Source organism: Pan troglodytes, chromosome 6, assembly GCF_028858775.2.
Source record: "Pan troglodytes isolate AG18354 chromosome 6, NHGRI_mPanTro3-v2.0_pri, whole genome shotgun sequence".
Taxonomy (NCBI): Eukaryota; Metazoa; Chordata; class Mammalia; order Primates; family Hominidae; genus Pan; species Pan troglodytes.
In genome coordinates, this window is record NC_072404.2 from 54,952,341 (window position 1) to 55,096,519 (window position 144,179).

The following is a 144,179-nucleotide window of genomic DNA, read 5'->3' on the forward strand; positions in this document are numbered from 1 at the left end:
CACTGTTGGTGGGACTGTAAACTAGTTCAACCATTGTGGAAGTCAGTGTTGTGATTCCTCGGGGATCCAGAACTAGAAATACCATTTGACCCAGCCATCCCATTACTGGGTATATACCCAAAGGACTATAAATCATGCTGCTATAAAGACACATGCACACGTATGTTTATTGCGGCACTATTCACAATAGCAAAGACTTGGGGCCAACCCAAATGTCCAACAATGATAGACTGGATTAAGAAAATGTGGCACATATACACCATGGAATACTATGCAGCCATAAAAAATGATGAGTTCATGTCCTTTGTAGGAACATAGATGAAATTGGAAATCACCATTCTCAGTAAACTATCGCAAGAACAAAAAACCAAACACCGCATATTCTCACTCATAAGTGGGAATTGAACAATGAGAACACATGGACACAGGTAGGGGAACATCACACTCTGGGGACTGTTGTGGGGTGGGGGGAGGGGGGAGGGATAGCTTTAGGAGTTATACCTAATGGTAAATGACGAGTTAATGGGGGCAGCTCACCAGCATGGCACATGTATACGTATGTAACTAACCTGCACATTGTGCACATGTACCCTAAAACTTAAGTATAATAATAATAAAAACAAAAAAAAAAGAAAGCTGACTATTTTTGGCATGAATAGAATGAATTGACTAATGAAATTGAAGAAAATGTTGACAGTAAGGGAAGCGCCAGTAAGATCCCTGAAGACATAGATATGGTCAAGACAAAGTTGTGGTACTATCCCGGTGTTTTGCATCCCAGAAGGATATGGAACACTTGGAAGGTGTTTGAGTAGAGACTTTGTCTGAGACTCTGGAGGGAGGAGAAGCAAGGCACTGTGCCTCTACTCACTGTCCCCTTCCCTAATGGTTCAGACCATTGTGACTGCACCATGTGAAGCAGGGCCACTCCCTGTGTCCCACTGGAGAGCTCCATGAATGAAAACATTCTCTAACAGGACCTCTGAGCCAAGAACGTGCAGGGGGCTGGGCAGGTCACATAAAGAGAAAAGCGTGACTGAGAAAATTACCTGCCAAACTAACCAAACTTACTTTTTTATGTTTTCATTTACTTTTTACTCTTTTATGATGTCAACATTTAATAACATGAAAGCAAATCTTTTTTCTATTTATAATATAGTCTTTTTTCAAATTTATTCACGTATTTATTTTAAATTGTCAGATATAATTTTATGTATCTATTGAGTACAGCATGATATTTTGAAGTATATAGTTCAAGAGATCTGTCACACAGCATAGTGATTGTAGTTAATAATGGTATATTTTATTCTTGAAAAATGTTAACAGACTGGATCTTAAATGTTCTCCCTATAAAAATGATAACTATCTGAGGTAATGTATATTTTAATTAACTAATTTTGTACAATCTAGGTAACAGAGACCCAGTGAAACTGCAAGTAAGTAAGCACACAGCTGGAGTGTGGCTGAGAAAGCAAGCCTGCTCTCACCAGGCCAGGGAGAGTGGCCGGCAAGGTTGCTCTGGGGTCCCTGAGGTGGTGGCCGATATGACTGTGCCCGAGTCACCCAGGGAAAGGGTTCTGAGCTGTGGGAGAGATGTCGCAAACAGGTCCCCATGCTGGAACACTTGGACTTCAGGCCCAAGAGGATGCACAGCTTCTGTGCTGGCTGCTTTCCTTGCGGAAATGCCTGCAAAGGATTCATGAGCATGCTGCAGGGAGCCTTCCGTGAGTTAAGATTTCTCTTCCTTCCCTGACCAGAGTTTGACCACATGGCTCAAAACAACAGGAAATTTGCAAATTTGATGCAGACAGGGACTTGAGTGCTTGAGCTGTGGGACTCACCCTGTGGTGTGCTGCCCTGAGGCCATGTGTGCAGCAGCAGCAGCATGAGGGAATACAGACACAGGGAAAAGCCCATCAGATTGGGAGAATTCCTACATGCACACTGGTGTCATTTGCACCACTAACAGTTGGCTGGTTTGCTTTGCAGCTGTAGGTAACTTAGGCCCCTTCCCCCACCCTGGAGAGCCACTGGCATGGAGTACTCAGCCACAATGCCACATGGTGGCATTAGCCCCTTGAGGGTGTGCCCCTAGGGAAGAGTTCAAAATGCATCCCCCACTATGTGTTCCTGATATGGTTTGGTTTTTTGTCCCTGCCCAAATCTCCTGTCGAATTAGAGGAGGGGGCTGGTGGGACATGATTGGATCATGGGGGCTGCTTTCCCCCTTGCTGTGCTCATGATAGTGAGTCAGTTCTCACAAGACCTTATGGTGTAAACGTTGCAGTGTGGCACTTTCCCCTTTGCTCTCTCTCTCTCCTGCCACCATGTGAAGAAAGTCCTTGCTTCCCCTTTGCCTTCCACCATGACGGTTAGTTTCCTCGGGCCTCCCAGTGATGTTTCCTGTTCAGCCTGTGGAACTGTAATTCAATTAAAACTCTTTTCTTCATAAATTACCCAGTCTCAGTTAGTTCTTTAGAGCAATCTGAAAACAGACTAACACAGTTCCTCAGCAACATGCAGAGTCTCTGTCACAGAGATCAGACCGTGGCTTCTCTTCTCCAACTCCCATACCCTCTGCCTCAAGAAATCCATACATATCGGTCCATAAAGAATCATCCCACCCCCATGAACCCTCAAAAACTGGGTGGTAACGAAGCTGCCCCATTCCACAAATTGGGTGTGTGCTGTCTCACTTCAGGCCAAATGACAGTTGGGGCTGCCCCTAGTCTACTTCCACACCCCTCCAACCTGGAGGTCTGGCATTTCAGGGAAGTAGCTCAGACAACAGATTGAAAATGTTTCACCCCTGGAAGCTCCAGTCCGCTTTACTGGAAAGCCTTCCCTGAGAACAACATGCAGGAGCTGGCAGGAGGTGAAGCTTTGGTGCTGTTGGGAAAGAAACCACCTTGGCATCAATAGCCACTGAAAGAGCCATAGAGCCTAATGATTGATTGTGGGTTCTAAAGTCCAACAGCCTGCGTTTTAATCTTGGCTCTTTTAATTAATAGTTTGTGACCTTGTTCAACGTTCTTATTGTCTATATGCCTTAGTTTCTTCACTTGTCAGTGGGTTTAATAATAATATCTATCTCATAGAGTTGCAGTGAGGATTCATTGAGTTAATACATGTACAACCTTGTCAATATCTGGTACACGCGGAGCATATAAAGCATGTGAACTGTTATCAGAGGTGCTCAGGGATGTGTCCTGGTTTCTGTGTGCCAGCCTGCTTGGTACCCAGCTGCAGCCAGCAAACTGAAGTAGAACTGAAGACAGCTGATAATCTCACCAACTTGGAGACAGGGCTAGACTGGGCATCCAGTCTGGGCATCCAAAACTTCTTGTTTTGTCATAGAGCAGAGCCTTCAATAATTGACTGAGAAAGATATTTGCATCTCAGTTTATAGAGGGACAGCCAGTTACAATATGATGATTGTAAACCTATGAATATGGCATGTGATGCAATCAAGAAAAGAATAAATGTAAACATCTCATCTAATTATTTCCTGGGAGGAAAATAACAAGAATATCAAGTTTGTTTATTCTGTTTTTCCTTCTAAGTTAATTTTGGTAATTGCATACTTTCATCCACATTTTGTTGTCTGCTGTACATTCTCTCCCACCAGGTGGAGATGGCCTCTTGGGTCCTGTCTATAACATAAGGGCATTGTTGCTTTGGGGATGTAGTCATGGCAATGCAGTCACAAAATGGTCCTTTGATATCCAAAAGCATCCTGTGACCCCAATGCTATCAAACCATCCTTCATGTAAAGGGCTATATACAGTATAGTTACTATCTTAACACTTTACCTGTAAAACTGTTGTTAATTTCAAAACTTCCATAAGATTGTAAACCAGGCGGGATTGGGAGAGTTCAGGGTGATATAAAATTACTCAATAAAATACGAGCTAATTGAATCCAACAGCATATTAAAAAGATAATCCACCATGAGCAAGTGGGTTTCATACCAGGGATGCAGGGATGGTTTAACATCCACAAGTCAATAAATGTGATACACCACGTACACAGAATTTTTTTAAAAAATCACACAATTATCTCAATAGATGCAGAGAAAGCATTTGACAAAATCAAGCATTCCTTTATGATTAAAACCCTCAGCAAAACTGGCATAGAAGGGACATACTTTAAGGTAATGTAAGCCATCTATGACAAACTCACAGCCAACCCTATACTGAATGGGGAAAAGTTGAAAGCATTCCCCTGAAAACAAGAAAAGGGTGCCCACTTTCACCATTTCTATTCAACATAGGACTGGAAGTCCTAGACAGAGCAACTGAACAAGAAAAGGAAATAAGGAATATCCAAATTGGTAAAAAGGATGTCAAACTGTCGCTGTTTGCTGGCTATATGATTTTATAGCTAGAAAACCCTAAAGACTCATCCAAAAAGTTCCTAGAACTGGTGAACGAATTCAGCAAAGTTTTAGGATACAAAATCAATGTACACAAATCAGTAGCTGTGCTATACACCAACAGTGACCAAGCTGAGAATCAAATCAATAACTCAACCCCCTTTACAATAGCTGCAAAAAATAAAATAATAAAATACTTAGGATTATACCTAAGCCAGGAGGAGAAAGACTTCTACAAGGAAAACTACAAAACACTGCTGAAAGAAATCATAGATGACACAAACAAATAGAAAGACATCCTATGCTCATAGGTGGGTAGAATCAATATTGAGAAAATGACCATATTGCCAAAAGCAATCTACAAATTCAATGCAATTCCCATCAAAATACCACCATCATTCTTCATAGAACTAAAAAAAATCCTAAAATTCATATGGAACCAAAAATGAGTCAGCATAGCCAAAGCAAGACCAGCCGAAAATAACAAATCTGGAGACATCTCATTACCTGACTTCAAACTATATCATAAGGCCATAGTCACCAAAATTGCATGGTACTGGTATGAAAATAGGCACATAGATCAATCAAACAGAGTAGAGAACCCAGAAATAAAGCCAAATACTTACAGCCAACTGATCTTCAACAAAGCAAATAAAAACATAAAGTAGAGAAGGATGCCCTATCCAACAAATGGTGAAGAGATAATTAGCAAGCCACATGTAGAAGAATAAAACTGGATTCTCATCTCTCACCTTATACAAAATTCAACTCATGAGGGATCAAAAACTTAAATCTAAGACCTGAAACCATAAAGATTCTAGAAGATAACATTAGAGAAACCCTTCTAGATATTGGCTTAGGTAAAGACTTCAAGACCAAGAACCTAAAGGCAAATGGAACAAAAACAAAAATGAATGGATGGGACTTAATTAAACTAAAAAGCTTCCGCACAGTAAAAGAAATAATCAGCAGAATAAACACAGAACCCACAGAGTGACGGAAAATCTTCACAATCTATACATCCAACAGAAGAGTAATATCCAGAATCTACAAACCACTCAAACAAATCAGCAAGAAAAAAAAAAAATCCCACCAAAATGGGCTGAGGGCATGAATAGACAATTCTCCAAAGAAGATATACAAATGACTCAATAAGCATGTGGAAAAATGTTCAACATCACTACTTATCAGGGAAATGCAAATCAAAACCACAATGCCCTACCACCTCACTCCTGCAAGACTGACCATAATCAAAAAATCAAAAATGTAAACTAGTACAACCACTATGGAAAACACTGTGGAGATTCCTTAAAGAACTAAAAGTAGATTTACCACTTGATCCTGCAATCCCACTACTAGGTATCTACGCAGAGGAAAAGAAGTCATTTCATAAAAAACATACTTGCACACACATATTTATAGCAGCACAATTACAATTGCAAAAATATGGAACCTGCTCAAACGCCCATCAATCAACAAGTGGATAAAGAAAATGTGATATATAATGTGTGTGTGTATATATATATATACATACCATATATATATACATATCATATATATATATACACACATATATATACTACTCAGCCATAAAAAAGAGAAATAATGGCATTTGCAGCAACCTGGATGTGGATGGAATTGGAGACTATTATTGTAAGTGAAGCAACTCAGGATTGGAAAACCAAACACCACATGTTCTTACTCATAATTGGGAGTTATGAGGACACGAAAAGCATAAGAATTATACAATGGACTTTGGGGACTGAGGGGAAAGTGTGGGAGGAGAGTGAGGCATGAAAGACTACACATTACCTACAGTGTGCACTGCTTGGGTCATGGGTGCATGAAAATCTCAGAAATCACCAATAAAAAACTTATTCATGTAACCAAATACCACCTGTTCCACATAAACCTATTAAAATAAAAAATGAATTTAAAAAAACAGATTATAACACAGAAGTAGTACCCAGTTGACCTGATTTTTTCTTCAAAGTCAAGATGTTCATAACAAATATTTAAAAAAAAACAGAGAGAGACTTTTGTGCTCCTACCTAAAAACAATTGCTGAATTGTGTAGAGAGGACAGAGAGTGGAGTATAAGATATGTCATGTTCCTGAACTATGCATCAAGCTCCAACTGTGTTTCCAGGATGGACCACTGAGCAGAATCACTTGCAGGGCCATTCCTTCTATTTTCTCACATTCTCCTCCTTTGACAATCCTACTGAGAACAAAAGCCCAAACAAACAACTGCATTAGCATTTTTCTGCTCAACAGTTTCTAAACTCTAACATTATTGAATCCCATTTCTTCTTCTTTTTTTTTTAATTATACTTTAAGTTTTAGGGTACATGTGCACATTTCTTGATAATTGTTCCCATCATTAATTCGCTTCTATGGTTATCATTTTCCAGAATTAAAGATAACATTATTATGTAAATTTCAGACCCAATTACAATGAGAGCTCTTTTGGACACAGTGCTTGAGGCATCTTATCGGAAGACTAAGGTTCTTGATGAATGGACATATAGCGGGGTTCAGCATCCACATCCTGCCAGGGAGGATGAGAAGACTGTTTAATGAAGAGATTATAAATCACAAGAAAAGTGAAGTTAAAAGAATGAGACATTGCATAAACATCCTATGAATCAGCATATAAAATAATGCCAAGGTATTTACATTCATTAGCAACAGTGAGATAATGCTATTGTTCTTTCTGACTTAAGTGTTTAATCGTTTATGAGAAGACTTTTATAACAATTTTTTAAATTCTATTATTATTATACTTTAAGTTTTAGGCTACATGTGCACAATGTGCAGGTTTGTTACATATGTATTAGAACAATTTTGTCTATGTTTATGATGTTCTGTATGAGGCGGAAAGGAAGGTACACATGAATAACTTCTAAAAACGATGGACACTTGTTATAGAGTTTATGTCCACGAGGGGATTTTGGAAAACCCCTTTCTTGCCTCAAGGAAAAACACTGTTTAATTCATCTCGGACAGATCAAGTTTACCAGGCAAGAGTGCTTAAACAGAGGCAGGAGGCTGTAGGAGGAGGGGCAGCCCTTTTCAGCCGTCCAGCAAGCTTGTCTGTTCGGAAATGTTTCTTTTCCCAAACTGTAATCTTCATGCTATTGTCTATCATCTTTATCCCCTGATTTCAGGCCAGTGTTGAACAACTCACTCACCCTCTTCTGAAGCCTCTCAGTACCTGAGCAAGAGTCAGTCTTCACCAAGACTCAAGAAGAAACTCCTCCATGTGGTCCAAATCCGGGGGCAAAAAAAAAAAAAAAAAAAAAAAAAATCACCACTGCAAACTATGGCCTTGGATAGCCTTCAAGAACTTCCCAGACACCGTGTGTCCACAGTTGCCTTGTCTCCCATCCTCGTTATTTAAAGGAGTCAGGAGCCTGTACTCTCAGGGCTGCCATCTCCCTGAACTCTGTTAAACTCTGCTGAGATCCTTGCAGACAGTAGTCAACTTGCCTTTAATTTAGCACTCAAGATTAAGGTTTGTAAACTTTTCTTAGCAAAATGCTTACTCTTTGGATGAACTTTGTCTTCTAAGAAGAAAATGCACATCTAGTAGGTTAGGGACACCAAGAATTTAGCCTAGGGATCTATGTGGAATTTTAATAACTCTACATTATGATACATTCTAACGAAATTTGCTTCCATTTTTTATAACTGCTGTCTAAACCAAATATTAATTGGAACTTACGATATTCCTATAAACCATTTTTCTTTCAAGTTTGTATGCATTGACTATAATAGTTCTAGAAACAGGCATTTATAAAAAGTGGCTCTGTCATCAAAAGGGTTGCAAAAGTTTGCATGATATCAGTTTGTTAGGAAAGTCACAATGCCTATTAGTATATTAAAGACATTAATACATTTTGCAGAAGAAAAACACGTTTAACTCATTGAAACCAACATTGTTAAAATTATTGTGATGGATTACCCAGTAATCCATTAACTATTAGGCCAAGAATTGTATTCTGAGACCTATTTAGGAAGCAAATTTCCAGATCACTTCTTGAGCTTACTATTTTGACTTCTCTCATTCCAAGGCAAACTCTGATTCCTAAACAGGTTAAGACTTTTCTACATCCACTTGCCTATATCCTTCACCTCTATATTTCTTCTTATCTATCTGTCTACTCTCTGAGGTTAACCTGCACATATGTATTTCTCATAATGCCATCACATCTGCGGCATGTTTAGGACTTCCTCATCGATGTCTAACTTGGGTACCATCCTAGCATGGCACCCTCTCGACAGTGAAGATACCCTATGCCTGTGATGCTCAGTATTCCTAGTCCTGAACACAGAGCTTCTGTTATGTTTTCTTTTGTTAATTCTGATTAGCACCCTCTCTCTATTTCAGAGTAATGAGAGGTTCAGAGCTTCTTATTTTGGTAGTTAAATGACCTTATATCCAGATTCCCTCTACAAAGTTAAGAGAATAAATGAATGAGACTCATTTCTTAACACTTTCTTTCCTTCAGATTACATAAATCTAGTTTTGTACTGTGGTATAGCCACTTCCTTTCTACCTTCCCAACCAGAGTAAATTTATGTCTAACTTTGTCTTCAAGTCTTTTGGATGTTATAAATGATAATAAGTAGTTCATTTTGGCCAGGCACGGTGGCTCACGCCTGCAATCCCAGCACTTTGGGAGGCCGAGGTGGGCAGATCAAGAGGTCAGGAGATCGAAACCATCCTGGCTAGCACGGTGAAACCCCATCTCTACTAAAAATACAAAAAATTAGCTGGACGTGGTGGGGGGCACCTGTAGTCCTAGCTACTCGGGAGGCTGAGGCAGGAGAATGATGTGAACATGGGAGGCAGAGCTTGCAGTGAGCTGAGATCATGCCACTGCACTCCAGCCTGGGTGACAGAGTGAGACTCCATCTCAAAAAAAAAAAAAAGTAGTTTATTTCAATCTTAAAGTATTAATAAAATACAGATGATTTGTCATGGCAATAGAAAAATAAATACCTTTTTTTCCTTTCCAAATGTTTATGTAGTTCCATCTGGTCCACATGGTTTCAAAAGCACGTCTTAACAAATACGCATCACCTTTATAGAAAGAGCTTACCAGAAGTTAGGCAAAAAGTAAACAAACACACAGCAAAGCAACAGAACTTTCCAATGACTTCGAAAGAAGGAAAGAAAGCAAATAACGACAACTTTGGTGATTTATCATCTTGTTTACGGAATATCCAGGCAGTTTTTAAGGGGAATATTCCACTCCGTTTATGATTGTATAAATTATGGTTGAAGGCAGTTTTTGTTTCTCTCAGTTGCTGCATCTGTGTGGGACTATGTTGAGAGAAATTTGATATAGTATTGACATTATTTTATGAAAGCTGTGTCAGGTTTTATTTGTGCAAATCATAGCTGAGAGACCCAAGTGACTATCACTTATTACTGAGAACAGCAAAGGAGATAAACAGATGGAGACGAAATAGACTAAACTTGGGCCACAAACTAAAGGAGAAAGAAAAAAGTTATGCTTATTTATGTCATGTAAAAATAATGCTTAGTGAGTAGTTCATTCTCTAATCGCCCTTATCAAATGTGGCAGAAGACTAGTTAGTAAGAATTAATAAGCTCCTCAAACTAGACTTTATGGAAACATTTGCAGAACAATCTTTAGTGTGTCTGATTTCTTTTTAGTTTTATATTTTTAAAAGCAGGTTGCTTTTCTTTTTGTTTTAAACTGATGTAGCTACTATAGGACTTACTCGTATACTCTAGAAGGGGCAAATCAGAATATTTTAGAAATACAATAATTAGCAATTCTGGGCATAGTTGGTTTATTCCAAAAGTACAGATACTCACATCACATCTTCAATAAAAATGTTTAAAGGTGCCCTATTACTAACGGTGCAAAGCCTCTCTCTTTCCAAAGTATTCAAGGCGATTTGAAGTCTGACCTCAAACCTGATCCCATGCTATTTCTTCAACTAAATCACAGCTCTTTCCCCTCACTCCATTCTTTCTAAGACATCCCCACTTCCAGTCTCACCTGACTAATTTCCATTACTAAGAGAAACTTGCCCTTCTCAGGGTGGATGTCTTGTGTAATTATGGCTGAGGACAGAGTGCCTCTTTGTCTGCCGTGTACTTCCTTGCAAAATCTTACCTAACCTTCTCATGGGGCTAGAAAAACTTTTCGAAATTCTCTCCCTGTCGCTGTTGTTATCATCATCTTCATAATCAGTCACTATCATCATCATCAACCACAAAAACAGGATTAAAAGAGGTTTCATTTTCATCATACTCATATTTCTACTTCAAACCATGAAGTTTTCCTGAGTATTGACATTTAAGAAGTTTACATAATCCCTTTAAGAAAAATAACAAAAAAATTACACATAAAATAATCTTAGGTATAAAAAACAAATATAAATTCAGAATGAGAAAAAATACCATAATAAACTAAAACTTTTTTAACCTGACAAAAACTAAAAACACTACAAAATCTGAAAATATTTTATAGTATTTGAAACCTTGTTTTAGTATTCTTCTTTTGGGTTGCGTACACTTTGATAGTTTTTTCATATGCAATTATTTTGGAATATAGTTCTTTGTAGGGTAGACTTTTAAAAAATCAGTCTTCCTGTAGAATAGTTGTTCAAAAATATTATTTTTTATTGATAACTTGAATTTTTTTCCAGCCACACAATTTTTTATTGGTAGTTATATAAATTTCAAAGGCCGTGTTAATTTGGGAAAAACCCCAACCAAATCCTGCTTTCAAATCTTGTTTTCTTTCCTTTATCCTACATGTGCAGTGCCCTACCCTCACCTGATTCAAAACCAGGTGAATCCACAGAGGGATAGGTGAGTATTCTTGGACCTTATCCCTCTGGAACCCAGCTAGCAAAGACCTAAATATTCAGTATGTAACAGCAAAGCACAAAAACAATAAAACCAGAATACATGCATCCTATTTAAATGTTTCATAGTGGCTCCCCAAATGTCCAAACCTACTGCTACACCAGGAATGTATATATGTGTATATATGTACATACAGGTACATACATATTTATATATACACACATATACATATATACACAAATATGTATGTAAATATGTATGTATATATGTATATGCATGTACATATATACATACATATACATATATACATCCTGGTGTTGCAGTAGGTTTGTATACACACATATATACATATATGTGTGTATATGTATACATATATGTATACACACATACATGTATACATGTATATACATACTCATCTGTGTTTATGTATGCATATACACAATATGTGTATATGTGTGTTGTGTGTTTATGTGTATATATATATACTAGTGAACAATTACTGTGGTGCCTCCCAGAGCCTTGAAAGGTTGAAAGGTGCAGGCAAAAGCAGAAGCTCTGAAGCCTAGGCCTCATTGGCAGGGCAGTCTGTCCAGCAATGGAAGGTTTAAACTCCTTACCTACACAGGAACCTGATAGACAGAATGCCTCCTCCCCTGGGCTCCACTGCCCAGAGTCCAGAGCCTTCCTGGACCCTCGCTTCTCAGGTGGAAGAAGGCAAGTGATTCAGGTCTGCAGCCATTCTTGGCAATCTCTCCTTCCCACTCTGGTCCCTGTGCAATAAGTGAGTCTCCTTCATTGGTCTGGCCAGCCCTGCTTCCCCGCTAGCAATGTCAGTAAAAGAAAGTAGATACTCAGCCATTCCCTGCCCAATAAGAAAGAAAATATATACCTCGGGGCTCCAGAGTAAACACCATCTAGACTGCCTTATAAAGCCATCTTTATTTTATATTTGCCTATTGATAATTGTGTATGTGTGACTTCCTTTTAACACAGGTCCTTAAAAGAAAAGAAAAAGTGGCAGGTGGTGTAATTTCATTATTAAATGTAATCTGAACCTTCAACAATTTGAGCAGGTTCAACTCTCAGGTGTATGGGACGTGCCAATTTATGTAGAGTCACAGCACTGAGACAGGGGATTTTATCAATCTTTTATTTACCAGCTAGTAACGATTCAGTAACTGGATAGACTATTAGAGAATAACGGTGTATCGAGATTACTAATTAAAATACTGTCTTATTCTACATTGTATTTCCTGCTTCATTAAAGCAGAAGCACTTTTAAACCTGTGAGACATACTTGGGTTTTCTGAATAACAATAACTTAATACTATGATTTTATTGTTCTAATTGCTCCAGAATTTCAAATTTATTTGTATAAAAATTTTCTACTTTGTAAAATCACAACAATTTCATTCAAAATTGACAAGCTGCAAAATTCACCCCTGAGGGGAGAATGTATTAGCTAGTAAAGAAAACTTGTCAATGTCAGTGTTTGAAGCTCCTTAAAAAGAAAAATTGAAGCAAAGTCCAATCTTTGTCATATCCTTTGCAATGATAAAGCAATTTAAAATGTAATGTGCATAAGCCATTATAAAATATTTGATAAAATAAATAGCTCTATTTTTAATAACTCTTGTGATTAATATCGGGGCATAGCACATCCTCAGAAACTTGGAGACATATTTTAAATTTGGTTTGACATTTAAATTGCACACCATTATTTTTACATATAGACAATAAGAAAAACCATATTACTTTGTCAAATGACCTACTTAAATTATGATTTAATTACTAATTATTTAAATTACAATTAGTGTCATTTACTGATTTTAAGGTAACAATTACAGGATAAGAAATTAAGTTTACTGAGTATTACTCTTTTCAAAGAAGTGGCTCATTTCAACACAGTGAGGAAGTCAGCTATGAAAACAAGAAAAGCCAGCTAACACTCCATCATTTAACAACAATGGCTGGTATAAACAAATATGTAACATGCAGATTTGTGCTAGGAAAAATAAGGACAAAAAAAGAAATAAAGGAGGGAAGCTGATTACCCCAAAGACAAGTATTTGATGACAGATCCAGGTTTCAATTTTTAATAATTCAATTTTGCATGCTTTTTACTAGAATATAATATATGGAACAAATATGTTATTGCTATAATTTCTAATATGAGAGGGCATTGGTGAGACTAAGGAAGTTCCTGCTATTGAAGGACTACCTTCTAGTCAATGAAATAAATCACTACATTATGAAGCAAAATGCTATAATTTTCTAGGAAAATGCAACAAGTTGAATGACACAGTGGCACAGAGCAGAGTGGTCAGTGGCACTTAAAGAAATCAAGGAAGGCCTCATAGAGGTGGGGATTTGTTAACCGGGCCTTGAAACTTTGGAATTGGGAGAAGACAAAAAGCCAGCACAGGAGGCCTGGGAGATGGGGTAAGAGTCAAAACAGGACAGATGCATTAGCCCAGTGCTGCATTCTTTTCTAGAATAAAAGAAAGAAGGAAAAGTGAATTTGCTGAAGTCCCATGAGAACTGGGTTGAAGGGGCTGAGAAAAGTCAGTGGATGTAGCAAAGACAGATGAAAGAACGAGAGACTGGATAGATGGCATTTTAAAGAGAACCTCATTTTAATCCCATCTAAAATGGCATTTGTTTCCTATTTATTCTTAGCTAAAAACCAAGTGTTCAATGTTGGGATGTTCAACCACTACGATACTCAATGCTGGGCTCACAGGGAATTGTTCTTTCTTCTGTCTCTTGTGGGAATTTATTATTAGCATTATTATTTCCCCCTAAAAATGTTATTCCCATGCAAGTGAATTTAAGGCATTATCCTTTTAAATTGATGATCTGTTTTTGTTTGTTCTTTATCCACTATTTAGGAGGAGTCTGGGTGAGCTCACAATCTACTGTACACAGGCAAGGGGATGGGCTCTTCAGCTTTGATCAGGGCAGCAGCCTGGAGGACTGAGGGGACCCAGAACCTTCCCATCAAGCTATAGCAAAGGACAGCCTATGTTCTATGGAACCTGAAACACATCCTGAGAGTTTGATGCCTGCTTCATATTTGTGGTTACACAGTTGAAATTTCATCCTATAGTTTATCTATTGTTTATATATATATAATCAGATCTAATATGAAGTGTTTGATGTTGTACCTGCTAACATTTCTGATGTTCTGCAGTTTTTTACTGCTTGTAATTCCATCTACCTAAGGAAGAATTCCCCTTAATCCTACTATCTGATTCACTCAGCATGAAGAATCTAGTTTATTACTGCATAACTTAAAGTACTATTAAGTGGTAAGTAATTTCACCTCTTGAAAAACAGTGGGTTAGGCACACATAAACAATTGCACACACACACACACACACACGCACCCCTTGTAAACACAAATCACACCATCTACTTTATCCTTCCAGGCTCTGTGATTTCATCTTCATTTCACCCAGGAATTCAGGAACTTTTACCTAGGTTCAGCAGCAGACTCATTACTTTTCTGGAAACCAGAGTAGCTGAACCAGTGCTGAAGGAGGACTATCTACAGACGTAATACGCTGGGGTGGGTACATGGCCCAAACTCCTGGGAGAGCACTGCTTACTTCTATCTTTGCTGAGTGAGTTCCACTTTTTGGTTAAGGGCACCACTGAGTCTTGGTTGGTAAAAATTTCTCCAGCTGTTTGTCAGCTGTGCCACTAAAACTTTGCTCTTCTTTTTTACAGTAGTGCATATTTCTACAGTTGAAAAGATGTGGGGATGAATCATGTTCATAACTTTATGTCTATTACCTTGAATTTCTTGACTAATGCAAACATGTAGCAATCAATTAAAAGGTTTTTGTTATTGAGATAGGAACTTTAGTCCCCTTTTCCTACTTGATAAGCACCGAGTATTTGCTTATCTGCTGTCTCCTTTAGGTGTGGTATATTATTACTACAGCACATTAATATTCTGGCAGGATGGCACTCTGAAACAAAATAGACAGTTAGGGATATTTCCATTGGTGGAATCTGCTCCCAGTGGTACCATGGAGTCAGTCCCTCTTAACCTTGAAGCAGGAACACATGTGATTTTCTACTTCTATACTCGACAATGACATCACATTTCTCCAAATCAAACTCTAGTCAACCCCAGGATTTGTTCAAAAAGTTTATGAGTACTTCTTTTCAAAGTAAATTGATATATTTTAAAAAATCAAACACATTTTTATTCCTTCACCTGTGCTTTTTTATAACTAAATTGCCCTCAGCCTTCTCTGAGAACACAAAAATCTAGTGAGAGAGAAACATACAGCAAGTAGCAAGACTGATAGAGGCTGTAGTTTCAGAATATTCGGGGAAAAGTAGGGGAGAATGATGTCTTTCCAAATATGACGAGGTAACTTTTTAAACTATCAGCAAAAAGTGCCTTTTCTACTGTTTTTTGATTGTTATCATTTATAGAGGCTTACTTTTCTCTATTATTTGGTAACTGTGGACACTATTAACTTAGCAATCTTAAAATAACACACTACAAGGTGACAGGTATAAACTGAGAGAACAAAGTAAAATTTTCTATTTAGAGAAGGATTCTTAAAAATACTTTCAGTGTGGTGACTATTCTTATGCATTTATCATAGACTTTCAAGAGCCATCAGGATGGCAAAGACCAAACCACCTTCCAGGGAATGTCTGGAGGAGTTCATATCTAAGCTGGCCAGAGGGTCATGGAATCTCTATGGCCTAAGAGCAACAGCTTGCTTACCTGTAGCACACAGAGCAAGTGGCTTCCTTCCTTTCTCCTTCCCTCCTTCTCTTTCCTTCCTTTTCCCTTGTGTTTTTTTCTGTTGGCTTCTTCAGTTAAATTCTATCTTCAAATCCTAGGAATACACTTGACTGATATACATAACTACACAGCTTTCATTAAAATCATAAAGGAAGGGCCAGGCGCAGTGGCTCACACCTGTAATCCCAGCACTTTGGGAGGCCCAGGTGGGTGGATCACGATGTCAAGAGATGGAGACCATCCTGGCCAACATGGTGAAACCCCGTCTCTACTAAAAATACAAAAATTAGCTGGGCATGGTGGCATGTGCCTGTAGTCCCAGCTACTTGGGAGGCTGAGGGAGGAGAATCACTTGAATCCGGCAGGTGGAGGTTGCAATGAGCCGAGATTGCACCACTGCACTCCAGCCTGGGCAACAGAGTGAGAGTCCATCTCAAAAAAAAAAAAAATTCATAAAGGAGGGAAGAATGATGGATACACTCCTTCCATGAGAGATAATGTAAACGAAAGGAGCCCACAGTAACTTTTATTTACTAACATCTAAGAAAGAATCAATATATGTAGACAGGGACCACCACCATCATACACTTCGGGTAAATCTTCCAAGCATGCTGTTCATTCTAACCCCTGTTGTTTCTGCATGGTACTTAGCAGTCATGCAAAGGGCTTCAAGTTCAAAGGTAAGTTTGATAAGAAGAAGAACCTCCATACCTTCATGGGAAGAGTGGGACATGGCCACACTAAAAGACAAGAGGGAGGCTAAACTGTTGAGGTCTCCATCCGGATATTAACACTGGAGATAATATGAGCATTCGTGTGACTGAGAATGTCCAAGAGAAAGACCAGAAGGAAATTCTCACCCTTCACTTTGTATGGGTGAGAAATCTGAGGATCTAGGAGGAGAAATCATGTTCCATAGCACACAGATGAGAGCAGGCTTCACGGAACTTGAGTGTCGGTCTGATACCCCATTTCATAGCACTTTTCTTTTTTATTTTTTCTTTTTTTTCTTGAGATGGAGTATCACTCTGTTGCACAGGCTGGAGTACAGTGGCGTGATCCTGGCTCACTGCAACCTCTGCCTCCCTGGTTAAAGCAATTCTCCAGTCTCAGCCTCCGTAATAACTGGGATTACAGGTGTGCACCATCACACCCAGCTAATTTTTATATTTTTAGTAGAGATGGGGTTTCACCATGTTGACCAGGCTGGTCTCAAACTCCTGACCTCAGATGATCCACCTGCCTCAGACTCCCAAAGTGCTGGGATTACAGGCGTAAGCCACTGTGCCCGGCCTGCACAGCATTTTTTTACTACAACAAATGGTGGAAGACAATCAGTTGAGCTATCCATGTGTGGTTTCCCCACACTTTCCATTCCTCTTTCCCGTCAGGCAGTCATTCATATTGTGTTCCTCTGTCTTAAGGAAAGTAAGATTCCATGGCATGAAGGACATCAAACAATTCCTCACCCTTTGTTTTTATAGAAGCCAAACATAATGAGGACATTGCATTAGGTTTGTCCAGAGGAAAGAAAAGAGGGCAAAGGACTTTGGAGGACTGTAGGTAACAGCTGAAAACAAAATTGGATGGTGATAGGTGACCTAAATTAAAATGATCAAAGGAAAGGAGACATGAGCCCCCAGTTACTTCTCTGAACTTCTTCCTGCTTATGTGAGAAAATCCAAGAACTGACCTAATCACATATTCATAATGACTATTTCAAAAAACACTGTAGCCTTTAGCCAATCATCTGCCAGCTTATCTCTGTTAACAAATGGTATTTCTATGTGAGCAGTCTGAGACTGCCTTGCTGTACCTTCTCATTTTGTCTTTTAAAACATGCTTGTAACTGTCCTAACTCAGAGCACCTCTCAAGCTTAGTTTAGTAGAGTGTTTCCCGGGTTGCAATCCTCAAATTTGGTCCAAATAAACTCTTTGTTTATATGCATTCCCCTTTGTTCTTCCTTTTAGATTGACATTCTGGCATACTCAGTAGGAGTCAGCATGGGATTTTTCTTTGAAAGTAATGCTTAAAGCTAGCATGGACCCATTGTGTTCTCCATCTTCAGAAGCCCCACTGGGCACTGTGGGTGAGTCCTCCTGATTTCAGACCTCCCTTCCTTTGCTTGAGGTCTAGATTTTACTTGGGTAGTTTCTCTTTCGACCCTTTCAGAATGAGGGTCTCCGTGTCTGACTTCCCTACTTATGTTAGGAGATAAGGCTATTTTCCCACCAACATTTAGGTTTTGAGTCAGAAGTTTGCTTTCATCCTCAGCTGAGATCTTATTGTGTTGTGGCATTTCATTTTGGAAACCTGACTTGTTTCACTCATGATGAACCTCTCTTGGATTTTCTTTCCCTAATTGATGAGAGTGGATTCTTCACTCCAAAGATAAAAGGTACTTGCTTCCTCTGGCCCATTAGGGCACTCTCCATAATTAAAGACTTGATAGCTATGTCAGGACTTTTGTCCATGATGTGCAGCAGCCTTACAGTGCTTCCTCTCTCAGAGGAACTTCTGTAATTTCTCCCACTCTGCCAGCCAGTGCACATAAAGACTGGACACTCAGCACTTGTGAGCCCTCTATGACCGTCTGGACACTTGTGAGCCTCTGTGACCCTCTGGGGACACAAGAGTTTCTGAGACATGTCCAAGAGTGGATCTGAATCAGTGGCGACACACTGAGGAGCCACACTCACAAGCGGCACATTTCCTAGAGCTTGGTTGTGAGTGATTCAGGCCTCTAAATTATGGGTAACAATCATCCAAGTCCTAGGGCTTTCTGAGGAGGCAGCTCCATTTGGAGACACGGGCTGGATTTATTTGTAACATCTACAGAGCTTTGTCTTGTAAATATTGGACAAATGCTCCCTCATAACGAGATCACCACAAATTACAATAGCCATAATAGACGTCCCTTTAAATTCCCATATTAATTAAATTGCACGCACAATTATAAAACACTGGGTTCAGAATCTGACGAAGTGAATGGGAAACTTATTTCCAATGCTATGCTGATGCTTCCAAGTGAGGGACAGACAAGATTGCCTCCCTCCAAGAAGTTAACAAAAAACTTTCTGAAGCCATTTCTGAACTTAAGAAAACCTCAGAAATTCCTTCTCTCTGTCCCACAACCATTCCTTATCTTATCTGCTTATCTGCCCATGATCCTGATCTTCCTGAACTCTCTTGCCTGACTTATCTTCTCTCTCTCCTCCCTCTCCTCTTCAACTAAACTTCTTTCCCTTCCTGAAAGTAATTCCAAATCCCCTGTCATAGCGGTTCCCTTTGAAACAAAACACATAATGAGGTGAGGGGAGCCAGGTCAGATCTATACAACCTGGACTAGAATTGAACTTAAGAATACTGTCAAGAATTTCTCAAACCCTACAAAAGACCCCTGGGGTTTCTAAAAAAAATGATTTGAAATTGTCACAATAAGTGTCATGACAAGAATTTCCCAAGCCCTACAAAAGACGCTTTGGAGTTTGCAAAATAATTTGATTTGAAATTTTCATAATATTGTCATAATAATGTCATTGCATCGTCTGCACTTATGATCCTGGATACTTAAATTTTTATCTGTTAATTCAAATGTTAGTCTCAGAATGAAAGGCCACAGAATGGCTGAAGTGAGCTAATTGGGTTAATCCACTAGAAGATTTTTTTAAAATGCAGAGGAGGATCAGGAATGGGTTTGTCACTTAGGGAATGCATTCCACTGGGCTATACTGCAAATTTTCCGTAATAATGTTGACTGGAATAAGATCTGGCAATGTAAACAGAGGCCAGATGAACCCATCCTTGATAATTGTAAATAATTTAAGAAAAGCTTTGAGCAAAATTTTGGTGTGGCCAACACCAGCCTTTAGAATTATCACAATGGCATCCTTTTAAACTCTGCCTTCCTTAATGGGCTAATTAAAAACTTAGCCATTTTAGTAAACTGGCACCAAAATAATTGGGTCACAACCGAAATGCATGACCTTGCCTATCTAGCTGACGAACTCTCTAAAGTTCTCCAAAGAAGAGGAAAAACAAGGCTTTAAAGGTCATGAGTGTACAGTTCCAGCAGCTAACATGCCAGAATAAGCCCCCTGAGACAAAGCAAGCAACCCCTAATGACCAGCAGGGCATCTTTTGTTACAGAGAGCCTGATCACTTCAAGAGGGATTGCTGACACTTAAAATGGCAACTCCAGCAAAAGCTGTCTTCCAAGGAAGAATGAGGCTGCTTGAGGATTAAAAGGAGGCTTTTCTATTTCTACTTGGGAAAATAGACATGTTAATAAATGGAGAACAGACCTGGGACCTCATTGATCCCATGCCACTTTCTCTGTTCTCAACCCCACTACCTTAAAACTATCTCTTTCCTCAGAGTAACAAATACTGTCCAATGGTGGGGGTATGTAGACAACCTAAGATTATCTATCAGTTCCAACTTTTGGAATTTCAACAAGAGATATTAGCTGGTATTCTTTCCGTTTTGCTTGTTCCTTCAGCTCCCATATATCGTCTTAGTAGAATTTTTTTTTTTTAGAAATTTCCAATGCACACATTTCCTTCTTTCAAAAAAGGGAAATAGTTGTGAACGTGGAACATAATTCAAAGGGATAGAAAACTCAACCTACAGATAATGAAAGCGTAGACACTGGAAATATTCCTATACAAATCCAATGAAACATTTCATAACCAATGGATGATACTGACAACACTACCAGACCATTTATGGCCACAGTCATTCACAAACATTGGAAAAATAATTTCAGCCACTCCTATTAAGGTTGAAGTAAATCCACCTAAACTTTTACCTAAAATAATCTAGTTTTAGGTAAAGAGTATAAACCTTTACCTAAAACCAGATACAATTGAAGGAATAACTCCCCTAATGCAAGATTATATAAAAAGGTACAGGCCGGGCGCGGTGGCTCAGGCCTGTAATCCCAGCACTTTGGGAGGCCGAGGCGGGCGGATCACGAGGTCAGGAGATCGAGACCACGGTGAAACCCCGTCTCTACTAAAAATACAAAAAATTAGCCGGGCGCAGTGGCGGGCGCCTGTAGTCCCAGCTACTCGGGAGGCTGAGGCAGGAGAATGGCGTGAACCCAGGAGGCGGAGCTTGCAGTGAGCGGAGATCGCGCCACAGCACTCCAGCCTGGGCGACAGAACGAGACTCCGTCTCAAAAAAAAAAAAAAAAAAAAAAAAAAAAAAAAAAGGTACGTAATTATCTTTTTCTATTAATGCCTGAAACAGTATAATTCTTCAATTTAGAAAACCGAATAAAAAGGGTGGACATTTTGTTCAATATTTGAGGGCAACAAATAATATTATAATTTCAAGACATCCTATGGTTACGTAACTCCCATACCCTCTTATCAGTAATACCCACCAAGCTGGGCGCAGTGGCTCATGCCTGTAATCCTGGCACTTTGGGAGGCCGAGACGGATGGATTGCCTGAGCTCAGGAGTTTGAGACCAGCCTGGGCAACACAGTGAAACCTCGACTCTAGTAAATACAAAAAAATTAGCCATACTTGGCAGCGTGCGCCTGTAGTCCCAGCTACTCAGGAGGCTGAGGCAGGAGAATTGCTTGAACCCAGGAGGCGGAGGTTGTGGTGAGCTGAGATCTTGCCACTGCACTCCAGCCTGGGCGACAGAGTGAGACTCCATTTCAATAATAATAATAATAATAATAAAACAAAACAAAACAATGCCCACCAGGAGTCAGATATTTATTATTTATTTATTTATTTTTCTTTTAATTTTTTCCTATGCAGTGCTTTCTTAGTATTCTAGTGGATACAGACAGCCAATACCTGTTTGCTTTCACCAAGCGTGACCACCAGTGTAGCTGGACTCTCCAAGGATATACTTAAAGTCCAACTAATTTTCCCAAATGTTGAAATCTGACCTAGCTGATCTGGACTTCTGAGGAGTCTCTACTCTGATGCCTACAATATGTAGATAATGTCCATCTCTGTTCCTACAGCTTATTGGTTCTTAGAAATAACAATATAAAAGCAATTGGCCCTAAAGGGAAATAGCTCTTTAAGGAAAACTTCAGTTCTCCTAAAACCAATTAAAACACCTACGATGTTTAATTTTCAAAGATAGGTTGCTAATAAATCCAGAAAGAATCAAAAGAATTCTGGCCTTTCCTCAGCCTTCTACCAAAAAACAATTCAGAGGGTTTCTAGGTCTGGCCAGATGTTATTAGAATGAGATAACCAATTTTTATTTACTAGCCCTGCCCCTGTGTGCCTTGTTAAAGGGAATCCAACTAGATCCTCTTAAGTGGATCCCAGAAGGACTATTAGCAACAGAAAGCATTAAGGGTAGTCTTATGACTGTCTTTAACCCAGGCACCCTAATTACAACCTCCCTATTTTCTTATTTGTACTTGAAGATAAAGGAAGTGCTCTGGAGATCCTAACTCGAAAACATAGGGACAGTAATAGACCTATAGGATACTATAGGTTTCTACAGACAATAGATGCAGTAGCAAGAGTTTACTATTCTGCATGAGGGCAATTTCAGCTACTATCATGCTCCCCAAAGCAATAGAAGAAATTATTATGGGTTCTTTGGTCACTGTCTATGTGCCCCTGTGTGAAAAATCTGCTAAATTCTCACTAGCCCAGCATTTTTCTGTCAGCAGACTTGCTTCACATGAAGTTCTCCTCTTGTCTCCCCCAAACATTACCATTTCTTGGTACAGCAACCTTAACTCTGCCACCCTGCTGCCATTACCCTCCCATAAAACACCTCACAACTGTGTTGTCTTGACTGAATAAATCCTTATACCCAGACAGGACTCACAAGAGACCCATATCCACAACGTTGACATAATCTGGTTTATAGATGGTTCATAACTTTGGAATGATTCAGGAAAATACTACAAAGGCTATGCTATTGTCTCCTTAGCTGAAATCACAAAAGGCAACCCTTTTCCAGAAACAAAATTAGCTCAGCAAGTAGAATTGATTACCTTAAATACAGCATGTCAATGGGTGGAACATAAAATTGCAAAGATTACACAGATAGAAGATATGCATCAGTAGTCCCTAATTTTGGGGATGCTCTGGAAGCAATGTGGCTTTTTGACCTCTTCAGGGCAACCCATCAAGAATGGCCAATTGATTACTTTTTAGCAAAAGTTTAATATATTAGAGCAGTTTTGTGCCTTTGGCAGATGGTAGAATAATAATTGGCATAGGACTGATTGTAACAATGTTGTTGCAAAAAAGAAAGTGATAGGTGGTTGAAAATGTGGCTGGTGTTTATCTTACAGGTGGTGACAGTTTAATTATCATGAAGAGTAAGGTGGGTTTTTTTTTCTTTATTATAAGTGCTGGTAGATGGGTTGCAGTAGCCATCTCCCCTTTCTTGAAGCAAGACTTGGCTGTGTGTATATATGGAGTCAGCTTGAATCATGGTGTCTTTGTTGTCCAGTGAAAAATATGGTCTTCATTGGTGGTGTTATAACCTTATGGTGTGTCACAGTGAAGTTGGAAACTGTAAAGAAGTCAGAAACAGGGATTACAATATGATCTGAGTTCCTGCTAAGACCGGTAGTGGGAGAATGGTGGCAAATATGAGAGATTTCCAGTGGAGGCTGCTGCCTGAAAGAGCTGGATCAAAGTATTCTCTTGTCAGGCTAGGGACAATGTAAAAAGGGTGAGAATAGGAAGAAAATAGAGAAGAGACATCTTTATAAGAACATGTCCTTAAGGTACAGATCACTCATACTACTGTTTGTGGTTTAGGAAGGCCTTTAAGCTGTTTTCCGCCCGGGATGGGCCAGGTGTTCCTTGCCCTCATTCTGGTAAACCCACAACCTTCAGCGTGGGCATCATGGCCATCATGAACATGTCACACTGCTGCAGAGATTTTGTTTATGGCCAGTTTTGGGGCCAGTTTATGGCCAGATTTGGGGGCCTGTTTCCAACACTGCCCTGCTATACCTCCTCCTCCTCCACATTCTTATGCAAGTTATCTGAGATACAATCTGGGATTTTTCTGACTGAAGCATGTAATTTAACCATATTCTCTTGACCAGAACAGATTATTTCTTGAATCAAACTAATAAGATCAATTGACTAATTATATGTGGAATAAGTTGCTGAAATGTGAATCTCAGATGTGCATTAGAGGACAAGTCTTAATGCTGCAGCAATATGCATTCTTTTTTTTTTTTTTTGAGATGGAGTTTCACTCTGTCGGCTAGGCTAGAGTGCAGTGATCCAGTCTTGCCTCACTGCAACCCCCCCCCCCCATGAATACTATTCAGCCATAGAAAAAATGAGGCAGTGCTCACGCCTCTAATCCCAGCACTTTGGGAGGCTGAGGGGGGGTGGATCATGATGTCAGGAGTTCAAGACCAACCTGACCAACATGGTGAAACCTGTCTCTATTAACATTTAAGGTTAATATTGTTATGTGTGAATTTGATCCTGTCATTATGATGTTAGCTGGTTATTTTGCTCGTTAGTTGATGCAGTTTCTTCCTAGCATCGATGGTCTTTACAATTTGGCATGTTTTTGCAGTGGCTGGTACCGGTTTTTCCTTTCCATGTTTAGTGCTTCCTTCAGGAGCTCTTTTAGGGCAGGCCTGGTGGTGACAAAATCTCTCAGCATTTGCTTGTCTGTAAAGAATTTTATTTCTCCTTCACTTATAACACTTAGTTTGGCTGGATATGAAATTCTGGGTTGAAAAATCTTTTCTTTAAGAATGTTGAATATTGGCCCCCACTCTCTTCTGACTTGTAGAATTTCTGCCGAGAGATCTGCTGTTAGTCTGATGGGCTTCCCTTTGTGGGTAACCCGACCTTTCTCTCTGGCTGCCCTTAACATTTTTTCCTTCATTTCAACTTTGTGTCTTGGAGTTGCTTTTCTCGAGGAGTATCTTTGTGCCGTTCTCTGTATTTCCTGAATTTGAATGTTGGCCCGACTTGCTAGGTTGGGGAAGTTCTCCTGGATAATATCCTGAAGAGTGTTTTCCAGCTTGGTTCCATTCTCCCCGTCACTTTCAGGTACACCAATCAGACGTAAATTTGGTCTTTTCACATAGTCCCATATTTCTTGGAGGCTTTGTTCATTTCTTTTTATTCTTTTTTCTCTAAACTTCTCTTCTCGCTTCATTTCATTCATTTGATCTTCAATCACTGATACCCTTTCTTCCAGTTGATCGAATCGGCTACTAAAGCTTGTGCATTCATCATGTAGTTCTTGTGCCATGGTTTTCAGCTCCATCAGGTCCTTTAAGGACTTCTTTGCATTGGTTATTCTAGCTAGCCATTCATCTAATCTTTTTTCAAGGTTTTTAACTTCTTTGTGATGGTTTCGAACTTCCTCATTTAGCTCGGAGAAGTTTGATCGTCTGAAGCCTTCTTCTCTCAACTCGTGAAAGTCATTCTCCATCCAGCTTTGTTCCATTGCTGGTGAGGAGCTGCGTTCCTTTGGAGGAGGAGAGGAGCTCTGATTTTTAGAATTTTCAGTTTTTCTCTTCTGTTTTTTCCCCATCTTTGTGGTTCAACCTTTGGTCTTTGATGATGGTGACGTACACATGGGGTTTTGGTGTGGATGTCCTTTCTGGATTCCTTCTACTCTACAATTGTGTTTTATTTTATTAAATTCTACCTCTTATATTTATTATTTTCCTTCTATGCTTTAGGTTTAATATGTTGCTTCTAACTTTCAGAAATTGATAACAATTTTTCTTTTCCAACATATGTATTTAAGATTACAACCTTCCCTCTATGTACAGTTTCACCTGCAACCTGCAGGTTTGCCTGTGTTCTGTTTGTATTTTCATTCAACTAAGATATAGTCTAATTTCCACTATAACTTTATTTTTGTTCCCTGAGCTATTTGAAAATGTATATAGTGCTTAGTGCTTAGTTTCCAAATATTTTGAGATATCTAAACTTCTTTTTTTTTCTGTTTTTTTTTTTTTTTGTTTGTTTGTTTTAGATGGAGTCTTTGCTCTGTCCCTTAAGCTAGAGTGCCGTAGCATGATTTTGGCTCACTGCAACTTCCGCTTCCCAGTTCAAGTGATTCTCCTGCCTCAGCCTCCCGGTAGCTGGGACTATATATGTCTGCCATCACGCCCAGCTAATTTTCATATTTTTAATAGAGATGGGGTTTCACCATGTTGGCCAGGCTGGTCTTGAACTCCTGACCTCAAGTGATCTGCCCAACTGTGAGCTGCCACACCTACCCTAAACTTTTACTATTACTGTTTTTAAAACACCCAAAACCATCAAGAATATCCATAAATCATCAAGTTCAGGGCAAACAACCCAATAAGAAGTTGGAACAAAGCATATAAATAAACAGATTAATTAAGAAAAATCTCAAATAATTGAGGAATATATGAAGATATTCTCGAAATGACAAATATTCAGATAAATGAAGACAACAAGATGGCACTATTTTATCAGCAGCATTGCAAACGTTATTAAGGTAGAGAATGCAAATTGTTGCTGATGCTGTGAGGAAAAAGCTTTCCATGGTTTATATTATTTTTAAGTGTTTTTTAAAGTCATAATTTGTGAATCTATTCAGTTTGACACTCTGGTAAATGAGAAGGCTAGCAATTTTTATTTAATTAGGAATACACAAATACAGAGCCACTTTCTAATAGATTTTTAATATTTTATTCTTGAAATTATATCCTCTTTCTGTGCATATGAAAACATATATAAATATTAAATTTCTAGTGGATACATTATAGGGACAAATAGTTGGATAGTTCATTGAACTATCCTGGTTTTATCAGAAAATATCAAAAAGAGGTTTTTTTATGGATTTCATAAGTTTTCTATGTTACAATTACCCCTTGATTGACTGCAATTGTAAGTTGCATTCAATTGTTAGATGATCTTCATTTCAGAAATATACATTGTGAAAAATCTACATTGCAGAGATGATGAGATAGAGTTAGCATTACCAAATTATTCAGCAAAATATTCTACACATTTACATTACCGTCATCTGTGTATCACCAGACCTGTTTTTCCTAAGCACTCAAAAACTTGCTATTAAACTGTTTCATTATTATTTTCCTTCTGATTGGACTGACTTGATATCTCACTTATATCCATATTTCTGTAATTTATATAATCATTATTTCATTTTTCTGAAATTTTTATCTCATTTAATTTTAAAAACAAAAAAGTAAATGTTAAAAAGGAGGAAGAATAATTAATATCAAGAGGTGAAGAGATAATATTATATCTGATAATCCTGAAATATTAATGGAACATAAGAAATAATAAAATCGTTCTGTTTCATGATATATAGATTAAATTTCTGAATGATTGCATTTTGTCAGCACCATAAAACACTGTGATAATTAGTCTAAAAACACACTCTACTATATCTTCATGGATCTTGAAACAGAATGATGTTTCATGAATAAAAAAGGCATTATAAGTCATGTTCCAACTTTGTATAGTACAGTAACAGAGATCCCATTTTGGTTAGTTAAAATAACTTACACATATGCACACACTCATATGTATGTGTTCATAATGAAATTCCTGGAATTATGTGTGCAATAAGTTCATTTCTGTTTTATTAGATTAGGTCATCTTTTTCTACTACATTTGCTTTTGGATATATTGTAATAATTATGTTTTTATAGAAAATAAAAAAAATAAATGATTATTTTAAATGAACTAGCTTTAATATCAGCAACTGTTTTAATCCTTGGAATGTAAACAAAAACAAACATGACTCAGAAACTGTCAAAGTTTTACCTGCCAAACAAATATCAAAATCAATTATAAGAACCAACAAAAGCTCGATATACACAAAAATGGAAACTCCTTAAAGCATAAATCTCATAGGGCCTATAAAACAATAATGAAAAAAACAAAGTAGGTAACTAATGTGATGAATAGAACAATACCTCATATCTCAATATTAACATTGAATGTTAAAGGCCTAAATGCTGAACTTAAAAGATACAGAATGGCAGAATGGATTAAAAAAATATCAACCAAGTATCTGCTGTCTTCAAGAGACTCACCTAACATGTAAAGACTCACATAAATTTAAGGTAAAGGGGTTGAAGAAGATATTCCAAACAAATGGAAACCAAAAGCAATCAGGAATAGCTATTCTTATATCAGACAAAACAGACTTAAAAGCAATAACAGCTAAAAAAAAAAAAGACAAAAAAGGACATTATATAATGATAAAAGGATTAATCCAACAAGAAGAAAATATCACAATCCTAAATTTATATGCACCTAACACTAGAGCTCCCAGATTTAAAAAACAATTACTACTAGTCCTAAGAAATGAGATAGACAACACAACAATAGTGGGAGACTTCAATAATCCACTGGCAGCACTAGATAGATCATCAAGACAGAAAGTCAACAACAACAACAAAAACAATGGACTCAAACTATACTACAGAACAAATGGACTTAACAGATATTTACAGAACATTCTACCCAACAACTACCAAATATACATTCTTCTCATCAGCACATTAAACATTCCCCAAGATAGACCATATAATAAACCACAAAACAAGTCTCAATCAACTTAAGAAAATTGAAATCATATCAAGTATCTCATTTGAAATAAAACTGGAAACCAGTTCCAAAAGGAACACTCAAAACTAAACTAACACATGGAAATTAATCTGCTTTTGAATGATTTTTGGGTTAACAATGAAATCAAGATGAAAATTTAAAATTCTCCGAGATGAATAATGGTGACACAAATCATCAAAACCTCTGGGATACAGCAAAAACAGTGCTAAGAGGAAAGTTCATGGTGTTAAACGTCTATATTGAAAAGTCTGAAAGAACACAAATAGACAAACTAAGGTCAAACCTCAAGGAACTAGAGAAACAAGAACAAACCAACCCTAACTCAGCAGAAAAAAAGAAATAACAATGGTCGAAACTAAATAATATTGAGACAAAAAATACATAAAACAAATGATGGTCTTTGAAAAGGTAAAATTGATAGACCATTAGTGAGATTGACCAAGAAGAGAGCACACCCAAATAAGCTCAATTAGAAATGAAACTGAAGATATTACAAATGATACCATAGAAATACAAAGGATCATTCAAGGTTACTATGAACACCTTTACACATTCAAACTAAAAAATTTAGAGGAAATGGATAAATTTCTGAAAATATACAATCCTTCTAGTTTAAATCAGGAAGAAATAGAAACCCTGAATAGACCAATAACAAACAGTGAGATTGAATCAGTAATGAAAAAAAATGCTAAAATCAAAGCCTAAGACCAGAGGAATTCACAGCTAAATTGTATCAGACATTCAAAGAAGAATTGGTACCAATCCAAATGAAACTATTTCAAAAGATAGAGAAAGAAGGAATCCTCCCTAAATTATTCTGTGAAACCAGTGTCACTCTAATACCAAAACCAGAAAGGGGATATAATAACAACAACAAAAAAACTACAGAACAATATTCCTGATGAACAGAGATGCAAAAATCCTCAATGAAATACTAGCTAACCAAATTCAGTATCATATCATATAGAAAAGATAACACATCATGATTAAGTGGATTTCATGCCAGGAACACAGGGATACTTTCATGTATGCAAGTCAATAAAGGTGATATATTACATTAACCGAATTAAAAACAAAAACGTATGATCATACAGATGCAGAAAAAATTGATAATAGCCATCATAACTTTATGATAAAAAGCCCTCAACAAAATAGGAGTAACAGGAACTTATCTCAAAGTAATAAAAGCCAAATCTGACAAACCCATGGCAAGCATCGTAGGGAATGGGGTAAAGTTGAAAGCATTCCCCCCTAAGAATTGGAATAAGACAAGGATACTCATTTTCACCACTTCCATTCAATACAGTACTGCAAATCTTGGCCAGTGCAATTATATAAGAGAAATTAATCAAGCAAGAACATCCAGATTGGAAAAGAGAAAGTCAAACTGTCATTGTTTGCCAATGATATGATTGTATACCTAGAAAATCCTAAACACTCGTCCAAAAAGCTCCTAACTCCAGTGATCAAATTCAGGAAAGCCTCAGGGCATAAAATCAATATACATAAATCAGTAGTACTGCTGTACACCAACAATGACCAAGCTGAGAATCAAATCAAGAACTCAATCCCTTTTACAATAGCTGCAAAAATAATCAAAATACCTACGAATATACTTCAGCAAGGAGGTAAAATTTCTCTACATGGAAAACTATAAAACACTGCTAAAAGAAATCATAGATGACACAAACAAATAGAAACACATCCCATGCTCATAGACGGGAATAATGAATATTTTGAAAATGACCATAGTGCCAAAAGTAATCTAAAGATTCAGGGCAATTCCCATATAAACACCACTATTATTCCTCATATAACTAGAAAAAAACAATATTAATAAATGAAAATTCATATGGAACCAAAAAGAGCACACATAGCCGCAGCAATACAAAGTAAAAAGAGCAAATCTGGAAGTATCACATTATCCAGCTTCAAATTGTACTACAAGGCTTTAATTACTAAAGCAGCATGGTACTGGTATAGAAATGGCACATAGATCAATCAAACAGAATAGAGAACCCAGAAATTAAGCCAAATACAGCCAACTGATCTTTGACAAATCATACAAAAACTTAAATTGGGGAAAGAACATCCCATTCAATAAATGATGCTGGGAAAACTGGCAAGTCAAATGTAGAAGAATGAAACTGGATCCTCTCCTCTCACCTTATACGAAAATCAGCTCAAGATGTATCAAATACTTAAACCTAAGAACTGAAACCATAAAAATTCTACAAGACAATATTGGAAAAATTCTTCTAGACATTCGCTTAGGCAAAGAATTCATGACTGAAACCCCAAAAGCAAATGCAATGAAACAAAAACAAACAAATAAGACCTAATTATACTAAAATATTCTGCACATCAAAAGAAATAATTAACAGAGCAAATAGACAACCCACAGAACAAAAGAAAACATTCACAAACTATGCATCCAACAAAGGAGTAACATGCAGAATCCACATGGAACTCAAACAAATAAGAAAGAAAGAATCTCATCAAAAAGTAGGCAAATGACATGACTAGACAGTTCTCAAAAGGAGATATAAACAGCCAACAAACATATGAAAAAATGCTCAACAACACTAATTATTAGAAAAATGCAAATTAAAAGCACAATGGGATTCTACCTTATTCCTGCAAGAATGGCCATAATAAAAAGTCAAAAAACAGATGTTGGCATGGATGTGGTGAAAAGGGAATACTTTTACACTGCTGGTGGAAATGTAAATTAGTACAACCACTACGGAAAACAGCACCAAGATTCCTTAAAGAAATAAAAGCAGAATGACCATTTGATCCAGCAATCCCACTCCTGGGTATTTACCCAAAGGAAAAGAACTCAGTATATGAAAAAGATGCATGTACGTGCATGTTTACAGCAGCACAATTTGCAATTGTGAAGATAAGGAACCAACATAAGCACCCATCAACCAATGAGTGGATAAAGAAAATGTGGTATATATACACCATGGAATACTACTCAGCCATAAAAAGGAACACAATACTGTATTTTGCAGCAACTTGGATGGAGCTGGAGGACAATACTCTAAATGATGTAACTCAAGAATGGAAAACCAAATATTCTATGTTCTCACTTATAAGTGGTAGCTAAGCGATGAAGATGCAAATGCATAGGAACTATATAATGGACTCTGGGGACTAAAAGGGAAAGGTTGGGAGGAGGATGAGAGATAAAAGACTACATATTGGGTAAAGAGTACACTGTTTGGTTGGTGGGTATACTAAAATCTCAGAAATTACCACTAAAGGATTTATTCATATAACAAAATCCACCTGTACTCCGAAAACTGTTGAAATAAAATGTTTTAATAAACCATTAGTTCAGTAAGCCTCTTCATTACAGCTTCATTATTTTGCTGTAAGTGTATTTGATATTTTGTCATGAGTGGATTCCAAGTATGTATATAGTATTTAATTTTAAAATAAATACATGTAGATGTTTTGTGAAGTTTTTCAAAGCACTCAAAAGCAACACAGAAGGGGACTTTTAATGGGACAATTCTGTATTCCTTGAGACAATGGAGCCACCAATAAGTGTCTTCCCTGTTTCTATTTCTCTTTCACAGCAGGGAGTCCACAGGGCAAATGTGTTCAGGGCACTCTGGGACCAGGAAACCTTCTAGTTTAACAGCAACTTGGCTCACATTTCTATTCCCCAATATGAAATCAGCCCTTTTCTGGGGTACCTGATGTCACCACTGACAAAATTAGTTTCTCTGCTAGGAGCACAACCCTGTTACTTTTATTTGGTGTACTGAGAAATAAAATCAATGAACTCTGGAGGAAGGCTGGCAGCCACCAGCACCCAGGCATCTGCTTTAAGGAAATGACTATTCGTAGCCCTTCAGCTTGTTTCAAAGACTTGTTCTTTCCAGAAAGCAACCAGCATTGTATCTGTCAGTTTCAAGCAAGAAAACAAGCAGGTTATGTATAAAATATGAAAATAAAGTAAAACTTTTATCTTCTGCGATAAATATTTATTATTGTTCAACATCTGGCAGGGAGCATCTTGCCTGACATCATTTATTATTTCCATCTGTCTCATCTGAACCTCACCCAGTGACCAGAAATAATCATTTGTGAGGCTTACTTCATTAGAGCGATATCATACCTCTTTTATTGGCTGTCTCTGAGGGAGGTTTTTAGCAATAAATTGTTGCTCATTCCATATTAGCTCTCTGTCATAATACAAAGATCAAAACAATAATAATGCTTTTTGCTGTCAGCAGGCTGTTTAGCATGAATTCCAAAATATTCTCACTAGATTGGGGAGAAAATGTAAGGGCAAGTAGCTTATTAAATCTGAGAATTAACAATTCTCAATATTTATTCATGTTTTAAATAACGGACTCTCCACAGATGTGCTTTAATAAGAAGAATGGCTTCAGCTCTCCAATGCTGAAATCCACTGAAAAAAAATGAAAAATTAGGTCATACCTTCCCTTTAATCTTAATGTCATCCAGACACACAATCCTATAATTAAAAAGTAACTGAATAACCTAAGTGCCAGGTGGCCTAATTTTATATATAAAATATTGTAATCAGATTAAACTTATATTGAGATTGCTTTATTTAATTCCCAAGCAGACAAAAAAAAGAACCAAAAAAAAAAAAAAAAACCGAAAAGAAACTTTGCTTTTCATAGAGGAGTTTATTTAGTATGTACTTATTTAAACTCTGCAAACGGTCTCATGCTCCTCCCAGGGAAGAATCCCAACTCCCAGGAGCAGTTTGCTTAGTTTGTTGGCAACTGGTGAAGGGAAAGGCAAATACTATCTTGACCATTTGTTTTAGAGAAAGTAGTTTAGTCACTAAAGCCTGCAGTCGCCAGACTCTCCCAAAGGAAGACCAAAACATCTCTCAAACATACATCCTACATTGAACTAAAATGTGTAGGATGCAGCTAAGTCAGTGCTGGGTGGCAGGGGTCGGGGCATATTTTATAGCAATACATTCATATAGTGGAAAAGAAGAAAAGTCCAAAATCAGGAAAATGAGCTCCTACTTCAGAAAACTATGAAAGGAAGAGCCAAATAAACACAAAGTGACAGAAGGAAGAATATAAAAAAGAGAAAACCATAAATAAAGAAACTCTAGAGAAAAAAATTGACACAAAACGTTTTTAAGATTGTTAATAAGAGCACCAAATCTCTAGTAAGAGTAGCATTAAAAGAAAAAACATGAATTACTAGTAGCAGGCATGAAACAGACTATCATTAGAAACCCTGCAAATATCACAATGATAAGAGAATAGAATGCACAGCTCTACACACAAAGATTTTACAACCAGTGAATGAATTCCTCTAGAAGCACAAACCATCACAATTCACCAAATGTAAAACAAATAATGACCAAGTGTGAAACAAATAAGTAAGTATTAAGGAAACTAAATTCATAATTTTAAAACTTAGGAAAAATAAACTCACAGGCCCACTAGAATTCACTGAAAAATTCAACAAAATATTCAAAGAAGAATTAACAACATTAGTAAACTAAATCCAACAATATAAAGACATACAGCACAATTAAGTGGGATTTTCTCCAGTTATGCAAGTCTGTTTCATCCTTAGGAAATCAATCACTGTAATTCGCCATATTAACCAACTAAAGAAGAAAAAATTATTTACATAAATTGCACAGAAAGCATTTCACAAAATCCATTCATCTGTACACTAGAAGTAGAGGGAAATGTGTGAAATACTGTTTTTAAAAATCTACAAAATCCAAAAGCTAACATCATAATAACAAAAGGTAATGTTTTTCCTCAAAGATCAGCAACAAGGCAATGATATCTACTCTCTGCCCTTATTCAACATAATACTGAAAATTCTAGGCCCTGTAATAAGCCACAAAAATATAAATCATATAGTTTGGAAAAGAAGACATAATGCTCTTGCTCATTGCAGATGATGACCTGATTGTATACACAGAATATTCCAAATAATTAACTACACAAAACCTAGAAGTAACAAGAGAGTACAGTAAGGTCATGGGATGCACAAACATCACACACAATTTAATTGCATTTCTATTTACTAACAGAGAAGTGGGAACAAAATTTTAAAACCCACATCATTTATAATTGCTCTAACAAAAATTGCACATTTGAGTATACATTTAAGAAAGAATGTCAAGTATTGTATGCTAAAAAATACAAAATGTTGATGAAAGAAGACCTAAATAAGCAGGACATCATGTGTTTATAAATTAGAAGACACAACATAATAAAGATGTCAATTATCTCTAAATTGATCTACAGGTTTAATGCAATTCTTACCAACATCTCAGCAAGAGTTGTTATGAACAAGCTCATCCTAAATGTAAATGGAAAAAGAAAGCCCTGGAATATCTGAAACAACTTTGAAAAAGAACAGTAAAGTGGGAGAAATCATTATTTCTAAAATAATGAGGCAATGTGGCCCTGACAAAAAGATTGGGGGAATTTATGTTTTTAAAGAGGTAGTATGAGTGAGGATTCTGCAGTGATGGAAATTCCTATTTCCTGATTACAAGAATCTACATATGTATATATCTAAACGTGAAATTATAAAACACCTAGAAATTTCTGTAAAATGATTCAGCAGGTTAGAATGGATTGATGAAGCAATTAACGTATGTATCAAAATATTGCTATTTGTTAAATTTGGGTGATGGGCATTGGCTTGTATTATTCCTTCTATGTTTTGTACATTTGCAAATTCTCCCTCTGTCTTTTCACACACAAACACACACTCACACAAACACACACACACACACTTTTTTTCTGAATCATTTGAAAGCAAGTTGCAAATATGTTGCCACTTAACTCCTTAATGCTTGTATTTACTTTTTAAATAACACTCTCCTATGTAACCATAGTGCAAAATAAAAACTAAGAAATTAATAATACTATCTAACCCTCAGACCACATTTAAATTTCACCAATTGTCTTAATAGTTTTCTACATTGATTCACAATCCCATCTATAATGATGTTTTATTTAATTGTCATGTCTTCTTAGTGTTTGTCAATTGGAAACAATTTCTCATACTTTTTGTTCTCTGCTCTTCATTACTTTAATATTTCCATAACTACAGGCTATTTCCCCTGTAGAACATTCCTCATTTGGGGTTTGCTTGATGTTTTCTCATATTATATACATTTTGGGCATATCTTTGTAATTATGGTTTGTTCTCGCAACAGCAGGAGAACATGATTTTGGTTTGTTCTGTTATTGGTGATAAGCTTTTCACGTTGTAACCATGATATCTAGGTTTTTCTGAACTAGAAAGCTAACTAATAATTACATTAGAATAGTTAATTAATTCAAATTAAATAGAAGATATTTTGACACTGTATAAATACCTCATTCCACATCAAACTTATTCATTGATTTCAGCACTTGTTGCTGATTCCTCACAGGAATCTAATGTTACTGTTACGGAAGCCATATGATGCTTTTAAATTCTACTATTCCGTTTATATTTATTAGTTGAATTCTACCATAAGGTAGAGCTTACCAATCTCCCTTTTCCATTGATTTATATCAGTGTGGACTCTTACATTTCTATTTAACTCAGTGTTAAGTAGAATCGTTAATGTCACAATTTGTTAGGATCATTATTTATTTTGAAATTCAATATTTCCCAGGCTTGGCTAGTGGGAAACCCATCAAGCTACATCCTATGTCTCTTTGAGAGGCCCTGTCACTCTTGGAGCACTTTCTTACACTCTGGCACAAAATGTTCAGGCTCATCTTGTGTTTTCTCTGCCCAGTCCTGATATCAAGGATCCCTGACCCTTTATTACTGGGGTGTTATTACTTCTAGTGCCCCTCAGCAGAAAGAGCTAAAAGACAAATGCATGTGTATGCACATACACACACACATCTGTATCTATGTACATATTTATCTTTTATATGAATATTAATCATGAGATTACGTCTAGACCCTGGATTATCATCAAGTACCACAGGATTAATTGTAGCCTTGTTCATTTCCCATGTTCTTAACTGCATTCTATAACCTGGCTTTCATTATATTAAATATATTTACTTCTGAATGTATTATTTCTGTACATAATCTCTTAGTCACCAGGGCCATTTCCACAGCCCCAAACATGCTGTCCAGATACTGCTACCCTCTAGAGGTGTTGCTCTAATACTCTTTTCTAGACATGACTCCCCCTCCCACACTAGGTAGTTTCGCCAATTGCTTGGACCCATTCAAGTGGGGGATGTTTGAAAATTTTGTATTTAAAAAATATACTTAAAATTGCAAAGCTCATAGGAATTTTCAGAGCATATTGAAACTATTCAATACATTTTGGAGACAAATGTTAATATTTTCCCAGAAAATATTTAATATGCTGTCCCCAAATAGATATTTCATTTACTTCCCAACTTCTGAAGACAATAATTCCACGTTCATTGGGTTTAACATTGATCCTGATTTCTCCATAAATTTATTTTAAAAATCTGTTAGTAGCTAGCTGGCTTTAATTTTATTTCAGAATATAGTTTCTCGAGTACATACTTTGACTATATTTTGTTACCTACCAAAGTCAAGAACAAAGCCTGTGGCTTTCAAATCTTTTATAAGCACCACAAAAATGTTAGTGAAGCTTAGTCCTACTATTCTCCAGCTTGCTTATTTCAATCTAAGTTTACTCATCCAGCTTCTTATTGTAGAATGTTTTATTCCAATAAAAACAAAACAAAACCACATTTTGTTTTATCTTCAAGATTTGTATTTTGGCTTTTGCTTGAATATACTGATTACATTTACAATGCTGATTTAAACTCACATCTGCATACTTAATTTATGTCACTGTTACCTTCAAAGATACTTGAGGGTTTCTTATTTTTGACTCACTAGTTAATTATATGACCAATTGAAAGAAAAATAATATCTTTTTGTGGCGTTTATATTATTCCTGACAAAAACATTTTTTTTTATTCCACATCTTTGGATAATCTTTCCAAGATTATGAAAAGGACAAAAATTAGTTTTCTAAAACTAGCAAATTGTGATTACTTAAGTGTTGTCCTATTTTCTGTAACTTGTGATTGTTTACCTATGGAATTATTAAAGCAATTGTGTAAGCTCAAGTTAGTTCATGCCTCAACTGAATACTTAACTAGTATTTCCTTTCATAGAATTCTCCCTGCAAATATAGTAGAAGGAAATTGGTTCTGAAGATAAAAGCTAAACGTAGTGTTTAGCTAATAAGGATGATTTAATGTGTAGCAACTCAATATTCCTCCCACAGACCACCACCAAGTGATGGAATAGATCTTTTGATTAAAATGTTTACAAATAGGTATTTTTGAAGGTTATTTTCATGAATATCTCTAGCAGTAAAAGTCAATAAATCATTGCAAACCTCTGAGAGTGTTATTTAACTAATTGAATAAATCACCAAGTTTTACAAAGCAATTTTAGACTGTTGGATTTACAATGCATCAGAGCTGATCGCTATTTAAATTTTCCATTATAAGATAAATGTTTATAAACAATTACAAAGACCCAAAATAATAACAATAAAACATAGGGTAGAACAAGAAGAGGTACTTAAGAAAAGAAGCTAAATCTCATTTGAAAATACTGTCCAAGATGAGAACACATGGACACAGGAAGGGGAATATCACACACCGGGGCCTGTTGTGGGATGGGGGGAGTGGGGAGGGATAGCATTCGGAGATATACCTAATGCTAAATGACGAGTTAATGGGTGCAGCACACCAACATGGCACATGTATACATATGTAACAAACCTGCAAGTTGTGCACATGTACCCTAAAATTTAAAGTATATAAAAAAATACTGTCCAAGTTACAGCTTTGGGTCATGTATCATGGCACATCCAAATCTTAGATTTTGCACTCTACTATGTATTTGTTTGCTTTTCTTATTTCCCCTCTAGGTTGTAAGTGATTTCAGTATTTTCAAAAATAATAATGATATATTGGCTTTAGAAACAATATCAGTAATATTAAAATATATTTTATACAAGCAATAAAATATATCAGTTATCTGCCAAGATAAGCCACTAACAAGCATTGTTTGTGTATATGTACACATGAATACCTTTTATGTCTTATGCCAAAATAAAGACATAATAAACCATAATTTTGGCTTTGCTATAAGGATGAGTATTACATTTGAGAGACCTGGCTCTAGTACTGGACTTCCTTGGTTGAAATATCAGTGCTATCCCTTGCTATATATGTGTGACTTTGGGTGTGCTATTTAATATTTCTGTAACTCAGTTTTTTGATCAACAAAAATTGAGAAAATGGAAACATCAACTTCAATAAATTAACCCATATAAACCATTTAGAACAATAACAATTGTATTAGTTCATTTACACACTGCTGTAAAGAACTGCCTAAGACTGGGTAATTTATAAAGGAAAGAGATTTAACTGACTCACAGTTCAGCGTGGCTGGGGAGGCCTAAGGAAACTTACAATCATGGTGGAAGGTGAAGGGGAAGCAAGACACCTTCTTCAGAAAGCGTGAGGAAGGAGAATGAATGCAGGAGAGGCTACCAAACACTTACAAAACCATCAGATATGGTGAGAACTCACTCCCTATCATGAGAACAGCATGGGAAAAATCGCCCCCATGATCCAATTACCTCCACATGGTCTCTCCCCTGACATGTGGAGATTATCGAGATAATCTCCATTTGGAGACGTTTGGGTGAGGACACAAAGGCTAATCATATCAACAATCAACATTACCATTTTTTGAAATATGTATTATTTGAATACATATTATTGAGAAGTATTAATCAATATTAGAGAAATATTTCTGTGTTCCTCACTTAAGTAACAGAGCTTTATAGAAAAAATCTAGTTTAGCTGAGAACCATTCCTCCAGTTTCCCCAGTATTAAGTACTGTTATTGAGAGGTGACAACGTGCTAGCAGCCCTCACTCTCTCTAGGTGCCTCCTCGGCCTCGTGTCTGCTCTGGCCATGCTCAAGGAGCCCCTCAGGGCTGTGGGGGTTTGTAAATGCACCATTCAGTGCTCTGTAAAATGGACCAATCAGCTTCTCTGTAAAATGGACCAATCAGCAGGATGTGGGTGGGGCCAGATAAGAGAATAAAATCAGGCCACCAGAGCCAGCAGCAGCCACCCGCTCCGGGTCCCCTTCCACGTTGTGGAAGGTTTGTTCTTTCACTCTTCACAATAAAGCTTGCTGCTGCTCACTCTTTGGGTCGCACCGCCTTTATGAGCTGTAACACTCATCCCGAAGGTCTGCAGCTTCACTCCTGAAGCCAGTGAGACCATGAACCCACTGGGAGGAATGAACAACTCCAGAGGCGCTGCCTTTAAGAGCTGTAACACTCACTGTGAAGGTCTGTAGCTCCACTCTTGAAGTCAACGAGACCATGAACCCACCAGAGGGAAGAAACTCTGGACACATCTGAACATTTGAAGGAACAAACTCCAGATACACCGTTTTTAAGAGCTGTAACACTCACCGCGACGGTCCGTGGCTTCATTCTTGAAGTCAGCGAGACCAAGAACAACAATTCTGGACACATTATGGCCCTCTGTCATTCTGAATTTTTACCTAGTGACAATATAAACTCTACAGTATACAGGATGTTTTATATATTAATTTTTGTAAACAAGAAATTGTGATTAATTGTTGCTTTACTTTCTGTAGTTTGAATAAGTCCTTTAATTTTTATTTTAGACTTGCCTAATGATACAGGACAGGGAATCATGACTCAAAAGTTCACATTTATGTTGAGATATTTCATATTTCCTTATGGAAACTTCTTAGAGTTCATAAGTAAAGATTGTAGTCTTATTAATTTATTTGTTCATACATTCACTCAGCAATTCACGTAATCAGTATATATTTGTCAACTTCCATGTACTAAACTCTGCCAAGTGGTTTGGATAGAATAGCAAATAACAGAGGTGAAGTTCCCACCCTCTTGGAACTCATTCACCTTCTACGGGATAGATAGGAGAGATAAGATAACTTTTTACATGGTATTTGGAGTACAGGGCACAGGTCATAAGGGTGGGACCATAATATAATAGGATTGGTGTCATTATAAGAAAATAAAGAAACTTCAGAGAGTTATCGCTCTCTCTCTCTTTCTTTCTGTCTCTCTCTCTCTGTCTTGCACCCAGTGGAAAGGCCAAATGAGGGCACATTAAGAAGGTGGCAATCTGCAAGCCAAGACGAGAGCCCTCACAAGGACAAACTCTGCCAACACTTTGATCTTGGGCTTTCAGCCTGTAGAACTGTGGGAAAATACAGTTCTGTTGTTTAAGGTCCCCAGTTTGTAGTACTTCTTACAGCAGCACAAGCAGACAAATTTAGTTATGTGCATGGGAAGTATGAATTACAAATCACTTTAGCAGTATGACATATAAAATAATTAGTGTCAGAAGGAAACATTTAACATGGAGTCTAATGCCACATCAAATCTTCAGGCAAAACTTTCTAAACTGACAGCCTCACACAGAAAACTTAATAATTTCTTAATGATGTAAATGAGGATTTAGAGCATTTTAATAAATAATTATTGTCTAAAAATGGAGACTCTGCAGCAAACATGGTTCTTATGTGTTTTCTCTCCAAAGGGGCGGGGGAAGGGTAGGGAAAGAGTTATAGGGAGAAGAAGGAGAATGAGGAGGAAAGGAGGGGGCAAAGGAGAAGGAGAAGGAGAAAAAGGGAGGGAAAGATAGAGAAAAAGGAGAAAGAGAAGAAGAAAAAGAAGATGGTCAAGAGGAGGAGGAGGAGGGGAAACAGTAATTGGTAGGTAGCCTCATCACTCTCATGCCTTAGTTAAATACTGATTAATCAGTTTCACTCTAAGTCTATTGTTATAATCATTCCCTTGCCTACATCTTCCACTGCTTTGTTTCTTATTTACTTCATAATGTTCACCAGAAAATCTTAATTCCAGTTATATCCTCTTGTCAGTCAATTCTGTTTTAAAGGAATTGCCCCTTATTTTGGCCTGTGATTTCATTTTCCCCATGGTGATAGTATATCCTGAGTAGCTATGGAGTAAGAAAGTAAAGATATTTTGTGCACACTTGAGGCAAAACGCTTGGCAGGAAACCAGTTGAGAGCTTCCTGGAAGTTCTATTCTACCCGAGACTGCCAAGACCTAGAGGGTGAAACATAAGCAGCAAAGTTGTCAGCCCCAGTCCACGTCCTACATTGTTGAGATCCTCACATGACCTTAAGTGCAGCACTCTATTGATTAAACCTCTGATACTGTATAGCTGCAGTCTCTTTAAAACAATAACAATGGTTAAAATATATAAGCTATGGCCGGGCACGGTGGCTGATGCCTCTAATCCCAGCACTTTGGGAGGCCGAGAGGGGCAGATCACCTCGGGTCGGGAGTTTGAGACCACTCTGACCAACCTCGTCTCTCCTAGAAATACAAAATTAGCCAGGCATGGTGGTGCAGTCCCAGCTACTCGGGAGGTTGAGGCAGGAGAAACGCTTGAACCCAGGAGGCGGAGGTTGTGGTGAGCCAAGATCGCGCCATTGCACTCCAGCCTGGGCAACAAGAACGAAGTCCTATCTCAAAAAAAAAAAAAAAAAAAAAAAAATAGATATAGATATAGATGCTACAATCTCCTTTGTTGTAACTGATAATTACCATTATCTACCTCCTCCACCACTCATCCTAGTTGCCTTTATCTTTAATGAACATTTCAGTTGGTCTAGATTGCTTTTCTGGTGGGATGACTCAGATCTTCCCTAAGAAAAATACCAAAGCCTTGGTATCTCGCTCTTGTTGGCATTGGTTGCTGTAATTGTCTATTTCTGTTATCATCAGAGAACCCCCATTATTTAACAAGTCCCTGATTATAGTCTTGGTCAACTACTTCTATGATCGTATTTTTTCCTGTCTAAGCCTGATAGTCCGACATTTTGAGAAACCTAGAATGATTAGGTAGTAGTCATAGCTGAAGCTCAATGGAAATATCACTAGGATTTCTCTCAGTGAATTTAGTGGAAATATTGTATCAGTAGGAAAAAGGAGTATATTATCCAGGAGACCCTAAGAATGGAAGGTATAATTACACATGTAGAGCATAGGCATTTACAATGGCAATTCCACGTTCCATCCTTAAATTTCTAGACTCAAGTATTGTAGCTATAAAGGACATTTCTCTTACATCAGTACATACTCCACTTCTTGGAATAACAGTGCCTGCCATCAGTCACTGGTGTGTTGCTCCCAGACTGATGAATTAACTAAGTCTTTCATGCCACTGTTCTATGAGACCAAATGCTTTCCAGTGAGATAGTATATGGTAGAACCAGTGGCACCTATGAGCAGATATTACTAGCTAGTAGTTGTCTTTAGGTTATACCTCTGGTTTTGAGGTCCCTAAGACCACCCGCAGACTATGATTCACTAGAATGACTCACAGAACTCAGAAAAAGTTATTATACTCACAATTTTAGTTTATGACATTTGAAGTTTGCAGATTAAAATCAGCAAAGGGGGTTGGAGAAATCCAAGAGAAGCCTGTTGTGAGCATCCACATGTCGATTCCCCAATGAAATTGCAAAAGATATGATTAATTCTCCAAGAGATGATGTCTGACAAGTAGAAAGTGTTACCAGTGAGAGAAGCTCAACTGAGTCTTGGTGTCCAGGATTTTCATTCGGGATTAATTGTGTAAACATTCAGCAGCCCTGTAACTCACCTCAACTATTCAGATCACAGCATCTTAGAACACAAATAGGCATCAACAATGAATCACATTATTAGGATAAACTTATCTAGTCACACTGGTATAGTGTGGCTCAAAGACATAGGCATACAGATACATTATTATTAGGCAGAAAATTTTGAAAGCTCAGAGGTTACCTCCTGGGAGTCACCCAAGGATCTCTCCTGAAGACAGGTCTTTTTCTTCAAATGTGCATGGTTTGAGCAACACAGGCCTGCTGAGTTAACCTTTTCCTGTACAACCTCCTTATGTATGAAATGGATCTCTTAGCCTAATATTGATATTATGTAGTTGATAATATTATTAAGTACGTAATCGCGATATTGGTAAATGGAACAATTGGTGCTAGTAGAGGCTCCTAATGTGCCAAAGGACAGAAACCACATGGTCCATACCTAAGACAACATGATTTCAGAGTGGAGTGGGAGAAAACCTGCCCAGAGCTGGTAACTCTGGTCATGACTGAAGTAAGAGATGATGCAAGAGGATCTGAGTTAGAGAAGTGAAGTCATAATATATAGAGGACAAAAGGAAGGTGAAGAATCACCTACACAGTCTCCACCAGGTTGCTTCAGCTTTTCTCTGGTTCAAGTATCTGACACCAGCTCTGACCGTCATAAAGAATTGTCAGAGGAGAGGTCAAGAACAAAATTCCAAGCTACTTTTCTATTTGATTCTTCTACAAATTTAAAAGAAGCTTCCTTCCAAGCTGGAGCTGCCATAAAACCTCAGATAACCATGTTGGGGGTTGACTGGGTAGAATGAAACCAAATGTTTTGCTGTTCAGCATATTGATAAGAACCAGAATAGAACTTGCCAGCTATACCTTTAATAAGGTTAAAAATCAGGACTATATATTGTTATGTGCTTTCTGTACTTGAGAATGAATGCAGTTATTTCAAAGAAAGATACATTTTATAGACAGGATTGGAATACATTTCTTCTATATTAACTGAGCCCTGGGAGAATAAAAAGTGAGAATTGCAAACTGCAGAAGAGTAACAAGGGATATTGCAAAATGGGCACAAATAGATGCAAAATAATGACAAAAATGTCAAAGTTATCAGAAATAGCTGATTGGCCTTTTAAATGAAACCAGCAGTAACTAACGGGCCTTCTCATTTATCCTTCTCCAGGTAAGATAGGTTATGCTTCAGAGTTCTGTTGCAGTTTGTAAATCTCTGTCCAGTGCCCTCAGAGGAAACCCAATATATCATAGCTATAAAACACTCAGTTAAACTGCCCAGATGCTACCATGGAAGAGTTTTCAAATTATAAAATATTTATGTCAATACCACATTTTATCTGTACTTTTTATTGTGCAATGAACACAAGGTCTCTGGAGGTTTCCTTCATTGGCTGCTATCCAGCAGTTATTTTCACACAAAACATATGTGCACATTTACTCGTGTGCACACACATATACATACATGGTAGGAATTCCACGAAGAGGTCATTTAGAATTTTTACACAGTAGTGATAGTATGGGAAGTATGTGTATACCTGCTACAATTCCCTGGATAATTTTCACTGTGTGCTGAATTACTGATTTAATTTTATAAGTTATAATTTATGAAATAAATTCATTTTCTTGCTCTGTGTTCAAACTACTCAATTACTTATTTTGGAGTAATACATATTCTTAAATATGGGTCTAATCCATTGTTTTCAGATCCCTGTCATACCATAATTTGTGGTGTACCTAATTAAAGTTTATATGTTCCTAATTTACCACCACGCGTTCCTGTCTTGGCTCCATCTATAATCAACAATGTACTTTGGCTTCCATCGTAGATATTTTATGGGCCTTTATATCATTTATAGACTCTGAATATTCTTATGCAGCATACAATCACATACAGAGTAAATCCTGAACCCATCATTACCCAACCCTGTCCTACTTTCTTCAGCCTGTGCCCTGAACTACCAAGTCATAGTGCTCACAGCCCACTCTCAGAACAAGAGTGTCTTTGTACAGCTCAGACTGTCATCTTATCTTCATAATGAACTTCGGGTTTCAGGTCATCCATGTTTGCCCCCCTTATTGTTCAGGCAAGTCTATGAGCTCCTCTACTCCTGCCACCTTTGCTCATGTTGGTATTCTTATATGGCAATTGGTTGATATTGCCATGACTTACCTTCTTGTATCTTCATAAGTTTATAGACTCCTGAAGTAGAAAAATCACCCCTTGTTCTTCTCAATTAGCACCTTTACAACTTATTGGTCTGTCTAACTCCAGCAGTTTATGAGAAGTAACTCTTCATCGGCCTTGGTTCACATCATGACTAAGAGGGCCATAAAGGAAAAGTTTATGATTCTTGTGTCTCAATGATTTCATTGAACAATTGTGTCAAATTTTCAGAAAGGAGGATCAAAATTATGTCTAACAAATTTGCTTGTGTGCAGTGCATACACACAAAACAATTTTAAACCCAGCATCTCACTGCCTCATCAAAATTTCAGTGAGGGTTAATGTAGGGGTTATTATCACAGGTTTTATGATGAAAAAACTGAGATGTGAAGAGGCAAATGAAACATGATATGACCTTTAAAATGCAGTTTGAAGTTAGCTTTGTCCATGTCAGCATCTGGATCCTTAGTGCAGTCAAGAGAAGTTTGGGAAATTACAGTGAGTGGATATTTTATATTTTGTCAGCAATTTTCCAGAGTATTGTATTATGTTATTAACTCACAGTATATGCATCCTTGCTACTCTCTAAACATATGGTTATTAGATTTAGAATATTATTAGCATAAATGCAATCTCAAGTAACATGAAAATTAACATAAGACTCAGAATCAACCAAGAAAACACTGTTTACATGGGCTCAATGGAAACTTTGCCTGTTAGCATAAAGGAACAGTAAAGTGATCAATGTTTCAGAAATAATAAGACAACCACACTGTTTATAGGGAAATAACATTATGCAATGATAGGAAGCAAATTGTACTTTGGTAACTGTTAAAAATGTCCCTTACCACTGCTTCTCCAAGGTTCTTGAATTAAATGTATGACATTTTGGGGCAGCCATTATTATTATTCTATTTTACTATTCTGACCCTCTTGTAGGTCCTTACAAAGACTGATTGTCCAAAGGTAAGAATTTAGAAAGGATATTTTATCTTGTATACCATAGCTCAAAATTATTCCGGTACCCACTGACCTTGTCTAGCACTTTGCAGACTTTTCAGAAATGAGATTTTATTATATTGCACTGCATTATAAACCTGGTTCTCTCTTTCCACTATGAGAGCAATCTAGTGGAATCCTAAGTGGATAAACTATGAAACAGGAAGCAGATTATTTTTGAGAGAATAAATATTATGCCCAAACTGATATTATTTTTATTTGACAAGAGGGAATATAAGCAGCCACATCTGAAAATAAACGAGAATGTCTAGGAATTATTGGAAAGTCATGCTTGATGGAGTTAGTCTCAGAGGTACTCAAAGCAAGAAGTTAGATGCCAAAAAGTAGCATAAAGAGTTAGGAAAAAAATTAAACAATGTTCAGAAATTTCAGAAAAATGGTGTTTAAATGGAGAGATGCATGACATTTTGGAAACTGAGAAAGTGATAATTAATAATATCAAAATTAGGTGTTATTAAATTGGGGGAATTTTTAAACCAACTTTGCAAAAGAAGTTAATGGCTTAGACATATTTTACTGAATTATTCAAATAATGATAAAGAGTCTTGTGGCTAGTGAGAGAGACGCTCACCTCTTGTGGACTCTGAACTTTTAAATAAGTGAATAGAACTTTAATGTTCTTTTAAGGTATCAAAAGACCAAAGAAGGAACAACACCACATGCACAAATTTCTCTAACTTAGAAAAATTTTTCCTTTGTTCTTGACTTTCTTTTTCAACTTCTATGATTTCTAAGGTGATTTCTTGTTTATAGTTAGTTTAAAAGTGTTTTATGCTGTATTATTAACAATATTAATGCTAAAATTTGTTACTTATTAGTGTTTTATATGTAGTAGACACTATGTGAGGGACTTCAGATGTGTGACTGATACTGTATTCTATCTCCACACAATCATTTTCCAAGAGAAGCATTACCAGGGAAAGATGGTGTGGCACTGCTGAGGATGTGGATTGGTATCACTCATGTTCACTTGCCTGTATATACTGGCCACTAGCTATTTTGGGGATGAGACTTTACTTTCAGTATTTTCTTCAACTGTGAGTCAAACATTGAATTAAACAAATATTTCCATTACAAAAACTATTTAAGTGGTACAATTCAGTTTTTTTTCTTTTTTTGAGATGGAGTCTCTCTCTGTTGCCCAGGCTGGAGGGCAGTGGCATGATCTCAGCTCACCACAACCTCTGCCTCCCAGGTTCAAGTGATTCTCCTGCCTCAACCTCCCAAGTAGCTGTGATTACAAGCGTGCACCACCACACCCGGCTAATTTTTGTATTTTTAGTAGAGACGGGGTTTCATCATGTTTGCCAGGCTGGTCTCGAACTCCTTGCCTCAAGTAATCCACTCACCTTGGCCTCCCAAATGCTGGGATTATAGGCATGAGCCACTGTGCCTAGCCTCAGTTTTAATAAATTTATTTTTACAAATAGAAATAAATGTCAACATGTGAGATTTTTAGTTTTTGTATCTGAACTGCTAATACATATTTATTGTCATCCTTACTTTGTATTGGTTATTTTATTAAGCCACATTATTACATTTTTTCCATTATAAGGCATATAAGTCATTTGCAAATGAAAATAATATATATACATATAGATAACCATATGTATATATACATATAAAACAAAATGTGAACTTCACAGTGCTGAAAATAAAAGCTGTTGCTATTTCATCTTACTTTTCTTCGGGTAGTGATTGATGTATATATAAATGAGGCAACGATGGTATTTGTATATTGGTCCTATGTTGCTTACTTCTTACCAGGAGGCCAATACCTGTTACCTCATAATCCTGCTGGCACCAAGCCTAACTTTTCACATTCAATTGTTTAAAATACAACCCCAATAAGCAGATTTTCAGCCATTTACAGCCCACTCGTTTTGCATACTACACAAAACTTACCAACATCTATTAGCCGTAGATTAGAAAAACCCTAGGTTTGTACAGACCACATGCTGCCTGTCAGAGCTCTCTGCCCCAGAGATTCCTCCTGGGAAGCTAAGTGATACCACCTAGACATGCGAGCCCCCTCTTCAATCCTCATTCTCCTTAGGAATTATCTTGCTCCCTTCTCCTTCTAGGTGGTGGCCCCTGCATGGTTCTCATGCTATGAGGGCCTTCCCTGCATATAAATCTGTCAAAGCATCACCTAAATAAACTTAATTTTGTTCTTCTGCCACCTGGTGGTTATCCCATCCCTTTTTTCTTGATCAGCCCTTGTATCCCTTCCACTAACTACTGTGAAATAAAAATAAGAGACAGGACCAAGTATATCTTTGTTACATTTGCTATGTAATAGGCATTGTACTAGGCAATTTTCATTGACTTTATCACTTTATCTTATAAAATTCTTACCCAATGGAGTAAATTTATTATTATTGCTTTACAAATAAAAAAATCAAGACTGAATGAACCAAAATTTCTAACAGGGAAGACACGTAGCTTGGCCAGTGATGAAAAGCAGACTCAGGCTTCACATCTCATTGTTTTCTGATTATAAAACTCAAGCCTGTTAAAAATCCAGTACCCTACTGCTAATCTTGAATCCAAAAGTCTTTTTCTGAGGTTCCACATCTGTGCCACATCCTGACTTGCATCAGGCAGCTCATTTTTACCAAATCTCTGTTTCTTTACTTAGAAAACTGGTGCAAAAGCAAACCTATCCTAGCTTTTCAAGGCCATGTGAGATAATGCATAGGCAATTGCTTTATTGTCTGTAAAGAGTATATGCATAGGAAAACATTTTTTCCTTCTAATTTTTAAATTAAACCGGATAGTGAATCCATACATTACGGACATCATTATACAGACATAAAATAACATGAATGCCAATGTAAAACATCAATATATGATTTACTTGTTTCCAAAGTGATACTAAGGACTTAAATGCTAAAAATTCATTATTTTGGATTCATTGTCAAAATGTGTACTGAATAGATATCTGAAGAGAAAGAAGAATAGTGTTTGTGTGGGGGGCAGAAACAAATCACTTGTTAGCAGTCTGAAAGAAAAGGGTACATTTTCCAAATATAATTGAAATCATACATTTAAATTATTTTTTCTTAATAGAAAAAAATAGTAATATACAAGAGTCTAAAACTTTCACTATTTTAAAAGTATTTTTATTTTATTGGTGCCTGCTATGGTTCGGATATAATTTGTCCCCACCAAAACTTGTGCCAGTGGGACCTAGTGAAGTGTCTGGGTCCTGAGAGCAGGTCACTCATGAATAGGCAAATGCCCTCTCTCAGGAGTGAGTGTGTGCGGAATGGGTATGGTCCCTCAAGAGGAGGTTATTAAAGATTCTGGCTTCCTCGGTTTCTCCCTCTTGGCTCCCTCCCTCCCCACGTGATCTCTTGGCACACATTGGCTCCGCTTCAGTTTTCAGTTCTCTGCCATGAGTGGAAGCAGCCTAAGGCCCTCACCAGAACCCTAGTAGATGACAGCTCCATGCCCATGAACTTCCAGCCAGCAGAACCAATTAGATAAATAAATCCCTTTTCTTTATAAATTACCCAGCCTCAAGTATTCTCTTAGAGCAACAACAAAAAAAATGGGCTAAGATAGTACCCTATACCTAGCAGCACAGGTTAAGAAAGATGATAAATGCTTTTAACTAAAAATAAATAAATAAATACGTATTATATTATATATATAATATATATATATTATTTGTAAAACTAAAGTGTTTAAATACAAATATTCTCTAACTATTTTTTTCCAGTCTGGTTTTATTATCCATTTTATGCAGAAGTGAGAGGAAGTAGATGAAAACTAGATTTCCAGCTGCTGCTGCAGTTACAAGTCCTTATTCCACCAGACGCATGATTAGGTAATTTATGAAATAAGGAAAGAGGAAGTCATAGTTTTTTTAAATAGTGAATTTTAGACAAATTTCTTTTAAAAATCATGGAAACCATAAAATTTAACATAGTTTTCTATAGAGGGGTAAAAATGTCCATCTACATCAAAACTTTAAAGTGTGAAATGTACACACATGTGCATGCATGCGTGAGCATGTGTATTTGTGTGTGTATTAAGAATACTTATATTTTAAGAAAGGTCTTCAAAGTAATATTAAGTTATTAATTTGCCTCCCAGTGGAAATTCTGTTAGAAGACTGAAAACTCACACAGAACAAGTTGTAACTATTGAACTCATTGACCTGTCTTTATTTAGACTGGAAATAAAATGCGAAGTATTCTCTTATGAAGCTATTGGCTTAAAGTACTATCTTGTGTATTGCATGACTGCATAGGGAAATATATCTGATGCGGACTCTTGATTTGGAGTCCATCACTCAAATTTCGATTTAGAACCCTATTGGAATTTTGTTCCCAATAAAATTTATAAAATAACTTTATGAATATAACAAATGCCATACCACAGTGGCATGACACTCCTGAGGGTTTCCACATCCCTAAAGAAGTGACTCCACATGGACATTGCATGGAAAGGGTGGGATTCTGGTAGGTGACCCTGTAATGGCCGCTTTTTTCCGGCACCTCCTGACAGACCCTGGCTTCCATGGCACAATGCTGGTTTTCCCCCTACCACCACCTACCTCTTTCAGTCTGCTTTATGGGAAACTGTTCTGCTGGATGCCTCTTAAATGTTAGTGTTTTCTTACTCTTTAGCCTCACATTTGTACTCAATTTACATATTCTCCTGGACAACTTCCCTAGTTCTACAACAGCCATCTGTATGTTAATGATTTCCAAATTATCTCCTACCTACTGCCCTTTCCTGAACTACAATTAAACCATCCGTCTTCCACTTCTTGTATTCTAGTGTTAGTACCGTCATGTGCTGCATAACGACCAACATTTCAGTCAATATGGGACCTCATATATGATAATGATCTCCGAAGATTATGATCCTGTATTTTTACTGTACGTTTTCTATGTTCAGACCCACAAAACCTTAGCATTGTGTTCCAATTGCCTACGTATTCGTGATAGTAACATGCAATCCTAGGAGCAATAGGCTAAACCACATAGCCTAGGTGTGTAATAGACTATATACTATCTGGGTTTGTGTAAGTACACTCTGTGATGTTACCACAACAAAACTGCCTAATGATACATTTCTCATCAAATATCCCTGCCATTAAGTGAGGTATGATTGTATGTGGGCCCACAAAATAAGGGGTAGGAAAGAAACAGAGAAAGGGATATTATCCCTGGGCAAATTTCATAAGTGCTATCTTTCCACTTCCTTCTAAACTTTGGGCTTCATTTATGCTAGGCTATTTGCAGTTATTTTAATAGTTATGTTCTCTTTTTAGATGTGTGTGCAGTTTACTCTGCCTGGAATATATTTCCTACTTATTTACTTTGTTATTTATGTTCATTCTTCAAATTTCAGTTCAAACATGATCTTCTCTTGGAAAGTTGTTTAAAATCTCATCCACTGTCATCTCAAGGACATGGAGTGTGTCTCTTTTACAGCCCTTGTACTTTATATGTAACTGTCTGGGTAACTGCATATTTCTGCTGCCCCCCAGTTGTTTGGCTATTTGATATGAGTTACCACATGGTATTTCTATTGGTATCCCAAAGACTATACTAAATTTGCATAAGAAAAAGTTATGAGTTATTATTTAAACACAGAAATTAATAGACCATAGAATGAATAAATCAGCAAATATGTATATCTGCCAGATACGTATTTCCTAGGAAATCACTTCTGCTATTACAGATGTGTAGTTGTGCCTTAGGAAATAATAATTATCTGTGAAAGGTGCTTGAGACATAGAGAATTATTTTTAATCCTACCTTAAAATAACATGGCACACATTTATTAGAATAATGCCTCTGGTTAGTTATGGGGTGCAAATGGAGTAATCACTGGTCAGCAGCATGAAGATCCTTTATCCATATACTAACGATCCATGATTTTCATGGAAGCGATTAATTGCCTTGATGGTAGTTAGTTTTTCAGGGTACTATTTAAGGTTACAGCTGTCATGTAAAGCACACAGTTCTTCCTAATGTATCAAAGGTGATTTCAAAGAATAGATGACACTTGAGGGAGTCTTTGAAAAAATGTTGGAATGAACAGATAACAAGAGGGGGATTTTGGAAAACAGCCTTTGAAACCAACCTGATTGTCCCACAGACAGTTTTTTTTTTTTTTTATAACTGTAGAAATTAAGCCTTATAGTCTTAAAGCCTGAAACTTGTATTTGTTTTATCTGCGTTCCTTCTTCAGGAAAAGACCTTCAGGCCTCTCAAAAAAAGTATCAAAGAATGGAAACTCACCAGATCGCCACATCCCATCCAAACAATGAGATCAAGACCCTTCATTCATTATGATTGCTTGCTTCTCCCTCCTTAGTTCCTGTTTCCTTGCACATTGTTACATTTCCTCCCTGTTATATAAACCCCTAGTTTTAGTCTATCAGGAAGATGGATTTAAGACTGAGCTCCCATCTCTTTGGCTGCAGCACCTCATTAAAGCCTACTTCCGTGGCAGTATTCAGCATCTCAGTCATTGGCTTTCTGTGTAGCCAGCAGCAGGACCTAGACCAAACCCCTGGTGTTTCAGTAACACTTTCAAGGAGGGAAAGTAGAATTGATGGTATAGAAATACCTGAAGAGTTAAGGGATGGAGCAGGTCAGGGGTGATATTGCCACAGAAACATAACATGCATGATAGTGAGTTTTCAGACCTTATATTGGCAAGGAGACAGAAACAGAAGCAGGAGACTAAATTTTGAAGTCCATTCATGGTGCAAGGTGAGGAAGACTTTTTTACTGTCCTTTGACTACAATCGACAGTCATTGAGGTTTTACTACAAGCTGGAGATAAGGTTAAGACTATTAAACTATTGCCTCATTTAATCTCCTCGTGAGTCATACAAGGCCCATTTTACTTTTATGCGTGCTTCATAGATGAGAAAACTGAGGTTTGGCCACAAGAAGTAGCTTCCTCTATGTCCAACTGCTAGTATATGTCAGAGTCAGAATTTGAAGCCATTGCTCTTCATTAGGACATTCTACATCTACATTTCCTAGTCTGGCTGATTGATACTTTATTTTCTGGGATCAGGAGGCACTGTTGTTCAATTTGGACAATTGACTTATATTCATGTTTAATGAAACTCATATATATCACACACCAAAATCCAGATAGTCACACTGACCCATTGCTTCTTCATCTGCAAGGATTTTTACTTTATTTTCTGTAGAACCAAGTTTTACCTGATCTGTGAGGCCCTCCTTGGGTCCTGCTCTCTCAAGAGGTCTTCTCTGACCACTTGATTATTTTCTTGTTGAGTGTACGGCAGGAACAATGGTCACTAGGCTTAGTGAGTATGGAGTCTTTAAATTCAATTTTTTTTTTGGCCAGAGATATGCTTTGGAGAAAGCCACATATATCTAAATTGCAGACAGAACTGCAGCCAGGTATGTGCTGTGAAGTATACAACCAAGACCACAGTCTCCGGTGTCTATAGGGTTCTCCTGTGTCTTGGACCCACATGACTATTCTCGTTTATTCCTTCCATTGTTACTATTAGCCTCTTAGTTTCTGTTATCATTGATGCTCCTTTCATCATCTTGCCTTCCTAGTTATTCTCAAAATAATAAAATAAACCTATCTGTGTTTAGAATGAATGCTGATGTTTAGTGTGTCAGCTATGCTGATGTTGATGTTGATAAATACATTTTATGTTGTAAGCAGGAATTTTCTTGAACAATATTTCTGTCATCTCAGGCATTTTATTTTGCCCAGTCTGTTCATCAGTAGAAACAGGTATTTATAGCCTGAGCAACATGGTAAAACCCCATCTCTACAAATATATATATAAAATCCAGGTGTGGTGGCACATGCCTTCACTCCCAGCTACTTCGGGGGCTAAGGGGGTAGGATTGCTTTAGCCTGAGAGGTCGTATATGGTCGTATATCTTAGGAAGCATAAAATAAAAATTTTCCTGGATTAGATATACAATTATATTCATTAACTATGACAACTGAAAGATTAGATTACTAAGCATTTTTCCCTAAGAAGTAAAGTATTTTAATCAATAAGAATGTACCTTCTCTACTCCTAATAAGTTTGTCTTGGAAAGAAATGAAGACAATTATATGAGAATATTCTTTTTGATGTAGTTTCTGTGGAAAGCATTGCTGATATGACATTTATGAACACAAAAGCAGAAGAGTAAAACCATAAGAAGATACAAGACACATTAGAAACTGCTTGAAACTGAAATATGTGGCAGAGACTTGACTCTACTTCTCAGTTTTCCTTTGAAGGCAGATGGGAACCTCATGAGAGCCAAGCCTACACTCCTACAACTATGTCTTCTAGACCAGTGACATTCACAGTGAAGAACAACACTGAAAGAAGAAGTGTGCCTCACCATGGGACCAGCGGCTTAGTGAATGAGTCACAGAGAATATTTTCTTCATTGTTTACCATACCTTAATGCATCTGTACAAAAAGGATTATTTTTAAGAATGTGGGTATTATAGATACTTAATTTAGCTGTCCACATATTTGGATTAGGGACAGGCAGATGAAAAATATCTGTTTCTTTCTTCTTTCTTTTTTTTTTTTTAAATTTCTGAGACAGAGTCTTGCTCTGTCACCCAGGCTAGAGTGCAGTGGCATGATCACAGCTTACCGCAGTCTCGACCTCTCAGGCTAAAGCAATCCTACCCCCTTAGCCCCCGAAGTAGCTGGGAGAGAAGGCATGTGCCACCACACCTGGATTTTATATATATATTTGTAGAGATGGGGTTTTACCATGTTGCTCAGGCTATAAATACCTGTTTCTACTGATGAACAGACTGGGCAAAATAAAATGCCTAAAACAAGGTCAACTTTTCCAGGTAAAATATGCTCTGGAGAGACCAAGATGATGTCCTGTTAAGATAAATGGGCATTAGTTAGCTTAGGGAATTTTTTTTTCTATGAGGAGCCAACATTAGTGCATAAGATAGGCTTTGCTGGCATGGTGGTGCATGCCTAAAGTCACAGCTACTCAGAAGGCTAAGACGGAAGAATTACTTTGAGCCCAGGAGTTCAAGGCTGTAATGTAATATAATCATGTCTGTAAATAGCCACTGCACTCCAGCCTGGACAACGTAGTGAGACTCCCATCTCTAAATTCAAAAAAAAAAAAAAACGAAGCAGAAAAAAGAAAGAGCTTTGCTGCTTAGGACTAGATTTTATCACAGTGACCCAGAGAAAGAATTCTAGGAAAACTGTGGTTTTTCTGTAATATATTAGGAGGTTTGTATTTCAAAGTCTTGATTGTACCTTTAATTTACTGAGATGCAGATAAATCTTTCCTGTTCTCATCAATTTGGGATCACCTAGAACAAGCTGTGAACAGTACTTCATGAATCATTTTATTCTACATGCAGCAGAGCTTTTAGAGTACCCAATGGCTGATGTCACATGCTGTAATACACCCAGGGGAAATGCAGGAAGAATTGATTGTTAGGTGGAATCATGTCACCAAACATGACAAGATTGAGAGAAAAACGTGAATTGGAAGTCTCTTCTCAACAGTTTTGTTGATAATGATCCTGGCTAGTTATTATGGCTTGGGATGACTTAAGGTAAAGAGAGAAAATTACTGATCTGGGAAAGCTTTGAGCGTGATATTCCCCTGTTCATATGGGTCAGATTGAACACATTCCTAAAATTGTTCTTCTCTATCCTGGTCTTGCACGGTCAAATACACATTGTGTTAGCAACAATCACTTCTTCTAAGAATTCCAGAAATTTCTCATTGTTCTCTAAAATACTACGTAATTCTTCAGTTTTCAGGACTTACCATGCCAAAGAGAAGAATGTGATGCTGGAAGAGTGATGTTGTTAGGAGAAAATTATTGACATTCAATGAAACTCACTGAATGATGCATGTTTCTGAAGAATCCTTCCTGGACTTATTTGAGACCTATTTTCTCTACAAATCTCCCGTTACATCTTAACCCAGTATCGCAACCATTTACTGAATGTCTGTTGTATTCCTGATACTGTATTTAGTACTTTATAAATATGATCTCATTTTATTTGCTCAATGACTCATAGATGAATCAATGGAGATTGTATATACAGAGCAATGTGGATGAGAGCATCCTTCCTGAACTGAGCTGAGATGATCATGCTTGAGGAGTCATTTGACACCCAAAACAAATGTGGTTCCTGCGACCACTCATTGAGGTGAGGCATCCATCTCCTCAACCACATGCTCTGAGGAAACAATCCTATACACATGAGTGGGCTGGGTCCATTTTGTTGTCCCCTTCACAACTCTTATTGAGAGGGTAAACTGAGTGAATGTTCATCTCTTATGCCTCACTATAAACTGTTTAATCTAAACTAGAGACAACTTCATAAGGAAACAGAAATGGTTGACTGCAAGGTCTATGTTTAGCATTCTACATTAGTTATTCAGAAAGAAAACTCATTGATCACATCTCTCTGGGCAAATTGGGATTAGTCTATGATGTTCCCCAAGTCATGAAATTTACCTCCGTGTGAACTGACTGAGGTGCCTCCTGCCCCTAGAGAGGATGGTGTGCTTGAGAGAACACAACTGTTCACACAGTGCTCTCAATCTGAGTTTCTGGAAGGCTCTATTCTTCATGTGACTCCACTAAAATATAGATTGGTCCTGAGCCCAAGGATGGCCCAAACTGAAGAGTAAAATGGTAGGTGAGGAGGAGGTTTAGGGTGTTTCTAGCATGGCTTCTGTTCTGAAACATGCCATCCTCTTCTCCTAGGTCATCAAGTCAACTTGTCACATCAGTTCTTACCTAAATATTTTAAATCTATTATTTTTAGAACTTGTCTTAATTGGAGAGACACAAGAGCTCCAATCACTTCAATCCTAGCTAAGGTTTGAGATTACTAACACACAATCTTCACACATGCTCATGGGCCCTATGTAATTTTTATTGTTCTCCATATTTAAATCATAGCTCACATAGGAGGGAAATCCTTAACCACATCTTGTCTCTCTGCCTAACACCCAGGCAATATTAGCCTGCATTCGACTTGTGAAAATCTTTAAACTCTCACTCAGCTTTGGCTTGAGCATGTTTCTTCCCCCAGGAGTACCTTTTCCCCACTCCTATGTGTTGATCTAAATCTTACTTTCCCTTCAGTTCTCATCGCAAGTGCCACTTCTTCCAGGTAGACACTCCTGGTGTTCTCAGGTCAGGTAGCTTTCAATGTGGTTTCCTTAGTACATACATCTAGATTCTGAATCTATATCCTGATCAATATTTTTATATATGCAGAATTTATTTTGCACTAGAATTTGTTCCTTGAGATCATGAATATGCTTCATCGTACTTTTTATCCCCAGTCTGTATTTCAGGATAACTCAGTAAGCTTTGTTTGTTAATTTGTTTTCAATGATTTTATTTCTTTTTATTAAATTTGTTCATAAACATTATCTTAGTCAAAAGAATAATAAGTAAATATAAAAACAAAAACTACTAACCTATTTCTAATGTTTTCTTCTTAGAGCCTTAGGTGCCTTACATGTGTCTCACCCAATCTTCCTATTAGTCACAAAAAAATAGTTTCTAATGACCCCATTTTATAGATGATGAAACTGGGATACTTAAGCAACTCACCTGATATTTTTTATCAAGTAAGTAGTTGAGCAGGGATTTCCAACCAAACACCCACTAACTAATAATTGTTTGAAGCCAGCAGAGCTTACAGAAGATGAATTTTCATATCTTTCTTTGTAAATATACAATTAATTATTGAGACATTAGAAGTGCTAGTGAATCAGTTGACAATTTTCTTCTTACATGAGTATTTTGCAATAAGAAAGAGTATACCACATGCAGTCTATATTCAGATGCCAAGTTTTAGTTGTGCTTTCATCAGATGAATCAATTTTATATCTGTGTCCTGAATTAGCTGCGAATTCTTTGGTCAGTAATTAAATTGCATTTAATCAATTTAGGAGAGGAAAGCCATCTGTCAGGTGTGTGAACCTAATTAGCCACAGTGTTTTGAATGGACCAGCATATAATGGCAGTGATTTTATTATCAAGAGTTACAATTCAAACATACAGAATTTTATTGTTACATTTTATGTGAATCACAACAGCTCATCAAAAGTCTATTCTGTAAAAATCTTCATACTTTGGCTTAATAAAGACTATTTTAAGGGAGATTGCATCTGAATGAAGACATATGTATTGAGGCTAGAATTTACAGAATGCCTCTTGGAAGCTAATGGCCAGTTCATCCAAACATGTTTATATTTGATACATATCTTGGTTATGTCACACACATTTTTTAGCACCCCTATAGTGGGTGCTGTGGTAGACACTACAGGATTCGCGAATGAACAAGACACTGTCACTCCATGCAACATTTTATACTGTAGTTGAGGAGGTTATTGTAGGCATAATGCAAAAAACCCTAAAACTTCTTGAATTCAATGTGTCAAACCATGGTCTAATAAATTATTTGTAAATTGTCACAGCCTGCTTATAAATGGGTATTTTTTATTTCATCTGAAAACACTATAGTTGGTGAGGGCAGAGATTTCCTTATAAGAGGTATAGTCAGCAAGGTTAGTTTCCTAAATGAAATCAAGGCCTTCTAAGTAACAGGAAAAATCCATTTAGATGGCACAAAATTAAGAAGTTTATTTTAGTGCCTAAAAGTGTAAAGGTTTACAGAAACCATTAGAAAAGAAGCATGAAGAGAAGGAGTTCTCTAATGGGAATTTTTTTGCTTGTTTGTTTGTTGTTTTTTAATCACTGGAAAGAGGGTAAGTATGGTTCCAGGATTTTCACAGATCTTTTTTAATAGAAAAAGAATTATGTATACAATTGGCATATAGATTATTACATCTGAAATTTTCAGGCTGAATTTTCTAATTTTAGGCAAATAGACTACTATGGAGATAGGAAACTCTACTCTAAAACCAAAAAAGAAAAAAGACTGGTTTGATATATAAGAACATGTGCAGGGGTGGGAATAAGATGGAGACACAGATGACAAGGTAATAATGCATCAGAAGAATAGAGAACTCTGGCATTCATTATCCTCAAACACTCATCTATGTACTGCTTTGCCTTTGGGTCAAATTACAAAATCCCGTAGATGGCCTATACATTTTTTCATCTGTAGCCCCTGCCTCCTTCCCCAAAGGCTTGCTGCCTCTCAGCAATTCCAAATGTTCCAAACCTAAACAATAATTAATTTTTATTTGATGGACAAACCACTGCTCATTCATTCATAAGAATTATTAAGATACAGAGGAAAGCTCCTTTGAATGTCTTTAGCAACTCATCATGAGAGCTGAAAGTATCCCCAAATTTGCTAATATCACAATAATCCAGGTTACTTTCATGTATTATTTATCACAAAGATACAAAGTTTTTAGCATTTCAAGAGTTACTGCCAGCCTTTGCAGTGCATGATATTCAAATTTATGCGTCAGCAAAATTACAAATTACAAGATGACATATTGGTTCATGAATAGACAAAACTTGGAACACTAAATCTGCAAATGTCAAGGGTCTACTCTATTACAAATGTCAACAACTGAGCATAATTTCAAGTAACTACTTTTCTTGAAACTTAAAGTCAATGCTGATACCTTCCATATTGTGAAGAATAGGCAGTCAACAAGAATGGCACTTGTCTATGTTGATGGTATCCAACTACATCACATTGGAGCTAAAATGTGTGGACCCACTTTGTGAAGTTATGGCTTTCCTTTTCAAAATAAGAATTTTATTGATAAGAAATGTAGCACTTCTAAAATTTTGACCAAAGAAAATTGTTCTTTCAACAATTACAAATGCAACAATGGGGAAAAATTTGAGAGACAAAGTGCATAGATTGAGTTAGAGAGTGCAGGGAAGAGGATCTTGAGTGTTTACAGAAAATAGGGTTGAAGTGACCATGGCTTATTTTTCACTGGTGGATGGCTACTTTGGGCTGAGGTAGCAAAACATATGCATGGATACCATTCTTCACTTTCCCAAAGAATTCTGTTACTCCAGGTTCTTTTTTCATCAAAGAAATTGTTAGAATTACATAAGAAAACCTGAGCAAGCACAATGTTGTGTTCAAGTTTTCCATTTTTGCTTCATGATCTCACTTCTGGGGCTTCTGCAGGACCTGTTTCCTACAGCTAACTTGCGCACTATGTTCTCAGGGAGCAATAAAGGACTTCAACTGGGCCAATGAGAAGTCATTTATTCCTCAATCAGATAATTAACATAATATATGGTCCAAGTTCTCAAATTCCATAACCCTTCAGCTATACTGTACTTGATTCAATTCTCCTTCTCTGATTTGAAGCGTGTGTACACTTGTTGTCACCTATCAGTAAGGTCTTCTACAGCCCCTGCTCCTATTGCTCTCTCAAGAAGGGTCTCTTCTGAAATGAATCCACTAATGCCCTACATCTAAACTCTCCTCTTCTGAGTACATTTTCTGTGGCACTGATCTCCATTTTAGCAACATCTCTTTCTTTTCAGCTGACCCCTCTTCTATCTTCAAGTTTTCAAGAACTCCACTTTTGAAAGAAGCTTCCCATCCTTTCTTCCCACAATTCTAAATTAATAAAATAAGAACACCACTAACATGCTTTATCTATCTCACTTAATCCTCACATAACCTCACAAAGTGAGCTTTTATTAGCCCTATTACAAGATGCAGAATTCAAGCCATAAACATCAATCTCTTTCTCTCTCTTCCCTGTTTCCTCCCTCCCTCTCTCTCAATTTATCCCCCCTTCTTCCTTTCCTTCCTTCCATCTTACCTTCTTGTTTTGCATTATTTTTGTTGTCATGGACTTTTTCATAGTCTAGAGTCTAAAGTTAGAAGATTTGTTAACTCTAGTAACTTTAGTTAGAAGCAGCAAGATAATATTAATGTAAGCAGGGTGAAAAGGGGAAGTTGTTTGGCTTAGAAAGCACAGTGTATTAAGAAAAAAAGTAATGTTGAGTAGGGCAATGAAAATGAGAAATACAAGTTAAGAATATTTACATTGGTGTTGCAACTTTAGAATATCAACAAGGTGAGCTCCTCTGAGAACATAGCAGACTTAGATCCCCCAAACACTGTAAGTATGAGCAACTGTAATTCTTGTTACACACACATGACCATACCAAGAGGCAAATGTATGGGGCTCCAACTGTGCAGTAACTCACACAGTTTTGAAAGAATTCTGTTTTAACTCTTGCTTCTTCTGTAAGCTACATCCCTCAGGCAACATCGCTTTTGTTCTCTCTTTGGCCCTTTGCTCAGAAAACAAACAAGCAAGCAAACCAAATAAAATAAGCATTTATGAAACATTAAAGTCACAGTCTTTTGTTAACTGTTTCCATTCTAGTCCTTAAGAAGCATGGAAATTCACATATATTACTCTCAATTATTTGAGAGTAAAAATTTTCTCCCATTCTATGGGTTGCCTGTTCACTCTGATGATAGTTTCTTTTGCTGTGCAGAAGCTCTTTAGTTTCATTAGATCCCATTTGTCTATTTTGGCTTTTGTTGCCACTGCTTTTGGTGTTTTAGTCATGAAGTCCTTGCCCATGCCCATGTCCTGAATGGTATTGCCTAGGTTTTCTTCTAGGGTTTTTATGGTTTTAAGTCTAAAATTTAAGTCTTTAATCCGTGTTGAATTAATTTTTGTATAAGGCATAAGGAAGGGATCCAGTTTCAGTAATGATTTTTGAAGGAGAGCAAGAAGCAAAGGAATCTGCAATGTGGACAACTTTGGAGCACTAACTAGTCCCTCATTGGAAAGATTTCTTATTTGCTAGGGAGGGAGAAGAGCTAGCTGAAGCCACTGCTAATAGAAAGCCAAAAATCTTGCTGGACTTCAGTTGAGTTAGTGCAGACCAAGTGACTGAAAAAGGCTGGAGAAAATTACCAGGGCCATTTCCTCAGAACATGGAAGTGGCAAAAGTTGTGTCTTTCCCTACTTATTTCAAACTTTGTTTTTTATCACTCTCCTACATGGAAAGTTCACTTTCCTCAGAACCACCTTAATTCGGGGTCACTTACCAGAGATAACATCTGAATGATTCAGTTTTTCAGAAGATTTCTTTATAGTGCCAAACTCACTTAATAGATAAATCAACTTTCTGTTTGATATAATAATTAGGTTATGAATATAATAAATAAGTAGGCATTTTGGTTTAATAACTTTCTGTCATTTAGAGAGTGTTTAACATGTTGCAGGAATTATATAGCATCTATATTTATACCATATTTGCATAACATACAAATACACAAATTGGGTTTATATAACATACTATATATAACATCTATATAAGTATAATTGCATATCATTGTGCTAAAAGTCTTAAATGTTATTATCCCCATTGAGCACATATGAGAAATAAAACAGACTTAAATAATTGCTCAGGATTCTTTGCCATCACATTACACAGCTGGAAATCAAATGGCTGGCTGGCTGATTTAGAATTAATATGCCTAATTATTCTATGTTACTCTCTCCTGTGAAAATGAGTTGAATTGCTATATTCCCAACAGACTGGTATACATTTTAACATCATCTTTATGTTGAACCACATAAATATTTTACCTACTTAAAAATATATATGTACAGAAAATAAAACTTGAACACAGACTAAAAAAACTATATAAAATTGATATGATAGCTACAAGGAGGAAAAATTGTTTCTGGTAATCTAGAACATAGCACTATATGCATGACAATTTAGTCAGTTACATACTAGGTTACAGAAGAACAGCCACATGAAATTACAGTATATCCAGCAGGCTTGTTATAGAATTATTGGTGTCATTATTTGGAAATTATTTTTATAGTGTAGAAGGAAGTAAATAAGTAACTATATTAGTGTTATTTGTAAAGGAGAAAGAGCTACAAGTATACCACTACAGAGCTAAGTCAAACTATCCCAGTGTTAAACTTTAATTGGAATTATTATGAATTTAAGTTTTTAAATTTTTTCCACCCACAGAAAAGGCCTAGAAGCTTCTGACACTCTGGTAGCCATGAGCATTCCAGAAGACCACATTTCATTTTCCAAACACATTTTTCCAATATGAAAAGCAAAAGCTTCTCAGAGACATCAATTCAAGTCTGGACAAGAAAAGTATAAACTGGTGCTTAGTTGTCGTATTGTGCCACAGCACAAGGGAGCTCTGCTGTGTCCAGCCAAGGGTCTTCCTAGGTTCCTCTAGACATTCAGACTCACCGGGTTATGACAGGTCACATATGGACAAGTATGTTTGGTAGGATATAGGACAGAAATCACAGCTTGCCAGCAGAGTGAATCAGATGTTCCTCTTTAATAGCAGTCCTGCAGGCACACATCAGACAGCTCCGGGACCAGAAGATATGACTGACACAGGAGGGTGAGAAAGTTACCCTGCTTTAGCTTCATTCACTATGGCAGCTGATATTTCCTGGAGCAGCCCCATAGACATGGTTTCCAGGGTCTCATGAGGAGACTGTCCCAAAAGTCATTGCATTCAGAAAAGACAAAAGATATGGCTTCCTATCATGTATTTATTATTCTTCCAGTCCAGACGCAATTTACTAATTAATGGTAATTTTTACCATAAGCATTGTTGCTTAGTAACTTTCCCTTTATCTGTTTCCAGGAAAACATAGCTAAGAGGTTAACTGAAGGTCAAATTTTTAGGCAGAGGGGAAAGAGTTTTGTTAACCATTTGCCAACAAAGGTATTCAAATACTATTTTAAAAAATAGAAAAAAGTGATATTTGCTACTATTGGAGACGGCTATTATTCCAACTCTTTAATCAGAAAGTTAATAATTAAAGGAGGGCTCGCCTGTAATCCCAGAACTTTGGGAGGCTGTGGCAGGTGGATCACTTGAGGTCAGGAGTTCGAAACCAGCCTTGCCAACATGGCAAAACCCCATCTCTACTAAAAATAAAAAATTAGCAGGCATGGTGGTGCGCACCTGTAGTCCCAGCTATTTGGGAGGCTGAGGTGGGAGAATCACTGAACCCGGGAGGTGGAGTTTGCAGTGAATGGAGATCGTGCCACTGCACTCCAGCCTGGGCAACAGAGCAAGATTCTCTCAAAAAAAAAAGGTGGCAAAATAGTGAATATAGAAGTATAAGAAGATAATATTAGAATGGTATGATTTTGCCATCCTTAAGGAAATATTTGTTTAGGGTAAAGATAATCAATGGATGGTAAAGCCATCAGGTGAAGGAGGATGGGGAATTTCATATTTGCATGGTATATCAATGCTATCACAGATTACTTGATATTCACAAGGAGCATACATTTCTTTACAGTGCAGGATTTTGCACATCCCTGTGACAACCCAGTGACTGAAATACTGTCAGATATCTTGTCCTTTGTGCTCAGGAAAGAAAAGTACTAGATGTTTGGTGTACCTGTAAAAAGAGACTAAATTCCTTCCTTATCTACCTGTAGGAAGCACATATTTCATACTCCTCAATGTTACATGTTTTACAACAGTAATCCCTCAGAAGTTAGGAGAGGATATCCTGTGGTTTCTCAGCAATGTGCATAATGAGATGGGTCAATCAAATTTGGAATGCAATATGGACACAAAACTTGGGCAACATGTTACTACTCTCTTAGTAGAGTAGTAATACTTTCGGTAGAAACCTATTTGTTTCTTCAAACTAACTCCCCACCCTTCTTCATCCTGAACTGCATTAGTTTTATGAGTTGCATTAGTTGAATGGATTGCATTAACTGCACCTTAGTCCTCTGGATTCCAGTAGCATCGAGCCAATGGTAAGTTCTTACAGGAGATCAGAGAATGGCAACAAAATGAGATGAGGTATTTATTTGCCTAGAGCCTTCCCAGCAGCACTGCCTTGGGCTGACTTCCCCCTCTATCAGAGGTCCGTGGGATGTATAAAACATGAGATTTCAGCCACATGAAACTTGCAGTTCACTGCAATCTCAGCCCCCCAGGTTTAACAGATTCTTGTGCCTTAGCCTCCCGAGTAGCTGGGATTACAGGTGTGCACCATGTTTACTACTTGGGTGAGGGGTTCAACAGAAGCCCAAACCCTGGCTTTACATAATATACCCAAGTGAAAACAACCGGCACATGTGCCCCCGAATCTAAAAAAGAAAACAAAAATCTTTCCTAGATATAGACAAGGGAGGGCCTCAGAGCAATGTCAGTGCAGTTTTTCTACAGATGCAAATCTCCTCCACAAAAGACAGCTTTGCAGGGCTATTTTTGTCTGCTGGCCTTCTCAACAGCCACCTCAAAGTATAACAAAAAGTTGTATTTTGGAGTAAAATATTTTGATTCTTCTCAAAATAAAACACGTAAATAGACATTTTTAAAAGTTGACAGTAATTCCATTCCATCAAGTCATTATAAAAATTTTCACGTCATTGTCTTTCCTATCCATATTTTACATAGCTGTCAAACTTCTCTATATCTCATTTTGTCTTTTTTTCTCTTATGATAAAACACATTTTTGCAAATCATTTGCACACAAGGTTTTAATGACTATTATTGACAGTATGTATGATAATTTATTTAACTTTTACAACGAACTAAGATATTTAACGTATTTCAGATAGGTTGGTAGCACACGTCGCACTCTAATAAATACTCTTCTATATCAGTTTTGTGTTGTATTTTTAAATATTGATGCAGATAAAGTACAAGTAGTAGTTATTTCCTAAGATAAATTTGCAAATAGAGTTCAGGCTTACAGAAATAGTGTAAAAAAAGAATTCCACCTAAATAAATCATTATAAAGCCAAACCCAAATGAAGAGATGAGAAGGGATGACACAATAAGGGTGGTAAGGCCTGGGTGACTAAACTGGTCACAGCTGGGGAGTAGCTCTTTTGGGACAAAGCCAATTCAGGCCAGAATCTTATGGGTTGCCTGGATTTATGTCACTGATTTTCATCTTTCCTGATGAGCCTATATGTCTTTATTAAGAATGTAAACTGTGGATCAAAAAACGTGCCAGAACCGTTTAACCAAAGACCTCCCCTTCCCTCCATTTAACCATATCTTAACACCGTCTGTAAAAAATTATCTCTACTTTCAGCTTTGCCACTTTTTTGGGATTGAGCCAAGGAATGGGCCTCAGTTTTCCTGAGCACCTCATGAACAGCATTGTAAAATTGAATAATTCAAACTTAAAGCTCCTGAAACTTTCGGAGTTTTAGGAGTTTCTTGTGCCTTGAGAGAAATATGACTATGTGGTCTGAGTCTTGGGGCATGTAGCTGCAATTTCTGCCTTTTTTTTCTGTAAATAATTAGGAAAGCCATATAGTGCCAGAGATAAGATCATCTCAGATTGCTACTCCTTCTCATGGAGTAATAATCTTCCTTGGAATGTAGTAATCTGTAAACAATCAAATTGTTGTAACATGTGCATTTGTTTCACACAGAAGATGTAATTTTGCTAAAATGTCTGTTTATGCCTATAAGTGAGGCTTTAACTTCTCCACATTGGAATACTGGTTCCATTGGTTTGGAGTAGCTATCTCCCAGGTGCTCATACTCAAAATTTGTGCTGAAATAAACTCTTTATTTAATCGTATTTTCTGAATCTCATTATTTAAGCTTTCCAAGGGATCCGAAATGAACCTCCAGTGAACACTGTCACTTTGCCGATAACTACAGCCTTGGTACCAGCATGAAAGACTTAATGCTGAGTCTCTGGGGATCTCGGGTAGATGCCCTCTCAAGTCCAAACTCATGTGTTTGAGGATTCAGACTTCATTCGAGCTACACGCATTCTTGAATTGACAAGGTTGGAACTGAAGCGCTATTGCAAGGTGGGAGTTTCATTTGTTATTCTTTAGAGATTCTGCTGATTGAAAATTATGGTTTTTCACTTTTCTTTCAGGCTTAGGTTTTGATTGGAACTACTCCTTAGAGTTTTTCAATGGGAGTTTTTCCTCTCATTTGACATTTTGGTCAGGCAAAAAAAAAAAAAAAAAAACAAAAAAAAAACAGTGTCTGTTTGAAAAGAGGAAGTGAATACCTGTGGCTTAAGAAAAACATTTGTAATATTTAAAACTGGCCATATTTTGAAGCTGAGTCCAATTGACTTTCTTCTTGACTAACCGAAATTATAAAAGGCTCTCTATGAGAATGACATAAGTCCTCAAGATATGAGACACTGCTCCTCCATGCCAAAATGAACCTTAGGCTGCCATGGTCCTGCAGGAATGTTGGAGCTTATCACCCATGATATGAAATGGTCTCACAGGAAATCTTTTAAGAACATACAGGGAACCTTGCTTAATCTGGTGGACACACATAAACTTGATCACCTGGTGCCTTAAGTACCCAAGTCTCTTGGGATCACTGAGATGCCTACAAGAGAAGAACTGACTCAAGGGTGACACCTTGAGGAGCTTTTCCCACAAATGGCACACTGGATCCCAAACAACGCTTACTAGGTCTTTTTGGTCATTCAAAAGGAAAGGAAAGTCTAAATTATGGGCACTTAACATTTCTAAAACTGACTCTTCCTTCTAAGGAGAGAGCCAGCATTAGAAACACCAGCAGGATTTATATTTAATACTAACAGGGCCTTTTCATGCAAATGTTTAGGAAACTGGTCTCACATAACTTATAATGACCACAAATTACAATGGCCAAAATGAAGTGCCTTTGTAATACTTAAACTAGTTTATCTGCATTCTCAATTAGAAAAAGTCAGCTCTAAAATAAAACTTAATATAAGGGAAAACTATTTTCAACGGTACTTAGAAGCTTCTAAGAGCTTCCGATAAAGTCATTTGTTTGCCAAAGGAAAACAAAAGATTATCTGAAACTATTTTGAATTTAAAAAAAACAAAAACAAACAAACAAACAAAAAACCACTGCTGAAATGATCCTCCCTCTTTCAGCTCCTACTCCTCTTTTGTCCGAACTACCCCGTCTGGACTTGCATCCCTCTACCTCTCCTCCTTGTTCTGCTGTTCCCGCTCCATTTTGGAAATACCCTGTATTTGTTGGGTGAGAACCTGCTTTGATTTATCAAGCATGGTCAAAAGTAAAACTTGAAGGTATAATGAAAGAATTCCTGGGCCCTCTTTGGGGTCCTATTTGATTTGTTAAAACACTTAAATTAAACATTTAAACTTATGATTTCAGATTCTATGATTTGTATCGATTGGTTCACATATTAGTGTCAGAAAGTAAAGCCAAAGATTGCATGGCAAAGGCAAATTGGAGAAATTCTCTAAAAACATTTCATAAATTTTCGGAAGAAGATTGTGCAGATGTTCGCAATACTGCCAAAGGTTTACTAGACGCTATCCCCATAGATTTTCAAAGAGTAGGTCAGTAGAACAAAATACAACAATGCTGACAAAATATTGAAAAGGCTGCAATGACAAACTATAAAGGATTTGAGAAAAATCTTAAGCAATATTCAAGCATATCAGAAGAAAGTTATGCTAACTACCAAAATGATACTCTCCTTAATTTGAATGTTTTAAGTTGGAGATTTGATGAGTAACTGGCAGTCATAAAAAAGAGGCAATGCCCCAGTTAGGCTACCTCTCAAACTCATGATCTAGTTAATTTGGCTGATAAACATTCCATACCCTAACCAAGGTAAAAAAGAAGAGGAAGTTAAACAGAAAGGAAAAGCAAATAAGATCATGAGTTTACAACTAAAACAATTGTCCAACCAATTTATAGCCCATAAACCGTCTAATACATTTCAAAACTGACCTAGTCCCCTGCTTTGCAATTACTACAAAAAGACTAAGCATTTCAAAAGGGACTGTAGAAAATTAAAATGGAAAACACAGCAACAGACCAAAGAAAAATAAGAATGGGTATGCTCTGAGGAAATCAAAGGGAGCTTCTCGTTTTTCCTCACTGACACTTTAGGGGAAATTAAAATTAATTTAAATAGAGAACAAACACAGGCTCTTATTGACACTGGAGCTACGTTATCAGTGATAAATTCCACATTATTACAAGGTCCCATTTCTCAGAGTTAAAAAAAATGCAAACGGTGTGTATAAAGATAGTTCTATATCAGTATATGAATCTCCACCAACAGTTTTTCAGTTAGGTCCCCTACAGAAAATGCGTGCTTTCCTCTTGGTTCCCTCAGCTCCCATTTATCTGATGGTGGGAGACTTTTTAGAATTATACAATACCCAAACCTCTTTCTCTCAAAAAGTGGAAATGTACTTAGAATTAGAAATGAAATAGAATTATTAGGTCTAAAAGTTTTTCAAAATATTATACTTTTAATTCACAAATTACAATTCATATTGTCATGGAGAAAAACAAGTTGTTAAATAATGAAGAATTTCAAGAGCTATTAAAAATAGTACCAAATAAATTGTAGTCAAATCTCCCACCAATATTGGAAAAATAATTTTGGCTGCCCCAATTAAAATTCAAATAGATCCACCAAAACATCTTTCAAACATTAGCCAATACCTTCTAAGATCAGAGGCCTTGTAAGAAATAAGTCTTATAATTTGGATTATATAGAAAAGCTTAATTATTTATTGAAACACTCCAATTATCCACATAAGGAAACCAAATTTTAGAGGGCAGAGATTTGTACAGGATCTGGGAGCAATTAATAACACAGTCAAAATGAACCTTAGGCTGCTAAAGTCCTGCAGGAATGCTGGAGATTAGTACCCTTAGCACCCATCAAATAGTACCTTATATGCTGTTGACTGTCATTCCAACTGTAGGTGACTTCTTTACTCTAATAGATCTATGTAGTACATTCTTCAGCATTTCTTGGACAAATATAGTTAATTTCTCTTTGCCTTCACTTGGGAAGACAAATAATACACATGGACTGTTATGCCTTAGGGATATACTTAGAGCCCAACTTAGTTTTCGCAAATGATAAAAGCAGACCTCTCAGATATCAGCTTCCCTAAGAAATCTGCGTTGATGGAGTATACAGACAATTTACTTCTCTGCTCAGGGGATAAGCAAGCCCCCATAAAAGCTGAAATTAATTTATTACAATTAGTGTCAAAGAGACACAAGGTCTCAAAGGAAAAACTTCTGTTCTGCCCAAAGCAAGTAAGATATTTGGGTCCCCTAATGTCAAAGAAAGGTCTTTTTATAAATCTGGATAGAGTAAAAAGAATATTGGCTTTCCTTTCCCCAAAAACTAAGAAACAAAATTTTTAAGGTTGGAAGCATACTGCAGAAATTAGATTCTAAACTTCTCCTTAAAACCTCAATCTTTATATACTCTTTTAAAACAAGATAAGCTAGAACCCCTGGAATGGGCAGAAGAAAACAAATTATCATTGGAAGAAATTTGTAAAAGAGTTTTATAGATATCCCAGCATTCAGGCATCCAAATTATAATATCTTATTATTATTGATTGTTCATGAGAATCAGGGAACTGCCTTAGGTGTTGACTCAAAAACATAAGAGATCAAAATAAGAACTGTAGGATGCTATAGTCAACAATTGAACCCTGTGGCTAAAGAATTGCTACCTTGCATGAAAGCAGTAACTGCTACTACAATACTAATAAAAGCAAATGAAGGAATAATGATGAGATCTTCGTTCATTGTCTTTGATCCACATTCTGTGAAAGCATTTCTAAACTTGCATCACATTCAACACTATTCATTTAGTAGACTGGCTTCTTATGAAGTTCTTCTTATTTCTGCTCCCCACATTACAGTCTTCAGTTGTAATAATGTAAATCTTGCCACTCTTCTGCTTCTGTCTTCTGATGAAATACCACATAATTGCATAATCCGAAACAACCAGCTTCTCTCTCTTAGGATGGACCTGCAAGAAACCCCCCTTACCAAAAATGATGTTATTTGGTTTACAGTTGCACCTTACTTAAAGAGTGCATTTGGAAATTATCATGCAGGTTATGCTGTAGTATATTTAACTGAGCAAACAGAAAGGGCTTATATTCCAGGAGCAACTTCAGCTCAACAAGTAGAGGTAATAGTATTAATTAAGCCTGTCAACGGGCAAAAGGAATCACTTCCAATATTTATACATGAAAATTTATATAATATTTATAATATTTATGCTGGTCAGAGCAGCTTATGATTTTGGAAATCTATGGAAACAAAAAGGATTTCTAACCTCTTTCGATCAGTTCATAAGAAATGGACACCCTGTTTCATAATTATTGGAAGCTACACTATTGCCAAAATATACCCATTATCAAGATCCCAGAATATTCAAAGTCAAACACTACAGAAAGCAAGAGAAATCAGTTAGCAGATAATAGAGTAAAAAGAACTGCCCTAAGTGTATCTGAACAAGAAAATCAACCCATTTTAGCTTTCAAAAAGCACTTGATTTTGATATAAAATTAGTTTAATCCAAAGCTCCACAAATAAAACAAGAAAATTGGGAGACAAAAGGGAAACATACTCTTCCAAGACTGGGCTGTTATATAGACCAAATGGTCTAGTTATACTTCCAATCAAATTACAATCATCTTTCTTAACTTATGTTCATGTTTTAACTCATTGGAGCCCCAGTAAGATGGTTCCTTGGAGAAAACAATATAATCATCATATCTGCGCCAAACGTAATCCAGGGAAACATTTACATAGTTTTCAAGGTACTTTTCCTTTACCAGAAAGCCCTTTCAAGGTATAGCAACTAGATTTTATTCAGCTACCACCATCAGAAGGATTCAAGTACATTCTAGTAACAGTTTGTATGTTTTCTCATAAAGTAGAAGCATTTCCATCCAGAAGAACAACAGCCTTAGCAGTAAGTAAAATTCTCTTAGAAAAAATTATTCTGACTTGGGGAGTTTCGCGAGAACTTCACAGCAACAGAGGTAGTCATTTTATTGGCAAATAATCCAGTTGGTATACAAAAGCTGGCTCATTCTCCAACATTTTCATTGTGCCTATTACCCTCAGTCATCTGGCTTAGCGGAAAGCACAAATAAAATAATCAAACTCAACTGGCAAAATTAACTGAGATTTTTAAAATTCCTTGGCCAAAAGCTTTTCCATTGGTTTTGCTTAAGCTAAGATCAACTCCTTTTGCTAAATACCAACTGTTTCCATTTGAAATTATAACAGGCAGATCTATAAAGTTATTTTCAGAAAAGTATAGATCTATGATACTAATAGGGGATATGTTGTATTATTGCAGGAGTCTTATAAGGCAGCTAACTAAAGAGTGTAATTCAGTAAGACTCTTTCTACAGTGAACTCCCAGAAGATAAAATCTTAAGGACCAGGAGACTTCAAGCAACAGGTTATGTCTATTGAAAATGGCATCTTTTAAAGGACTCCCTTCAACCAAGGTGGAAAAAATCTTATTGGGTGCTCCTTACCAAATCTTGTGCCACTAAACTAAAAGGAATTAGTTCCTGGATACAAATCATCCATTTAAATAAAGATCCTTTGCTAATATGGACTTTATCTTAAACTGGTAATTTAAAATCAAAATTCCTTAGAACCAGCAAGGATAAGAAAAAGATGATATCTGAGCTAGTCAGTTTTCTCAAGACACCAAAACAGGCCTGTATCTAAATAAATGCTTTATGTTAATAATCATAGATGGAGAAGGTCTCTCTTTACAAGTTCCCTTTAAATCTCTTTCTTTTTGCTCCTAGTTCCTATGTTTGGTTGCTACTATCACCAGCTGTTGCCCATGAAGCATACCTCTTCTTGCAGTGGGCTCAGTATGCTAACAGATTACAGAAAAACACATGCTGGGTGTGTGGCCTCATGCCCCTTTCTGGTGGTCTGGTGCCTCCTTGACTCTCCTTTCGATTTAAGGCTAACCCTTTGGGAGACAGCCTGGTGGAAGACTTTAGCTGCACAAAGCAAAAAGTAGAAAAAGCCAGGTTGGTACTGGTCAGGAGCAGTATAAATTTATAAGAGTGGGTTGAACAATGGATATGGATGGAAAAGGATATGGATGGAAAAGCTAAAGTGGGTGCAAATGGCAAACTGCAAAACCAAGCCATGAAAAATAGGACAAGAAATAAATGCAAGGCTATAAAGAGCCCTAATATGGTAAATGGATGGATGGATGAGGCCCAGAAAGGATAGGGGCAAGTCACTTGAGACCAAGTGTGTGAACTCTGAAAGTAGTCATTTCTGACATGCAAGACTTGGAAACAGGCCTGAAAGGCAAAGTATTTGATTTCAAATATGTTCCCTAGAAACATGGAGGGTGCTTCAGAGATTGTTCCTGGGATCTTTTCCCTGACTCTGTCCTTCCCACCTCCACCCTCTCCAAAGCACACACTTAATTTGAGCTTACATGCTTCATGTATTGGCCTCACGTGCTACTACCAGACTAAAAAAGGCTCAAAAACTTACAGAACTGTTAGAAGAAAAAGTGGAAGGTTAAGCATTCTTTACCTTTTTGGGCCAGCGTATCTTAGAATTTATCTTTGTATCCTCCAATTCCCTAAGCATCTGCTACTTTTCTCAGTAAGGAAATACAATCTTCTCTCCTGTCTGTGATTCCAGAACAGAAGAAGAAAGAGTCATCATCTGTAGACCAAGGCACCCAGGGACAAACTGTAAAAATAAGAGATGCTTACATTTTCAGACATTTCTTCTCACATGGAAGTATTTAAAGTTCAATCACAAAATACTTTAAATCATTTGAGTTGCCTAAATATCTAAATGTTGCATTGTGAATGTGCCTGGTAAAATCTTACCTCCTTTGGTCATTTAGACGAACTTTTATTTTTTTTTCAAACCATAAAAAATGTTAGACTATTTTGGAATGCTTTGAGATTTTCTCAAGCGAAAATAAGATTTTCTCAAGTGAATTATATTTCGTAATTCTCCAACTCAGTTACAGACATGCAAAAACAGACTTTTGATGTTTTTCAATTTTCTTTTTAAAAGTGGAGTGTTTAACTACAATGAATTCACCTTGTAAGGTGTTATGCATCTTAGTTTTGACTTAAATGATATTTCTTTCTCATCTATCCATCTCTGCCTTATTAGACAAAGCACTAATTCCTCACGTTGCCACTTAGAGGTGATGTGCCGTGTCAGAAGTATCAAAGGTAATGAGCAAGTGCCTCATTTAGACTTCATTAGGAGAGTTTCCAACCCAAAGTCAAATGCACTTGAATGACATCCGATCCCAGGCAGCCCAAGCTGGGACTCTTCCAGGATCATGATGGCACAGCTGGGACAGTGGCTGGTCTTTAGCAGGCAGGCACAGTGGCCAAAGGCAAAGATCTACATTTGACTCCTGTGCTTCATATTTTACCAGCAGGTCTGTTTCTCTGTATCCTGCCAAGAATTCCCAGAAGGAAAAAAGGCTTGGAGGTGAGGCTGGGTGAGAGAGTGTAGAGAATAATGAACACCATCCTGCAATAGAAATTTCAACAGAACATTAGAACTTCTATGGTAACTTTGCTGAAAAAAATATATATAATCATAATAATTATGGGTTTTTTGTAGCCAAAAGATATTGGAGAATAATTTTGGTTATACATACCCCTTCAACATGTACAATTCTCTCCAAGTAGGAATAACCTTATTCAGCTACTTCTGCAAAAAAATGATAAACATCATTGGCTTTTCTAACTCTAAAAATCACATTTTTAAATAAAACATTCAGTTCAAATTTACTCAAGCAAAACACCTATCTATAAATTCACTGAAGAAATTAACCTTATAAATTTTGAATTTGCATATTTATAAGATAAATTTATACTTCTCACACTTAAGTCTTTTGTCTCACATAAGTAATTTTTATCAACACATATATTCTATTTGCTTATTTGTCATAGGATTCAACATTGCACAAAATTTTGATACATGAATTATGGAATTATATTTACGAGCTTTTCATCAGCATTTATTTGTGATATTTGAAATCATTTATGTATTTTTAGCTCTTTGAAACAGATAAGTGGCAACAGTGATTAAAGTTGAAAACAAAATTATAGATAAAATATACATTTAATAAGTATTCTGTACTTTTATAACTTTTTAAATGAAAATTAAGGAAAGACTACTTACATTCAATTTTACATTATAGTTTACTACACATTTTGTGTTAAGGGGAGTGTTCTGTAAACATATAGATTTATAAACTATATACAGATACAAAGATATATCTCACCTATCTAACTATATATTTGTATGTTTTTTAAAACTTTCAAATTACATGTCAGGTTTTGTCATTTTAAAAGTCTATATTGATATATTTATTTTAATTATGTGAATTTTTCTCTAGCACTTCTTTAGCTGTGTACCACAAAATTTTTACATGTTTACTTTCTGTTATTATTTACTAGAAATTTTGCAACTGCATTTTGCATTTCACTTTTGATCCAAGATGTATTTAAAATTGTAATTTCCCTGTAGCATAGTATTTTCTTTTTTAACTTTTATTTTAAGTTCAGGGGTACATATGCAGATTTGTTATGTAGGTAAATTGCATGTCACGGGGAGTTGGTGTACAGATTATTTCATCACCCAGATAATAAGCATAGTACCTTATAGGGAGCTTTTTGATCCTTTCCTTCCTCCCACTCTCTACCCTCAAGTAGGCCCCAGTGTCTGTTATTCCCTTCTTTGTATCCATGTGCACTCAATGTTTAGCTCCCACTTATAAGTTAAAACATGCAGTATTTGTTCCTGCATTAGTTCACTTAGAATTATGGCCTCCAGCTGCATTCATGTTGCTGCAAAGGGTGTGATCTCATTATTTTTATGGCTGTGTAGTATTCCATGGTTTATCTGAACCACATTTTCTTTATTCAATCAGTCACTGATAGGCATTTAGGTTGATTTCATGACTTTGCTATTGCAAACAATGCTGCAATGAACATATGTGTGCATGTGTCTTTATAGTACAATAATTTATATTCCTTTAGGTATATACCCAATAATGGGAATGCTGCATCAAATGTCACTTCCGTTTTAAGTTCTTTGCAAAATCACCACACTGATTTCCACAGTGGCTGAACTAATTCACATTCCCATCAGCAGTGTATAAGCATTTCCTTTCCTTTGCAACCATGCCACCTTCTGTTATTGTTTTACTTTTATAATAATAATAATAGTAATAGCCATTCAGACTGGTGCGAGATGATATCTCATCTAAATTATGTTTATTGTTTTAGTTGTTAATGTTTCTAATTGGTACTACATTGAACTGAAAATGTTAGTGGCAGCAAATTCGTACAGATCTGCAGCAACCTCACTTCTCGCCTCCACAAAAGAAAAGTATTCCACTGAGGGACATAAGGCAGAAGAAGAAACTGAAGCAAGTTTTAGAGCAGGAGTGAAAGTTTATTTAAAAAAAAAAAAACTTTAAAGCAGAAATGAAAATTACACTTGGAAGAGGGCCAAATGGACACCTTGGAGGTCAAGTGCCCATTTGATCTTGGACTTAGGGTTTTATATACGGCGCTGCATCCAGCCTCTTGCTTTCCTTTTCCAGTGGAATGCATCTAGAAGGTCATATACCAGTAACACTCTGCCATTTAGTTTCTCAATGTGCTTCCTTGAGCTCACTCACCCAATTCCTGAGATCTTACTGGGAAGCTGCCAATCACCAGTTATAGGTGTTTTTATCTATTGGAAAACTGCCTTTCCCTAGCTCTGGGTGTGATCAATTATTATTTTAGAGAGGCAGTGTGACAACTGCCTGATCCTCACCTGATGGTTGCCTGACTTTCCTTGTGGGATGTGGGGGTAGTTCTCTGCTGCCCTGCTCATGCCTGACTAGCTACCTACTGTAACAAAAGGGGTCCTTTCTACACCAGGTGCTCTGCAAAGTACTTACACTGATGTGGCTCATGCCTGCCACCTAGAAAATGACACATTCATTCTCTCTTTGTCTTTCTTTCTCTTTCTCTCTTCAACATGGGGTTTACTCAAGTACTTTTAGATGTGCTTAATGTAGATTTGTTTAGAGACTTTTTAAAGTTCTCTAAAGTTCACAGACTTCCTTAGGATCGTCAATGCAACCTCGTTTTCCAGGATTCAGACAGCCTTTGCTGATATAGTTACCGTCTATATCTCCCTATAAAATGTTTCCTACTTTTGCTATAAACTGTCTTGTGAGGACATTGGTGTGGAGTACACAGGTATTAAACAAATATGTACAGATTTTCTAAGGGGAAAATAGGAACATTGATGTATTGATAACACCTGGGATTCTCTGCAGTCAAGATAAAACTAAATCATTTAGCTACTATGATATTGTTTTGCTGTCAGAATTTTTAAAAGAGTACCCAGGTGTTAGCTGAAAAATACACCTTCCCACATTCCGGAGCCCTAAGTGTTATTTGTTAGATCAACCTAGCTGAAACAAGCTATTTGATGAAAGTTGGAAAGATAAATAAACATCAAAGATATTTCAAAGTGCAGGAAATTGTAGCTCAATTATAACTACTATAATTTCAAAATCCACAAGAGAAAATAAAAAAAAATCCATATAATCATGAGTTGTAACTGGTAGAATGTCTAGAATTGTTGTTATTAAACTTTTGTGCCTCTAAGAATCACCTGGGAAGCTTACGGAGATCCCCAGGTGCTGTATCAAGGATTCTGCATTAGGAAGTTTAATTGTCTGCCTTTTAACAGTACCTTCCACTGACTCTCTGGATGGTAGTTAACTGAATGCACTTTGAAAGCACTGCCCCCAAATATTTCATAAAAATGTTAAGATTAATAGTCCGGGTTGCATGATTTCTGGGCTTCTAAGCTAAAACGGCAAATTAAGGCCTTTCTTTTCCAACCCTAGTGACACTTAGAATCTGTCAAAAGCATTGGCCACTGCCAATAAATGCATTTTAATGGCATGTTGTGCTTATTTAACTACACACTCACCGTAGATTGCGAGCCCCTAGTTCTTAACGCTGCTGAAGAATTCACCACTTCACTCTTTCTTGGTTTAACTGTCTTGGTCCCTGAATAATATCTCCATACATATAATATGCACACAATACAAGGTCTATCACTGTAGTTAGTGTAGGTCTTCTAATAGCATGAAAACTAAGCCTTGAAAAGTAAAGAAATAATAAGAAAACACTCTAGGAACTTAGAAAATATACAGATTTAGAGTCAGGATTCTAGTTATAGTTCAATAGATTGATCTATGTATGGATCAATAGAGATAGAAGAGAAATACATATATAGATATAGATGCAAAAATAGATATACACATAAGTATGTATTTGCATGTTTCTTTACTTTTAGAAATAATACTCACATATTTAGTTTAGCTAAGTTTTACAATATCACATGTTTCTTCTATAGATAATATTTTATTACTACCCCTGTTTTATATTTTTCCTTCTAGATGGATACCTAAAACAGGGATGAAATCTTATTCAGACTTGTAACCCTAAAGTTGTACCAGAGAATATCCTCTATTTTTTTCGTAAAGACTATGTAAAAAGAAATTTTATGTGCCTTTTAATATCTGAAAATATCTTGATTTTGTCTTCACTCTCTTGAGTGATTAGTCTTTGGAAAATGGCAGACATTTGTTCATGACTGCAATTTCATACAAAAGAAGCTGAGGCTCAGAAGTTAATGTACTTGCCCAATGTCACTCAAGTGGAATGCAGCAGATTTTAGAGACAGAACTGAAATCTAGTCTTTGAACCAATTATTCATGAAACATTCGTTCTTCTACTCAACTTAGAGTTGTTGAATATTTATTATTCTCGAGGTTCTAGTAGAACTTACAAAGATCAACAGAGTTATTGGTCAGCTACAGAGAATTTCATGGCATGATAATGGAGATAGAAATGTTCTTCCCTTCGTATCTTTCATTTATCCTACCCTACAACCCAAAACAAACAACCAGGTTGTTCATTTTCCAAGTTCTGCACTTTACTGAGCCTAATAACAAGCACTCCAATATTTTCTCTCAACCTAGTTCCTCTTAAAATCTGTGCTTGGCTTTTGACTCTCCCTACATCCTGTTATATGAAGCTTCTCATCACGGCATCTTCTCTAAACTGGAAACTTTCCCTTCCTTTACCGTATCCCCAAACATTATTTCTACCTCTCATATCAGTTACCTTTCACATCCCATCAGTTTCTACTGCTGTGACATTTATGAATTTACCTGCGTGTAGCCTCACTATATAGACAAACCCCTTGAGAATTTAATCATGTCTGTCTGAGGCAGGAAATTAAAGAAAAATAAGATTAAAAAGAAAGAGAAATAAATTTTCCTGTATTAGGCTGACTTGTCCCAGAGGCAGCAACAGGCACAGCCCAAACCCAGGAGAAGTCTTGCTAATATTATCTAATGTGCTCTGGAGACTCTCCCAGCACTCCCTCAAAATACAGAGAAGAAAAACAAATTTTCCTTTGTTTTATGGAATGAGTTTATAGATTCCTCTTCTCTGTAACTAGTGACTTCAAGTGTTCTGTTTTATCTAAGAAGTATCATGAAGGTCATAAGAAGCCTGAGTAGGCTTGAACTACAGCTGCCTGGGCACCATAGTGAAGGTTATGGGATAAGCCCATACCGAGGCAAACCTAGATAACACACGTGGGTGCTTGGCAACGGTCATATGCAATCCTGTCTTTGTCCTGCCTCTGTATCCCTGCTTTCATGCCACTGTAAGCTTGCTTCAAGCTAGCCCACCCCCTTTTGTAAAGTGTGTATAAAAGTCAGGTGCTGTCTTTGTTCCGGGCTCAGTCTTTTGGACGTGAGTCAGCTGGGCCTGAGTGCACTCGAGAAAGATTCTCCTATTTCAACCTGAGGTCTCTCTCATCCTTCTGAATCCCACAACATGTCCACTGTCTCTTCAACTGAGCTTAGCAAACACCCTCTCTTATACATTCACTTTCCAGTACTGTTAATCCAGTAATACTTCACACTCTCCCATTTCCCGCTCTGTGAAAATGACAGTTCCTCAGAGAGGCCTCTGCTGACAAGTCAGTCTAAAAGAGTTGTCACTATGTTATCTATCCCCATATAGATTCCTAGTAGAATATAGAGATTCCTTAAGGGTAAGATCCTAGTATATTTTCATCACTTTATCTCTTGTGATGTTAACAACACTTGACAATTAGAAAGTACTTGAAAAAATATTTATAAATAAATAAATTATTATTTATATGTGAAAAAACTTAGAGTAATGATAGAAAAAAATCAAGTCCTAGTAATGACTCAGAGTGTTAAATAAATTCAAATATGGATACAGTTGAATTTACATTGACTAAACTTTATCTCTGCCGTGTTCTTCATTATTGGGTATGGGGTGAAAACCTGCTGATTTCCACTTGACAAAGCTCCCATCATGATTGAAGAGGTTTCTTTATATGATTCAATGAGTGCTTAAGTTTTTCTATTCAGAGATAGAGGCACTGTGCATGGCAAATAAAAGTTGGAGTTTGTAATAACACAAAAACTATTATCACAAAGGATTCATATATCAAAACCCATCATTTATTAAAAGTAAGTCTAGTACCTACCAAGATATTTGTGGAAAGCATCACCATTTAGTTCTCAGAAATAATAGAAGTAAATATTTCTCAACAAATATTTATTGAACACATTATGCACAATGATCTTAATATTTTATAAACAAATCATCTAAGCATTCAGTAGTCCCCAGTCTTCATATATGGACCTAAACCCAGTGAAGTTAACTAACTTGGCAGTATTCACAGAGCTACTTAATGGCTACATAAATGGTCATAGGGAAATTTCCAAAATAACTATTTAGCTTGCTCTCAAATCAATAAGCAACCATTTCCTAGTATTCCTTGTAATAATGCTACTGAGAAGTTCAGTAGGTGGCTATTAAGAAAACCTGAAGCCAGTAAGTGAGCCACTGAGCCCTCTGGGGATTTCTGGAGTAAAGTTTGTTTATATGTGTTAGGAAATATTACCAGTGATACTGCTATGGCATCATAAGGTAGTCCTATAAGCAAATAAGTTGAGTCCTGGATTCATCAGATCCTGTCAAGTTTGCTTTTCTGACGTGTGATCACCAGCTTGAAGCTTTGTCCTATACATTGACTCTAACAAAAATGCATAGCTTGATGGATGAGCATGTCAAGGTGAGGTAGTGTTCTGTCAACAGCTGAGTGCATTTGCCAAGCTGCCTATCTTAGTTTGGGTTTTCACAGAAGCTGACCTGGAGGTAAGAATTTAACATCAAGTAATTTATTTAGAAAGTGATCCTTGTCATGGGAAAACGAGGCAGGAAAGAAAGAAAAGCCCACAGCCGGGTGCATTAGTGAGTATGTTACTTTGGAATATCCCACTGGTGTCCTGAGCAACACAATCCTCAGTTATACAAGCTGGGAGGCAAGAAAGCCCAGGCATGGATCCTTCATTGGTTGAGGGCTACTCTCTGGAGCATATATGGTGCTTCCAGCCTTCCCAATGCTTGGCTTGAGCCTGTTCGTGTTGCCAGGAGAAGACTTCAGGCAGAAAAGCACAGGTGCTTGAGAGAGGAAGTCAGCAATGTACCTGTCCACAGTGAGGGGAGTGGGTGCCATGCCACCTGCACGAGCTGTGGTTCTCTAGCTTCTCTTATTTCCGCTCTTCATTTCATTTACTTCTACTTGAAAGCTGACTCAATCAATCTGATCCCTGGTTCCCCAAGATCCTTGTCAACCACAACTTCTTCCCTTCAAAAAGTATTCCGAATGTGTTTATTGAGTTTTACACCAAGCCAGTCTGTGTTGGGCCTTATTGCTATAAATATGAATAAAACTGCATTCCAAACCATATTACTAATCCTCATCTTACTGTTTTAGAAAAGCCAAAATACTGACTTGAACAAGCTGCAATGGGATATTGAGGAAGAAGCCATGACACTTCTGAGGGAAATCTGGGATGCTTTTTTGAGTTTACATTTAAACTGAGTCTGGGAGCCCAAGTAGCAGTGTCCAATGTGCACAATTTGAAAGAACATTGGAGATGGAGATCAAATTGTCTGTTAGTATATAAATAACTCTTTTCAAGAGTTTATATAGTAGGATTTTAGAGTAGAAAAGGATTCAGGATAAAGTCTATTCAGAGCATTGGCTACCACTACAAGAGGGTACGATATCAGCTAGAGTAACCGAGGGCCACTGGAGGCTTACATTGCAGCAGCATGCACAAAATAATCCCCTTGCCTCAGTCACCTCTTTTGGAAGATGAAGTAAAAAGATTTGAATGTAGATGACTAGTTTGTAGGGTAAGGCCATAGACCTCATCTCAGGCAGGACATAGGGGTAAAGAGCAGGAGACAGAATCTAGATTTTTTTTTTAGTTCATAGAAAATTTATTTTCATGTTTCATCAGGGTGCCTGAATTCAAGTTTAGTTTCTGAAACTTATTAGCTATGTACATTTGAAGGGAATAATTATTATCTCAGTTCCCTCACTGTTTATATGGAAATAAGAACAACACTAACCTGATAGGGTTTTGGGGAAGATTAGATTAGATAAAAACCCCCATTTATCACTTAGCATGGCACCTGACACATAGTAAGTCATTACAAGATGTCATATAATGCTAATATCTGTATCATTATTATATTTATTTTCATGAGAACTCTGATCAGATTGAAATTTTCAGTACCATGTGCACATTAATTTTGCACAGAGAAAAGCCTTATTTTCTCAACTAATTCTAATTCTTTCTAAATCAGACACAACCACACTATGGTATAATCATGGATCAAATGAAAAAAAGCAAAAGTAATTTGATTAATGTGCTTTTGCTTAATTACATAAGAACAGCATATTTTTCATTACTGGTATAAAAAGTTAACAGTTAATAGAGCATTAAAATTCTCCAACGTGGTAAGAAACCACTACGCATCAGTGGCTCATCCACTTCCCCAAGTAAAATCCTTAAGAAAAAATGAGGACTATAAATTAATTGCATCATTTAGATTTTTTTCTATTCTTTGAAATAATTCATAAATATTTTATATTCAATTATACATTTCAAGTGACTTATCCTGATGACTTTCAGTCAGGCATATTTAAATAACTTAATGATTAAATTAGTTTCTACAACCTCAACTACTTTATTTATTTATACTCTGACTCTTTGGGGCAACATTAGGGAAGCTCTAACCCGAAACATGTAAATCAAGAGATTAATAAAATGGCAATTGACATAAAAATAAAAGGCTCAGAAAAGAAAGAAGAAGCATAAACATTTCAAATAATTTAATGCATTTATGAAAAATTATTATATGGGGTATAGTTTCATGGCAGCCAATACAAAACTAAAATAAAGTAATACAAAACAAAATGAGTTACTACCTTTCATTATTAGAGGCCTTAAACACCTTAATTTATCAAATTTTCTTCTTTTTAAAACCAATCATAAAACAAGTTTCTTTGGCAATATAATTAATTCCTGTGACTGTTTCTTACATCTTTAAACAGAATCACGGCATATGCCCCATCAAAGTGCACGTGAGTCTGTAACACTGAATCCTAGCGTGGTGTGTGAGAATATCTCCTCATCACTGGATCATTTTCATTAGCAATACACATGCCCTACACTTCACCTCTTACAAAAACAATACAAAACAAATATGCAAACATAAACCCCCGACAATAAGAAGTGCTACTGCGGGCCCTCGTCCCTACCTGGGTGCTGTCTCAATCCTCTGCTCAGTCCTGCGTGTTGCCTCCAGGCACTGCTTCCACCTCTGACTTCTTCTTCATGCCAATCTAGTTCCTTCTCAGGCCACTACCCTGACATAGTCCTGAAAGTCATTTGTCCTGCTCTCTGACAAGCTGTATGGATCATCTTCCTCCCTTCTCAACCTCTGGACTGTGTTCAACATGGCTGCTAATTCTGTTGTTACTGAAAGCCTCTCCCCTCTTGGATTCTTTTTTGTCTAGTTTTATTGTTATTATTATTACCTCTCAGCCTTTCTGTCCCTGCCTCCTTTGCTTTGCTTGTTGGTCCCTTCTCCACTTGTCCCCTCAATGCACTTTTCATCACTTCCTGAGATCGCCTGTTTTCAAATGACTTTTCTATCCTAACAACTCCCACATGGACACAGAAAGTCTAGGTATCTTTGTGGTGCTTCATGATCATATATGCAACCTAAGTATCTGAACAATCAGATTTCCAAACCAAAACAGTCTCAAACCCATTTTATCTACATCAGTAATAAATCCAACAAAAACCAGCAGCTTAATCTGGAAACCGATGGGTCAAGCTTTACTACTCCACCTCCCTGCCTGCTCTAGACAGCCCATATCCAACCTCATGAGACTTGCCTCCAAAACACATCTTGAGTCTGTGTTTGTCTGACATTTTCTCATAATTAGACTGGGGTTATGGGTGTGGGGGAAGAATACCACAGAATGAAGTGTGCTTATCTCACATGATATCCTGGAAACCTGGTGATATCTGCTATCTTTCTCCACTGCAAAGTTAATACATTTTTTTCTCTATTTCATATTATAAAAATATGTTTCTAAATCCAGTCCACACTTAAAGGGAGAGAAATTGCACTTCGTGTCATAGAAGGAGGAGTATCTACACATTTTATTTGGAATTTTCTATGGGAAGATTAAAACACCCTTTCTTATTCACTTTAGGCTTACATTTTTAAAGTCCCCTCTTCACCTGTTCATTCCCCTGTTTATGTTCTATCTCCCCTAATAGTCTTCATGTTCCATAAGAGCAGAGATTGCCTTGTTTGCTTGTCACAGAAACAAAGGCCTTTACCCAGTGCTTGGTTTGTAGGTAGCACTTAGTCAATATTGTTTAAAAATGAATCATGAGTGGTTGATAGCAATACTAGAAATACATAAGTATATTTACAATATATTTGGTTTCTATAATAAATAGCTTGCCATATATTATTTTATTTAAAAAGTTTCTGTTGCCAGTGATAATAGCACTGAATGCTATTGAGGAATCCTTTTTATTATTGTTTTGCATGCATTTGATTATGTTGGTTAATTGACCAGGGTGACATTCTTCATATCCCTCCTTTAAATGTGCTGAGCCATGTAGAGAGCAGGTCAAGTAGCAGATTTTTGTGCACCCTTGAGACATAGCAGCAAAGTCTTTATTTAATCGCACTAACTGGAGATTCTATAATAGGAATGCATTTCTGATTTCTCCAAAAATAGCTATAAAAGCATTGCTTGTATGAAGAACTTCCAGGTCAACTTCGAGTTTGGGTAACTCTTGTGAAATTGTATTGTGGATATTCTAATGTTTGTCAGGAGAAAGAAGGGATGCCTGGAAATGCCTTTTTAAAAATAGATTTAAAATGTGCAAGTTGGGGAGAGAAGCCCTGCATAAACACCTAGGTCTTTTATAGAAGCCAAAAAACTATTATATAAAAGGGGTGCTGAAATCACTATTGAGTGCTTTCTCTGCTATGGCAATCCAGAAGATTACATAGTGAAACTCTTGTGTAGTCTTAATTTCCCCTTGTTACTATTCAGAATAAAATCTACATTTAGTTATACATTAACATTTTTAATACACTGATAATTTAACTATAAAATTCATAATGTTTTCATACAAAAATCTTATAGCTTCTAGAATGTTTCCCCATGTCTGATTTCTGTCGATTTTGAACTATTTACTTTCTCTTTGTAGAAATCTTGACCTCTTAGGACTCTTAACTCATAGGTAAGGAGGAAGGAAGGGAGTGAGACCTCTAGAAATGGGAAGACTGTTCTCTCCTTCTTCCTACACTTACACTGCCAGTCTCCTTGACCAGGGCATGGAGCTCAGGAAGCTGCCCTTTCCTTACTTCAGGGATGTGCTGAGAATTCCTGCCGAGAATAATGCAGGTGTTCTGATGGAGCTGCATTTATTACCACAGCTTTCTAGCTCTTAATGGGCTCAGCAAGGTTCAGGTCATTTAAACCTATTTCATGTGCCATTGCTCCCACGCTTGATGTCATCTTCATTTTGTTGTGACAGTGCAATAGTGACCAGAGGCCTTGTTAGAATCTAAGAATGGTTCTCATAAGGAAAATCAAAAGGTTTAATAATAAAAAACCCTCCTGTGTCACAGGAGAGTATATTCTGCCCAATCCTACTGCCTTTGTTGTAAACTTTCTGGCAGAATTAACTCTAGGTAAATTACCATGATGGTAAATGGAGAAAATCCAGTGTGACACACCTGGATTTCTTCTGACACACTGGGAATTAAGGGCTGGCTCTATACTTACTAGGCATTTGTCCTCAGGCTGCGTCAAAACCCACACAACCTAAGCAATGAGGCATGTTCAATCTCCAGCAGAGCTGGGGAAGAAAAAAAAATTCATTCAGCCAATCAGACAATTCAATTTATTGAATTCCAAGCCTGTAACCATTAGTGTTCAAACAGGCTGAGGCAGAGCAGTGAACACAATAAACTGCAGTACCCACCCTTGAGCTGTTTCCATTCTGTGGAGGAAATAGTCCATGAAAACAAAAAACAGGAACAATGCTGAGTACTAAGATGTGAAATAAAGCAGGAAATGGAGGCAGAAATGTGGCACGTGGAGGTGGGGCATTGCCGCTTTAGAGAAGATAGTCAGGAGCTTTTCGACGGTAAGGTGACGTTAAGAAAGACCTGAGAAAGTGGGCTATGCAGAGATGGGTGCCAGGGAGTGGGGGTCTGGGCAGCAGGTAGAGCATGTAGGAAGGGCTGGTGTGAGTGAAACTGATCTGTTCCAGGGTGCCGAGAGGCCTGCATGGCTAAAGTGAAATTGGCCGGTGGGTCTGCAGCAGCAGATGAGGTTGATGACTTCACGTGGGAACCAGACATGAGGGGTCACATGGGCATTTAAATATGTGCATTTTGGTGTTTATTCTCCATAAAATAGGATGTAACTGAAGAATTTTAAAAGAGGTTGACTTGATTTGTTACGTTTCAATGTAGTCACTCTGGCGCTTGTTGATAGTAAAATCCAAGAGGCAAGGGAGAGGCAGGGAAACCAGATAAGAAACTAGTATCCAAAGCACAGGTGGTAACAGGGGAGGCACCTAGCAGGGGTGAGAATCTAAACATCTCTGGAAGTTACAGTCAGTGGGGTCTGCTACTTTACATGTGCTAAGTGTGCATAAGAAGGAATAGATTCAAGGATGGCTGAGTTTGAGGGCCCAGCCCACTTCAAGAATGGATTTCTATTTTCTCTGCAGAGGGGGATGCATGAGGGAAAGATATTGCAGACACCAGGGGGTGAGCAGCACCAGCAGCTCAGCTTTGGATGTGCTAAGTTTGAGATGCTGTTGCCCATCCAACTGGTAATGGGGAGGATGATAAAATTTGTTTAGAATCAGAGGTAGAATAAGGCATCTGTGATAGGGTCAGCGAGCAGAAGACATCACAATATTTAAGAGAAGGTTGCAAGATTTGGCTTAATTCAGACTATTGTTCATTCCATTTTGTAATTAGTTTTAATCTTGTATGTCCTTTTCCTGTTCTTTGATATATTAAATATGTTTCTTTTATAAAAACATTTCTTTTTGTTATTCTAGAAATCTATGACTTTTATTAGTTTCCATATATAACTTATTTTCTAATGAAAACATTTAAAACTATATATTTCCCTTAAAGAACTGCTTTGATATTCGGTGTTTTTATTATATTTCAGTTGAAAAAATTGTGTGTGTGTGTGTCTGTGTGTCTCACTCTGTTGCCCAGGTTGGAGTACAGTGGGATGATCATAGCTCACTGCAGCCTCAAACTCCTGAGCACAAGTGATCCTCCTACCTCAGACTCTCAGGTAGCTGGGACTACCCACGTGTGTCACCACACCTAGCTAATTTTTACTTTTTTTTTTTTTTTTTAGAGATGGGGTCTCGCCATGCTGCCCAGGCAGGTCTTGAACTCCTCACGTCAAGTGATCCTCTGCCTCAGTCTCCCAAGCACTGGGATTACAGGATTTAGCCACTGCACCTTTCCAAACATATTTTTTATTTCCTTTGCAATTTTTTTGACTTATAGGTGATTTAATAATCTGTTTCATGAAGGCTTCTGCCTCTGCTCAGGACATAGAAACCTAGAAGTAAAGTTCTCTCATCCCAGTAATGGGGAAAATCTGTATAAGAAACAAAATCATACTGTGTGAGCCCATTTGAGAACAGAGATGCTGAGATTGCATGGCATCCCGGAAAACTGACTACTAAAGAAATACTAGACTCCCCAAGAAGTGGTTAAAAGGTGTGCATTACCTTCAGGGACAGAATAATAAAATGACAGCTTATTTATTAACAACAAAAATACAGAAGCAAGAAAATAGTGGAATGACATGTTTCATATTCTGAAAGAAAAATAACTGCCAATCTAGAATTCTAGAGCCAGGAAAACATTCTTCCAAATTGAATATGTAATAAAAATAATAGTAGACAAAGAAAAAGAGAATTTATTGCCACCAAGCCCATCTTTATTTTTTTTTTTTTTTGAGTCTGTCTTCCAGGCTGGAGTGTAGTGGAACAATGTGTCAGGTCACTGCAACCTCCACTTCCCAGGATGAAGCGATTCTCCTGCCTCAGCCTCCCGAGTCACCACACCCAGCTAATTTTTGAATTTTTAGTAGAGACGAGGTTTCACCATATTGATCAAGCTGATCTCAAACTCCTGACCTCAGGTGATCCGCCAGCCTCGGCCTCCCAAAGTGCTGGGATTACAGGTGAGCCACTGCACCTGACCACAAGCCCATCTTAAGAGGAATACACAAGAGAGTTCTGTAAGAAGTAAAATGGCAATAGAGAGTTGATGTACAGTTATACCTGAAAGAAAAGAAAGCACCAAAATTTGCAAAAAAGTAGGCACATTGTGAAGGTTCATTGTATGTAGCATTAGAAATGCAGGCAACAATATTGCAAAAAATGGGAAAGGAGTAACCTACTGGTTTCAAATCTTTTAAGAGTCGAGCTTTATTGGAAAAGTGATAAAAGCAAAAATTTATTACAGTATAATATGCCAATGATGCAATTTGTGGTCTTCAGGCAACAATAAAATAACAGAGGAATAATATACAAATAAGTTAATAGATTAAAAAAATAAATATTTTATCATTTCAAAATAAGCAAAAACAGTTAAAAAAGTATCATAACATAATTCATTCAAACAGAAAACACAAAGGAAAATGATGAATGCAAGGCCAGTGATAGCAGATCTTATATTAAGTGTGAGTAGAATAAAGATTCCAATTAAAAGATTAATAATGTCAAACTGCATTAAAAAACCAACGATATGCTGCCTATTACAGAAATAGCTTTTAGACATGGAGATTTTGAAAATAAAACATTGAGGAAAATATATTACAAAAGTACTAACCAAAAGAAAGCTGTGGTAGCCATATCCATATTATATTACTAGCTATAGTAATAGTATTGACTTCATGGAGATGTTGTAAGGATTAATTTGATTTTGCCAGATACTATCTGGCAATCAGTAAAGTCTCAGTGAGTCTTATTTATTGTTAATAAACACACTATCATCCTTCCCATTGCCTAGAATAAATATACATTTAATTATGTCATTTAAAAACCTACAGGCAGCAACTTATTGTATTTAAAAATGTAATATTTACATAGTAGAAATAAGAAGAAGTGAGAAGAAAAAATGTAATATGGCTAAATATGTCAACTCCTCCAAAATGCAGGAAAATGCATTATGATAACAGATTTTAAATCAAAACATCAACAAAAACTGTGACTTGGTTAAGCTCCTCTAGTCCAAGACAAAGACTCTCAAGTATGATTTTAAAAATACAGTTAAGTGGATGGCCAAAAACCCTGCATAAATAAGAAGCATTTTCTGATGATTACCCTGGGAGCTTTCTCTGCATTGCCAGGCAGTGAGCTGATTGGGCCTGAGAGCTTCCTTAAGGCCTTCCAAGGTCAGGTGACCAGCTTTCCCGGCATTCCTCTAAACTGTTTGCCCATGAGTTTGCATTGTCTGGTGTCAAGGCAGGCTTAGAAAGCCCCTCCTTATGTACTCTGCAAGAAGCAAGTTCCCACCAAAGAAGGCCAGCCCAGGCTACACTCTCACAGGGCAAGCCTTTCTACAGGGCACCTGTATTGAATTCTAACCCGTAACAAAACACTTTTGCTGGCTTTCACTGAAAAACCTTTTCATTACACATACCACATACAAATCATACACATAAGATGAAAATAAAATAAACAGTAAAAATCCTAAATAAAGACAAAAGCAGCTGGGTGTGGGGGCTCACATGTATAACCCAGCGCTCTGGGAGGCAGAGGCTAGAGGATCACTTGAGCTCAGGACTTTGAGACCAGCCAGTGCAACATGATGAAAGCCTGTATCTACAAAAAATACAAACCTAACAGGGAATGGTGGAACGCATTTGTAGTCCTAACTACTCGGGAGGCTGAGGTGGCAGGATCACCTGAACCTCGGAGGTCGAGGCTGCAGTGAGCCATGATAACACCACTGCACTCCAGCCTAGGTGACAGAGAGAGACCCAAGATCAATTTTTTGTTTTTGAAAGCAAACAGAAAACAAAAATAATGAAAGAACTGGTGGTTGGTAATATTAATATCAAACAGAATAAATTTCAATGCAAAAAGCATTCATCAGAAAAAAATGTTAATTTCATATTAATAAAATATGCACTCAAGATCAAAACCAAAACAATTAAACTTTAACACATTGAGATTATTTTTCTTTTGTTCTAGCTTTATTGAGGTATAATTGGCAATTAAAAGTTTTATATATTCAAAATGTACAACATAATGTTTAGGCATACATTATTGTCATCCCCTTGTATCCACAGTTGATTGGTTCCAGGATACCCCAGTGATACCAAAATCTACAGATGCTCACTTCCCTTATATAAAATGAGGTGGTATTTGCATATAACCTATGCACATCTGTATGACTCCATTTTCACACTGCTGATAAAGACATACCCAAGACTGGGGAGAAAAAGAAGTTTAATGGACTTACAGTCCTGCATGGCTGGGGAGGCCTCACAATCACGGCAAAAGACAAGGAGGAGCAAGTCACAGCTTACATGGATGGTGGCAGGCAAAGAGAAAGAGCTCGTGCAAGGAAACTCCCATTTTTAAAACTATCAGATCTCATGAAACTTTTTCACTATCACAACAGCACAGGAAAGACCCACCCCCATGATTCAATTACCTCCCACTGGGTTCCTCCCACAACATGTTGGAATTGTGGGAGTTACAATTCAAGATGAGATTTGAGTGGGGACACAGCCAAACCATATCATTCTGCTCCTGGCCCTCCCAAATCTCATGTTCTCACATTTCAAAGCCAATCATGCCTTCCCAATAGTCCCCCAAAGTCTTAATTCATTTCAGCATTAACTCAAGAGTTCACAGTCCAAAGTCTCATCTGAGACAAGGCAAGTCCCTTCTACCTAAGAGCCAATAAAATTAAAAGCAAGTTAGCTACTTCCTAGATAAAATGGGAGTACAGGCATTGGATAAATATACTAATTCCAAATGGGAGAAATTGACCAAAATGAAGTGGCTAAAGGTCCCATGCAAGTCCAAAATCCAGCAGGGCACTTAAATCTTAGAGATCCAAAATGATCTCCTGTGACTCATTGTCTCACATCCAGGTCATGCTGATGCAAAAGGTGCGTTCCCATGGTCTTGGGCAGCTCCGCCCCTGTGACTTTGCAGAGTATAGCCCTCCTCCTGGCTGCTTTCACAGGCTGACATTGAGTGTCTGTGGCTTTTCCAGGTGCATGGTGCAAGCTGTCAGTGGATCTACCATTCTTGGGTCTGGAGGACGATGGCCCTCTTCTCACAGCTCCACTAGGCAGTGCCCAAGTAGAGACTCTGTATGGGGGCCCTGACCCCAAATTTCCCTTCTGCACTGCCCTAGCAGAGGTTCTACCTGTGGCCCCACCCTCGCAGCAAACTTCTGCCTAGGCATCCAGGCATTTTCATATATCCTCTGAAATCTAGGCAGAGGTTCCCAAACCTCAATTCTTGACTTCTGTGCAGCCACAGGCTCAACACCACATGAAAGCTGCCAAGGCTTCGGGCTTGCACCCTCTGAAGTATCAACTTGAGCTGTACCTTGGCCCCATTTAGCCATGGCTGGAGTGGCCGTGACACAGGGCACCAAGTCCCTATGCTGCATAGAGCAAGGGGGCCCTGGGCCTGGCCCATGAAACCATTTTTTCCTTCTACGACTCTGCACCTGTGGTGGGAGGGGTACCTTGAAGATCTCTGACGTGCCTTGAAGATATTTTCCCCATTGTCTTGGGGATTAACATTCAGCTCCTTGTTACTTATGCAAATTTCTGCAGCCAGCTTGAATTTCTCCAGAAAAAAATGGATTTTCTTTTCTATCGCATTGTCAGGCTGCAAATTTTTTCAACTTTTACGGTCTACTTCCCTTGTAAAACTTAACGCTTTAACAGCACCAAAGTCACCTCTTGAATATTTTGCTGCTTAGAAATTTCTTCTGCCAGATACCCTAAATCATCTCTCTCAAGTTCAAAGCACCACAAATCTTTATGGTAGGGGTAAAATGCTGCCAGTCTGTTTGCTAAAACATAACGAGAGTCACTTTGCTCCAGTTTCCAATGATTTCCTCATCTCTCTCTGAGACCACCTCAGCCTGAATTCTATTGTCCATATCATTATTGGCATTTTGGTCAAAGACATTCAACAAGTCTCTAGGAAGTTCCAAACTTCCTCACATTTCCTGTCTTCTGAGGCCTTCACATTATTCCAGCCTCTGCCTGTTACCCAGTTCCAAAGTCGCTTCCACATTTTCAGGTGTCTTTTCAGCAGCACCCCTCTCTACTGGTACCAATTTACTGTATTAGTCCACTTTCACTCTGCTGATAAAGACATAGCTGAGGCTGGGAAGAAAAATAGGTTTAATGGACTTACAATTCCATATGGCTGGGAGGCCTCACAATCGTGGCAAAAGGCAAGGAGGGACAACTCACGTCTTACATGGATGGCAACAGGCAAAGAGAGAGTTTGTGCAGGGAAACTCTCATTTTTAAAACCACCAGATTGCATGAGAGTTATTCACCATCGTGAGAACAGCACTGGAAATACCTGTCACCATGATTCAATCACCTTCCACTGGGTTCCTCCCACGACAGACACTTGGGAATTGTGGGAGTTACAATTCAAGATGAGATTTGGGTGGAAACACAGCCAAACCATATCAACATCCTTTGGTATAATTTAAAACATCTCTAGATTACATATAATACCTAATACAATGTAAATGCTATGTAAATAGTTGTTATACTACGTATTGTTTGGGGAATAATGACAAGAAAAAACATCTGTACATGTTCAGTACAGACACCACTGTTTTCATTATTTTTGATTTGCAGTTAGTGGAATCCATGGATGCAGAATCCATGGATTCAGAGGACCAACTATTCATTGTGAAATGATTCCCACAACTAAGCTAATTAGCATATCTATGTGCTTAAGATCTACTGTTCATGAATTTAATGTATATAATACATTACTATTAACTATAGTCACCATGCTATGCATTAGGTCCCAGAACTTATTTATCATATTTTATGCTCTGTGGCCAACATCTTCCCATTTCTCTCACCTCTCAACCCCTGGTAACCACCCTGCTACTGTTTCTAGGAGTTCAGTGTTTTTACATTCTACATACAAATGAGATTATACAATATTTGTTTCTCCATGTCTGTCTCATTTCGTTTAGCATAATGTCTTCTGCGTTCATACGTGTTGTCACAAATGTCAGTATTCCTTTCTTTCATGAGGCTAGATAGTATTCCATTGTGTTTCTACTCAACAATTTCTTTAATCATTCACTCATTGATAAACACTAAGATTATTTCCATATTTTAGCTATTATGACTAATACTGTAATGAACATGAGAGTGCAGATATCCCTACAATCCTGTTTCTAATTTCTTTAAATATATGTATACCATGATACAAGATTGTTAGATCATAAAGTAGTTCTATTATTTTAATTTTTTAAAATATTTTGAGGAACCTCCATACTTTTTTCCATAATGGCTATACTAATTTTCATTCCCACCAGCAACGTGTAAGACTTCCTGTTTCTCCATATTCTTTACAACACTAGTTATCACTTAATTTTTTGATAATAGCCATCCTAAAAAATTTGAGTTAGTATACCATTGTAAGTTTGATTTGCATTTCCCCAGGGATTGTGATATTCAGTTCTTTTTATATACCTGCTGGCCATTTGTATGTTTCCTAGGAAAAATGTATATTAAGGTCCTTTGCTTATTTTTTTAAATATCAGGTTACTTTTATTTGCAATTGAATTATATTAGTACCTTAAATATTTTTCATATTTATTCATTATTATAGATATGGTTTGCAAATATTTTCTTCTGGCAAATGGGTTGCCTTTGAATTTTGTCATTTGTTTCTCTTGCTGTGTAGAAGCTTTTTAGTTTAATGTAGCCCCACTTGTCTATTTTAGCTTTTATTGCCTGTGCATTTGGTGTCATTTCCAAAAATTATTGCCAAGACCAATGCCATGGAGAATTTCCCCTATATTCCTTCTAGGAGTGTTAGCCTTTCAGATCTTATGTTTAAATATCTAACCCATTTTGAATTGAATTTTGTGTATAGTGTCAGGTATGGATCCTATTTCTTTTCTGGTATGTAGATATTGTTTTCCTAACAGCATTTATTGAAGATATAATCCTTTTGCCATCATTTATTCCTGGTACCTTTGTAACAGGTTAATTGACCATATTTGTATGGGTTTATTTCTTAGGTTTCTGGTCCTTTCCATTGGCTAGTATGCCTGTTTCATGCATGCCAGTACCACACTGTTTTGATTAGTATAGCCTTATAATATAAATCAAATTCAGGAAGTTTAATGCTTTCAAATTTGTTCTTGTCTGAGGTTGCTTTAGATATCTGGGGTCTTTTGTGGCTCTATACAAATTTTAGGATTTTTTTTTTCTATTTCTTTGATAAATGCCATTAGAGAGTGATGTCAGCAAGATGGCAGACTAGAGACACCTTGAGTTTGTCCTGCTCACAAGCAAGGATAAAGGCAACAAATGAACAGCTCAGATTTAACTGGAGTGCCGAAGGGAGAGCACGGGAGTGCAGCAGGGGAGTGGAGAGCCGCCTGTGGTGATTAGAAATTCAGGGGGGCAGCATGGGGGCACCTGGCCTCTGCAGCCTCGTCTCTCTTCCCTGGATTGGATTTGCCTGGAATCAGGAGTGACTTCCCCTTGTGAGGAAAAGGCAACAGATGATCGACATCAGCCACAATTGCCACTGCAGACACCTACTGTCCTTACTCGAGGAGAATACCACAGTCTTCACAAGCCCTGAGCTCAGTTTGGAAAGCTGCTGAAAATTCATGCAGCTGCATTCCCCCAGGGTGAGGAGTACAAGGTGTGCATTCCCCTTCCCTCACCCAGCCCCCTTGAGCCAAGCTGCTGCAGCTCAATGCCATCTGGAGACAGGAGCCAAAACACGAGCCAACTTTGGAGTGTACTTCCGTCTGGGGTTCAGTAGCCACTGCACCAGTACTGGGGCTACTTCTTCATTATGCCAAACAACAGGAGTGGCTGAACCCCACAACCCCAGTGGCACAGAGCTTGGGCCCAGGATCAGCTGTGACTGCGGACCTGCACAGCAAGGAAACCAACTCCCACTACTGCATTTCCAGATTGCACAGAGCACCCCTGGCTCCAGGACTTGGAGTGGGGATAGACTGCAGTAGAAGTGGTTTTGATGTCTAAGGTATGGGCACACATGGTGTGATGTGCAGCTTAGGCCTGAAGCTTGGACATGCATGGAGCAGCTGCCACTCCAGGGTCTGGGGCATGCATAGGTTTAAGAAGGTGCTGGCCTGGGTTCTGGGCAGCACAAAAGTTGCCCTTTTTTGGGAAAGGAATACACAGCATCTCCCTCTCTGAGGGTTTTACTGTAGCAATAACTATTGGTTACCTCAGTGGTGAAAGCTATCAATATCCTCTGTAGAAGAGGCCACTGGGGACCATGGTGGCATCTGCCACATGGCTGATCCTGAGAGCCCCTGCCCTTTGTTTTCTTCATAGCCATCGCCAGACATCCCAGGTATGCCATTCTCTCCAAAGATCTTTTCTGTGTGGCTTTTGTTTGTGTTTCGCTGCAGGTTCTTAATTAAAATCTTTAGCCCTCTCAAGGCTGTTTATTTTCATGTTAGCTATCTAATTTGTTCTTTGTGGGGCATGAAGGCTGTGTCTCCTACTGTGCCATCTTACTGATGTTACTTCTCCACCTAGAGATATTTAAATGTCAAAATATATGAAAGGAAACACGTTACAAAAATAAGCTGCATTTTTAAAAAGCTCAATTATTCCTTGAAATTTTTACAGACCTTTCTCAATCATATAATAACAACAAGAAAGTTGTTTTGGAAAGGAAAGTGCTGGGCTAGGCAGCCATGCACAGCTTGACAACCATTGCACAGTTGCACGAGTGTGGCCTGGGGCCTGGAACAATTTCTTGCATAAAAATAAGGCACCCTCACAGCCTGTGCTGAGCTAATCTCTTTATTTTGGAATATTTTTCTTTGGTTCGGGCTTGATGTGTACTTTTCTGTTCTGCTTAAGCATCTTTGTTCTATGGCTCCTGGCCCAGCCCTCTCATCTTCCATTTTTGGCAAGAAGCAAACAGGTCCTTTGCCTACAGCACAAGATACATACCTACAGATCATCTTCCTGCATCCATCATCAGGTGATACCCACTGGCCTTAAGGGACCAACACTCACTGTTAATTCTGATGCTACTCTGTCTTTCTCTATGTGAGTAAAGCATTGCTTTGTCTATATAAGTGGTATCTTTCTTGGTGATGATTACACCTGCCAACTATTCAGTGGGTTGACATTCTGGGACTGCTGCTCCTTGGTGGGAAACAGATACCACTTGCTTCACTGAAAGCTTCCCAAAGCAATGACAGTTCAAGATACCCTGATTGCAAACCTTGGATAACACAATAAAGAATAACTAAAGTCTAATTTTTTAGTTACATATGAAACAGGAAATGTATGAACACATGCCAACAAATCAAATCTAGAGAACACATCAACATAAAGCAAAGTTTAGTGAAGGAAAGCAAATTTTATACAATATCAGGTGACCTATTAATAGTATGCATTATATTTAAAGTACAATGAACGATAAAAAACTTATAAACCCTGAAGAGGAAAAATTAACCAATGGGAAAACACACTATTTGATTTAGACACTATATAGCTACAACAATCAAGACAGAATTATCCTAGTAGAGGAGTAGACAAATAGTATAATAGTACTGAAGAGAGAATGCAGAAATAGACCTACACAAGAATGGCCAACAGATTTTTGACAGAGGTACAAAAGCAATTCAATAAAGAAAGCTCTTCCTTTTAGCGAATTTTGTTGGAACATTTGGACATTCACAGAAAAACAAAACAAAGCAAACCTCAAACTATACTTACACCTTTATACCTTACATAGAATTAATTTAAAATGGATTACAAATGTAAATAGAAAAATGTATATAACTTTTAGAAGAAAATATTGAACAAACTCTTTGTGACTTAGGCTTAGATGAAGAGTTCTTAAACGTAACACTATAGGCATAATCTACAAAAGAACAAAAGATAAATTATATTTCATCATAATTAGAAACCTTTACTTTGCAAAAGTTTCTGTTAAGAAGATGAAAAGGCAAATTACAGACTTGTAAAATGTTGATAAATCACATATTCTTCAAAGGACTTGTATTCAAAAATGTAAATTGCTCTCTAGACTCAGTGGTAAGAAAACAAACCTCTAATAAGAGAACCAGAAAAATACTTTTAATATACACTTTACCCAAGAAGATATAAAAATAAAATATCTAACAAATGGAAAGATGTTCAACATCATCAACCATCAAGAAGTTATAAATTACAATCATGATTAAGATACCACTACACACCTGTGAAAATAACTAAAATAGAATATCCTGGGAATACCAAATGCTGATGAGGATGTGGAGAAACTGATTCTTTTATGCATTGCTAGTAAGAATGTAAAATAATATTGCCACTCTGGAAGACAATTTGACATATAAAAAATAAATTCAATCATATATTTACCATATCATATAGCAATCAACCACACTGCTGATAATTTATTCTAGAGAAATTAAAACTTACATTCACATAAATTCCATATGTAAATGTTCATAACAGATTTATTTGAAATAGCCAAAAAGTGGAATCAACTTAAATGTCCTTCAATGGGTGAATGGATTAAAATAACATGGTAGATCTAAACAAGGTGATATTACTCAGGAACATAACAGAATGAACTATTAATCGAAGTCATAATGCAGATAGATCTCAGGGTTATTATGTTGAGTAAAACTACTAATGTCAAAGGGTTGCGTATTATATGATTTCATTCATATAACTTTCTCAAAGTGAAAAATTGATAGTGATGGAGAAAAAATCAGTGGGTTCTGATGTTAAGGGTGGGGAAAGAATGCCTTGATTAAAGGTTGACATTGGGGAGTTTGTAATTATGGAATAGTGCTGGGTCCTAATTGTGGCAATGGTTACTTGAATCCACACACATGATAAAATTTCATAGAATTACATACATACATAATAATTGTGCATAAAAAGTAGTAAATGTTGACCTGTATTAGTTTCTTCATGTAGCTTTATCCTACCTCCTATAATAAAGCTAGGAGATTAGGCAGAAGTACTAGGTCAGAACATTGAGAGATAAAAAAAACAAGGACTTGCCAAATCTTATCACCTAAAGCATAGTAAAGTATTGCAAGAATGCTTACTTACTGCATATAAGTAATACTTCCTGCTGATAAGATAGAACCACATAGTCTTTTCAAGCACCTTCTATTTACATTCTCTACCAGACTTTATAAACGGTGAGCCTGCTAGCAAAAATCAGATTAGATAGGGTGCTTTTGTACTTGAGACTGTAATTTCTTATGTTTGTAAGCAGTGGTCATTAAATTAAAGACTGAGGTAATTAACAGAGAATCAAGGGCAGTGGATAAAAGGAGCTAGTTTTAGGCTTTTGCAATATGTTTATACAATATTTTGGTTGTGCCTACAAGGAAATAGAGTTGACTGGAAGTAAACAGACCAGAATTTTACTGTGTCTGACTGGGAGTATTCTGTGATTACTCAACCTCTAAGTTTATCCTTTAGTTGCAGGGCTCATACCATCAGGAAGTGGGCTGCAACAGCTATGTAGGGCCCAGGAAGACCATGCCCTCCAAGGTTTCAGATGTGGCCATGAAAGACAAAGGACAGAGAAACCTTGCACTATTGCTACCTTTGCCTGTCATTGGGCACAGTCTGAAGATGTAATGCCTTAAGTAGCTGAGGTAACAAACATGAAAAATATCCAGTCTCCCTGAGGCTAGGGAGGAAGAAGGGTGCTAGACATCAGTTCACACGGATAACATGGAGTTACTAAGGATCCCTGCAATGTGTCCCTCAAGCATCACTGGTGACAGAGTGTGCAAACATCGCTCACATGTAATCCATCATTAGGCAGTTTACTGACAAAAAAATATAAAATAAAACCCAAAACAAAGACAAAAACAAAACTCTTAACTGCCACATCTCATGCTCTACATTGTTTTAGCTTGTATGTTCCTTGGTCATTTTACAGTCATTTTAATAGGGACTTAGTTAAAAGGAGGTTGACAAGTATACACTGTATGCTGTATGAAATAAGAAGCCTAAGAATCAAGCATATAATGAATGTGTTTTTTTTTAACCATTGGAGAAAGGATGAGTTAAGGAATACTCTTTGAGATGGGGTTTGCCATTTGAGAAAATGGGGCTCTATAATATTTTACCCAAATGTTATGATTAAATTTTATTCCTGAACTGGCAAACACAGTAATTTGTGAATAAATCAGATAATTTGAGCTTAAGAAAATTTGCCTCTTATTCTAATGGTAATTTAGCAAGTCAGTCATTGTAACAGAAACTCACTTGGCTTGAACCTTAGTTTCATTTTCTTAAATTTGTGAGAATGGTATTTATATTATAGGGCTTGTGTGACGATTTAAACACATGGGCACATGTGCATACCCCCTAAATCCCAGTCCTCTCAGTAGTAGCTTGCTGTAGTTTAGACCTGTGAAATGAAATTTGTGTGTCTCAAACAAAACATGCCATAGTATACAGAGAAACTTCTGCCATGTATCTCTCTTCCTGCAGTGCTTGCTGTCATGAACCTCAGCTGCCTAATTTAGCATCCTCTTCACCAGAACTGCCCCAGTCAACACTGCTCTGGGTGCTCCATCTCCAGCACCCAGCATGTGCCCACAGTTGGCCCCTGAAGCTTGTGCTTATTACACCAGCTTACACTTTTCCAGGCACATTCACTGCTAGACTCAGACACCACTCAGAACCCCAGCAACCTTTGCAACTACTGCAGGTCCCCTAAATCTTTTACCACCAAAGACCAAGCAGTTGATAATGACATGGACCCCAGCTGCCTAAGCCATCAAGCCACCTTTCCCTCTCCCAGACCCAAATCTGACACATGCCCCTGTGCATGGTACCCCACTCCACTAGACCTAGTGTTGCACCACACTCCAGCATACCCTTTCTGTTGATATAGCCATGCTGTCCACCTGCCTCAAAGTTGAAGGTCTTTCCTAACTGGAGTCAGTCCCTAAAGTTTACAAGAGGTGATTACTTCTTCAAATGTGAAGATACCTGTGCAAAGCTATACAGAATCATAAAAATACACAGAAACATAATGCCCTCAAAAGAACACAATAAACTTCCTCCAAATGATTGCAAATAAATAGATATCTATCAGCCATGTGACACATAACTAAAAATAGTTTTTCTAATAAAGCTTAATAAGGTATAATAAGACAGAATTAAACCATTAAATAATACCAGGAAAACAATACAAGAACAAAATTTGGAGTTCAACAACAAGATAGCAAACACACACACACACACACACATACACACACACACACACACATTCTGAAGAATTCAATGACTGAATTTTAAAAACACAACAGAGACCTTTAATAGCAAACTTGATGGTGTAGAAGAAAGAATCGGCAAACTCAAAGACAGGTCATTTGAAATTAATCCAATCTGAAAGAAAAAAAAGAATGAATAAGAGTTAAGGGAGCCTCCAGAAATTATGGGACACAATCAAGAAAACATATATATACACATTATGGAGTATCAGAAGGAGATAAAAGAAAGAAAGATGCAGAAAACTTATTTGAAGAAATACCCCAAAACTTTACAAATCTAGGAATGAAAAGAGCCTGACTCAAGAAGCCCATAGAATTTGAAACAGATTGAACATAAAGATGTTTACATCAAATCACATTAAAATTACATTATTGAAAATCAAAAACAAAGAGAGAATTTTGAAAGAACTAGAGAAAAGTTGTTTGGCACATACAAGGAAACCTCCATAAAACTATCAGTGGGTTTCTCAACAGAAATCTTACAGACCAAGAAAGTGTGAGATTACATGTTAAAGTATTGAAAAAAATTTCAACCAAGAATCTATAACCTGCAATGCCATCCTTTCATAATGAAGAAAAAATAGAATATTTTCCAGACAAACAAAAATTGATGGAATTTGTCACCACTAGATGTGCCTTATAAGAAATGTTTCAGGGAGTTTTTCATATGAAATCAAAAATATGCTGAAGAGCAAGGTAAAAGCATATGAAAGTACAAATCTCACAAGTAAAGGCAAATATACAGTCAAATGGAGAATGACATAACACTATTATGGTGGTATGCAAATTACCCATAACTCTAATATAAATTTAAAACACAAAAGTATTAAGAATAACTACTGGAACAAAATTTTGGTAATGGGTTGATATTATAAACAAGAAGTAAATTCTGACTTTAGAAACACAAAGTGTGGGGAGTGGTAAAGTGCAGATTATTGTATACAATTGAATTTAAGTTATTATCAAATTAAAATAGATGATTATAACTCCAATAATATTTGCACAAGACTCTTAGTAACTACAAAGGAAAAACCTACAGTAGATACACAGAAGATAAAGGGAAAGGAATCAAACCAAAACACCAAGCAATCCACCAAATAATAAAGAAGATGGTGAGATAGGAAGAAAAAAAAATGCAAAAGAGGTAGAAAACAATTAACAAAATGACAATAGTAAGTTGTTGCTAACAATAACACTTTAAATGTAAATAGATTAAACTGCACAATCAAAAGTCATTAGAATTGATAAATGAATAAACAAGATTCAGTGATAGGCTTCATGCAAGAGACTAACTTTAGACATAAGTTCACAACATACTGAAAGTAAAGGAATAGTAAAAGATATTTTATGCAAATGGTAACCAAAATAGAGCAGGGGTGGTTATATCTGTAGCATACAAAATAGACTTTAAGTCACAAGCTGTCGCTGGAGACAAAGAAAATCATTGTGTAATATCAGTTCGACAGTAAGATATAACAATTTTATATATATACATATCCATCATCAGGGTAACTAAATATATAAAATAAATGCTAGCAAGTCTGTTGGGAGAAATTGGCAACACAAAAGAATAACAAGAGACTTTTACTTCACTTTCAAAAATTGATAGAACATCCAGATATGGAAACAACCTCCAAGATTTTCAATGGATAAGTGGATAAAGACATTTACACACACACACACACACATACACACACACACACGGAGAGAGAGAAACAGAGAAACAGAGAGAGAGAGAGATTGAAATCTTATTCAACCTAAAAGAAGAAGGATATTCTGCCACCTGAGACAACATGGATAGAGCTGGAAGAGATTATGTTAAGTGAAATAAGCGAGGCATAGGAAATACTTCATGACCTCCCTTTTTTGTAGAATCTGTAATAGTTGAACTCACAGAAGAAGATTTTCTATGGTTGCCAGGGGCTGAGGGAAGGGAGAAATGGAATGATATTTTTAAAAAGGTACACAATTTTAATTAAGCAAGGTGAATAATTTCTGGAGATCTAATCTAGAGCATAGTGATGATACTTATCAATATCTTATTGTATACTTGAACTTTTCCAAGATGACAGATCTTAGATTTGATTTATCACACAAATAGTAACTATAAAGAGGTGATAGATATATTAATTATCTAAAATATGTTCATTTCACAATGTATATACATACATATATATCAAAACATCATGTTGTATGGCTTAAACATATATTTTTATGTTAATGCACATTAATGATATAATAAAGCTATGCTTTATTGCTATGTCACTAACATAAACATTACTGTATTGTAAAATGTCTCACTGATTCCTAGTAAAAGGTTGAAGATTGTAAAATATGTCTCACTGATTCCTAATAAAAGACTGAAGATTGTAAAATACATAATGGATCCTTTTGCTGGATTGCATGTTGTCAACACAACATCACCATGATGTCCTCCAAAGGTTGCCTCTGTATTGCAAAAAAGAAGGCAGGAACTGCATTACTAGTGTGATTTGGGGTTTCAGCTGACCACTGTGAGGAACTGCGTATGATTTGGGAAGCTGAAAGAAAAGAGAGGTAATTTTTGTCTAACACAGCTATTCATGGTTTCCAAAACTCTCCTGAGAACCACCCATTTTGCTGCTGTACACTGACATGTTTAGTGGGAGCTATCCACAAATTCTTAAATGTTCAGTTGGCTCCTTGAGAATTGCTCATATTTGCGATCCTAGCTGAGACCATCCTTAGCAGAGTGCCTGACCTTCACTCCTCCAACTCTTCCAACATGGTGTACACTCCAGTTTCTCTATATTAAAACTATCAGCATTTGATATACCTGAACTTTTAAGTCCAAGTGCAGCTTCCATCTTCCTGACTGAATTTTGACAAAACGACCATAACCACCATTCACAGTGTTACTGTGTATATTAGCATGAAAAATCTCTTTAACTTCTGGTTCCCCTCAGATCTTAGAGGCCTGTTGATGGCATTAAAATTCTTCACCCCCTTTAATTTTCTATCCACTAAAATCAAGCCATTCTTGAGAAGTTCTTCAGTGTTCCTCTTTGACTTGTTCTCCTGTTTCCCTTTCTGCACTCATCATTTCTCTTGAGCTTCCACAACATACTCTCTCCTCACAGCTAAACTCATCAGTGATAACTTTCTATGCAACCAGGCTTTAATTAAACATTGGCTCTCTTCCAGGTTTACTAGATCATTTGCAATAGGGTAAAGATTCAACTATACCCCCATTAACCAAAAGGCTTAAAGGGGCTCACACTTCTCCTGACATTAAAAAGTAAAACCAATCAAGTTTTTTCTCAATCTACTCTTCTCCCTCCCCTTCAATAGCATCTCCAGTAAATTACTACCCATAACATACAGGATTTCTTTATATCGTCACAACTGCCCCAGTTTTGAGGTGTAAGTATTCATTTTGATGTATATTCAACACCCTATACATTCAGATTTTACTTTCTCAACTTTAAGAGATGTTTATCTACACATCAGCCACCCAGAATCCCATAATGATAAGAATTTCTCATATTTCTGGAGGTCTCCAACTTTGAAATCATGCAGGGTCCTTCTCTTTTACCATCACCATCAATAACCCCAAGCTTTTCACCTTCTTGTCCTCAATATGTCTCTGCTTTAATATTATGAAAACATCAGGTTTCTGCATAGTTCTTTTTTTCTGCCTCCTTTTAGTTTATTTTTTACATAAATGCTTTCTTAATCCAGTTAGGGTACATGCGTCTATACATCTCACACTATTTCTCAGCACTTTCTAAGTTTTTATATTTAAACTGTAATACTCTGCCACACCCCAGCCCTAGCTAGGCCCATCCTGGGACCTTACACATGGGCTGCAGTGGAGATCATAATTATCACAATGCCATGGTGTGCAATCTCCAGCAGAGTGTGAAAGGATCCTTCTGCTGTAAGTCCACAACCAGCCACTTTGCCCATTTCCCACACCAAAGTAAAAGATGCTCAAGGTCAGGTTGTTGGTATTTTCCTTCTTTATATTCCCAGTGCCCAGAACACTGACTAATGTATGCTAGGTACTGAGTGAATCTTTAGCTTAATTGAATAAAGATCATTTTACCAGCCTTTCTGAAGTTTTACCTCTCTCTCCTAATCCCTCCATACCCACATACTCTCAGGAAGATGAGCTGTCCTCCCCCAATGCTGACAAAAATAGAGCTATTTGACAGAAATCCCTCAAATTTGACAACTACACATTTACATGGCAAATATGAATCATACTTTTAAAAAATATTTTCAGGAAATGCCTTTTTTTTTTGTTCTTTGTTATAGATTGATAGTTTTGTGGCAATGGTTCAGCAGGAACATTGTTCTTGGTTATTTCGAGGCTCACTTAGTCTGACCCATGTCTCAAGGGTTTCAGTTAGGTATCTCCTGCATTCATCAACTCCCACAGGAGCTCACGCTGAGGCCGCGGTGGTGTCCTTTACGTGGTGTGTTTAGCTCAGTGGACTGCATTTATATACCACTCTTGGGACAAGCAGAGGCTTGGTGCAACTGAGGCCTTGCTAAGGACCTGGCTTCCCGGTGGTCAGTGAACGTTCCACTGAAGGCCTGCGTTGCAGCTTTCCTGCTCATTGGGTTGTCGGATATCTCTTCACTCCCTCCATCCATCTCATGTTCTTCCCAGAAACTCTTTATTTCCTCAAACACTTACTTATTCAATGGGCATAGGTTTTAGAAAACAAAAGCAGGAACAACTTTCTCCTGAGTTTGAAAGCACAGCTAAAGTCTCCTGATTACTCAGGGAAAACGAAGGGAAAAATACATGGAGAAGGCAAAAATGAATATTTCAAAAATAATTACACACAAAAATTTATGTAAAAATAACCATGTTCATCTCTCCTTCCCTTTCTCCTGTCAGAAACCTCCTATGGCAAGGTCCTCACCTGAATCTAGGATCCCCTCCTCAACCATACCCTGGGGAATTGCTCCATTATTCATGAGCCCTTTCTCTCTCATTTTACAACCTCTCAATTTTTACTGCTTTTTTTCTTTTAACATATTCATGCTTGCATTAGTACAGCACCTCCAACTCTAAAATTGTATCTCTCAATCTTGTCCATCCAATCTCATGGGCTCCTTATTCCCTTCTGCAGCTACATATTTGCTATGCTTTGAATGTGTCCACCCACATTCCTATATTGGAATCCTAAACCCAATATATGAAGTGATGGTATGAGGAAGTGGGGCCTTCGGAGGTAATCAGGTCATGAGGACGGAATCCCCAGAAAGCTGCCTCCTCCCTTCCACCACGAGGCGCCACGTGGTGGAAGAAGCAAGACGGCACCATCTATGAACCAGGAAGCAGGCTCTCACCGGACACTGAATCTGCTGATACCTTGATCTGGGATTTCCCGTCTCCAGAACTGTCAGGAATAAATTACTGTTGTTTAAGCCACCAGTCTATGGCATTCTGTCACAGCAGCCTGAAGGAACTAAGATAGTCTTTAAAAGAGCGGTTGACAACTCCATCCTCCATTTCTCATAACTCAATCACCCCTCTGTTCACTACAACTGGATGCGTCCTCCTATCTACCAGGCACTTTCTATTCCTTGTTACAATTGACTTTGCTACGGTTTATAACATGATTAGGAACAATAAGTACCCTTTACCCCTTGGAACCCTCTGTCCACCATCCCCTGTAGCAGCCATCTCCCAGTCTCCTCCTTGACTCTGGCTGGCTCTCCCTCAGGTTTGGTCGTGAAGTCTTATTTCTCTGTTTCTCCCATGACTGCGCATGTTCTCTGGTGTCCCAAGCTCCTTTGTTATCCTCCCAAGACACTTCCCATCTGCAGCTTCTAGACAGGTTCAGATGGTTTTCTTTTCTTTTTTTTTTTCGTTCTTTCTTTTTTTTTTTTTTTTTTTGAGACAAAGTCTCACTACAACCTCTGCCTCCCAGGTTCAACCAATTCACAGCCTCCCAAGTAACAGGGATTGAGATTACAGGCGCTTGTTACCATACCCAGCTAATTTTATACATATATATTATATATATATATATATAGTATTTTTAGTAGACACAGGGTTTCACTATGTTGGCCAGGCTGGTCTTGAACTTCTGGTCTCAAGTGATCACCTCGCCTCAGCATCCCAAAGAGCTGAGATTACAGACACAAGCCACCATGCCTGGCCAGATGGTTTTCTGTTACAACTTTTACTAATTGCACAAAAATTTTCAGAAAGCTATAAATCTCTGATAAAAGAAGGACTTAGAATTCTCTTATAATTATAATTGTGATTATGATCATTGAGACAGGGTCTAGCTCTGTTACCCAGGCTGGAGCACAGTGGCACAATTATGGTTCACTGCAGCCTTAACCTTCTGGTCTCAATCAATCCTCTCACCTCAGCTTCCTGAGTAGCTGGGACCACAGTCACATGCCACCATACCCGGTTAAGCAGTCTTCATTTCAGCAATCATTTTCCAGCAAATGCTCTGCTAATATTAATATCCATTTTTAAAGTTACTTTCTTGTTTAAACATATCTTATATAAGAAGTAATTGACTGTACACATGTATATCGCATGTTTGTGTATGTGTGTGTTTGTATTTTATAAAAGAAATTTCTCTTTACATTAACATTCTCCTCAGGTATCCTAGAATTTAGACCTGTCTGTCTCTATAACCTGTCACAATCAACCTCTAACAAGTTAGCATTAAGATGTGTGGGGTTTTGCTTTATTTGATTTAATTGAGCTGCTTAATTATTCATTTTTAAAGTTTTAAATGTTCAAACAAGTTTTTAAAAACACACCCTAGCTCTATTTACATCTTATGTTCTTACTCCCTTGGTGTGTGAGAAAGAAAAGTGACTAAAGCTTGCAGAGGAATCAGAACACGTTTCAGGAAACTTGCATAAGGAAGTGGGCCTGGGGGTGCATAAAACTGGGCTATTCCATTACATTCTTTGGAGGGGAGTTGCTGCTGGGACCAGTTACCCTAACACAGAAGAAACCAGGTCCCCCAGCTGTCCAGATCTTTTCCTGGGCTATTCCAATGGTAGAGAAAATATACAGTCACCAGGGTGCTCTCAGAAAGGGGCTGGACTGGCAGGAGCTCTGTCTATAACAAACTGAGTCTCTCCACAGGAGCACAGCTGCTCCAGCTTTGTCCACTACACTTTCCGTAGATGTGCCCTGATGTTCTGTGCCCTGGAGGAGGAAAATTCCCCTCCCTAATTCTTAGCCTGAATGATAGTAGCCTGAATGATAGTGCTCCCAGGCCAGTATTACCCACAGGAGGAGAAGTTCACTACAAAGGTAGTACCTGCTAGAATTGTTGGATAGTTACTATAATGGACTCCTTAAAGAAAATAAAACTGCAAAGTTACCTGTTTTATGAAAAACATACCATGAGTAGATTATTTAACAAGTGCGTTAAGTTTCAACGAGCTTGACTTCCTAGGATGATTGAGAGGAGCCGACATGAAGCCAAGAGACTGAACCTAGCATTCCTGGTTCAGAGATTCACTGGGCTGCAGACCTGCTTGTTCTAGGAAGCGATGGTTTTGCATCATAGCAGTGCAGTGGATGACTCAAGACGTCACTAGAGAAGACTAGGAGGACCTGTGTTCAGATATTAAGCTTTTCCATAACTAAGTCTCAGTTTTACTTTCTATAAAAATAGGGGTAATACGTGTGCCTGTACCAGATGGCCTTGAGAGACCACAGCTAGGTAGCCTGGGAGAGCGGGTGGAGGCAGAAGGTGATGGAGTGAGCAGCTGCATGAGTAAGGTGCAGCAGGGCAGAAAGTGGCGTCTTAAAGGGATATGTCCTGTGACCCAGGACCCAGGTGGAGATGCAGATTTCCTCCTGTGACTGAAGGTTTTCAGGGAAAATGGATCTATTTCCTGAAAACTGACTGAGCACATTTCTCATCAGATCTTAATCACAACATTCTTTCCTCCATCAAACAGAGATAATGACAGGGCCTGATTGGATTGGGAGAGATTTAGGTATGATAACCCATGAGAAGCTTTTAACATTGTGTTTCTAAGAAATAATAGAATAATAATAGGATATTGTTAATAATTAGAACAGAAAAATATATTCTATTATTATTTTTATTGTTACTAATATTACTACTCAGTTGAAAATGGGAACCCAGAATTATCAGGGAAATTTGTCACCGAGAAGTAGTCCCGGATGCAAGGTTTTGGTTTATAAACAAAATTCTAGATTTAAAAGGTGAGCCAGACTCAGGGAACTGTTAGTCAGAATTCCATTACAAGAATCAATGTAAAGGGTAGGACATGGAAACGGGTCCCCAGAATGTGGCCAAAGCCTGACACAATCTGAGCTTCGATCTGAGTTCCATGTTGTTATTATGAGATTCTAAAATTCTTTTAGAGTGAGGGCAGGATTCCAAAGCCCACAGTCTGAGCAGGGCCTCACAACAGTGGGGCACGAGGCAGGAGCTTCTGGGAGCATAGCCTTAGCCATGATCTTAACCTGCCCACATGTTTCTTTTTTTTTTTTTTTTGTATTTATTATTATTATTATTATTTACTTTTATTTTTTTATTTTATTATTATTATACTTTAAGTTTTAGGGTACATGTGCACAATGTGCAGGTTAGTTACATATGTATACATGTGCCATGTTGGTGTGCTGCACCCATTAACTCGTCATTTAGCATTAGGTATATCTCCTAATGCTATCCCTCCACACCCCCCACCCCACAACAGTCCCCAGAGTGTGATGCTCCCCTTCCTGTGTCCATGTGTTCTCATTGTTCAGTTCCCACCTATGAGTGAGAACATGCAGTGTTTGGCTTTTTGTCCTTGCGATAGTTTACTGAGAATGGTGATTTCCAATTTCATCCATGTCCCTACAAAGGACATGAACTCATCATTTTTTATGGCTGCATAGTTTTGCATGGTGTATATGTGCCACATTTTCTTAATCCAGTCTATCATTGTTGGACATTTGGGTTGGCTCCAAGTCTTTGCTATTGTGAATAATGCCGCAATAAACATACGTGTGCACGTGTCTTTATAGCAGCATGATTTATAGTCCTTTGGGTATATACCCAGTAATGGGATGGCTGGGTCAAATGGTATTTCTAGTTCTAGATCCCTGAGGAATCGCCACACTGACTTCCACAATGGTTGAACTAGTTTACAGTCCCACCAACAGTGTAAAAGTGTACCAATTTCTCCACATCCTCTCTAGCACCTGTTGTTTCCTGACTTTTTAATGCTGGCCATTCTAACTGGTGTGAGATGGTATCTCATTGTGGTTTTGATTTGCATTTCTCTGATGGCCAGTGATGGTGAGCATTTTTTCATGTGTTTTTTGGCTGGATAAATGTCTTCTTTTGAGAAGTGTCTGTTCACGTCCTTTGCCCACTTTTTCATGGGGTTGTTTGTTTTTTTCTTGTAAATTTGTTTGAGTTCATTGTAGATTCTGGATATTAGCCCTTTGTCGGATGAGTAGGTTGCAAAAATTTTCTCCCATTTTGTAAGTTCCCTGTTCAATCTGATGGTAGTTTCTTTTGCTGTGCAGAAGCTCATGTTTCAAGTTAGTGTAGAAAGCCAGGTTTTAAATATGAGAATGAGGCTGGAGATGAGAAAGCCTTCTCAGATTACACTCTGAAAATACATTATAAATTAACACTAACAGTGGACATTAAAAATGGAAGAAACAGTTGAAAATGTTATGTCCACACAAAAGCCTGCACACGGATATATTTAGCAGCTCTATTCATAACTGTCAAATATGGAAGAAACTAATAAACCTTTTAGTATGTGAATGGATAAACTGTGGTAAATCCAGACAATGGAATATTATTTTGTGTTAAAAAGAAATGAGCTGCTCACACCTGTAATCCCAGCACTTTGGGAGGCTGAGGCAGGTGGATCACCTGAGGTGAGGAGTTCTAGACCAGCCTGACCGATATGTTGAAAGCCCATCTCTACTAAAAATACAAAAATGGGCTGGGCATGGTGGCATGTGCCTGTAGTCCCAGGTACTTGGGAAACTGAAAGAGGAGAATCACTTGAACCTGGGGACGGAGATTGCAGTGAGTCGAAATTGCGCCATTGCACTCCAGCCTGGGTGACAGAGTAAGACTCCATCTCAAAAAAAGAAAAAAAAAAAAGAAAAAGAAATGAGCTACTAAACTATGAAAAGACATAGAATAACCTTAAATGCATATTGCTAAGTGAGAGAAGCCACTCTGAATAGGCTACATACTAATATGATTCCAACTATATGGCATTTTAGAAAACTGTGGAGATAGTAAGAAGATGAGTGGCTGCTAGGATTGCAAGAGAGGGAGGGATGAATAGGTAGAGATGGGATTTCAGGACAGTGAAAATACCTTATATTTTACTACAGTGGTAGATACATTTGTCCAAATCCATAGAATGTACAGCAGTAAAAGTGAACCCTGGCTGGGCGCCGTGGCTCACGTCTGTAATCCCAGCACTTTGGGAGGCTGAGGTGGGTGGATCACGAGGTCAGCAGTTCGAGACCAGCCTGGCCAACATGGTGAAACCCTGTCTCTAAAAATACAAAAATTAGCCGGGCGCAGTGGTGTATGTCAGCAGTCCCAGCTACTTGGAAGGCTGAGGCAGGAGAATCACTTGAACCCGGGAAGCAGAAGTTGCAGTGAACCGAGATCACGCTACTGTACTCCAGCCTCGGTGACACAGTGAGACTTCATCTCAAAAAAAAAACTGAACCCTAACGTAAACTGTAAACTTTGGGTGATGATGATGGATCAACATGGGCTCATTGAGTGTCAGGAATGCACAGTTCTGGTTCAAGGTGCTGATAATGGGGGGTCTGTGCATGTGTGAGAATAGGGGATATATGAGACATATCTATACTTTCTTCTCAATATTGCTCTGAGCATAAAACTTATCTGAGGAATAAAGTCTTAAAAAAAAAGAAGTAAGAAACGTGTGTGCCATTGCCTTAGAATGGCACACTTTTGTTTTGCATTAGAAATAACCATCTACAGTAGCGGCAGTTCAGGCCCCTGCTCACAATGCTCTGGGGGCTCCAACCATGTCCCACTGCCCATCACTGCCCCCATCTTCTGCCACCCTCGCCACAAGCCCAAGCCACAGCTGCTGTTTTCCTCTTACTCACCTTTGCTCCTGGCCATCTGGCTGGAGGGCTTCTTACTTATTGTGCCCTTGTGTTGATATATTATGACTCAGGAGTTTCATACTAGGGTTTTATTTTTCCTTTTGCATTAAGGTCTCAGATCAAATGACCTCTCTTTGGAAAGCTTCTCAATCTGTAGGAGCTGTCTCTTCCTCCTCTTGCCTTTGTCAGCAACACTGTGCTGCATGCTGTTTTGTTTGCCTGGAGGCATATATGTCTGTCTGAAATTGTCTTGTTCATTTGTATGCTTACCTGTGTATTTGCTTTTTCCCTGCACTGGTATATGAGCTCTGAGAAACCAGGGATTTTGTCTCATGAACCCCTGCAGCCCAATGCCTGCTTACAACAGCATCCAGCACTGACCTGTGAAAGGACAGGTAGTCTTGCCTGTGCACTTGGTGGTGGGGAGGGAGATTATCTGCTATTTAGTTACCTATGTAGGTGACAGCATTTACTAAATACCATCTGGACTTAAAAGGGCAAAACTACAATTTATGATGAGACCAAGAGTAAGACCACCTTTCTTTTGTAAAACCTACCATGGGCAGATTAAGCAGCAGAAACCGTCATCATGGCAAAGACTACAGACATCACTTTCTGGAAATGGTCTTGTTTTGAAAGCAATGAGATTTTAAACTATGTGGTATGCTGACTTTAAGTCTCACCTACAAAACAAGATGGATTAGAAGAGAGAAATAATGAAAAATAAATCCCTTGAAACTGCATCAGATACATCAAATATTATAGAATCCCTTCATGTTGGTTGAATATAGCACTGGAACAAACTGAAACCTTTTCAAGTGACAGAGGTCTTAATTCTGGCCCCTCCATATACCAATTGGGTGGTTGACTAATTTTTAAATTTCTTTGATCTTCAGTGTTCTTATTAAAATTGGGATGTTCACATGGCCTTATTGTAGGTTGAGAAGCTGATGTGATTCCATATATTAAATGCCTGGCACTGTATCTGGCTTGGAGAAAATGAATGATCAATACAAAACGAGTAGTAACCACAGTTGTTGAATTTATTCCCACCCCAACCTAAGGCGGTAGGAAGCTCAGGTGTTATAACTGATGGAGACATAGTGCAGTACAGAGGTTCCCCTTGGCAGAAAAGCATTGTATCAAATTCTATTTGTTTTTTTATCCTCCTAGTGACTCACAGGACAAGTGTTTCACATTTTTGTAAGTGTCCTTAATGCACCAGAGTTTTCTTTTTTCTTTTCTTTTCTTTTTCTCTTTTAACTTTTATTTTAAGTTCAGGGGTGCATGTGCAGGTTTGTTACATAGGTAAACTTGAATCATTTCAACATGCAGGTATTAAGCCTAGTACCCATTATTTATTTTTTCGGATTCTCTCCCTCCTTGTACCCTCCCCCTCCAAATGGCCCAGTGTGTGTTGCTCCCCTCTATGTGTCCATGTGTTCTCATCATTTAGCTCCCACTTATAAGTGAGAGCATGTGGTATTTGGTTTTCTGTTCCTGCATTAGCTTGCTAAGGATAACGGCCTCCAGCTCCATCCACATCCCTGCAAAGGACAAGATCTCATTCCTTTTTTATGGATGCTTAGTATTCCATGGTGTATATGTACCACATTTGCTTTAACCAGTCTATCATTGATGGTCATTTAGGTTGATTCCATGTCTTTGATATTGTGAAGAGTACTGCAATGAAGATACATGTGCATGTGTCTTTATAATAGAATGATTTATATTTCTTTGGGTATTTATGCAGTGATGGGATTGCTGGATCAAATGACACTTCTGTCTTTAGGTCTTTAAGGAATCACCACATTGTCTTCCACAATGGTTGAACTAATGTATACTCCCACTAACAGTGTGTTCCTTTTTTCTCCACAACCTCACCAGCATCTGTTTTTGTTTTTTTTTTAACTTTTTATTTATTTATTTTGAGACAGAGTCTCACTGTTGGCCATGCGGGAATGCAGTGGTGTGATCTCGTCTCACTGCAACTTCCGTCTCCTGGGCTCAAGCAATTCTCCTGCCTCAGCCTCCCGAGTAGCTGGGATTACAGGGGTGTGCCTCCATGCCCGGCTAATTTTTGCATTTTTAGTCGTGATGGGATTTCACTATGTTGGCCAGGCTGGTCTCGAACTCCTGACCTCAGGTAATCCGCCTGTCTCAGCTTCTCAAAGTGCTGGGATTACAGGTATGAGCCACCGTGTCCAGCCTTTACTTTTTCTTAATAGCCATTCTCACTGATATAAGATGGTATCTTATTGTGGTTTTGATTTGGATTTCTCTAGTGATCAGTAATGTTGAGGTTTATTTCATGTGCTTATTGGCCACATGCATGTCTTTTTAAAAAAGTGTCTATTCATGTCCTTTGCTCACTTTTTAGTGGGGTTGTTTGCTTTATTCTTATAAATTTAAGTTCCTTATAGATTCTGAACATTAGATCTTTGTCAGATGCATAGTTTGCAGAAATTCCCTCCCATTCTGTAGACTGTCTGTTTACTCTGTTGATAATTTCTTTTGCAGTGCAGAAGCTCTTTTTTTTTTTAAATTAGATCCTATTTGTCAATTTTTGCTTTTGTTGCAATTGTTTTTCACTTCCTCATTGTGAAATCTTTGCTGGTGCCTATGTTCCGAATGACATTGGCTAGGTTGTCTTCCAGGGTTTTTATACTTTTGGGTTTTACCTGTAAGGCTTTAAGTCATCTTGAATTAATTTTTGTATATGGTGCAAGAAAGGGGTCCAGTTTCAGTCTTCTGCTTGTGGCTAGACAGTTATCCCAGCACCATTTATGGAATAAGGAATCCTTTTCTGATTGCTTGTTTTTGTCAGGTTTGTTTAAGATCAGATAGTTGTAGATGTGTGGCCTTATTTCTGGGTTCTCTGTTCTGTTCCATTAGCCTATATGTCTGTTTTTGTACCAGTATCATGCTGGTTTTGTTACTGTAGCCCTATAATATAGTTTGAAGTTAGGTAATGTTATGTCTCCAGCTTTGTCCTTTTTGCTTAAGATGGCCTTGGCTATTTGAGCTGTTTTTTGATTGTATATAAATTATGTAATAGTTTTTTTCAGTTCTTTGAAGAATCTCAATGATAGTTTAATAGGCATAACATTGAATCTTTAAATTACTTTAGGCAGTATGGCCATTTTAACAATATTGATTGTTGATTTTTCCTGTCCCTGAGCATGAAATATTTTTCCATTTGTTTGTACCATCTCTAAGTTATTCGAGCAATGGTTTGCAGTTCTTCTTATAGAGATCTTTCACCTCTCTGGTTAGCTATATTCCTAGGTATTTTATTCTTTTTGTGGCAATTGTAAATTCATGATTTGATTATCAGCTTGACTGTTGTTGGTTTATAGAAATGCTAGTGATTTTTGCACGTTTAATTTGTATCCTCAGATTTTGATGAAGTTGTTGATCTGCTTAAGAAGCTTTTGGGCTGACATGATGGGAGTTTCTATGTATAGGATTATGTCATCTGCAAACAGGGATAGTTTGACTTCCTCTCTTTCTATTATATTTGTGTGCCCTTTATTTCTTTCTCTTGCCTGATTTCCCTGGCCAGGACTTCCAATACTATGTTGAATGGGAGTGGTGAGAGAGGGCATCCTGGTCCTGTGCTGCTTTTCAAGGGGAATGCCTCCAGCTTTTGCCCACTCAGTATTATATTGGCTGTGGGTTTGTCATATATGGCTCTTATCATTTTGAGTTATATTCCTTCAATACCTAGTTTATTGAGAGTTTTTAACATGAAGGGATGTTGAGTTTTATTGAGAGCCTTTTCTGAATCTATTGAGACAAAAATGTGGTTTTTGTCTTTAGTTCTGTTTATGTGATGAAACACAATTATTGATTTGCATATGTTGAACCAACCTTGTATCCGAGTGATAAAGCCTACTCGATTGTGATGGATAAGCTTTTTGATGTGCTGCTAAATTCAGTTTCCCAGTATTTTGTTGAGGATTTTTGCATCGATATTTATCAAGGATATTATTCGGAAGTTTTCTGTTGTTGTCATATCTCTGCCAGGTTGTGATATCAGGATGATGCTGGCATCATAAAATGAGTTACAGAGGAGTCCCTCATCCTCAATTTTTTGCAATAGTCTCAGTAGGAATGGTACCAGCTCTTCTTTGTACACCTGGTAGAATTTAGCTGTGACTCTGTCTGATCCTGGGCTCTTTTGGTTGGTAGGCTATTTATTACTGCCTCAGTTTCAGAGCTCATTACTGGTCTGTTCAGGGATTCAATTTCTTCCTGGTTCAGACTTGGGAGGGTGTATATGTTCAGGATTTATCCTTTTCTTCTAGATTTTCTAGTTATGTACATAGAGGTGTTCATAATATTCTCTGATGGTTGTTTGTATTTCTGTGGGGTCAGTCATTCTTTGGGGTCAGAAATGACATAATCTCCTTGTCATTTCTGACTGTGTTTATTTGAATCTTCTCTCTTTTCTTCTTTATTAGTCTGGCTAGAGGTCTGTTATTTTATTAATCTTTTCAAAAAAATCATCTCCTAGTTTTGTTGGTCTTTCAAATTTGTGTGTGTGTGTGTGTGTGTGTGTGCATGCGTGTGTGTGTGTGTCTCAAACTCCTTTAGTTCAGCTCTGATTTTGGCTATTTTTTTTTTCCTGCTAGCTTTGGGATTTGTTTGCCCTTGGTTCTCTAGTTCTTTTAATTGTGATATTAGGTTGTTAGCTTGATATCTTTCTAACTTTTTGATGTGAGTGTTTGGTGCTATAATTTTCCCTCTTAACACTGCCTTAGCTGTGTTCCATATTCTAGTATGTTGTATCTTTGTTCTCATTAATTTCAAAGAACTTCTTGATTTCTGCCTTAACTTCGTTATTTACCTAAAGTCTTTGAGGAGCAGGTTATTCAATTTCCAGGTAATCATGTGGTTTTGAGTAAATTTCTTAGTCTTGAGTTCTAATTTGATTGCACTGTGGTCCAAGAGATTGTTAGGATTTCAGTTATTTGCATTTGCTGAGGAGTGTTTTACTTTCAATTATGTGATTGATTTTAGCTTATGTGCCATGTGGTGATGAGAAGAATGGATATTGTTGTTTTTGGATGAGAGTTCTGTAGGTATCTATCAGGTCAATTTGATCCTGTGCTGAGTTCCGGTCCTGAATATATTTATTTTCTGTCTCAATGATCTATCTAATATTGTCAGTGGGATGTTAAAATCTCCCGCTATTGTTGTGTGGGAGTCTAAGTCTCTTTGAAGGTCTCTAAGAATTTGCCTTATGAATCTGGTTGCTTGGAGAGTTAGCTCTTCTTGTTGAATTGAAGCCTTTACCATTATATAATGCCTTCTTTGTCTTTTTAATTTTGTCTTTGTTGGTTTAGAGTCTGTTTTGTCAGAAAATAGGATTGCAGTCCCTGCTGTTTTCTATTTTCCATTTGTGTGGTAGTTTTTTCTGTATTCCTTTATTTTAAGCCTATGTGTGTCATTTCATGTAAGATGGGTCTCTTGAAGGCAACATACCAATGGGTCTTGGTTCTTTATCCAGCTTGCCACTCTGTCTTTTAATTGGGGCATTTAGCCTATTTACACTTAAGATTAGTATTGATATGTGTGGATTTGATAATTTCATCATTATGTTAGTTGGTAATTTTGCAGACTTGTTTATGTAGTTGCTTTATAGTGTCACTTGTCCATGTACTTCAGTGCATGTTTGTAGTGGCTGGTGATGGTCCTTCCTTTCCATATTTGCTGGTAACAAATTCCCTCAGCATTTGCTTCTTTGGAAAGGATCTTATTTCTTCTTTGTTTATGAAGCTTAGTCTGACTGGATAAAAATTCTGAGTTGGATTGTTTTTTCCTTAATAATGTTGAATATGGGCCCTTAATCTTTTGTGGCTTGTAGGGTTTCAGCTGAGATGTCCACTGTTAGTCTAATGGGCTTCCCTTTGTAGGTGACCTGACCTTTCTCTCTAGCTGCCTCTGACATTTTCTTCTTTGATTTTGACCTTGGAGAATCTAACGATTATGTGTCTTGGGTATGATACTTCTTGTGAAGTATCTTACTGGGACTCTCTGCTTTTCCTGAATTTGAAAATTGGACTCTCTCATTAGTTTGATGAATTTCTCATGGATGATATCCTAAAATATGTTTTTGAAATTGGTTCCATTCTCCCCATCTCTTTCTGGGACACCAATCAGTCATAGATTCAGTCACTTTAAATAATCCCCCTTTTTTTTGAGGTTTTGTTCATTCCTTTTTATTCTTTTTTCTCTATTCTTTTCTGCCTGTTTTATTTCAGAAAGCCAATCTTCAGTCTCTGAGATTGTTTTCACTGCTTGGTCTATTCTGCAATTAACATTTGTGATTGCATTATTAAACTCTTGTAGTGTGTTTTTTAGCTCTATCAGGTAGGTTATGTTCTTTTCTATACTGGCTATTTTGTCTGTCAGCTCCTGGATTATTTTACCATGTTTTTCAGCTTCCTTGCATTGGACTTCAGTGTAGTCCTGTAGCTCAATGATGTTCTTTTCTATACATATTCTGAATTCCAAGTCTGTCATTTTAGCCATCTCAGCCCAGTTCTGAACCCTTGCTGGAGAAGTGGTGCAGTTGTTTGGAGGAAAGAAGGCACTCTGGCTTTCTGAGTTTTCAGTATTCTTGTGCTGATTCTTTCTCATCTTCATGGGCTGATGTTCCTACAATCTTTGGGGCTGCTGACATTTGGATTTTTTTTTTCCCTTATATCCTATTTTACGACCTTGAGGGTTTGATTGTGGTATAAGGTAGATTCAGCCAACTGGTTTCATTTCTGGGAGATTTTAGGAGGCCAACACTCAGCTCCCAACTCCTGGTGTGAGTGCTCTAACTCTGGCAGATTTGTATTGGACCTTAACTTTGTCTTCTGGCTCTTTGAGGCTTGGAGTCCACTGTGCTGGGGGTGGGGACACAGGTGTGAGATGCAGCAGCTGCAGCAGAGTGCTAGAAGTTGCAGGGGTACCTGCTTCCCTGCAGGCATTCACCACAGTGGCAGAGGCAACACAGCTGGAAGTTGGGGGGATGGGGAGGGAGCTCCTGCTGGAGACTGTGTGCACAGTCACACTGGACATGATGTTGGCTTGGGGGCAGAGTGCTGGCCAGTGCTGGGCTAGGTGACTTCTATGTGTTTCACAAGCAGGAGTGATCTCAAATTCCATATTCAAACCCCTGCTCCAGCACTTATCCTCTAAAATATAATCCAACAAAACCTTTTTTAAAAATTGTATGCACATATATATGTGTCTGCATGGGTGTTTTTGTGGATATTTTACACAAATAATCATTATATAACTAAGGTCCAGAGGATAATAAAGGAAACAACACAAATGAACCTGTATCCACTATTCATTTTAGGAAAAAGATAATCACCATAACTTAATGTTCCCTATAAGCCCCTTCCGATGCTATACACCTCTCTCTTCATTTCCCCAAGAGTGACCATTATTTCGAATTGGGTGTTTATAATAAAATGAATTTTGTATATAGTTTTCTTACCTCTATATTTATCTTTAAAGTTCTATTGTTTCATTTTGCCATTTTTAAAATTTAAATGGATGGCTGTATGTTTATATGTTTTTATTTGATTTACTTTTTGCTGCTCACTATTGGATTCCTAAGATGACAGCATGTTATCAAAAATGTTAGTTCATTCCTTTTTATTGTTTGATGTGGTCCCATTGTGAGAAAATAACATGCTGAATTTAGTCATTCTAAAAATGATATATTTTGTAAGTTTTATTTTCCCTCATGTGGTTTTTTCTATATTACAAATAGTATTGTCACACGCTTTCTTGTGTATATCTTCTAGTGTGTGTATATATATATAGGTATTATATATATTTATACTATATAAATAGTATACTATATATAAAAATAATATACTATATATTAAAAAATATATTTACATATATATATATATATTTTTTTTCAGATGGAGTTTCATTCTTGTTGCCCAGACTAAAGTGCAATAATCTTGGCCCACTGCCACCTTCGCCTCCCAGATTCAAGTGATTCTCCTGTCTCAGCCTGTAAACCTGGGATTATAGGTGGCTGCCACCACACCCAGCTATTTTTTGTATTTTTAGTAAAGATGGGGTTTCACCATGTTGGCCAGGCTGGTCTAAAATGCCTGACCTCAGGTGATCTGCCCACCTTGGCCTCTCTAAGTGCTGGGATTACAGGCATGAGCCACCTTGCCAGGCCTATATCTTCTAGGATAGATATGCAATAATTTCTTTAGGGTATCAAACTGTTAGTTCATAGGGCATTTGTTCAATTTTCATTCAACTATTGAATGTTGGCAATTGTCTATATGGCAGGTACTGTTTAGGCACCAAAGTTAGAGTATAAAATAACATATACAAAACTTCCTTTCTTTATAGTGCTTTTCTGCAGGGAAAGGCAAATAGCAAATAAAACAAAACATAAAATATTCTGTTGGCAAGGATAAACGTGGTTATGCTGCTGTGATAAATAATCCCCTTATCAAAGTGGCTTAAAAATAATTTAAAATATTGTATCTTAATCATGTTACATGCTCTTTATATTATATGTTCCACATTATTTGTTCTTCAAAGATTGCTAGGGAGCTTTCTCCACATTGTCATCTTTCTCATTTTGGGATCCAAGATGTTCAAAATGTCATTCTCTGGAACGTGCCAGGTACTGAGGAGAAGGGAAAAAAGAATGCAGCGAAATTCATGCAGGCTTTTCAAGGTTCTGCATAGAATCAACATTTATTGCTGCCTCTCCCACCTCACTGCCAAAGACAGTCATAGTAGCAGGGGACAATAAACTCCTACCATGCACCTGGTAGTAAGATAATAATCAAATATTTGCAAGCAGCCCTAGCAATTAGCACAAATATAATTTATTAGATGATGATGATAATATGAGAAAAAATGCAATAGCATGAATATGCAGGGTTTGAAACAATGTTGGGAGAGTGATTAGTCCCTTTTAGATGGTAATCATAGAGGATCTCATGAAGAAGATGGCACTGGAGTAAATAACAAAGCAGTCATTGTAGGGGACACTTAGAGTGAAGACCACTCACAGGAAGAACAAGTGCTTCATGCAGAAGCTTAAATTTTGTGTTCTAGCATAGAAGTAGGAGTTGACTTCCAAGACTTAAGCTGGGGGTAGATTGGGAAAGGACTTTTAGAATTTGACATTTAGTCCGATTTAAAAAGATTGAAGTACAGGCATTTAAGCACATATATTTTAGCAATATAACCATGGCTGCTATGGTGAAACATTCAGGATGATGGAAGAAGGGAGGAGTCCAAGCCAGGAGCTGCGGGAATGGCTAGGAAGATATTTTAATAATTTGGGCAAGAGATGAGGGCAACATGAATTGGGGTGATGGAAGCTATGGTAGTAAAAAGTGGTCAGATTTGAAGGAGAAAAAGAGCAGTTAAAGAAGGCTTCAAGGTTTAGGCATTGAAAGAATGGCATTGCCACATACCAGGAACCAAGATGGGTATGTCTGGCTTCAGCAACAGAAAATAGTAACAAAATGTTTTCTAAAGCAGCTGTATCTTTTACCCATCCCGTCCATAAGATATAAGTATCTCTTTTGTTCCACAGTGTTTGCTATTTTAACTTATTTGAAATGTTATCTTGTTTTAATTTTCATTCATAATTCCTTGACTTTTAATGAGATTGAGTGCTTTTCAGATATTTATTTGACAATTGGGATTTCTTTTTTCCTCAGAAAACTGATTCAGTTATTTTGTCCAGTATTGTGTGTGTGTGTATATATATGTGTATGTGTGTGTTGCGTTGCATGTTTTTTATTTTGTTTTGTTTCAGAATTGTTTATGAATTCAAGCAGAATTGAAAACATCTTCTAATTTATTGCTATTATTCATAGGTCTGCCACTAGTTCCACTGATTTGACTATTAGTGCACCAATTCTTGACTGTTAGAATTACTGTGAATTTATGTTAAATCTTTACATATGGTAAAGCAGGATTCTGTCACGTCGTCATCATCATTGCATGTTGCTTTTCTTTTCTCATTTTCTTTCCTCTTCTTCCCCTTCTCCCTCCTCGTTTGTGTTTTTGTTTTTCTATTTTTCCTCCTTAATCATCTTTTTCTTCAGGAATGTTTACCCTTTACTCCTCTGTATACATTTTAGAATCATCTTTTCACCTTTCATGAAGAAATTTGTTATAATTTTTATTAACATGGTATTGACTCTAGCTATAAATTTGAACAGAAGTACTTCATGGTACTGAGTTTTCCTATTCATGACTATGTTATATATTCTATTATTCAGCTTTACTTTAATGTCATTAAACACAATACTCCAAGTATCTCTGTAGAATAATTTATATAATATTTAGATTTACTTCTAGTCACCTAATATTTTTGGTTGCTACCTCAAATATATTTCTAATTTTTTCCTTAAGTTATCTAACTTTTTTGTTGCTGATATATAGAAGCTATTGATTTTAAAAACAGTTATCTTATTTGGTTTACTAGTGAGAATATCTGGTGACTTCTTACTCCGTCATAGACTTTAGAATTTCTTATATTTACAAAATGTCACTTGTGAACATCAAAGTTTTGATTTCCTTTTTAAAATTCTTACAACTTTTGTTTACATGTTTAAAAGTTTGATAATACTGCTTACTCAAGAAGAGTAACATCAATTATGCCATCATTTTTGCTTGATTTATTTTCAGGAAAACATTACAGTATCTGAAAGTAAAGAATTGTAGTTAATCTTAATTTAGCTGCATGGAGTGAGAATTATTATCAATAATAAGAATATATCCAGTTAAATTCAGTGGTAGGGTTTTATAATGGTGTAGACATCATGTTTTATGCCTCAATAATGCCCTCCACTGGCACACATTAAAAATAGCCTTGAATGGATCTACTGAAAAAAGAATGGATCAAGGAAAAAAGAAAGAAGAGTTGGAAAAGATACAATGTTGAGCTCTTCTTTCAGTCTGAGAACATATATGTTTAGTCAATTTAGCAAGCTACTCAATTCTTTCTCACCATCTGTTTTAAATCCCATCTCCAATGTTCATAAAACTACTTCTCTAGGGTTAATAAATGATGTAATATGTTTATTGTGTTTTCTTGCCCATTTTGGTACATTAGTAGCAGTGATGTGAATACCTTGATGAGAGGATATGTACTTGTTAGTCCAGTTGACTGAACAATGACTACTACAAACTTTATATGTTCTCATTTTTATATTTTCTATGGTTGCTTCTGTTTCTGCTGCAGAATAAGCAAAGTGTAGATTAGAGCAAGCATCAATTTCCAACAACACACTTTGGCTGAGTGCCCCCTTCCCCAGCCACCAACACACACACACATCTATGTTCAACTGAATTCTCCTGCCCGCTATGCACAGTTCTTAGTCCTTTGGGAAGTTCCACCTAAAGCTGTTCTCAGACAATTTATTGTCTACTGATATTGAGTTCAACTTCTTTCTATGTTGTTTCAATACATACAACATGACTATGCCCTTATTTGTTCCATCTCTGCACTGTTTGAGCTTACACATGCGTGTTCACTTAATGAACCTAGTTGTAAGATTTGACTAAGGTATCTGCCGTATCATTCTAATTCCCTTCTGAACTGGCATAACCATAATCCACCTTAATTTTTCTTCAAAATTCTCATAGAATTTACTTTGGGTGTACTTTATCATAGGATCTTCTAGGGCCCTGATGACAATGGCAAGTCTGAAGCCTCCTGACTTAAGCATCTATAAAGAAGAAAATACTCCCATGAATTTATAATTCCCCTTTGCCCTCTGCCACTGAATGCATGGTTCTCAGCCCACCTGCTGTGCAGATTTACCACTACCTTCCTCCTCCAGAGGAAAGAATGCACCTCTGCTGGGTGATTTCTAAAAGGCAACGTGATCCTCATTCCAGAAATTCATTTGTGAAACAAACAAGCTGTCTTGTCTCACCTGAAAAGAATTATAGCTCCCTACTAGCTGGTAGTTGGGTCACAAAGATCTTTGGAGGGCTCTATCATTGTCTCCAGAAGCACCAATCTCCCTGTTCATGTATGAGGCAGACTCTTCATGCTTTCCATGTCTGGAATTTTTAATATACCATTTCTTCTTCATCAAGGAGCTCTACTGAGCCTTACCATCTGTATGCAAACATTTCTCTGAGCTGATAGACATTTCTAATCTCAAGATTATCTGGAAGCTTTTCTATCATAGAAACATTCTCTCGTAACATCCAGGAGCAAGCTAGAAATAGTCTTCCAATTTCTTCAACACTGCTGAGTAGCAGTATTGTTTTTCTGCCTGAGGCGCAAGTCTGCATGCATTCTAGTTGCAGATGCTTCAGAGAGTATCTGGGTGATTGAATATTTACATCCCAGCTACACTGCCTCCTCAGCAGCCCCATTGTAAACATTGATTGTTATACCTTCTCTGGGCTCAATGTAAATTTGTATTTCTTCCTTGTGTCTTTGCGAAAAGGACCCAGTAGGATTCCTATGAGGCAGATGTGGCTGTGCTCAAACCCAAACAAGCCTAGGAATCTCCTGGCTTCCTCTTCAGAGATAGATTAGTAAAATTATCATTTATTTCATACAGTTTGAATGCTGTCCCTGGCTGTTTTACCTCAGGAGATTCACAAAATTTCTCAGACTAAACTGGACATTTAGTTTTAGCTGGGTCTATTATCCAGCTTCTATTTGTCACATGGTTGGCTGCAGTTTTTAAATCCACCTGCTTTTTTTTCCTCCAAGGAGGCAATTATAGCAACAAATCAGTGAAGCACACCAACTTATGTTTAACAGTTAGCTACCAAAACCACATCTCCCTACAGTCTCTGAGAGGATGCTGGTGTATTTCAATATCTCTGACAAAGTTGTAAAAGTGGATTGCAGATAAGTCTACATGAATGCAAATTGTGCTTGGCTGGTTCCAAAATAGGATGAAAAAAGCAACAATTATCTAAGTTTACTCTGGACCTCAGTTAGCCTTGGCCTATTGCATTTGTTATGTAATGTTTATCATATTGGGCACATGGCTGAAGCAGTCTCACATGCTGTAGCATTTCATCATCAGTATTCAACTGTCAGTCTCAAGAAGTCCTCTACCTTGATCCCAGCCAAAATGGGTTTGATAATATGGAATTAGTAAAAAGCAAGTGTCCTATTTCAACCATTTTCTTAATTAGAGAAGTGGTTTCTTGTTTCCAAGTAGGAATTCTATATTGCTTAGCTTTTCCACAGAAGAAAGCCTGGTCCATTACACATGTCCCCATGGACTGGGTGAAGGGTTTACCTTGTCATCCATGTTGATAGAACTATAGCGACAGAGCTCCATAACATTCATTTCAGTTATGTTTTCAGGAAACAGCAAAACAACCACACCTGCAGTTCATTGTCCATTTTGCAGTTAAGCCATAACCTTACTGCCTTCAACCCCACTTTTGTGCCCTACAGATTTCACATTAGGGCTATTTATAGTGCATGGACATCCCTGTACCTATGTTAGTGATCCCCAAAAATATTTCTTACCACAATTGGGTCATTGTATGCTCATCGTTGTAACTGACCTTGGAACCCCCAACAAGGCTTAGACAAGCAGTTCCCAGGTCTTCTGCCAGTTATTTTAAGATTCCATGAATTAAACTGAAGGAAAACATTCTAGCCCTTCTTCAAATATTCTCATTTTAAATTATGACTCCCGTAAGTGGATACGAATTCACTCAGATTGAGTTATATGAAGCAAGTAGCATGTTCAGTATTTACATCTTTAACAGATGTGTCATATTTAGTATTTACACCTCCTTCTCACTCTCCATCCCCCACTGTATGTAATTACTACCATTTCTGCAGCAAAAATCCCAATCATTTTCTTCATTTTCTCGGCTAATTTTTGCTTGCAGTAAAATACACATAACATATATCATTTTAACCCTTTTAAGTATACAAAGTAGTAGCAGTAAGTACATTCACAATATTGTGTTACCAACAATTACTACTGGTTCCAGAAGATTTCATCATCCCAAGCACAAACTCTCTACCCTTTAAGCAATAACTTCCTATTTTTCCTTTTTGACAGCTTCTTAGTAACCTCTATTCTACTATTCATCTCGATGAATTTGCCTATTCTAGACAGTTTGTTTAAGTGGAATCAGAAAATCATGTTCTCTTTTTCATATTATTTTTCAGAAGTCATGTAAACCACTTCATCTGTTTAAGCTGGCTTTTTCTTTCCCACGTTTTGGAACATGTTTTCTGTTGGTGCTACCTTTTTTTTTTTCTTAAATTTTTAATATTATTTTTGAGACAGAGTCTCGTTCTATTTCCCAGGCTGGTATACAGTGGCAAAATCTCTGCTCACTGAAACATCTGCCTCCTAGGTTCAAGAAATTCTCGTGCCTCAGCTTCCTGAGTAGCTGGGATTACAGATGCACACCACCATGCCCAGCTAAGGTGCCATCTTTCTTTTCGATAGCACAATTCTCTCATCATTTCCCCCCGTGAATGGTAGCCGAGTTATCAGATTACAATTACCAATTACTGACTACTGAATGTTTTGATGGCCCTCAAAGGAGCAAGGTTACATAAGATACTCAAAAACTGAGGTGATCCTTGTATAACGGCCTTTGCCATGGTCTGTGTCAATGGCCTTAAATGACTGTGTCTCTCAGCTGGTCAAAGAACAAACATCAGGTTTCCTGCCAGCACTGTTAACATCCCTGCTATTTCAGAAGGAGTAATCCATTTGTTAGTCCTGATGGCTTCTTCTCAGGGCAAGTGAGCTAAGTTCTACTATCTTTATCTATTTTTCAAGTAAGTTGCTATACCATTTGGAAACGTTTGTGTCAACTTGGAAATCTTTAATAAATCCAAATTATCTCTTCCACTTACTAGTTTATAGACTTGGATATCCCAATCCCCATCCCCCTACCCTGGTTTCTATTCTGAGAATCCATTATGGCATGAGTGCATAGGTTTTTGCTGATATTTCTCAGAAAATAGCCAGCTCTTTCACTGAATAATCTCTGCGTTCTGTGGTAATCTGGCCATAGCCCTGGATACTTCGTATTCTTTGGGGGTGATCACTGGTTGTGAGTTACTTTGCAAGTGAATAGCCACAGAAGCAAGGCCATGCCTTCCTGAGATGAGAAGAACTGGTCTTTCTTCTTTTACTTCCATTGCCCTTCTTTAGATTTAGTTTCTGCCTAATTTCCTCCTTTAGATTTAGTTTGTTGTTGTTGTTTTAAAACAGGCTAACAGCATTTAGTGAATAGTATTTGCTAACATGCCCTCTTCTTGAAATTCTCTCTCTGTCCACTGAACCAGACCTCTTGCTCTCAATCTCTGTGTCTTTTAAATTCCATTAGTGATGAATTGTCCCGGCCACAAGCTTCTGCACCACCTCACAGCAAGGACGCATAGGAGGCATTTTTAGCATCAGATTCTCATCATACTTTTGTCTACTCCTCACACTTTTAACCAAAAAGTGACTTTGCCCCTGATTTGTGGGCCTGATAAATAATCTCACCATAGGCAATGATCTGTGTGGTCTCTACAAGTGGTTGAAATGTCAAAGCAAACTCACAGACATTATAATTTTTCCCAATCTCAAACTTTATTAATGATTCAAAGACTACAAGCAAAAAGGCAGTCCAGGGTTTGGCATTTCTTGTTTGGCATACATGCTCAAAATAGTCTGCAAAATCTTTCAAGTTCTCTCCTTTTCGGAACTGGAGCTCATTGTTGTTTTAGAATAAGAGACAAGAGCTAATAAAGTCAGTGCTACATGCCAATGCAGTTGAAGCCATTTAGAGCTAAGATGCTTCATTAGTCACACAGGGATAAAGGGATTATGTGACTAACTTCTATCCATAGATTTGCTTGTTGTATAAATTTTATACCATGAATTTATAAATTCCATGTTTAGTTAAAATCAACCTGTCTTGATATACCAAGCATATGCTGATAAAAGTAATTTTTAAATTGAAAAGTCTTGGTCAGTAATTTATGTGCTAACCAAATACTGCTACCATATCCACAAGGTTGTCTGTTCTAAGTCAGCATTTCCTTGGTCGATCCAAGAAGAAAATGAGTGAATTACAGAACTAATGATTTCCAGACTTAAGTATAGTTTTTATTGAATTACAGACTGTTAACACTTCTGTATTAGAATACAAACTAGTAGTGCAATAGCTCCATCATATGATACACGTATGCTCCACTTGGCAGATAATTCTCAATAGATTTCCAAATTGGTTGCGCTAAGTAACACGAATGCCAGCAATTATGTATCTAATTTCCTATTTTACACATGCTCAGCAGCAACTAGGTCTTGCCATTCATTCTCGTGTTCACCATTCAGATGGTGTGTCATAGTATTTTATTTTGGTTAAATGTCTCTGATGTTGAAAGAGGTGTTTATTCATTTGTTCATTCTTTTAGTATTCTCTCCTCTGTCCTTTTATGAATTGCTTGTTCTAGTCTGTTGCCTATTGCCTCTCTTGGGATATATGTCATTTAATTATTGCTGTGAAGTACTTCATTTTATACTTCTGATAAAAGCACTTTTTCATTATATCTAAGGCAAATATCTTCTGCTAATCCATGGTTTGCCTGTTCCTTTCAATAGTGTCTATTGATGAACACAAATCCTTGATTTTCATATGCTGCGATTTGTCAGTAATTTCCTTTACAGTTATTTTTTTTCCTAAAAAGGTTTGTCTCAGGATCAAGATGATATTCTTCTAAGTAATCGTCTAGAAACCTTGTTGTTTAGAAAATATTAACATTTATCTTCTCCATGTAATTGATTTAGGTATAGAGGTAAATGTTTAAATATTTTTTACGTGATTATCCACTTGATCCACCACCGTTTACTAAACGGACTCTCCCTCTTCTGCTCTCAAGTGTCACATATGCCATTAATAAAAATGTCCAGTGGGTGGATCTGTTTCTGGACTCATGAATCTATTAGTGTATTTGCTATCCATGATCTAATATAACACCACTTTGATAAATGTCACTTTGTAATACATCTTGGTAATAAGGATTGTAGGCACCCAAGCATTGTTCTTTAGCTTGGGTTTGACAATTTTTGGTTTTTGGTTCTTTGCACTTTCATATGATTTTAGAATCAGCTTTTCATTTTACGTGTACACATGCACACACACACAAATGTTTACCTAGCTTTTCATTAGGATTTAATTGAAAGTATAAATTAATAAGAGAGAATTAATTTTTTGTAATATTGATCTTTCAGTTTATAAAAATTATATGTTTCAATTTAGGCCTTTAAATATAGTAATAATATATAATTACATATAATAATATATTTTATAATATATACAATATATATAATATATAAATATGGAATATCTTACAAATATGTTAACATTAATATAATATATAATAAATATAAAATATATGCATTATAATATTTAAATATCATTTTATATATAATATAAAATACTTTATAGAATAAAATACATAATAATATATAATAATATATTTTGTGTAAAAATACTGTATTTTTGTTTAGATTTGCTTCATCTGTGTGATGTTTCTTGATGCCATTGTAAGTGATAGAATTTAAAAGTTATTTTATAATTGCTGGTATCCAATAATATTGTATCTAGAGACATTGCTAATTTCATGTTTATTCTCATAGCTTACCCATAAATATTTAAGGGAATTACAATTATAGTAACATTTTTATTTCTTAATTTAAAATTCTTAAAACCTAATTTCAATTTCTTCTCTTGTAGCACTAACCAGGACCTCCAAAAAAATGTTTAAATTAGGTGACCTTAATAAGCATTCTTGTCTCATTTCTGAATTCAAGGAGCAAGCGATTCATAGTTTATCATTAAGTATGATAACTCAGGGTTTTCTGTAGTTATCCTTTGACTTTTAAGGCATCTCTTGGTGTACACATGTATACAACTCCTTCCCCTTGAATGTGAGCAAGGCCTGTGAATAAGATCGATTTTCCCTTTACGTTGTGTCTCTAACCCACACACATGCATCGATCTTTAGTTATTTCTACTTTCTCTCTCTGTGCTTTCACACTGATACCTCTGACTCCATTCCCATAACGCAGGGCTCACATGAATCTTCCCTTTTCCATATCTGTAACTTCTTTCTCTAACAGTAAAAAATGTGATTCATCATCTCCAACATGTTTACTGATTTGTTCAATCCTAGCACACACATAGCTTCAGAATACTAACCTATGCCTTTTTAGGAGATAAATTTACTGGATACAGTATTTCTGTGTAGTTCTTTTTGACTCAGAGTATTCAAGCCCAAAACCTGTTTTGCAAGGTTACTTACGTATGTTCCTTCAGTTTAATTATTCACTTTTAATGAGGTAAGTTTATGTTTTTTTAATTTGCTGTTCTTCCTAGTTTTATTTGTCAATATGATTTGTCAGGACTTGAGTGTTGTTATAAAGCCATAATCGAGGGTCAAGTGCAAACACTGGAGTGTGTTACTTTTGGAGATACACTGGCTAGTAAAGAAATGAACTATCAAACCATAAACAGCATTTAAAAGCACAGCATAAATAAATGAGCCCTAAACCAAAGATTTATCTGAAAGAAAGAGCATTACATTAAAAAGTTAACAGAGCAGTTGTTCAATATCTGACGTCTAAACATTGGTGCATTAGAGATTCCCATACATAGCATTTTATCTATAGTGTAGTTGCTAAGCATGTACAATTGCCAAATCATTATTGCCAAAAGCTGTATCAGAGATGCTTGTTTAGAAAAGCTGGGTGGCCATGCACATTCAGGACATCCTACTGAACCATAGATACTGCTACCATGGCTGTTCTTTTGGTAGGTATTATTTGAACATGATGGTAAAATGAAGGAAACCTTTTTCCCAGCTTTGAGTCTGAAAAATACATCCAATTCTGAATGAGCTAAAGCTACAAAATATCACTTTGTTATCAAAGGGGTTTTGGAGTTTAAGTATTATGTAGCATATGTTCAAATGACATGGATATATAGAAAAGAAAATATTGTAGGTGGTCAATCAGATTATGGAGCTGTGTCAAAATGTAAATCGACACAGGGAGATTTTCATTGAGAAAGTTTTGCCATTCATGACAAAAGAAGCTGAACTAAAGAGTGTGCACAGTGCCATAGTAAAATTTGTAAATTTTATAAAGTCTGGTGCCTGGAATTTTAGATTTTTCTTATTGTGATCTGATAATATAGAAACTGGTTTAAACAAATATTGAATGTTAAACCTTGATAGTTATCACTGGGAACAATTTCAAGAATGCTTGAATTATACAACGGGTTATCAGTGTTTCTATAAGAAAGAAGTATAAATAAGTAGATGGGATTGCAAGATATTTTCTGATATCCTTGACATCTTTGATGACCTGAATATATCCGTGCAAAGATAGAACATGGTTTTCAATGGAAAATAAGATCAAAGAGCAAAACTAAAAAGCTTTGAAGAACAGAATTTCTACAGATTGTCATGACATGTTTTGTAATTTAACAAAAATTTTAGATGAACTCTGTGATGATCTTTATGTTGCATATCTAAGAGAAATTGTTAATAAACACTATGAATCTGATAGACTCCTTTGAAAAATATTTGTTATCAAAAGAGGATCCAAGGACAAGAAATTTAAGGATGTAGAACTCATTTCTTTCATTGAAGGATAATTTAAATTTAAGTATGATTTCACCAGGATAATTTGTTTGAACTAGCTACTAATGCATTGAAAATGAATTATGAAATTTTAGCGTACTTTGCTTTATTTTGGGTAAAAAGTTTTTTTTTTAAAGGTCTTTTGCTTACAGAAATTGCTTTAAATTTTATTAACTTTTCCATTCCTTTCAACAAACTTCTGAAAGACCACGTAGAGGTTTTTGCGCCAATTAAAAGAAAAAAAAAAGATAAAAAGGTTATAGGTATATTACTTTTTGTTAATAGCATATTGTGTATTTTACCTTGACTAGATGGATTAACAAACAAGAAAGATGTTCATGGGTCATATAGAAACTTTAAATATCAGTGTTTGTTAAAAATTTATATGTATGAATCAATATGGGAAAGAAAATTTCTATTATAAGTTTTTAGTTACTATCGAACAATGATAAAACGTTACAAGTGTGTATACACTTCTCTATATTGACCACCTATAAGCGTAACTGTCAAGGAACGAGCTGCATACTTGTAATTCTTTTTGTTTCTCTATGTTTTGTTTGGCTGAATTACACTTAAATAAAAGTAAATGTATTTTTATTAAGTAAAGTCATAAAGTTATACCATCATTTGTATGTCTTTAGGTGTTTATTTGTTTGTTTGTTTTGAGATGGAGTCTCTGTCACCCAGGCTGAAGTGCAGTGGCATGATCTCGGATGACTGCAACCTCCATCTCCCGATTTCATGCGATTCTCCTGTCTCAGCTTCCTGAGTAGCTGGGATTACAGGTGCGTGCCACCACGCCCGCCTAATTTTTGTATTTTTAATAGAGACGGAGTTTCACCATATTGGTCAGGCTTGTCTTGAACTCCTGACCTTGCAGTCTGTCTGCCTCGGCCTCCCAAAGTGCTGGGATTACAGGCATGAGCCACCGCGCCTGGCCCTGTCTTTAGGGTTTTTTATTATTATTATTTTAAAAGAAAATTCTTTTTATTATGCCACTAATTCCTTTGTATTGTATTTTGTAAATTATCAGTCCAAAATAGATGGGAAATAAAAGCAAAAATAAAATTAAAAACAATAACAACAACAAAAAAATCCCCAAACAGCTTTACTTTAATACAGATGGTTTGAGAAAATAAATAAGGCCTTTCTTATCATGGCATGGCATTTAATTTTAGATCTGACATCTGATTTTGTCATTGCACTGTCAACAGAAAAAGTGAAGGGAGAAGGTTCTGAACAGACCCATCCACTAATCAGGCTCACAGTTTCTGGCTGAAACTGACTGTTACCGGCAAACGTTACGGCCTAATATCGAAGCACAAGTTCTACCTCGGGCGGGGTTCCTCAACATTCATCACTGAGAGATTCAGGCAAGAGGGAGATAAGTTCAAGAGGACAGCCATTCTCCCGGGTACCTCAGCGCTGGCTGAAGGCTCTCAGCCCTCCTGTGGCCATTAACTATCCATGGGACATATGGAATATTTGCACTCTCTGGGCCTTTCTGTGTTTGTCTGTGCCAATTGTTCTAGTTACTGTCTGCTGAACTGATGTTCTGCATTTGTCAAAGATATAATTTATTCTGGCAAAGGGGGGGATGAGGAACTGGGGACGAAAAGAATGACAGAGTCCAACCAAGTAAGACAACATAATTTACTCTCAGGAACTAAGAATGTCAGGTGTGATTCCTGCCTTTGGTTTTTCTAAATTGCATCTTCTCTGTAAAGAAAATGATTAAAGACCTGTGTTGGATTCTCTTATTCTATAATATTTGCCTTATCCCCCAGATAGTCATACTGGAACCTGTATTACTATTGGTTCCAGTATTAGAAACCTAATCTCAAACCTGTTTTCTTAAATTTTCCCTTTGCTCATTTTGCTAGGTTATTCAGCCATCTGATATTGTTGTATTGTTGTTTTAATATTAGTGACAGTGATAAGTAGACTATGCCACATCTAATATATAAAATTAATCTAGTAGAAATCCACAGAATGCAAATATCCCTAGATTATTCTTTGCTTCTGGTGAAGAATCTACACTTCATTTTAATTCCTGCTTTCAAAAATGCTTTTAAGCTTAGTTGTGATTTATTTTATTGTGTTTTTTTATATACTTCCAGGAGTTGCATCTTCATCTAGTATTTGAAATGATAATTTATAGGGGAAATCATTCAAGATAACATGTTCCAGAAGGAAAATACACCCTGCTGTTGTTCCGGCTCCTTAAATCATGTTTTACCTAGTCTAATAAGAAGGCTAATTTGCCTTGGAAAGAGCAAATGTGTTTGCTGCAAAGCAAGTTTTTCATTTCCAGGTAAGATAAATGTCAGGCTAAAGAACAGAGGTATAGCATTCCTAGATTTTAATGTCTAAAAAGGGAGATTTGAAGCACTACAAAATGACATTCCTCTAGAAAATAATATTGATGAGAAGAGAGTAAAGAGTAGTCATTTACTCACCAACTGTTTATTGAAAACCTAGTGTAGGTCAGAAGCTGACCTTGAAGTTAAGAAGGCAACAATAAATAAAACAAAATTTTGCCCTGGCTTACACTTAACCCAAATAATGATGTCTTTGCCATGAAGAGCTTAGGAGTCATTTACGTCTTCCACCTCAGTAATTTACATTCTTCTACATCAAGAAAAAAAGGTATGTCCTGTTAAACTTCAACCCATCTGGAAATGTAACTGTGATACATTAAGCATCCTCTATGAGTCAGCTGATTTACTCATTCTGTCTCACTCTCCTTATAACTAACCCCGCCAAGTAGAAACTATTATGTTTCCATTGTAGATCACTATACTCCTAAAGAAATAAAACGATTTCATCAAATCACATAGCTTGTGACAGAGCTGAGGATTTCCCTCAGGTGCTGGAGTGATTCTGAAAAAGTCTGTCCTAGAAACAGTGTTATTTGAAATTTGTGTCTGAAATTTCTGCCACTTAATTTTACCAGAAGATCTAGAAGGTTCAAGGATTTCTGGAAAGTGTTCATACACTGGCAGCTCTAGCACTTCTGAAGAAGTCATGTGGTGCAGCTTCTTGTCTAGAACAGATCCACTCAAAGGCTGGAGAGAGGGTGCGTTGAATCCTGGAGAGGTTTTTTTGTGTGTATTTTTGTTTTGACAGAAATTTTGCTTTTGATTGATATATGTTAATTTCCTGGTGGGTCTTTTATTTAAGAATACGGATGTTTATTGTTTCCAAGACATACTGAGTAAACAGAACACAAGATCAGCTTTGATTTCTTATTTAAGACAAGTCTTGTGAAAGTTTGTTCATTTAAACATTTTCTTTTGTTAAAAAATTCTTTAATTCCTGTTTGTTTTATATAGTTTAAATATTTGAGATTAGTTTAAACTTCAGATTTACTTAATAAATATCCATTTACTTTGGTACTAAGAAATAAATTGAAAACATTGATTTTCTTTCAAACGACATATTTATTCTGAAGATTACAGTTAAGAGAGTACAGACCTAGGTTTTTGTCTTAATTTTGTTATCATCTACCTGTGAGATCTCATCCAAGACATTCATCATTCTGAGAAAATTAAATTTCTAAAACATCATTTTATTGAAATATTATATAATAACTAATAGCTATAATTTATTAGAATATTGAATATTACATAGTAATATAATGCTATATTATGTATTATATAATAATATTAGTAGTAAATACAAAAATAACATTTCAGTCAATAATGAATTCCATATACAATGGTGTCCCATAAGATTATAATACCATATTTTTAATGTACTTTACATGTTTGGATGCGCAAATACTTAACATGAGTGTTATGATTGCCTACAGTATTCAGTACAATAACATGCTGAACAGGTTTGTAGCCTAGAAGCAGTAGGCTATACCACATAGCTGAAATGTACAGTAGACTATCCCAACTATGTTTGTGTCAGTATACGCTATGATGTTCATGCAATGATGAAATAATTTAATGATGTATTTCTCAGAATTTGTCCTCATAGTTAAGTGGCACATGACTGTAGCATTATTACTAGCAAATAGTAAAATAGTACATAGCAAAATTTAATAACCACTGAAACAAACAAAAACTTTTGCATTATTACAGAGCAACGTGTGATTGATTCAATAGTAAGTAATGCTTATTACAGTCATAATATAGAGAAAAAGTATGTAAAATAAATGAAAAAGAAAGATGTAAAATATGCCTTTTTTGGTCTGTATATTAAACTTCAAGATGTATGGAAAGTAGTTAAATAATTATGCAAAATGAAGAATCACTTTAATAAACTGCTACTGTGAGAATGTGTAAGAGTTTTATGTAGAGCTTCTCTGATACCAATGACCTGAGATCTGACCAGACAGTCCAGAATTAAGTGGTAATAAAGGCTGTGGCATGTGTATTTTTCATCGATGTTAACACAATGAGGCTGAAGAACTGTTCGTCCATGAGAAACAAACTTCAAAATTTTCCCAGTAGGCATGACTCATGCAGTGTCAACTTCATAATGTGCAGCCCTCCTAAATTTTAAAAATGTTGTCATTTTAGCTACTCAGAAAATGTCCATTAAAAGCAGAGTTAGGGCTGGGTGCGGTGGCTCACGCTTGTAATCCCAGCACTTTGGGAGGCCGAGGTGGGTGGATCACAACATCAGGAGTTCAAGACCAGCCTGGCCAAGATGGTGAAACCCCTTCTCCACTAAAAATACAAAAATTAACTGGGCGTGGTGGAGGGTGCCTATAATCCCAGCTACTTGGGAGGCTGAGGCAGGAGAATTGCTTGAACCCAGGAGGTGGAGGTTGCAGTGAGCCGAGATCATGCCACTGCACTGCAGCCTGGGCAATAGAGCAAGACTCTATCTTAAAATAAAATAAAATAATATAATTAAAATAAAATAAAATAAAAGCAGAGTTAAAGCTTCCTCTGTCCTACTGTGTTTTTCCTCCAAGTTGTTCTTCTTTGTGTATTCACCAATCTCATAAAGAGAAACTACGTACATACAACAGACGTGTGTGCACAGTCATCTGTATATGAATGCACTTTGTGAATAAGGCATGTATCACCAATCAGAAACTAATGAATGGCAATTGTTCTTTAACACTTTTTTTTTTTTTTTTTAAAGCCAGAGTCTCGCTCTGTTGCCCAGGCCAGAGTGCAGTGGCGCAATCTCGGCTCACACTGCCAGCTCCGCCTCCTGGGTTCACGCCATTCTCCTGCCTCAGCCTCCTGAGTAGCTGGGACTACAGGTGCCCACCACCACGCCTGGCTAATTTTTTGTATTTTTAGTAGAGATGGGGGTTCCACCTTGTTAGCCAGGATGATCTCGATCTCCTGACCTCGTGATCCACCCACCTCGGCCTCCCAAAGTGCTGGGATTACAGGCGTGAGCCATCGCACCCAGCCTTCTTTAACATTTTTGTTTCTGAGTTCTCATGTGATAAAATATTTTAAATGGGTTAGTTTGACAATTTGTATGATACTGAAGAAATTGTGATGAGGAAAATGAGAGAAAAGGGAACCCATAATCAATGGACATCTCTTTATGTTCCAGGTATTTTGCAAAGTACTTTATAATCAGTTATTGGAATTGTTTCATATGGTAATTATTAATATTCATATATTAGGGATGAGAAAACAATGCTCAGAGAAGTCACATAACTTGAGTAAGGTAATCCACAAGTGACTACTTTTGCAAGATTTAAAAATATTTCTGATAAATTCCTCAAGTTTTTATTATGTATCCTCAAAAAGCCTCAATACATCATGGAGCTTCAAAGCAATTTTCATCTGTTTGTTGCTGTCTTCTATTATTTAATTATATTTAACTATTAATATACACTAGAAAGACTACTATATAACCATATGTATCATCTAGAAATGAGTCCACCTGCAAAGATAAAACAAACAACAAGACAAAACAAAACAAGCTAACCTTACAAACAAAGACGAAACACAAAGTTTGATAATGCCCGCTGTCATAAATAGCAAGATGTCAGGATGCTAAACCAGTAGCAATCAGAATTGGTGCTCTACCTGTTTGACAGTCCACTACCGCTCACTCATTCTCTTCTCTTGCTGCTGTACGGAGACTTGAATTTTCAGGTCTTTTGGTAAGTCATCAGCAATCACTTTTCTACAGTTGAACAGAAGGGCTGATTTGAAAGATATTCTAGATATTCAGTCTAGAAAGACTTGGATAAGAGACTTTTTTCTCTTTTTTAGTGGAGACAATTACATTTTGATTAACTGTATTTAGAACAATTAGATCTCATGTATCAACATATTCAAATAGTAAGATCTTTAAAATAAGATCATGCAAGTAGATAGGATCTTTCCAGCTTGCAGAAATCATGAATATCAGCCAGACTGGATACACATTTAATAAAATACATTATTTGAGGTTTAAATCCCATGTCTGGTATTTTACTTGCTTCACTGAAAACCAAGCTGGTTAAGCTTTTAATGTTAACACAGCCACTTGCAAATCATTATTTCTTCTAAGTTTTGCAATAACTATATTCCACCTTTGTTTTTTGTTGTATCTTTACCCTCAAATATATGCACAAATAAATTTAAGACCTTTATAAGAATACTTATAATATTTAGCTTCCATTTGACCATCTAATTATCTAGTAGCTGTAAGGAACAGCATGTAAGATCTATTTCTCTCTTCTTCCCATAGCTATTAGTTGACAGTCTAGTGAATGAATACAGATATTTGGTAAGACGTTGTCTTCTCTCTTCAAGTTTGGGCATGCCTTTAGTATCTAGTCCTTGAACCTTTGGATATGCATTCACTGAAATGGTGTCAGTTGCGAAAGCCAGCCTTCGGTATATTATGCTCAAGATAAGATTAAATGGCACCTTTAAACTGACAAGTGGGATTGGGGACAGGACATGTTCACCATCTTCCGAGTCATCATGCATACTACAATTTTCTTGCCTCTGATTGCATACTTGCACTTGTGACATGGAACTTGTTCCTACAGAATTTTCGTAGAAGTCACTTTTCTTTCCAATTTCATAATCTCTTCTGGAATATTGTCCCAATCTATTAATGCTTGATCTAAAGGTGACAATTTTATGTCAATGCTGTTCTTGGTTTTTATATTTCCTACAAAACGAGGCTGGCATACAATAGTATTCACCCTGAATTCTGGAATATTTTTTTCTTTTTGTTTCTTAGCCAGCATTGCTTTTGCTTTCATCTGATTGCACCATTGCTGAAAAGTTTAATTTCTCTTTCAGGATCTGCTTTTGTCATTTGAAACTTGATGTTTATTTACCTTGACTGTCTCCTATTTCTGACCATCATGGCGGCTTATAGAGCTCACCATGTTTTTCTACAGCATAAAGAAGATGGAAGGTCTACAGAGGTCCCCTACTGAGGCATTTGCAGGGCTCTACAAGCATCCTTTGGCCAGGACACTGTCAAGGTGGCAGTGAGGAATCTCACTCAGACATGGTCTGAGGACATCCTGCTCATCTGGCTGTTTCCTGGCCCAGCTCCATTCCACAACAATACCATCCTAGGATTTGTTTAGTGGCAAAAAGATTGCATGGGGGATATATATGAATGTGTTAATTTATTCTGCTTATGAAACATACAGAACTGCATTTTGTAAGTTTGGGGCTAACACCATTCTCCTCCTCCTCATATGTCAGCAGATATATCTTTATTTTTAATAAGGCAAGAGGGGCAGGTGCAGTGGCTCATGCCTTTAATCCCAGCACTTTGAGAGGCCGAGGCAGGCAGATCATGAGGTCAGGAGTTTGAGATCAGCCTGGCCAACTTAGTGAAACCCCGTCTCTGCTAAAAATACAAAAAAAAATTACCTGGACATGGTGGCGGGCACCTGTAATCCCAGCTATTCAGGAAGTTGAAGCAAGGAGAATAGCTTGAACCTGGGAGGCGGAGGTCGCATTGAGCCATGATCATGCCACTGCACTCCAGCCTGGGCGACAGTATGGGACTCCTTCTCAAAAAAAAAAAAAAAAAAAAAAAGGAAGAAAAGAGGAATGGCACCAAATAACAATAGGCTTGAGAAGGATCAAGAATTGTGGGAAATTCTTGATTGTGAGATGAAAATAGTCTCACCTAAACACAAGAGGATCTGTTATCACCTATGCAAACCCTCGCAGGCAGTAAAATGCGCCTGTAGCAGCAAGGAATTCCAGATTTTATCATGTTTTCACAATTAAGGACAGTTACTTCACAATTAAGGACAGTTACAGCTGAGTGCACAGTATGTGGGCATGAGCCAGATAAAAGTATGTCATTAAGTGTTCTAGTTAGATTGGGTACTTGCCTGTTTGAATAATTTATGAATTTCTTAAGAGAGCTAGTTGTGGACAGATATTTTACTTCATGCTTCATTTTCTAATGCTTTTCTCTGTATTGTGAGACTGAGTGCCTTCTGCCTATATAAAAAGTTTTAGCAGAGCAATTAGAAGTATCATTTTGCAATGGGTGATGAAGACCAGACAGTAACAGTTGCAGTTTTCAGGGTTGCTTGTAAGAGGGGAGACTATTTACATGCTACATACACTGACTAATAAGCTGGGAATTTATCTAGGCACCTGTATTGCCCCAATTAAACCTGTGAATCAGTTTACTTTTACATGAAGTGAGTAAGAAAAAGTCCATTTTATTTTCACCCTGCAATTGAGTCTTTTGAGAAAAACTTAGCAGAATCCTCTAATTTGATTTATTATGTTCAGATATGTATTTAGCTATATTAAAAATACTCTGATACACAATTTATAATATTTGTTTCTTTTTTGGTACGGGGTTGTTCTGTAGGAGAGTGCAATTAACATAATTGTATTAGAAATTGTGGCTACTGAAAACCAGAATGAAGAGTTGCCTGCGTTCCACTTCTCTGCCTAGCTGCCCGTCAATGGGAACAGCCTCCTATCGTCTTGGCAACATGATAATTATTGGAGTGGCTTGGTCATGAGGTGATGCCCTCTCTATCGCCTCCTGTCCCAGTGACTCAGTTGGGTCAGCGTGTGTAGCCGACATCAGTGGGACCAGAGACCTTTTCTTGCTTTAATTTTTATTTGTTTGTTTTAGAGCTTTGTGTCATTGTAATTAGAAATCCTGAAAGTCAAAGTTGGCTCTCTGCAAGCGATAGACAAGAGGAGAGGAAAATTTTGGGAGCTGTTGGCCCCTGAGCCCCTGATATGGGCAGTGCAGGTTGGAGGCTGAGCATGAAGCCAGGCGCTGGGAGCCAGGAGGCCCAGAGTGCTAGGCACTGAGGCACACGGCACCCACACAGGCACTGGGACCACAGCAGGTCTCCCCACAGCTCAGCTGTTGACCTTTCTCTGGATAGTAAATGCGGGAGTCTTATAAAAACAGGAACATAGCAAAAGGTCAGAGTGTTTCCTCTCCTTTGAACTATACCTGCTTAAGGAAATATGAATTACTAGAAGACAAGAATAAACAGACGGGCAACAGAAAGGGAAAAATCATGACAGAGAATGAAAGAAACTAAGCATGATGTCTCTGGGCAAAAAATGTACAGCACCTGCAGCAGCAGCCCTAGCAATACCAGGGAAGTACCACCGCAGGGCTTCTCCGGGGGTGACGGTTCTGGTGTCGTTCAGGCAGGAGGTGGGGAGAAGTGGCCTAGCTGGGTGAAGGCCCAGCCATGCCTTGCCCCTACTTAATACTGAACTCGATGTTTCTGTCCCAGAATCAGCCCTCAAAATACCACGTCTTCACAGCAGTGGGGGAACTTGGGAGAGCAATGCCCTAAAGCTTAGGGAATCACTGGACTGGAAGCTATACAGACCTTCACATTAGGTGGGGAGGATGGTCTGGAACTGCTGACGCAGGCTGTGGGCCATGTAGGTAACAGCATTAAGGCTTTAAGAAGCTTAGTTTGAGATGCCAGGACTTCTTCCTAACTTGGACAGGGATTTGGGGAGGCTTGAGATCCACAGGTCACACTAAAGAGAGCTAGATGGAATGTGTGTCCATTGTGCCCATTGTTAATTGTAATGTGTTGATTTGTTTGTCCATTTTGGTTGGTAAATCCTATGACTAAGAATTTTATTTTAGATTTTATCTAAGATTTTTATTTTCCTTGGCCTAAGATTGCCTTTTATTATATATTTTTTTCTGGTTTCTACTGAAGAACTCTCTTAAAATGAACTTTAATTAAAAAAAAAAAAAGAAACCACAAACATCAGCTGTTATCTGAATGTGTTATAGATCAAATTGCAATTTCTATTGAGGAGACAGAGTTAAGTGATAGGGTAATTAACTTCAGCATATTCATGATGTTGTAAAAAAGGGAAATCTGTGAAGTAGGAGAAAATTGATTTTAGCAGACTACACACATCCTGGTGTTCCTGATCTCTGTTTTCCTCAGAAAAGTCTGGGAATGGATTCAGCATCCTTGTTCAATTCCATTGCTTCTTGGGGAAGATTCTATTCATTGACTTTTCAACACCGGTCTTTCCTTTCGGACTCCTGGGACACATAAGGTACTTAGCTGTCATGACATCAGGTTAAGGTTGAGGCTTGGGATGAGGGATGGGGTTTATTGCAACGGCAGGACCCTTTACATCACTGAAGAACTATAGAGAATATTTAAAAATCCTTTGCCCCATGAGGATGTTCATCTTTCAGAGATGGTCAGAGTAAAGCATAAGCTCTTGACCTGTCACTCCCACATCTCTTCCCTTCACCTCTCTTCCCTTCACCTCTCATCAAAGAATGAATTGGGGACTAAGTGAAATTCTAGGTCTGCTCCAGTTCCTATCTAGAATCAGCGTCATATTATCGCTTTATCCCACCTTGGATTTTAAATAAAAAATTTGGGGAATGCAGTAGCACTGTGGTGTCACTGCTTCATTATTCAAGGCTTTGACCCCTCAACCATACAGGGTATTCCAATAGATAGAAAGTTACAATGCTTTTGCAATGGTACCCATGTCCACTGGACTTGAACACATAATTGTTACTCACTTCCTTCCCTAATACCAGAGATTGAATATGAATTCTAATTAATTGGCTAAAGCAAACGTAATAGATGTATTAATTCAGCCAATAAACAACTATTGACATTTTATGGCCTTGGCATTATGCTAGTTGATGGGGGAAATCTAATCTAAGCTTTTATTTTCAGAAGCTTAATCCTGAACCAAAAGCTTCAATCAAATGGAAAATATACTGAGTCCAACAGAGATATTGCAAGACATCATAATGTAATACAAAGTTAGAAAGTTCATTCTTTATTTCACTCATTAAGACTTTAATACTTTGATGGTAAGTTTTTACCTGGTGGTGTGTTGTCTAATTTCCCACTGATCTGTCCTACTATGCCAATCTGATCCATATAAAGAAGTATTTAATGACTGACTTTAATAGAACACAAAATCCCTGGTATGCCAAATATCTTTGATTTGTTCCTCTCAAAAGGACCGAAGGCCGCACAAAGATGTGAGCCTTGCCTTATACTTCTCCTCTACCATCCATTTCACTTAGCATAATGTTGAGTATATTGCAGATGTTCAGTAAAAATATGCTTAAGAATTTATTGATGGGGAAATGTCCTTAGATTTCTGATATTGATACTTAACTCAAACTTGACATTGAGTCTTTCTCACTGTGGAAAAAATACAATCATATCCAATGAGACTGCTGGGTTTTTTATTACTCTAATAATGTATTACTAAGTTCCAATCAAGCTGTTTTAACATAAAGGTCTGTTTGGGGTTAAAAATAATTTTGGAATGTGGTTTCATACTGCTCATTACAGAGTACTTCTTACAGTGACATTATTTGGCTTTGAAAATCTCTGTAAGTACTTCCTACTTCCAGTGAGTTGTTACAGAAAAAAAATCCAGTAAGCACATTTCAAGCAATATATTCTCTCCTTTGCTCCTGCCAAACCTCCTGTAAATAGAAATCTCAGAATATTTCTGCCTATTTCCTGTGCCCGTGCCTTCCACTAGCAAAATTCTATTGCAAGAGTAGATTAAACTATTTTTCTTCAGTGTTGGCATTTGAGGTTGAGTCAGCATAAT